The sequence below is a fragment of the Octopus sinensis genome, linkage group LG2, assembly GCF_006345805.1.
Source record: "Octopus sinensis linkage group LG2, ASM634580v1, whole genome shotgun sequence".
NCBI classification, from domain to species: domain Eukaryota; kingdom Metazoa; phylum Mollusca; class Cephalopoda; order Octopoda; family Octopodidae; genus Octopus; species Octopus sinensis.
Window position 1 is genome coordinate 61570671 of NC_042998.1, and position 144179 is coordinate 61714849.

The 144179-nt window shown below is 38.5% G+C and overlaps 2 protein-coding genes across 3 annotated transcripts in view; one reads left to right on the forward strand and one right to left on the reverse strand.

The window, feature by feature from the left end:
* Window positions 1-47037: 47037 nt before the first annotated feature.
* Window positions 47038-100574, reverse strand: LOC115224786 (acidic mammalian chitinase-like). 2 transcript variants are annotated; one of them, XR_005003963.1, is made up of 13 exons: window positions 100172-100574; window positions 97177-97241; window positions 92011-92197; window positions 86727-86979; window positions 79638-79762; window positions 73648-73771; window positions 70486-70671; window positions 69855-69974; window positions 67627-67754; window positions 65651-65670; window positions 59152-59278; window positions 54346-54384; window positions 47054-47155 (listed from the first exon to the last, which is right to left on the reverse strand). XR_005003963.1 is itself a non-coding variant. In XM_036513770.1 (12 exons), exons 1-12 carry the CDS (start codon window positions 100207-100209, stop codon window positions 47121-47123), a joined length of 1320 nt encoding a protein of 439 aa, XP_036369663.1. In that variant the 5' UTR covers window positions 100210-100574; the 3' UTR covers window positions 47038-47120. The 2 variants fall into 2 exon arrangements, 1 of the variants encoding a protein (XP_036369663.1); XM_036513770.1 differs by lacking the exon at window positions 59152-59278 and having other exon boundaries at window positions 47038-47155.
* A 31398-nt stretch (window positions 100575-131972) lies between these two features.
* The window catches only part of LOC115232644 (tetratricopeptide repeat protein 19, mitochondrial), a 17533-nt gene continuing 5326 nt past the window's right edge, over window positions 131973-144179 (forward strand). Inside the window, exon 1 of the mRNA XM_029802642.2 lies at window positions 131973-132212. Within this exon, the coding sequence (XP_029658502.1) occupies window positions 132061-132212 (152 nt within the window). The 5' untranslated portion in view covers window positions 131973-132060. The remainder of the gene's footprint in view (window positions 132213-144179) is intronic.

Consider the following 144179-nt stretch of genomic DNA (forward strand, 5'->3'; position numbering starts at 1 on the left):
ATGATAAAGGAGGACCTCTCCGAATTATCAGGTCGGCAGGTGGTCGGTCTGCGCAGATGGAACCTTGTAGCAGTTGACTATGGTGCTGCTTCGCCAGTCATTGAGTATGACTCCATTATGAACTACCCGGTTTACAATGTGGGTGGCGCGGCCATAGCCTACACTACCAGAGGCTTTAAGCATCTCAACAGTGATTCCGGATGGGCCAGGGGCTTTTCCTGGCTTCATACCCTTAATTGCTTTATCTACTAGGGAGCTGTCTATTGGGATAGCTGGTCCCTCAACTGGGTCGACATATATATACATGTGAAGTATACTTGCCATCTCACTATGGCTAACCACTAAGGGTGGGTGTTACTGTAGCCCCAGGAGAACATCGTCTCCAGCTGGCTTTAGGCACACTTTATGTGCCCTTATGGTATTTGCAAAGGGAGGTCACCCTTCCCTCATCAACCTAAGGGATATGCACGGACTGTAGTTTCTAGGTTTTCACCTGTCATCAGCGTACGACAATCACCGGTTTTCGATTAATTCTTTATTACGATTATAAAATCAGTACATAGAAGAACAATACAGGACATACATACAAAAAAACAGTTAAGTGGTTCGTTTAAAATTTCCACAATATATGGATTATTCATTATACAAAAACTGTATTTAAATTGTCCTTTGCATTGACTAATATAACATTACATTGATTGAAATCTTACCGATATATTTTAAACCCCGGCAACCTATAAGGCCCCGCAGCTTTCCTTTCCTCTTCTACATCCATAGTTAAACTGGGTTTCTGACACCCACCTTTTTCGCAACTTCCTTCCATCTTTTTTCATACACACCTCGTGGTAAGGTCTTCTTTTCCAGCCCCATTTTGCTCTTCAGATGATATCTGAAGTAAGTGAGCAAGTCGGGGCCTGAGACAAAGGATCCTATTGCAACTCCTTCCATTCTTGTACGCCACATGCATTCTTTTACTACTGCAACCGTGCAGTGAAAACATGCCTCACCTTCCTTCGAGAGTCCAGTTGGCGGTATCATCTTAATCATAGACTCAGCCGACAGCTGTACTCGTCCCAGATGCGATAACACGTGTTCTGCGTAACTTATCAAGTCTGACAACTGCCAACAGTGTACAAAAGCGTGCTGGACGGTTCATCGTCCAACCCGCATCTTGGACATGTCGGTGGCACTGAAATTCCGTGCCGCGATAACTTCTCCGAACAGGTAAAGCATTCCTATAACACTGCCAGGCCAGGGATCTTTGGAAATTATCCAATACCCCCGTCCTGAAAGTCTTTTTAAACAGGACGTCGTCGTTCTTTGCCTCTACCAGCCTGCTATAAAATACCGAGGTGGTATTTCCGCAGCCGCCTGGCCCGCCTTGTCGATCAGCGTGAGTGCCTGTCGGCACTCCTTTTGCCATAAAGTCAGATTCCGTCTTTTGATGCAACCGGTTTTAAATTCACTAAGGAAGCCGGTCCTCGGGAAAAATTCCCCTGCCAGCGGACTCCACATCTTATCACCTTCCAGGTGGTGCCAGAGATGCTTCAGCCTCAACGCATGTCTGCGCATCATCAACCAAGGCATTCCTAACCCACCCTTTAAACGGTTCCTGGCAGCAAACGGAGCGCCTCACAATGGCTTTCCTTCCTCCCTTCCACAAAAGCGGAAAAGGATTCGCTCCAACTTGCTAAGCCATGAATCGGGGCAAGGGACAACGGTCAGCGGTGAGTGATTACAGATGCAATAAACATCTGTACCACCTCCGCCCTTCCTTTCAAGGACAGAAACCTTCCGGACCAGGTCCGTACTATGTCCTCCACCTTTCCCGTCACCTCACTCCAATTCCTCTCCGTTTGGGAGTCTGGCCCAAACCAAACTCCTAGCAACTTAAAGGACCATCTGTCCAGTGTCCCACGGCACTGGACGATATCGACTTGCTCCTCCAGGTGCCGAGGCGTAAGCCAATCGACTTGTCCTTGTTAACTTTTGCTCCTGCCACCGCCTCGTATCCTCTGATAGCATCTTCTACACAAGGTAGCTGAGCCTCATTGGACACGATGAGGGTGACGTCATCCGCATAAGCAGAAAGTCCTCCCGCCTCCGATCTCATCCGGGTTACTTCCCAGCCTCTCCAACTTTCGCAGCAATGGCTCGAGAGCCAACATGTACAAAAGTGGTGACAAGGGGCACCCTTGACGAACTGAACATTCGATCGAAAACGGTTCCGTTAGGTAACCATTTATCTGGACGGTGGACTTGATGCCGCTATACATAGCGGAGATCCACCCGCGAATTCAGGGCCCAGTCCAGCCGCTTCGAGACCGTCGCCAGGTACTTATATGGTCTACCCTATCGAACGCTTTACTTTGTCTAAATGGACCATTACCCCGCCCTTGCCGGTTAATTTACCCACCCTATCTAAGGTGTAGCGTATAAGGTGAAGTTGTCCTGGATCGACCTGCCTGGAATTGCACATGTCTGTGCTTTCCCTACAAGTTTCTCCACGACAGTCGTCAACCTTTTTGCCAACACCTTGGCCAAAATCTTTAACTCTACATTAAGTAGAGTTATGGGCCTGTAATTACTAATGTTATCCCCCTTGCTCGGGTCTTTCTGGATTAGCGTCACCACTCCCCGGCTTACAGAACTGGGAATTCTCCCGTTCTGCTGCCAGTTCGCGTAGACGCCTGCCAGTATTCCCTCGAACAAGTCCGGCATACTTTGATAGACCATCCAACCCCGGCGACTTCTCCCCGGCGCATCCGCCAGTACCCCCCTCTATCTCCGCGGGAGTGATCGCTCCTTCACAGCACTCCACCTCACGCCCCGAGAGCCGCGGTCCGCCGGCTAGGAAGTCCTTAAAGGCCCTCCCCCTCCAGCGAACCACCACCCGAACGCGCGGGCGAAATGCTGATGAAGAACTTTTGCATCTCCTCCTGTCCATAGATCTTGTGTCCCTGTTCGTCAGTTAAAGACTTGATTGAAGCTTTATTGCCTCTCTGACTCTCCACTCGACAGGCCCATCTGGCAACGTTAATACCTTCTCGTTTCCCTGCGCGTAGCTTAGCTCTAACTCTGCAACCTTCGTGTTTAGAGTTAAGGTGACGGTACAATACCGTCCTTGCTGCCATCACTCCGGATGCAGAGCCAGATTCCATTGCCTCGTTTAGATTCTTAACTAAATCGTCCTCTATCCTAGACCTATCTAACCTTAGCTGATTGCTAAATCTAATGGACTCTGAACGAATGGCTCTTTTGAGGGAGTGCCACCATCTATTGTTAATGATGGTGCCACATAATGCCCTCTGTACTAACACCTTAATCCGGGTACGGAAGTCTTCACAATTCAAAATAGACTTGTTCAGCTTCCAGTACCCGGGTCCCTGTCTATGACACTTATCTAATTGCACCCTACAAGTCACAAATTTGTGATCCGTGTAAGGCACAATGTGAAACTGTGCACAACTAAACGTATCCTTATCTCTTTTCCTAACGAATATCCTATCTATATACGATCTGCGTGAGCCGTCGTTGTTACTCCACATCCACTGTGGAACGCTCGGCTCATCCAGTCGATAACGGTCTACTAGATTAAAGCTCTCTAGTAGACCCTTGAGGCTAGGGTTCCCCTTCCTATTGGTTGAGCCAACACTGTCGACCCGCGCTTCGAGGACAGCGTTAAAGTCTCCTACTAAGACTACCGTTTCCGACGTCACTAAAAAGTGCTCCAGATTCCGAAAAAAACCCGACTGCCTACACTCATTCGGAGCGTAGACAGCTACCAACCTGAAGGACTGTTTACTTACGTGGGTCACATCCAGAACGACCAGCCTGCCTTCTGGGTCCAGAAAGACAGTACTTACCTACAAGTCCAAGCTCTTCCTGATAAGGACTGCCACGCCTCTTCCTCTTCCTCGGCTAGGAGAAATAAATTTCTCGAAAACATTTAGAAGAGGCGAGAACGCTTGGGCCCCGTTCATCTTGGACTCGGTTACAATAGCTACGTCCACTCCGTGTGTCGTGAGGTCGTTCAGGAGACAAATTTGTTTCCATTTCGACCCCATTCCACGCACATTCACACAACCCAGCTTTGCCATTGTCGGAGAGAAAGAGAAAAAAAATAAACTTACGGTTGGGACAGGAGCATGACAGTTTAAATCTGCATGCTTCCCCTCTTCCTCCCTTGTGGTCGTAGCTGCAGGGCTCTTAACCGGCGTTGCCATCGGGCTCTGGGTAGGTGTGGTTGCCGGGGTTATAGTAAGTTTGCCCTCCAGTATTTCGTTAGTTACGTCTCTGATAAGGTTATTTTTTTAAATGTTCTTGGAGTGTTTTTTCCTTCCACTCGTCTTCCTTTATTTTTGCAAAACGAGTGGTCGACTTAGTGTCTTCAGACTTACTGTATAATTTCAATTTTGAAAATTTTAAATATTTAAACACTCTATCGTTCCTCTCGTCGAATGCTACAATCTTTTCATTTTTTTTAATCAATTTTTTCCAATCTTGTTTTATGGGGAGGGGCTTGGCGAACTGTGTTCTAATGAATACAGTGCCGTGGGGGTAGGGCTGGGGAATTTGTTTTGTATGTATCTCTGCGGTGTTTGCTGATTTTTTCTTTTTGTTTGGGAGGGGAGTCCAGGGTATTTTCTTTTTTTCTTTTGTGTGTCACCTGTGTAAATTTCATTTGTTCATTTTTTCTTCCGTTTCGATTCCCTTCCTTGTCGCAGTCTTGGGGTCTTTTTCCGCCTTTTCTTTTTCTGTGTTTGAAGCACTTTGAGGAGGGGCTTCGCTGTTTTTCTTTTTTTTATGCAGTTCGAGCGGACGTGACCCTTTTCACCACATTTGAAACACCTAGGTCTGCGCCCCTCCACTGACACTCTCATTGTAATTCCCTCCTCATAAATACCCTATCGGGTAAGTTTTCTAGCACATTATTTTCTGCTTGAACGAGGAGTTCGAGCGCTTGTCCCTTCCAGTTTACCTCCTCTTTCCTTTTCATCATCAGAATTGAGACTTTCTGCTCTACGTACGTGCAGAACCGCCGCTGCTGCTACCCACATTATATCATATCCTCTTGGAATGTCTTCCACATATAGTTTTGCAGTTCTTTTGCCCATATAGGTAGGTAGTAACATGATGTCCTCACTTTTTAAGGTCATCGATGAAATCTCTCTTGCCACATCAGCCGAGTCGAAATGTGCTTCAACGGTAGCGCTGCGGGGCACCTCGACCGACGTAGCGAATTTTGTTCCACACCGGGGACAAGCACTTCTCTACTATTTCGTTCTTCCGTCCATTATTTTTTCTCTTTGTTACTGTAAACCTTGTACACGACTGTCTTGGCCTTTATTTCCTGTAATATCGCTCGCGGCGGTACCAGTTTTATTTCGTTGCCTTCCTTTTTGACCAAGTTCCGGTATTCGAACAACTGTTCTATTTTGAATTCCACTTCCGTTACGGTTCCCCGCCCACTGCGCCGAAAAAGACTGTTTTCTAACTTCGATATCCTTCTGTTCGCCTTTTCCCATCACGGGAAAGTCGCTCCTCGACGCCAAGTCGAACTCCATTTCTCAATTATGAGAACCAATTTTTTCAATAAAAAAAAAAAAAAAAATTACCCCGAAGGTAATAACAATGTTTATACACAGAATTTTCAGCCCCGTTGGGCGAAAATTACTGTCACACAACAGACAACTGTTCAATTCACGAGCAAACACAAACAACGACGAACAAAAAACGAACTCACTCAACAAAATAGGCAGCTAACTTCTCAATACGCAGATGAAAGAGGGGTCCCTAGACGAGTCAAAACACCGGTTTACGATGAATTTATCTTTATTATGATCAAGTGATCTAACATAGAATTGGGACATTACAGGACAAAACAATTACAAAAATGCTATGCGAGTTCGAATGAAATTATAAAAATTACAAAAATAAAATTTTATGTCACTTGAACGAAAACTTGCTTACTTGCCTTGAAACGAAACCTTGGCTTACTTTTGCCTTTATCACGAGAACTTTTAGTGCGTATGTTTCTTTTTTTATTATTAATTCTTTATTTTAAACAGTTATGTACAGTGAAGGGAATGGGAGGTACCAGTTTCAATTTTGAACCCGGCAGCCTATAAATCCCAGCAGCTGATTTCCCTTTTCCTCGTGATTAAGCCGGTTACTCCTCACCCACCTTTCTCATCACATCCTTCCAACGTTCCATATACTCTTTCTGTGGCAGGCTCCTCTTCTCCAACCCCTTCTCGCTCTCAGATGATATCCGAAGTATTTTAACAAACCGGGGCTAGAGATAAAGGACCCTTTCACTAGACGTTCCAATCTAGTCTCCATACACACTCTTTCAATACTGCCACCGTACAGTAAAAACAAGCCTTACCTTCCTTTGAGAGTCCAGTTGGCGGTATCATCTTAATCATAGATCCAGCCGACAGCTGTACTCGTCCCAGATGCGACAACACGTGTTCCACGTAACTTATCAAGCCTGGCAGCTCCCGACATTGTACAAAAGCGTGTTGACGGTTTCATCGTCCAACCCACATCTTGGACACGTCGGTGGCACTGACATTCCGTGCCTGGATAACTCCTCGCGAACAGGTATGCATTCCTATAGCACTGCCAGGTCAGGGATTTTTGGTAATTATCCAAATACCCCGACCTGAAAGTCTTCTTAAACAGGTTGGAGAGTTGATCCTCATCGAACCCCAGAGTCCTTCCTAGGACGTCGTCATTTTTTCCCTCTACCAGCCCTTTATAGAACACCGAGGTGGTATTCCCGCTGCCGGCCTTGCCCATCTTGTGGATCAGACAGAATGCCTGTCGGCACTCCTTCTGCCATGAAGTCAGGTTACGTCCTTTAATGAGACCGGGTGTAAATCCCTCCATAGAGGCCGGTCGCGGGAAGAATTCCTCTGCCAGCGAACTCCACACCTTATCATCCTCCAGGTAACACCAGAGGTGTCTCAGCATCAACGCATGCTTGCGCATCATTAGCCAAGGCATCCCCAGTCCACCCTTTAGCGGTTCCTGGCAACACACGGAGCGTCTCACAAGTGGCTTTCCTCCTTTCCACAAAAAGCGGAAAAGGAGTCGTTCCAACTTGTTTAACCACGAATCGGGGCAAGGCACGACGGTCAGGCGGTAGGTGACGACAGAGGCTATAAACATCTGTGCCACCTCCACCCTCCCTTTCAAGGAAAGATTCCTTCCGGACCACTTCCGTACTATGGCATCCACCTTGCTCGTTACCTCGCTCCAATTCTTCTCCGTCTGGGAGTCTGGACCAAACCAGACTCCGAGCAATTTAACGGGACCATCCGTCCAGTGTCCAACAACACTGGACGGTACCGGCTTGTTCCTCCAGGTGCCGAGGCGCAAACCGATGGACTTGTCCCTGTTAACTTTTGCCCCTGCCACCGCTTCGTATCTATAGAGAGCACCTGCTACCCGAGGTAGCTGTGTTCCGTTGGACACGATGAGGGTGACGTCATCCGCATAGGCAGAAACAGACTTACCGCATCCGATTTCATTAGGGTTGCCTCCCAACTTCTCCAGCTTCCGCAGCAACGGCTCAAGAGCCAAAACATACAGGAGCGGGAACAAGGGCACCCTTGACGAACTGAACGCTTGATCGAAAACGGCTCCGTTAGGTAACCGTTTATCTGGACTGGATTGATGCCGCTGTACATAGCTGAGATCCACCCGCAGAAGCCAGGGCCCAGCCCAGCCGCTTCGAGACCGCCGCCAAGTACCGATGGTCTACCCTATCAAACGCTTACTTTGGTCTAAATGGACCAATGCCCCTCCTTTGCCGTCTAATTTCCAGACCCTATCTATAGTGTAGCGGAGAAGGTGAAGATTATCCTGGATTGACCTGCCTGGGATTGCACATGTCTGTGCCTTCCCGACAAGTTTCTCCACGACAGCCGTCACCTTTTTGCTAACACCTTGGCCAAAATCTTAAACTCTACATTAAGTAGAGTTATGGGCCTATAATTACTAATACTGTCCCCCTTGCTCGGGTCTTTCTTCTGGACAAGCGTCACAACTCCTCCCGACTCACAGAGCTGGAATCCTCCCATTCTGTTGCCAGTTTGCATAGACGCTTGCCAGTATGTCCCCGAACAAGTCCGGCATACAACAATAAATTCATAGGGCAGACCATCCAACCCTGGCGACTTTTCCCCGGCGCACTCGGCCATAACCCCTCTTACCTCTGCGGGAGAGATCGATCCTTCACAGCACTCCGCCTCACCTGCCGAGAGCCGAGGCCCACCAGCTAGGAAGTCCTTTAAGGTCTCCCCACGCTCGAGCGGACCACCGCCCCCAAACAGCCGTGCGAAATGCTGGTGAAGGACCTTCTGCATCTCCTCCTGTCCATAGATCTTGCGGTCCTGCTCGTCATTTAAGGACATAATACAGGACTTTTTGCCCTTTTGACTCTCCGCACGACGGGCCCATCCGGCAACGTTAATACCTTCTCGTTTTCCTGCACGTAACTTAGCTCTGACTCTACACCCCTCGTGCTTGGCGTTGAGGTGACGGTACAATACCGCTCTCGCTGCCAACACTCCGGATGCACAGCCAGATTCCATAGCCTCGTCTAAGTTCTTAACTAATTCGCCCTCTATTCTAGTCCTATCTAAACTTAGCTGCTTGCTAAATCAAATGGACTCCAAACGGATGGCTCTTTTGAGGGCGAGCCACCATCTATTATTAATGATGGTGCCACATAATGCTTTCTGTACTAATTCCTTAATCCGGGTACGGAAAGCTTCATAAGTCAAAATAGACTTGTTCATCTTCCAGTACCCGGGACTTTGTCTATGGCATTTATCTACCTGTACCTCACACGTCACAAGTTTGTGATCCGTATAAGGCACAACAGAGAATTGTGGACAGCTAACACTATTCCTATCTCGTTCCTTAACAAATACTCTATGTACGATCTGCGTGAGCCGTCGTTATTACTCCACGTCCACTGTGGAACGTTCGGCTCATCCAGTCGAAAACGGTCTACTAGATAAAGCTCGCTAGTAGAGCCTTGAGGCCAGGATTCCCCTTCCTATCGCTCGAGTCTACACCATCCACCCGCGCATCGAGAATGGTGTTGAAATCCCTACCAAGACTACCGTTTTGGACGTCACTAGAAAGTGCTCCAGTTCCCGAAAAAAACCGGTCTGCCCACGTCCATTAGGGGCGTAGACAGCCACCACCTGAAGGACTGCTTACTCACGTGCGTCACATCTAGGACAACCAGCCTACCTTCTGGGTCCAGAAAGACAGTACTTACCTGTAAGTCCAAGTTCTTCCTGAAAAGAACTGCCACGCCTGCACCTCCCTCCCGGCTAGGAGAAATAAATTTCCCGTAACCATTGAGAAGTGGTGAGAACGCTTGGGGTCCTTTCATCTTGGACTCGGTAACAATAGCTACATCGATTCTATGTGAAATGAGGTCGTCCCGAAAACAAGCCTGTTTCCATTTCGACCCCATTCCACACACATTTATACAACCTAACTTAATCATCGAAAAAGAGAAAATTATTTACTCACGGTTGCGAGAGGGAGCCTGACAGATTCCTTCTGCCTGTCTCCCCCCCCCCACTCGCCGTTGCTGCTGGGCGTTTCACCGGTGTTGCCACCGGGCTCTGGGTTGGTGTGGCTGCCGGGCTGATGTATAATTTCCCAGTTGTCACCTCCTGGGTGACACCCTTAATGAAGCCGGCTTTTACGTGGTTTTGTAAGTTTTTTTCTTTCCATCCTTCTTCGCCGACCCTTGCATATCGCCACTCCGCTTCCTTCTCGGTCGCTTTGTAGCACCTGATCTGCGTACTTGCTTGCACAAATTTTGCTACTCTCTTGTTCCTTGTGGTGTATGCAATAATTTTTTCATTGGGTTTAAACCCTTTTACAGTTGGGGGGGGGGTTGTTAAAGTGCTGGCCTATAAATGTAGTACCGCCGGGGTGGGATTGGAGAATATTTTTAATTTGTTCGTCTGCGTTGATTTTTTTTTGTTACGGGTGGGGAGTCAGGGGTGATGGATTTTTTCCTTTTGTTCGACACGTTCGTGAATTCCATCTCCTTGTATATTTGTTTTTGTTGTATTAATTTCCTCCTCCTTTCCTTTCTCATTTTGCATTTCGTTCTTGTCTTCCTCCTTTTTGGAGTTCGACCTGTTTTTTTTTTCCTCCTTGCTTTCGCCAGTCGTTACTTTGTTCTCCACTTTGCTGCTTTCTGCGTTCTTCACAGCGTTTTGTCGGGGGTGGGGGCGTTGCTCGTATTATTTTTCATTGTGCAAACGGAGCGAACGTGGCCCTTTTGCCCGCACTTAAAACATCTGGGCCTGCGTCCTTCCACCGAAACTCGTATGGAGTGCCCCTCCCCCACGAAGACTCTGTCTGGTAGGCTTTCCAACGTCGCATTTTCCGCCTGGATAATCATCTCAAGCTGCTGGCCTCTCCAGTGTTTTGCAATTTTCCTCTAATATACACTTCAGATAATGTTAACATCCAGAGAAGCAAACATGGAATTACCCAATAGTGGAATTTACTGCATGAATGACTACTCATAGAAGTTAGAGACATTAAATACTAATTGAAGCAGATAGCCATAACCTGGAGCATAACTGAGAGCTATTACAGTATCTGCCCAGATAAATATATCCCTCTAAAGCACATTACTATATATATATATATATTCTGTTGTGTCTGGGAAGAGTCATTTTCTTTTTGTGCCTTATAATGTAACACACTCACAGGTAAAATTTCCACTTTTTTTCTTATTTTTATTTTGCTCTTGAACAGGTTGCAAGATGCAACGAAAATTTTAGGAAAATAAAAATAAGAAATAAGTGGAAATTTTACCGGTGAGTGTATTAAATTATAAGGCACAAAAAGAAAATGACTCTCCCCAGATACAACAGAATATGCTTCAACACATGAACTCATATAAAGAATCTTGCAAACCAAATCCAAAACAGAAATATATATATATTGAGAGAGAGAGTAGTAATAATAACAATAGTCCTTGGATGAAATTTATAAACGTTTAATGGATCGAATGCTTATAAATTCTATCCTAGGATTATTGTTATTGGTATTGTATTTATCCTACATTATATCGGTACAATTTCAGGCAACCCCCTAAAACTGGTTCACCAGTCAGTATCATTAGACTGAGGCAGGCATAATGGGATGAGAGCTTTATTTGCATATTCAAAATGTTTCCCATTAACAAATTTAAAAGATATATATAGAGATAGAGATTTATAATAGTATAAAATACAATTATAATTAAGGGCAGAGAAGAGACCATGCCTATGCTGAATATAGATGCTAAATCGTGAAACCACTTAAAATTATCACTTTTATATTATACATGTGTTGAAATCATGAGAGTAAGTTCACAGAATTTCATAAAATGATTAGCCTTGGCTTGATCAATTTCTGGATTAGTCTAATAATTTTTCCTCATCAGCCAGGTATACTAAGGGAAATAAATGAGATACTTATACATACCCACAGGAAAGCAAACGCAAAGCTACGATTACATACAAATACTACAAATTTGTCCGCATCGAATTTCGTAGTCTATTTGGTCAGAGAAATACAGATACAGTAGCACAGAGAAGTACAGACACACTAGACTATGAAATTCGATGTCAAACCACTAAGCTACAGGGAAGTAAACATACCAACATCAGTTGCCAAGCAATGGTGGTGGGGTGGACAAACAAATACATACACACACACATACACACATATATACATACATAAATATATATATATCATTATTATCATCATCATTTCGCGTCTGCTTTCCCTGCTAGCATGGGTTGGACAGCTTGACTGAGGACTGGTGAGCCAGATGGCTGCACCAGGCTCCAATCTGTTCTGGCAGATTTTCTACAGCTGGATGCCCTTCCTAATGCCAACCACTCTGAGAGTGTAGTGGGTGCTTTTATGTGCCACCAGCACAAAATCCAGTCAGGCAGTACTGGCAACACTCAAATGGTGTTTTTTATGTGCCACCTGCACACGAGTCAGTACAGCAGCACTGGCAACGACCTCGCTCGGATGTTTTGTTCATGCGCTACCAGCACAAGTGTCAGTAAGGCGACGCTGGTAACAATCACGCGCAAATGGTGCATTTTACGTGCCACCAGCACAGAAGCCAGACAGCTACTCTGGCAGTGATCCCAATCAGATGGAGCAGTTAGAGCTCCACTGGCACAGGTGTCAGTCATCGAATTTGGTTCAATTTCGATTTCCCTTGCCCCAACAGGTCTTCGCAAGCAGAGTTTAGTTTCCAATGAAAGAAGTTTGGCATGGGTGCCAGTCGTCAAATTTGCTTCGATTTCAATTCCGATTTCACTTGCCTCAACAGGTCTTCGCAAATAGAGTTTTGTGTCCAAAGGAAAGGTATGCATAAGTGGGCTGGCTACATCCCTGGTAAAGGCCATGGGTTATGGTCTCACTTGTCTTGCCGGGTCTTCTCACGCACAGCATATTTCCAAAGGTCTCGGTCACTAGTCATTGCCTCGGTGAGACCTAATGTTCGATGGTCGTGCTTCACCACCTCATCCCAGGTTTTCCTGGGTCTACCTCTTCCACAGGTTCCCTCAACCACTAGGGTGTGGCACTTTTTCACACAGCTATTCACATCCATTCTCACCACATGACCATACCAGCGCAATCGTCTCTCTTGCACACTACAACTGATGCTTTTTAGGTCCAACTTTTCTCTCAAGGCACTTACACTCTGTTGAGTATGTACACTGACATTACACATCCATTGGAGCATACTTGCTTCATTCCTTGCGAGCTTACACATATTCTCAGCAGTCACGGCCCATGTTTCACTGCAATATAGCATTGCTTTTCGTACACATGTGTCATACAGTCTATATTTTACTCTGAGTGAGAGGCCCTATGTCACTAGCAGAGGTAAGAGCTCTCTGAACTTTGCCTAGGCTATTCTTATTCTAGCAGTTACACTTTCAGCGCACCCTACTGACTTGGTCGCCTAGGTAATGGAAGCTATCAACTATTTCTAGTTTTTCTCCCTGGAATGTGGCAGAAGTTGTTCTCTGCACATTTTCAGTGTTTATTGCTCCTGAGCATCTGCCACATACAAAGACTATCTTCCTAGTTAGCCTTCCTTTGATATTGCTGCACCTCTTATGTGTCCATAGCTTATTCTGGATATATCTTATAGAGAAAATATATACACACACACACACACACACAATGGGGTTCTTTCAGTTTCTGTCTACCAAATCCGCTCACAAGGCTTTGGCCAGCCCAAGGCTATAGTAGAAGACACTTTCCCAAGATGCTACACAGTGGGACTGAACCCGGAACCATGTGGTTAGGAAGCAAGCTTCTTACCATACAGCCACTCCTATATATATATGTATGTATATATATACATGTGTGTGTGTATGTATACATATGTGTGTGTGTGTGTGTATATTTATATATGTATGTATGTATGTATGTATGTATGTAAATGTGTATTTTGTGTGCGTGTGTATATATATGAAAGAGAAAGAGAGAGAGACAGAAGAGGAAGGAGAGGAGAGAGTTTATTTGTAATATTTGAAACAATCAAATGCTGAAAAAATTAAAAGTAACGGCAGAAGCCATTACTTTTATCATCCAAATATTAGCTCTCCATTATGTCTTGGTTAATAAATCACACAGTGAAAGTTTATTAAATCTCACCTAATTACTACCTTTGCAAAATGTTCAGGTTATTTCCTTAGTTTTACAATATGCATGTGCGTGAGAGAGAGAGGAAATGTGTGTATGTGAGTGAGTGAGTGACTGAGTGTGTGTGAGTGTGTGTGTGTGTGAGTGTATGTGTGTGTGAGTGTGTGCGTGTGTGAGTGAGTGTGTGTGTGAGAGTGTGTGTATGTGAATGACTGTGTGTGAGTGTATATGTGTGTGAGTGTGTGTTGTTGTTGTTGTTAAGCAACAAGACGGCTAAGGGTGACTATGTGATGGTCTAAGGTTTAGGGGTGGGAGACCCCAGACCTTGGCAGCAAAAAAAACTTTGGTTGTCTTGTTGTAGTCGAGGACTCTTCATTGATGCCTGACGCAACTGGGAGGTGGCCCTCGATGTCGCTGGGAATGGAGGTCCAAATTCTTGAATGGCTGAGTGTGTGTGTGTGTGAGTGTGTGAGTGAGTCTGTGCATAGGTAAGGAACAGGAGTCAAGTGAAAATGTTGCCAGTCCTCAGTATGCTTTCCATTGTGTAGTTTTGTCCCTTCCAGTATCCACCTAGTGATTTCCAAATAGACGAATTTATTCTGTTAGCTATGTCACACATCTAAAATATTCCTTTCAAATTTTGATACAAGGCTGGCAATAGTGGGTGGGGGAGGGTGCAAGTCAATTACATCAAACCCAGTGCTCAACTGGTACTTATTTTATCAACCCCCAAAGCATGAAAGACAAAGTCAGCCTTGGTGGAATTTGAACTCAGAACATAAAGTTGGACAAAATGTTACTAAGCACAAACGATTCTGCCAGCTTGCAGTCATTTTGTCATCCAAAATATTGACTCCTTGCTCATTTAAATGAAGTGCATGGAAGGGCCAAATCATCATTTTTGTCTAGCCCCAGTCAGCCCAGATTAAGCAATCTTATGATTAAAGGCTCCTCAAAACAGCTTTCACTGCTGGAAAAAATCTTTGTCGTAAAGTAGAGATTATGGCAAACTTGGAAAATTCACAGCAGACTTCAAAAATGGGAATCATTCCTCATAAAAAATGTTTTCACACATTTGACAACTTAGAATAGAATACTTAATTTCAAATAGTGACTTCGACTCTGACACACCCTAGTGTATCAATAATATGTCAGGAATATTGATAAGTTTATTATAAGGAAAAAACATCATATTTGGTTGGTGCATAATTATTGCGGCTTTTTTTCAATGAATTTTATTCAACAAAGACAATTACAACATTTAACAAAATCATCTTTAAATCATTATTCTGAAGCATATTCACCATCTACTTCAATTTCTGCTTGGTGTTTTGTTTAAATTGGCGTTTTGTTTAAATTTTTTGTTGAATAAAATTTATCGAGAAAAAGCCGTAATAATTATGTACCAACCTAATATAATTAAGTATTGTGACTCTCTGCATGTGTGGTTGTGATTTCTTTTTCTAGTCAAAAACTGCAGAGTTGAGTATAAAAACATTAATAGAAATAATACTTTGAAATGGAAGAGACATTATCCCCATATATATTGGCGCTACAATTATCATGATGTAGGCTTGAACATTCTGAAACAGTGGCTCTCGACTGGGGTCTATATCACTCTAGTGGGTCTATATAAGATTTTGTTGTTAAAGTTTATCAACCATAAATTTTGTTGTGTCAGGGGAGAGTCATTTTCTTTTTGTGCCTTATAATTTAATACACTCACCTGTAAAATGTCCACTTATTTCTTATTTTTATTTTTCTAAAATTTTCGTTGTGTCGAACTCACATAAAGAATCTTGCAAACCAAATCCAAAAACGAAATACCACAAATTTGTTATACTTCTACAATTCACAAAATATTTTGACAATTTTTATACAATTCCTAATAATATTTAATGGCAAAAATACAATAAGTTTTTTTTTTTTAAAGATCGAATGGCTACGAGTAAAACAAGAATAAAATGGGTTCATAGATGAAAAATGGTTGAGAACTACTTCTTTGTAACATCAACTGGAGAAGACTAAGTGGAGATAACTCCCAAGACATATGAGAAATTGGAAAACGTCGTTAAAGGGAGACAACAAGTAAAATGGAGTGACAAGACACGGAAAATTTATAGGGAACATGGAACGTTTGAAATCCTTGAAATGAAATTTATATTTTTACAAACTAAAGATTTTGAGCTCAATACACTATCAAGTTTCCACTATTACACCCCCGAGTATCTGTGGTACATTCAGAGGCCATATTAGTTTGAAGTGACCAGAGGTACTTTCACAAACGATGTGTTTGCGTGAGATGGTGGTAGGGAGAATGATGCACTGGAAGGGGTTAGTTTTGAAGAAGATTTCTTTAGTGTGTACAGTGTGGCGTTGGATATTGACCTTTAGATTGGCCAATCATTGTCCATACATTTTCCCAGACATTTAGTCAGCCCTTGTTTCATATGTTCTTAGTAATTTAAAGCTTTCTTTTCATAAGTGTTGAGTTACCCTGGTGGTTGAAAAATATTAGGAATGTGTATGATACAGGATGCTTGGACACCAAGGAAATATGTCCTGTGAAAAGAAAGGATAGACAAAGGATTAAGGGGACAAGTGAAGATGCAGTCAATATGAGAATAATACAGGTTATGGAACCTTCATGTTTGAAAATGGAAGAGAGGAGGATTTTGCAAAGTTAATCAAGATCTTTTTGGTAAGGGACCAAAAGAATTAGCTGCCATTTGGGATAATGTTGCAGGGGTTATGGTGCTGGTACATTGTTACGTTCTGAGTTCAAATTCTGCTGAGGTTGACTCTCATCCTTTTCGGATCAATAAAATAAGTTCTTGTTGAACACTGGGGTCGATGTAATCAGATCATCCCCACCTTCCCCAAGCTGCCCTTGTGGAAAAAATTTGAAATAATTGTTATTATCATTATTATTATAAAAGTGGTGAACTGGCAGAATCATTAGCATGCCAGGAAAAATGCATAGCAGTTTTTAACCCGTCTTTATGTTCTGAGTTCAAATTCCACTGCGGTTGACTTAGCCTTTCATCTTTTTGAGGTTGATGAAATAAGTACCAGTTACACACTTGGGTCAATGTAATCGATTAGTCTGCTTCCCCAAAACTTCAGGCTCTGTACATATAGTAGAAAGGATTACTATTATCATTATGTGAGAGAGCAGCACTTGCCATTAAAGTGACACTAGATACAAATATATGAAACCCAATATACCCATCCTGACTACCCATCTGATAAGGGTACACAAGGTACATGAGTCACAACCATATGTGCATGACATGGTGATCTTATATCAAGAAAAACAGTGCATGAGTAGCCCATCCCACTCAAAAGGCCTCTGAATAAAGTTTGTTTAAGAATGATGAACAAAACATCCGTGTTTCCAGAGGTGAATTATCCAAACCCCAAAGAATCCCTCTCAACACATGGCTATGATGCTCCCCCACTACTTCTGCTCGGGAACAGAGATGCACATATCATCTGCCACTAAGGGACATGCTCAACTGATTAAGCTCAAACAACCGACAAATAAATCTGTGGTATTGAGCAGAATATTTACTGCAGCCCATCTTTTATACCAGGACAAAACAACGTACATGATGACACTTCCAATCAGTTAAGATGAGAATCCATGAGAGCCACTGCATGGTACTGCATCAGGGCATATATTATTCTTTTTCACAGGTTTTGTTGGAGCTCCTGGAGTCTTGCAAGCATAGCGGCCTTATTACCTGAAGCCTACGGTACCATGCTATTTGTTCTTATCAGCTATCTAATACTTTCCTGATATTTCTGGCTATGCCAGGGAGGCAAACCTCTTGTAACAGTTCTACTGGGCACTCTATTCCAATTTCTTTTATATTATCCTTGATGCCTTCAGATACAGTTCACAAGGTTCCAACAATAATTGGCAGTATTTTTACCTTCTCCATTCTCCATAGCCGGGCTATTTTGAACTTAAGGGGGTTGTATTTATCTTTCTTGACTATTCGTGGGTCGAAGGGGCATGCAACATCATCTATATGGTATATGTGGTGCACTTTGTCCACCACAACTAGGTCCAGTCTCTTATGCGCTAGCACCTGATCTGTTTGGATTGGGAAGTCTCAGAGGATTTTGCTAGTCTCAGTGTTCATACCACATCTTGCCTCTCTCTAACCCCTACTTTTTGCACTGCTTTGCTACATAGTCACCACAACTTGTAGCAGTTTTAGATATGGGCAATGGTTTCATCCACTCTATTGCAGATGCACCACAGCAGAGACACTTGCTCATTCATTAGGTTGACCCTCCAGTTCATGGCTAGAGCTTATGATTATTATTATTATAATTATTATTGTGAAGTATATTTTCCACTTAAATGTGGCTAATCCTTAAGGGTGGATGCTACTGTTGCTTGTAGCCCCAGGAAGACACCTCCAGCTGGCTATTGACACACTTTCTGTGCCCTATCAGTATTTACAAAGGGAAGCCATCCTTCCCATCTCCAACCTGACGTGATACATATGGACCCAAGTTTCTGGAGGAGGTGTCTTCTGGGGGCTACAAGCAACAGTAGCATCTACCCTTAAGGGTTAGCCACATTCAAGTGGCAAATATACTTCATGATATTGTGCAGCTACTGTTTATATCTCGCTCAGAGATTTATTGTTGATTACTACCACTACTACTACTACTACTACTACTACTACTACTACTACTACCATTATTATTATTTGTGCATACATGACAGTGTAAGCATCCTGAGAGAAAAGTTGGACATAAAAAGCATCAGATGTGGTGTGCCAGAGAGATGATTGTGCTGGTCACGTATTGCATATAGATGAGGACAGCTGGGTGAAAAAGTTTCACACCCAAGCAGTAGAGGGAACTGGTGGAACAGGTAAACCCAGGAAGTCCTGGGATAAGATGCTTCCCATTGCATCACACCTTTGAACGCTGGGCCTCACCAAGGTGATGGTAAGTGACTGAGACCTTTGGAGATATACTGTATATAAGAAAACCCAGCAAGTCAAGTGAGACCGTAACTGTGGCCTATGCCAGTGCAGCATAACCAGCCCATTTAAGAGTACCCTTCAATCATTGGGCAATAAACTGCACTTGTGAAGACCTGTTGTGGCCAGTGAAGTCATTATTATGGCTGATGACAGTACCACCTGATTGGCACTTGGCACCTGTGCCAGTGGTATGTAAAAAGCACTATTCAAGCATGGTCGATGCTAGTACCACCTGACTGGCCCTCATGCTAGTGGCATGTAAAAATCACCCACTACAGTCTCGGAGTGGTTGGCATTAGGAAGGGCATCCAGCTGTAGAAACATTGCCAGATCAGATTGGTGCCTGGTGCAGCCTTCTGGCTCACCAGCCCTCTATCAAACAGTCCAACCCATGCCAGTATGGAAAGAGGATGTTAAACAATGACGATGATGACGATGACCATGATTATTTACTTTTAATCTGCATGTTTGTTACGATCACTTGCCGAGGCACACCCAGCATCTTAAGGTGAGTGAAGGATAAGAGATGTTACAGTATGACTGAAATCTTCGGGAGGGGAAGTAGCAGGGGCAGTAGTGAAATATCTCCTTGTAATACAACACAGACATTTAAACTGATAGTGCTTTACTAAGGCTGTGAGCAGTACTTAGCAGCATTATCTTTTGGATTTCTCTGAGACATGGTTCTCCTGGGATATTATCTAGATGTTTCAGACATCCATTGCTTATCATACCCAGGACACCCACAATAACAAGAAAAGTTCTCACTTTAAGATGCCACATCTTTTCTATTTCAATTTTCAGGTCCTTATATTTACTTAATTTGTCAAATTCCTTTACAGAAATAATTCTTACCTTCAATAACGGGCTCAGGATGATGTTCATAGAAGTTAGCAGGAGTGCTGATATTGTAATGTTTACATATTTTCCAATGTAAATACTGCCCTACCCTATCATGTCAACTTTTGTAGTATCGTTATTATTATTATTATTATTATTATTATTATTATTATTATTATTATTATTATTATTATTATTGAGTGAGAGAGCAGTGCATGCCATCAAAGCGACACTGGGGTTAAATATACGAAGCCCAGCAAACCCATCATGACTACCTGGGTACACTAGGCACATGCATCACAACCATATGTGCGCAACATGGTGATCTCATATCAAGATAATCAGCAGATGGGGCCCAGTTACAATTTTCTACTGGCTGAGTAGCTCATCCCACTCAAAAGGTCCTTGAATAAGGGTTGTTTAAGGATGTTGAACGAAACACCCATGTTTCCAGAGATGAATTATTCAAACCCCAAAGAATCCTTCGCAACACATGGCTATGATGCTCCCCCACTACTTCTGCTCATGATCAGAGATGCACATATCGTCAGCCACTAAGGGACATGTTCAACTGGTTAAGGTCAAACAACTGACAAGCAAATATGTGGTAATGAGCAGAATATTTGCTTTAGCCTATCTTTTATACCAAGACAAAACAATGTACATGATAACACTTCCAATCAGTTAAAATCAGAAGCCATGAAAGCCAATGTCTGGTACTGCATCAGGACATTAGCAAATCTGTGGTATTGAGCAGTATACACATATACAAACACAGATATACATATATATGTATCCATCTACCAAATCCACTCAGAATGCTTTGGTTATTATTATTATTGTTATTATCATCATCATCATCATCATCATCATCATAATCATCATCATCATCATCATCAACATTATTACTATTTGTGAGAGGGAGTGTTGGGGGATTATGGTTTCCAAATATACACTAATACCAATTTTCAAGGTAAAGTCTAACACAGAATGTGGCCTGGCCAGCAGTGACTGACTATTGAATAAAGGACATGATATATGTGACTTGTAGAGAAATGCAAATTTCAAACGGTTTTTTTTTTTTTTGCCAATTATGAAATGAATGCCAGATATTGGCAGGCAGACATAAATAACTTAAAATTCTAATTAAACATGAGTAAATTAAAATAAATTGTAATTGCTTCTACAGCTGTTGTATAATTCCATGTTTGCATATTAATTCCATTTAATTATGGAGTTGTTTATCTCCCAATTCTTTGAATCTTTTTATCCTTTTCATTTTACTTGTTTCAGTCATTAGACTGTGGCCAAGCTGGGGCATTGCTTTGAAGAGTTTTTAGTCAAATGAATCAACCTCAGTAATTTTTTTTTTCTAAGCTCAATATCTATTAGTCTCTTTTGCTGAACCACTAAGCTACAGGGATATAAAAAGACCAACATTGGTTGTCAAGTGATGGTGGGAGATGAACACAGACACAAAGACACACGCACACATAGATATATATATGTATAGTAAATAATATATAATATATAAATGTAGGCGCAGGAGTGGGTATGTGGTATGTAGCTTGCTTACCAACCACATGGTTCTGGGTTCAGTCCCACTGTGTAGCATGTTGGGCAAGGGTATTCTACTATAGCCTCAGGCCGACCAAAGCCTTATGAGTGGATTTGGTAGATGGAAACTGAAAGAAACCCATCATATATATATATATGTACATATCTGTGTTTGTATGTGTGTATGTATGTCTGTGTTTGCCCCCCCCCACCACCACCACCACCACCATCACTTGACAACTGATGCTGGTGTGTTTATGTGCCACCAGCTCAGAAACAGTCAGGTAGTACTAGCATTGACTGCGCTCGAATGGTGCTTTTTACGTGCCACCAGCACAGGTGCCAATCAAGTTGTACTATATGTATATATATATATATATATATATATAATTATTAAAATTTGAGGGAATAAAATCTAAAAGGAAAAAAAATTCAATTTAGAAATACTAAATCAAATTTCACACTATATAATATATACATAAAAAATTAGAAAAAGAAAAACCTTTTATCAATTCAAAATGAACAATTAAATTACACTAAATAGAAATATTAACATTAAAATAACAATAAAATGTCAAATATTAAGTAAATTGCAAAAAAAATAATAATAATATTAACGTATATAAATTGTAGAATAACGACACGTGTTTCGTGGCTATATTTAAGAAATGATTATAGTGGTAGAGAAATCACTTCGATATAAATAGTCACTCATCAGGTTAAAAATAATATATATATATATATATATATATATGTTATAAAGTACATGCCCACACTCACACTCACTCTCCCACATGCAAAACAAAAGTAAAATGTATTTCTGCTTCGTTGTTGAATAACAGGAATATATTCATTCCTCAGGCACAGGAGTGACTGTTTGGAAAGAAGCTTACCTCCAAGTAAAAGGCGGCGAGCTGGCAGAAACGTTAGCATGCTGGGCAAAATGCTTAGCGGTATTTCGTCTGCCATTACATTCTGTGTTCAAATTCCTCCGAGGTCAACTTTGCCTTTCATCCTTTCGAGGTCAATAAATAAAGTACCACTTATGCACTAGGGTCGATGTAATCGACTTAATCTCTTTGTGTGTCCCTGTTTATCCCCTCTAAGTTTAGCCCCTTGTGGGCAATAAAGAAATAAGAAGCTTACCTCCAAACGACATGGTTCCAGGTTAAGTCATATTGCATTGCACCTTGGGCAAATGTCTTCTATAGTCTCAGGCTGAGCAAAGCCTTGTGAGTGGATTTGGTACACAGAAACTGAAAGAAGCCTGTTGTATATATATATATATATATATGTTATAAAGTACATGCCCACACTCACACTCACTCTCCCACATGCAAAACAAAAGTAAAATGTATTTCTGTTTCGTTGTTGAATAACAGGAATATATTCATTCCTCAGGCACAGGAGTGACTGTTTGGTAAGAAGCTTACCTCCAAGTAAAAGGCGGCGAGCTGGCAGAAACGTTAGCATGCTGGGCAAAATGCTTAGCGGTATTTCGTCTGCCATTACATTCTGTGTTCAAATTCCTCCGAGGTCAACTTTGCCTTTCATCCTTTCGAGGTCAATAAATAAAGTACCACTTATGCACTAGGGTCGATGTAATCGACTTAATCTCTTTGTGTGTCCCTGTTTATCCCCTCTAAGTTTAGCCCCTTGTGGGCAATAAAGAAATAAGAAGCTTACCTCCAAACGACATGGTTCCAGGTTAAGTCATATTGCATTGCACCTTGGGCAAATGTCTTCTATAGTCTCAGGCTGAGCAAAGCCTTGTGAGTGGATTTGGTACACAGAAACTGAAAGAAGCCTGTTGTATATATATATATATATATATATATATATATATACACATGACACATCCATTTCCAAGTAAGTTTTCTTCTCCTTTTTGATGCGACAATCTACTCTGTGATGTTTTCTTCCTCCATCCTTCTCTAATTCTCTTTTTCTCCCTCTCCCTCCTTCAGTTTTTTTGTATCTGTCTCTCTCTCTCTCTCTCTCTCTCTCTCTCTCTCTCTCTCTCTCTCTCTCTCTCGTTGCTCACACATAACCATTGTCCATCTTTCTTTTCCCCATGTGACCATCTTTCTTTTCCTGCACAGACGTTCAAAAGAGCAGATGTGTTTTTTCTCCCTCTTCTATCTTTTCCCCCAGTGTTCACTATTTTCCTCTCATTCCAGTCTAACGACTCTCCATGTTTGTTTTCGTTTGGTTTCCTTGTATGCCTCCTCTGGCATTGGGAAGAGCATCCAGCAGCGGAAACCATGCCAAATCAGACTGGAGCCTGGCGCAGCTCCCCAGCTTGCTAGCGCTGGTCAAACTGTCCTACCCATGCTAGCATAGACAAGTGATAGTGATGATGATATACATATACATTTTTGTATGGAATACAGCCATTAAAGGACGATGACGACGGCGACGACAATGATGATAATGATGATGATGATGATGATGGTGATGGTGGTGGTGGTGGTGGTGGTGGTGGTGATGGTGATGATGATGATGGTGTTGGTGGTAGTGGTGGCAGTGGTGGTGGCAGTTCGTTTTTGTCTTTGAGACTGTTGACTCAGACATTAAGTAAAACATAGAAAGGAAAGAAACAATGAAGAAAGCACAGAGAAATAAATAAATTTCTTTTGTTAATAGAGTTTGTCATGTGACATAAAGGTGTGACAACTTCCCTCACCTTCTCACTAACAGCATACACACATACACACACACACACACAGAGGCACACAAAAGCTTGCATTCTTGTATGTATGTGTGTGTGTGCATGTGTGTGTGTGCGTGTGTGTGTGTGTGTATTCATAATATATATATTCATAATTAGTTTTTGATTTCCTATAATTTCCTCTTCAGATGTACCTTTTATATGTGTGTGCATCTGTATGCATGTGTGCGCACACGTGTGTGTGTATGTGTATACATATACACTCATACATATATATACATACATACATGCATATACACACACGCGCACACACACATATATATATATACACGCACACACACATAGATACATACATACATGCATCTAACCCTAACCCTAATACATACATATATATATAACTCTTTCTGATTTACTTGAAAGCCAACCAAATATTCACAACAATGATGGTTTGCTTCAATGCCAACACATTCCTGTTTATAGTCATCATCTTTACCCTACAAAAGAAATGTTTTTGTTATTTTGAAGCATTAGGTAAGTCCAAGATCCTTTCAGCTTTTTTTCAACCAATTTTCTACAGATTTTCTTGAAAGAATAAATGGAAGAACACATCTAGTTCTAATATGGTTTCAAATTTTTGCATGAGGACAACAATTTTAATGGGGGGTAAACTGATTGCATTGGCCATAGCATTCATCTGGTGCTTATTTTATCAACCCTGAAAGAATGAAAGGCAAAGCCAACTTAGGTGTATAAAAATTAAGAAGGAACGCAGCCAGGTATTTTGTCCTGCTAAAGATTTCTCCTGCTCATTGCATTCAGCTTCAAATTTTGGTGTGAGGATAGCAATATTAGGTGATGAGCCAAGTGATTACATCAATTCCTTCAATAGCCACGGACCAACCAATGCCTTGTGAGTGAATTTGGCAGGTGGAAACTGTGAGGAGCTTGTTTTGTATGTAAATGTATGTATGTATGTATGTATGTATTTATGTATGTATGTATGTATGTATGTATGTATGTATGTATTTATGTATGTATGTATGTGTATGTATGTATGTGTATGTATGTATGTATGTATGTATGTATGTATGTATGTATGTATGTATGTGGAGGTGCACTAGTCCAGTGGTTAGGGCAGCAGACTTGCAGTCATAGGATCATGGTTTCAATTCCCAGACCAGGAGGGTGTTGTGAGTGTTTATTGAGCGAAAACACCTAAAGCTCCATGTGGCTCCAGCAGGGGATGGTGGTGAACCCTGCTGTATTCTTTCCCCAAAACTTTCTCTCACTCTTTCTTCCTGTTTTCTGTTGTACCTGTATTTCGAAGGGCCAGCTTTGTCACACTCTGTGTCACGCTGAATTTCCCCAAGAACTACATTAAGGGTACATGTGTCTGTGCAGTGCTCAGCCACTTGCATGTTAATTTCCTGAGCAGGCTGTTCCATTGATTGGATCAACTAGAACCCTCGTCTTTGTAACCAACAGAGTGCCATGTATGTATAAATAACAACAGATGGAAATTGGGTCGTTCACTACAGCTATTTCAATGATCTTTTTGTTGATGAATAGAGTTATTACATCATGATAAAAAAAACCCTTTCTTCAATGTATATTTGAGAATATACATAGATTAAACATCTTAAAAAACGTTCCAAGAATCAACATTATGTATGAGACTTGTGGCATATTCAGCCAGGCTCTTGTGATTGTATATACAACTGGAATACTAATCCATCTGTACTTCAGTATGTACATATATGTTGCTCTAATTTTCTTTTGTACATGACTGTTATTTCTTTGACCTGAACATGGTGCTTTACTGTTTAGGTACCTGATTTACTTGAATCTTGAACTCATATATATATATATATATATATAATGCTCTAATATCTATACAGCCTTGATTTTTTTTTATCTCATTACGCCAAAAATTCATATATATATATATATATATATATATGAAGGCGCATGGCTCAGTGGCTAGAGCGTCGAGCTTACGATCGTGAGGTTGTGAGCTCGAATCCCGGACCAGGCTGCGTGTTGTGTTCTTGAGCAAGGCACTTTATTTCACGTTGCTCCAGTTCACTCAGCTGTAGAAATGAGTTGCGACGTCACAGGTGCCAAGCTGTATCGACCTTTGTCTTTCCCTTGGATAACACTGGTGATGTGGAGAGGGGAGGCTGGTATGCATGGGCGACTGCTGGTCTTCCATAAACAACCTTGCCCGGACTTGTGTCTAGGAGGGTAACTTTCTAGGTGCAATCCCATGGTCATTCATGACCGAAGGGGGTCTTTATATATATATATATATATATATATATATATACGAAACTGGTATGCTTTTGAATCTCTTTAACAATTCACAATAATGACTTTTATTACTTTTATTCCTACTTCAGTTCATCTAATTGTATATATCTATTGTTACTTTTCATAAAAAGCCTTTACTTTTTTTGATTTCCAATGTGCATTTTTGCTTATTTTTCTTCTTACTTATATATATGCATATATATATATGTACATACATATATACAGGGTGCAATGGGTAAATTGTCGCCAGTTTTTTTATTTATTTTGCACATGCACATTGTTTGGTTTTGATTTTGTCAATAGGCTTGGAGTTGACCTTCCTCTATTTTCTCAAATAGATGTCTTCTATTTGAGTGGAACAGTCTATTCTGTTCAAAACCTTTGCATCTTGCATCATATCTTTTTAATTTGGCCTTTAATGCTGTCACCTTTTATGTCAATTCTTCATCAACTGTTTCTTTTCTTCTTTCTTCTAACCTGTACTGTCCATTCAATTTTTTGATTGCTACCTTATTCTTCAGCTCTCCTCTCATTATCCTATTCAATCGCCGCAGTTCTTACCATGTTGTTTCTGGCTTCATTCATATTCCCTTCCTCCAGTTTGGTTCTTTCTTTTCATTCGCTCTTATATCTTCAGGTTTCGCTTTTAGCTTACTGTTAGCTACGACATTAGCAGCAGTTATGATTAACTGGTTGTTTCACTGGTTGTTTCACTGATGTTTCCTGCTTTAATGAAGCTTAAAACATCATTAACTTTGCCTGTGGTTCTCCTCACTTGTTTTCTGTTCATAAATCTTACATTTGGTGGTACTTCATTGTTCCCATCAGACATTTTACCTCGCAACATTCCTAAAACTTCCTTTTCTTCATCATTCAAACCTTGTGCAATACTTACTGCCACTTGTCCATCTAGATCGTCTTCATTAGTTACTTTATCAGTATTCTCTGGTACTCTGCGGTTTCCCTCTCTCTCATGTTCCTCATCTCTTACTCATTACCACTTTTTGCTTCTGCTGTTTCACTCTCCTTCTGCTCTGTTTTATGTTTCTCTGAATTTCTTCAATCTCTACTCTCATAATCCAACCATTCCTATGGATTGCTCTTGCTTGGTCTATCAGTTTGGCAAAAGGTACCAGTTATATAACACCAGCATCAGCCACGACTATAATTTCACTTGACTTGACAGGCCTTCTCAAGCACAGCATATTACCAAAGGTCTTGTTCACCAATCATTGCCTCCATCAGGGTCCAAAGTTTGAACCACCTTGTTCCATGTTTTCTTGGATCTACCTCTACCATGGGTTCCCTCCACAGTTAGAAAGCAGTACTTCTTTACACATCTGTCCTCGGTCATGCACATCACATGACCATACCAGTGCAGTTGTCTCTCTTGCACACCACATCAGATACCTCTTATGCCCAACTGTTCTTTCAAGATGCTTACACTCTGTCATACATGCACACTGACATTGCACATCCGGCAAAGCGTACTGGCCTCATTTCTTTCAAGCCTACGCATGTTGTCGGCTGTCACTGTCCATGTTTCACTGCTGTGTAGCATGGCTGTTTGTACACAGGCATCATACAATCTGCCTTTCACTCTGGGGAGAGGCCCTTTGTTGCTAGCAGAGGTAGGAGCTCTCTGAACTTTGCCCACCCTATTCTTATTCTCACAGCTACACTCTCAGAGCATCCACCTCCATTACTAACTCAGTCACCTAAATAACGGAAGCTATCTATTACCTTTAGCTTGCTCCACTGGCGGTTGATGGGGTCTATTTTCTGTACATTTTCAGTGTTTATTGTACCTGTGCACCTTCTTCACACAAAAGCCATTTTCCCAGTTAACCTTCCTCTGATATTGCTGCACCTCTTATGTGTCCATAGCTTGTACCAGGTACATCTTATGGAGTGTCTAACAACACCTTTCCTACAGATAGAGCAGGACTATCTGTCTGAAGTGATTTGTGATTTATTTGCATTCCTACTTACTAAGACTTTGGTCTTTGCTAGATTAACACTAAGGCCCTTTAATTCTAAACCTTGCCTCCATGTCTCAAATTTATAGTTCTGTTAGTGATTCAGCTATAAGAACAAGGTCATCAACATAGAGGTGCTCCCAGGGGCATCCTGTCTTAAATTCCTCTTTTATTGCCTGGAGGATTATGATGAACAACGGGGGCCTGAGAACTGATCCTTGGTGAACCCCTACATCTACCCTGAATTCCTCGCTATACTCGTTGCCAACCTTCACTTTACTGACAGCATCCCTGTACATTACTTGAACAGCTCTCACCAGCCACTTGTCTACCCCTAGTTTTTGCATTGACCACCAGATAAGGGAGTGGGAGACTCTGTCAAAAGCTTTATCCATGTCGACAAAAGCCAGGTACTGGGGTTCATTTTTGGCTAGAAATTTCACCTACATTTGCATAACTAGGAATATAGGATCAGTCATGCTCCTGCCTGACACAAATCTGAACTGCATCTCATCTCCCTAATTAACTGAGCTGTGAATCTTTCTGTAACTTTCATCACCTGGTCCAGCAGTTTGATGCCTCTGTAATTATTCCTGTCTAAGGAGTCACCTTTGACTTTATAGCGGTTGACTGTGATGCTGCTACACCAATCTTTAGGTATGTCTCCCTCGTGGACAACCTGATTAACTATATGAGTGATTCAGTTATATCTACTCTGCCAGATATTTTAAGCATCTCAGCAGAGATTCCTAATGGGTCAGGGGCTTTCACTGTCTTCATGTCCTTAATTGCTTTATCTACTAAGCTACTGTCTATTTGGATATCTGGTCCCTCTGTTGGGTCTACATTTGGTAGACTCTCCTTCTCCCATTCATTCTCCACTTTCAGTAGTCTTTCATAATGGTATTTCCAAGCTGCTTTCTTTGCAGAATCATTAAATGCAAGTACCCCCATCATCCATTTGGACACATTTCTCTCCTATGACATCACAATTTTGTCTCACACATTATCTTACAATCCAAAACACTTCAAGTCTTTGGTCTTCACATCACTGAACATAGGCAAACTTCTTTTCTGCATCTCCCTTGGCTAGATATACCTATCTCATAGTTTTCCTTTAGGCTATCTGATACAGTTCCCTGCTACCCCCGCTTTTCCAATCCTTTCAGGCCTGTTTCTCCTTAGGTCTGGATGGTACTTTGCACTCAGCAAGCTGTCACACAGGAATTCCCAGTTGCCCTCTATGTTACAAGCCTGTAGTTGCTCAAAGGGTCCTTAAACTTCCAAATCCTTGTTTTCCAGATTGGTCTGCTTCTTGGCATCCTTGTAGCCTGAAGTCTAAAGTCAGTAATGACTAGTCATAAATACATACATGAATATATATATATATATATATATATATATATATATATATATATATATATACGTTTATATATTTGTTTTGCAAGATTTTTGATGTGAAATCGTGTGTTGAAACAGATATTGTTGTATTTAGGAATGGTCATTTTGCCAGTTTAGTCAATAAAAACACATGCACTTTATATTTGGTGCTACTTTGCTTCAGCATTATTCATTTTTTACATTAATCTTAATCTTATTTCAGCCAGAGTTCTTTCGTCACACTCCTGTGACCTCATCATTGGTCCTTTGCTTTCTTCTTTCTTATTTGTGTGTCTCTCCTTACTAACAGTCAATAATCTATATATTATGGTGCAAAATCCCCTCTCGACCCAAAATAACATGGTGGGGGAACAATGTTGTTGACAGGGCTATTAGAGAAAAGGAAAAGAAACAGGCTTGGAAGTACTGGAAGAATGATGGTAGCAGGGAATTGTATCAGACTGCCAGAAGAGAAGCTAGAAGGCAGGTTTATTTAGCCAGAGGGGAAGCACATAAGAAAAAATTTGCCAATGTTCTGCAGTATGAGGACCAAAGACTTGAGGTATTTCGTGTTGCAAGACAGTGTGTGAGAGAGAATTGTGATGTGGTAGGAGAAAAATGTGTTCGCATGGATGATGGTTCACTTGCACTAAACGAAGCTGCAAAGAGAGGGGTTTGGAGATGCCACTATGAAATGTTGCTCAATAAAGAAAATGAATGGGAGAAAGAGAGTCTACCAAATGTCGACCCAACAGAGGGACCAGCTATCTGAGTTGACAGTACCTTGGTAGATAAAGCAATAAAGAATATGAAGACAGGGAAAGCCCCTGGCCCATCAGGAATCACTGCAGAGATGCTCAAAATATCTATAGCCTAGTCATTCGTATAGTTAACTAGGTGATACACGAAGGAGTCATACCCAATGACTGGGGTAGTAACACCATAGTCAACTGCTACAAAGGTAAATGTGACGCTTTAGATACAAATAATTACAGAGGTATCAAGTTGTTAGATCAAGTAATGAATGTTATGGAGAGGGTCATACCCCAACTAATTAGGGAGAAAGTCAGTTTAGATGAGATGCAGTTTGGGTTTATGCCAGGGAAAAGCACCACTGATGTTATATTTCTGGTAAGACAGCTGCAGGAGAAATACCTAGCCAAATATAAACCTCTGTACCTGGATTTTGTTGACATGGAGAAAGCCTTTAACAAGGTCCCCAGATCCATTATCTGATGGTCAATGAGGAAACTAGGGATAGAAGAATGGTTAGTGAGAGCTGTGCAAGCCATGTACAGGGACGCTGTCAGTAAGATGAGGGTTGGCAATGAGTACAGTGAAGAGTTCCGAGTGGAGGTAGGGGTCCACCAAGGTTCAGTCCTTACCCACCTCCTATTTATCATAGTCCTCCAGGCATTAACAGAGGAATTCAAGACAGGATGCCCCTGGGAGCTCCTCTATGCTGACGACCTTGCTCTAATTGCTGAGTCCCTATCAGAACTCGAGAAGTTTCAGGTGTGGAAACAAGGATTAGAATCGAAGGGCCTTAGAGTCAACCTAGCTAAAACCAAAGTCCTAATAAGTAGAAAAGCAGGCAAACCACAAATCCCTTCAGGTAGATGGCCCTGCCCGATCTATAGAAAAGGCATAGGTAGAAACTCTATAAGATGTACCTAGTGTAAGCTATGGACACATAAGAGGTGCAGCAATATCAAAAGAAGGCTACCTGGGAGGATAGTTTTTGTATGTGGCAGATGCTCGGGTGCAATAAATAACACTGAAAATGTGCAGAGAACAACTTCCGTCACATTCCAGGGAGAAAAACTAGAAGTAGTTGATAGCTTCCATTACCTATGTGACCAAGTCAGTAGCAGGGGAGGGTGCGCTGAAAGTGTAGCTGCTAGAATAAGAATAGCCTGGGCTCTGACCTCTACTGTTCAGAGTTCAGAGAGCTCTTACCTCTGCTAGTAACAAAGGGCCTCTCGCTCAGAGTAAAAGGTAGACTGTATGACGCATGTGTATGAACAGCCATGATACATAGGCCGTGACTGCTGAGGACATGTGTAAGCTCACAAGGAATGAAGCCAGTATGATCCGATGGATGTGTAATGTCAGTGTGCATACTCAACAGAGTATAAGTTGGACCTAAGAAGCATCAGATGTGGTGTGCAAGAGAGACAACTATGCTGGTATCGTCATGTAGTGAGAATGGATGAGGATATCTGTGTGAAAAAGTGCCACACCCTTATGGTTGAGGGAACCTGTGGAAGAGGTAGACCCAGGAAGACCTGGGATGAAATGTTAAAGCACAACCTTCAAATATTAGGCCTCACCGAGGCAATGATTAGTGACCGAGACTTTTGGAAATATGCTGTGCTTGAGAAGACCCAGCAAGCCAAGTGAGACCATTACCTCGTGGCCTATGCCAGTGGTGTAACCAGCCCACTTACGCGTACCTTTCCTTCATTGGACACTAAGCTCTGCTTGCAAAAACCTGTTGAGGCAAGTGAAATAAAATCGAATTTAATGACTGGCATCCATGCTAGTGGTGCACTAAGAGCACCATCCGAACATGATCGTTGCCAGAGCAGCTAACTGGCTTCTGTGCCGGTGGCACATAAGAGGCACCATTTGAGTGTGATCATTACCAGCGTTGCCTTACTGGCACTTGTGCGAGTAGCATGTGAAAAAAATATTCGAGTGAGGTCGTTGCCAGTGCTGCTGGACTGGCTTCTATGCAGGTGGCATGTAACAAACACCATTTGAGTGTGGCTGCTGCTGGTACCGCTTGACTGGTCCTTGTACTGGTGGCATGTTAAAGCACCCACTACATTCTCGGAGTGGTTGGTGTTAGGAAGGGCATCAAGCTGTAGAAACTCTGCCAGATCAAGATTGGAGCCTGGTGCAGCCATGTAGTTCGCCAGTTCTCACTCAAATCGTCCAACCCATGCTAGCATGGAAAGCAGACATTAAACGACGATGATGATGATGATATATATATATATATATATACAGGGTGCAGTGAATAAACTGTCATCTAAATAACTGAAAAGTGAAAATGACATTGATGTCTCATTTTATCAGATATATTTACCAAAATTACATAAAAATATCTTGAACTACGAAAGAATAAATTCATTCAATAAAATCGCCATTGGCTTCAGCCATGGCCACCAGATGATTTCAGAATCTCCTGCAACATCTGGATGGTCTCTTTTTTTAAGTTGGTCAATGCTGCTATAATCCCTGCCTTCAGTTCATCTTTGGTGTTACCAACTGTTTTGTAGGTCTCTTGCTCAACTGCACCCCACATAAAATTTTTCAAGGGAGTTCCAGTCTGGGGAGTTAAATGGCCAGGTATTAAGAGTGATGTGGTCACAGAAATTGACTGGGTTCTCCTGCTTGTGTGGCAAGTCCTATTGTCAGACATAAGGTCTTCTAATAACCACCCTCTTGACCCAGGGCAGTACTACCTCCTCCAGGCACTTGATGTAGGCCTCCGTATTGAGTCTGAAGCCATGTTGAGTGTGAAGCCTTGTGTGAAGATGAATGGAGGCATAACATTGTCATCACTAGTGATCACTCCAAACACGATGATGTTGACTGGATGTTTGATTTTTATCACTCTTGGTACACATCCTCAGATTGCACTGTCCTCAAACTGACACCCAAACACTCGGAAATGTTCACATTGGAGCTTCCAGCACCAATTCCAAGCAGAACGGCATGTTGTTTCCAAATTTCTGGCAGAGTGAATTGCATCATGGTGCTGTTTTTCTCACAGACGATGCCCAACTGACCCTACTATACTGTGTAGGGGGCAAAATGAAAAACAGTGTATATGCATAAAATAATAATTATAAAATGGCAACAATTTACCAAGTGCACCCTTTATATATGTGTGCGTGTGTGTGTCCGTATGTAAGTATAAATATGTATATGTATATACATTCACAATCGAAGTCGATAAATTAAGTACCAGTTGAATACCGGGGTTGATATAATCGACTTAACCCCTCCCCAAAATTTTCAGACCTTGAATCTATAGTAGAAAGGATATATATATTCACAACACATTGGTTGATCCAGGGCTATTGTAAAAGGCACTTACCCAAGGTACCATGCAATGGGATTGAACCTGGAACCACATGATTACAATGGTGCCATACCTGCACCAACCACAAGGTATTTTGCTACCCTTATACTATGAGGTTAGTGCATAATTAAAAACATTTTTAAATGATGGTCTGACCGTCTGCCAAGCAAATGGGAAGCAGTGATTGAAGTAGATGGTGAATATGCTCCAGAATAATCATTTAAAGATGTCACTAAGCACAGGCATGGATGTGAGGTAAGAAGCTTGCTTTCCAACTGCATGGTTCTGGGTTCAGTCCCACGGCATGGCACCTTGGGCAAGTGTCTTCTACTATAGCCTCGAGCCAACCAAAGCTTTGTGAGTGGATTTGGTAGATGAAAACTGAAAGAAGCCAGTTATCTGTATATATATATATATATATATATATATATATATATATATATATATATACATACATATACATATATATATGTATGTATGTATGTAAGGGGAAAGTAAGAAGAAAATTAAGCAAAAATGCACATTGGAAATCAAAAAAGTAAAGGCATTTTATGAAAAGTAACGATAGATATATACAATTAGATGAACTGAGGTAGGAATAAAAGTAATAAAAGTCATTATTGTGAATTGCTAAAGAGATTTAAAAGCATACCGATTTCGTAAATTACTAATCATTGCTTTTTTCTTTTTGTAACATATTTCTATTATGTGTGTGTGTGTGTGTGTGTGTGTGTGTGTGTGTGTGTGTGTGTGTGTGTGTGTGTGTGTGTGTGCGCGCGTGCATGCGTGTATGTGTATATGTGTGTATATGTGTGTATATGTTTCTGTGTCTGTGTTTGTCCCCCCACCATCACTTGATGACAGATGTTGATGTGCTTACATCCCTGCAACTTAGTGGTTTGACAAAAGAGACCGATAGAATAAGTACTAGGTTTACAAAGAATATGTCCTTGGATTGATTTGTTCAACTAAAGGCAGTGCTCCAGCATGGCTGCAGCCAAATGACTGAAACAATTAAAAGAATAAAAGCATCAAAGCATATCACCTGTCACGCTAACAATTCTTCTAGCTCACTGCCTCTTTTGCAAAATCCAATATTAACTTTAATTTCTCATTGTGCCAGGTTGTCCTCCAACTGTGTCTAAGGATCAATTTTGGCAAGACGCAAACTGTCATTACTGCTTATGTATCTTCAACAAAAATGTGAATAAAACCACACGTTTTTGCTCAGAGTAAGAATACTTTTTGTTTAATGTCCACTCTTTAACCTTTTCATTACTGTATTTATTTTAAGATGGTTTGTGCTTCTTCCAGTTACTTTAAATATAACAAAGAATTTAGTAAAATAACTCAGTTATCATTCAACTAGTGATAGGAACATAAATTGTGACTAAGGTTTGGTGGAAGATTTTAATTCTAAACTTATGAAAACAAGACATTTGAACTACAGAGCCAGAGCCGGTTTCACCTGGGTTGGTAACAAAAGGGTTAATTATAATCTGTTCATTTACCTATTTACCTGCTGGTAAATGTATCCATGTCTCTCTGTTTATCTACCTATCCCTGTGACATTTTACTCGTCCATTGCTTTGTTTACCTCTGTACCAGTTTACATTTAGTCTCACCACTACGACCTTTTATTTATGTGGTCTTTTCTTTCTGTTTCTTCTACTTTCTTCATTTTGTTGTTTGACAGCTGTGGTGACCTGAAAGTAAAGAAGATACGCAATTGTTATCCGGCCAGAGTAGAGCCAAATGCTGCTTATCCACGTTGCTGTAAATACAAATATATTTGCAGGGGAGATCCGGAGTTTGACGCAAGGAAACTTATCTCGAATAAAATTGTTTTCTAAAACTTTTTAATCAGTCACCATTTATTTTAGGAGAGAGGGGGATGAGAGTGACGGGGGAGGGAGGGGGTGGAGGGAAAGGGGAGAGTGAGGGGGAGCGATAGACAGACAAAGATAGAGAGAAGAAGGAGAGAAGGAGAGAGTGAGGGAGACAGACGGGAGAGAGGAGATAGACAAAGACAGAGAGGCATGAGAGAGGGCAAGGAAGAAGAGAAGTGAGGAAGAGAGAGGTGAGGAAGAGAGAGAGGTGAGGAAGGAAGAGAGTGAGGAAGAGAGGGGGAATGGGGAAGAGAGGGGGAGAGAGAGGTGATGAAGGGAGAGAAAGATGAAGAAGAGAGAGAGGGTGAAGAAGAGAGAGAGGTGAGGAAGAGTGAGAGGTGAGGAAGAGTGAGAGGTGAGAAAGGAAGACAGTGAGGAAGAGAGGGGTGGGGAAGAGGGGGAGAGAGAGAGTGAGGAAGAGAGAGTGTGAGGAAGAGAGAGAGAGGTGAGGAAGTGAGAGAAAGGTGAGGAAGAGAGGGAGAAAGGGAATGTGAGAGAGTTTGTTTGGAAGTATATCTCTTTCCTGATTTTACTTCCTATAATGAATTCTGTCACAATGTTTCAGGGAATAACAATCTTCAAGGAGGAATTCTTTCTTCTCTCCAAACAAACAATAAAGTTGATTACATCATTATTATTTTCACTCCTGTCAAGCACCCTTATGAAAACAAAATAAATAATTATTAATATTATTTAGTTGTCTTGTGATTATTGTCATTATATTATTATTATTATTATTATTATTATTATTATTATTATTATTATTCAGTATTTAAATTTTTATATCATGCTTTCACTTCACTTCCAATCACAGCTCTATGTGCCTTGGGTATGTGGTTTGTTGTGATGCTCTCATGGTTACTGTATTGAAAGTGTTTTATGTAGGATGTGTGGAGTGCCCAGTAGTGCAATTTTCTGTATGTTATATATATTTGTACGTCCTGGTGTTTTTGTTATGTATTTGTCTGAATATTTTTTTATCATACCTAATGCACCTACTATGATAGGAATTGTTTCTGTTTTTAGATTCCACATTCGAGTTACCTCTATTTCCAGGTCTGTGTATTTTGAAAGTTTCTCCATTTCTTTTAGAGAAATGTTGTCATCTGCTGGTATTGATACATCAATTAGAAATCATTTTCTTTCTTCATGATCTTTGACAACTATATCTGGCCTATTGGCCATAATTTCTCTATCTGTGTGTATTGGCATATCCCAAAGTATGGTTGCTTTCTCGTTTTCTGTGACCTTTTCAGGCGTGTGCCTATACCATCTTTTTTCTGTTATTCCATAGTATTCGCATAGCTTCCAATGTATGTAAGTCCCAACTCTGTCGTATCTGTGAGTATATTCCTTCTTAGCCAGGACTGGGCAGCCAGAGATAATATGATTTATTGTTTCTTGCCCATCTCCACATATTCTGCAGTTACTTGTTATGTTTATTTTCATTATATGTCTTTGGTAATTTCTGGTGGGGAGGCTTTGGTTTTGTGCTGCAATTAAAAATCCCTCCGTCTCTGGTTTGATTCTTGAGCTTCTCAAACATTGCTGGAATTTTTCTCTGTTTATTTCTTTTGCATTTAGTTTAGTCCAGTATTTACCATGAAGGGGCTTTTCTTGCCATCATTTTATCATGGTCCGTTGCTGTTCTAGTTTTAGTTTGGTTTTCAATTGTTTTATAGCTTTTGTTTCTTCTTCTTCGTCTTCTTCTTCTTCTTCTTCTTCTTCTTCTTCTTCTTCTTCTTCTTCTTCTTCTTCTTCTTCTTCTTCTTCTTCTTCTTCTTCTTCTTCTTCTTCTTCTTCTTCTTCTTCTTCTTCTTCTACATATTTGTTTGGTAGTGTGACTTCTTGTTTGTATTTGTCAGCTTCCTTAAATACTGAGAATAGTTTTTTGTTTTGCTTGTGTTTTGTGGCTATTTGTATCAGTTTTCCTTGCTTCTGAAGTAGGTATATTTGCAGTCCTATGGTGGTGATATTATAATAGTTTTCCAGATGGATAAGGCCTCTACCACCTTCTATACGTTGTATATATAGCCTTTCTATGTCAGATTTTGGATGGTGCATCCTAGATCCTGTCATTATTTATCTTGTTTTCCTATCTATTTTGGTTAGTTCATTTAGTGTCCAGTTAAGGATATTGTAGCTGTAACTTTTAACTGGTATGGCTAAAGTGTTAATACCTATTATCTTGTTTTTAGCATTGAGCTCTCTTTTTAGTATTGATCTAACTCATCTATAGTATTCTTTCTTTATTTTCTCTTTCATTTGTGTGTGTTGTGTCATGTCTAGTTCATGGATTCCTAAATATTTGTATGCTTGGCTTTGGTCTAATTCTCTTATTTCATTGGCTTTATCTTGTGCGATGTTGCTACTCTTAACTAGTTTTCCTCTTTTCAGGGTTGCTTTGGCACATTTTTCTAATCCAAGTTTCATATCTGTTTCTTTGGTAAAACCATATACTGTCTGTAGTAGTGTTTCCAGCTGTTTATCATTTGTAGCATATAGTTTTAGGTCATCCATATATAAAAGGTGGCTGATCGTTTTGCCATAACATTTGTATTCACATCCAGTTCTATTTAGCATATCTGATTGAGGTGTCAATGCCAAGCAGAAAAGGAGTGGAGAGAGCGTGCCTCCCTGGAATATTCCCCTTCTAATGGGGGTGGCTTTAGTTTTCACGAGTCCCTCTTTTGTTTGGAGCTGTAGCACTGTCTGCCATTTATTCATAGAGTGTCTTATGTATTTTATAATTGTTGGTGCTACGTTGTTAATGGCTAGTGTTTCGATGATCCACGTGTGGGGAATGCTATCAAAAGCCTTTCGGTAGTCGATCCAGGCCATATTTAAGCCTTTCTTCTTTCTGCGGCTGTCTTCAGTTATGGCTTTATTGATCATTCGTTGATCTTTACAGCCATATGAGCCCTTGCAGCATCCCTTTTACTCTTCTGGAAACAGGTTGTTTTCTTCCAGAAGCTTGCTCAATCTTTGTGATATTATTGCAGTAAAGGCTTTGTATATTGTAGGGAGACAGGTTATAGGTGGCACGTAAAAAACACTGTTTCAAGCATGGCCATTGCCAGTACCGCCAGACTGGCCCTCGTGCTAGTGGCACATAAAAGCCCCCACTACACTCTCGAAGTAGTTGGCATTAGGAAGGGCATCCATCTGTAGAAACTCTGCCAGATCAGATTGGAACCTGGTGCAGCCATCTGGTTCGCCATTCCTCAGTCAAATCGTCCAACCCATGCTAGCATGGAAAGCGGATGTTAAAGGATGATGATGATGATGATGATGATGATATGTGTGTGTGTGTGTGTGTGTGTCTGTACGTGTGTGTGTTTGTGTTTGTTCTCCCAACATCACTTGACAACCGATGCTGGTGTTTTTACGTCCCCGTAACTCAGAGGTTTGACAAATGAGACTGATAGAATAAGTACTAGGCTTACAAAGAATAAGTCTTGGGGTCGATTTACTCGACTAAAAGTGGTGCTCCAGCATGGCTGCAGTCAAATGACTGAAACAAGCAAAACAAATTAAAGGAAAGAAAATACCAATTGAAATTTTTTAATTTTTTCAATTCTAGTTTCCAACTTTTGAAGGCTCAACATTTTATTAAATCTCTTTCTGTAAAAGATAAATTTTTTTAATAAAAGATATTTAAAGATTGAACATTTTGTTGAACGCTTTTTCTGTTGAACAGGAAATTTTTACCATTTAAATTTCTTATTTTTTAAGATTATATTATATCATGTATTATTTAGGTATTTGAAATAAATGGTGGATAAAAATTAATCAGTTTTTTCAAATCACTCATAATAATTAGACAGGAGAAGTGGTCAGGAAAACAAAATGAAGTAGTGAAGAAAACGGAAATGGACAAAAGTTGAGGCAGCAGTTGAAATGCTGTGAGAGAAAATAATAGAGACAACAGAGCCGTGATGTATATAATAATCCTTTCTACTATATGCACAAACCCTGAAATTTTTGGGGAGGAGACCAATTGATGATATCAACTCCAGTGTTTCACTGGTACTTAATTTATCAATCCCGAAGGGATGAAAGGTAAAGTTGTCCCCGGCGGCACTTGAATCAGGATGTAAGGGCATGTGAAATACCACTCCAGCATTCTACCCGGCATGCTAATGATTCTGCCAGCTCATTGCTATATATAATAATAACAGAGAAGAGAGCCGAGTGAAATTTGAATATGAAGAGGTTCTTGAGTAAATAATGCTACAAACATTTTATTAATTATTATAATTATATAATAATTATTATTTTTAAAAAAACAATTTTTTTATAATAGACAGGAGGATTGATAGAGAATTCACAGAGAAAGAAGGAAAATAAGTTAAAAAGAGAGAGGGAGGGAGAGAGAGAGAGAGAGAGAGACAGACAGACAGACAGTTACAACGATGGATATATAAAGAGGGGATGACTGATAGAAAGAGGGGAGAAGAAAAAGAAGAGAGAATAAGTAAACATAGAAAGAAGAAGAGTGGGAGAGGATAAGGAAGAGTAAAATTGAGAGCCAAGCGAAACATGAATATGATTCAGAAGATAAAGGAGGAAGTCTAAGAGAGAAAAAGAGGAAGTTGCAGCAGTGGGAGGAGGAAGAGTGTAAGAGGGAAATGCAAATGAAAAGACAAGGAAAGAGAGAGAAAGACAGAAATAGAGATAGAGAGAGAAGCAGATAGACAGATAGAAAGGTAGATATAGAGAGAGAGGAAGACTCAAAGATAGACAGGAGGGTTAATGCAAAATTGAGAGAAAGGGAAGGAGAATAAGTTGAAAAGAGACTATACGAATGTAGAAAGAGGAAGTGTGGGAGAGAGAAAAGCAAACAGTAGAGACAGAGGGAATGACAGAGAGAGAGAGAGAAAGAGAGACAGAGACAGACAGATAGAGAGAGACAAACAGATAGCAAGGTAGATATATATAACATGGGGATGACTGATAGAAAGTGGGGGAGAATAAGTAGGAGAGAGAGAGAGCAAAGAAACATAGAAAGAAGAAGAATGGGAGACGATAAGTAAAAGTAAAATAGAGAGGTAAGGGAAATGTGAAAATGAAAAGTTTTCTTGAGTAAATAATATTAAAAAGATTTCATTATTACAATCACTTGCGGGACCTGTGAATATTTCATGGAACTAATGGTAAATGTATTGGCTTATTTCTGAAAACTTGAAAAAACCTGAAACCATAGCCTGTGTTGTGTGTGCAGGGAAAGATAGTCGCTCATCTGCTACTCACTGAAAAGTGAAAGAAACTGGAATTCAGTGATTACTTAATGCTTTTTTATATAATTTATGCACAATTTTATAGACTTAATACACAGCACTCATAAAATATATATTCCCACTTATTTTTCCATTTTCCCCATAAACAAAAAAATATCCCATACATATGATATAAATTTTAGTTAAATTGCATGTATCTGTCACATAAATAAGTGTGAATATTTCACAGAATTGCATTTATGCACAAACGTTAAGTGATAGGTGATATAAAAAACTTAGTTATTTTTTTAAATTACATTTTTCACTATCCAATCACCACCACCACCTCCGCCATCATCCTCATTATATCTCTCCCTCTCCCTCTCTCTCTTCCTCTCTCTCCTCTCTCCCTCTCTTTCTCCCTTCTCTCTTTCTTTCTCTCCCCTCTCTCTCTGCCTTTCATTAACCTCACAATCAGAACATCACCCCTCTGCTAAAATTATATCTTTAACTCTCCCCCTCTACCTTCAACTAACTTTTCTAATCATATAATAAATATTATGTACTTCCTACCGCACATCATGGACTCTTCTCTCAAGGCTATAGTAGAAGATACTTGCCCAAGGTACCATGCAGTGGGACTGAAACCAGAGCCATGTGGTTGGTAAGCAAGCTACGTACCACACAGCCACTCCTGTGCCTATGTTTATATTGTAATTCTTATTCTCAGTTATTTATATTAGAATGGTTTGTCCATTTCTACCCTGGACTAATGAGACTAACTAGAGTTTTTGGCTCTTATTTATTGTATGGTATGGAGAAAACAATTTAAGTCCCCTACCTCATGGGATATATCTGTAGGAGCCCTTACCTGCCTAAACTCTGACCAGAACCTAGCATCAAATTCCCTGATATCAACACCTGCCATGTCAGTCTCGAGCAAAACAAAAGATGACGACACTAGTCATCCTTCTACTCACAAGACCTCCCTTGCTCCTCTCCTTTATGCAAGGCCGCTCAGCTGTTTGTATGACCTCACTGGCCCTATACTTTTGGCCCACCTCAGTCTCACATTTACAAATTCAGCAAATGAATTATTTGCTGATGCATGCTGATATCTGCCAAAGAATAATACGTCATTTTGTGCATGGTGGACAACTAGAACTAGATTGATGGCAGGCATATTCATTCCCAATATACTTCTGCAGATTTCAGGTGGTGAGCTGGCAGAATCGTTAACACACCAGGCAAAATGCTTAGCAGTATTTCGTTTGGCTTTACATTCTGAGTTCAAATTCTACCAAGGTCAACTTTCCCTTTAATCCATTTGGGATCGATAAAATAATTACCATTTGAACATAGGGGCGATATAATCAACTTACCCTCCCCCTGCTCCTCATCATCGTTTAATATCCACTTTCCATGCTGGCATGGGTTGAACGGTTTGACTGAGGTCTGGAGAGCCAGTGGCTGCACCAGGTTCCACTCTGATCTGGCAATGTTTCTACAGCTGGATGCCCTTCCTAACGCCAACCACTCTGAGAGTGTAGTGGATGCTTTTTACATGCCACCGGCACAGGAGTCAGTCAGGCAGGCCTGACAGCTATCACGTTCGGATAGTACTTTTTATGTGCCACCTGCATGGGACCCAGTTAGGCGACAGTGGCATCGGACTTATGCCACAATTAGAAGCGAGTATTATCATGTTGATTCCCTTTGATCTCTCTGAATATATTATCCTTTTATTCTTTTATTTGTTTCAGTCATCTGACTGTGGCCATGCTGGAACACCGCCTTTAGTCGAACAAATTGACTCCAGGACTTATTCTTTGTAAGCCTAGTACTTATTCTATTGATCACTTTTGCTGACTCGATAAGTTACAGGGATGTGAACACACCAACACCAGTTGTCAAGCGATGGTGGGGGGGGGACAAACACAAACACATGCACACACAAATACACACACACACACAACATATATACACATACACACACACATACACACACACACACGCACACACACACACACACACTCACACACATATATACGACATCTTTCTTTCAGTTTCCATCTACCAAATCCACTCACAAGACTTTGGTCGGCCCGAGTCTATAGTAGAAGACACTTGCCCACGGTGCCATGCAGTGGGACTGAACCGAGAACCATGTGGTTGGGAAGCGTGCTTCTTACCACACAGCCACTCCTGTGCCTATGAATCATTTAATTTCAGAGAGCGCTCATTTTCATCCTACCCCAAAACCTTTACTGGTGTATATTTATAACCCCTCTTTCTGTCGCTATTCCATAATCCTGCAATAATTTCCAGTGTATGAAAGTTCTAACTCTGTCATGGCTGTATATATATTTACATTTGGTTAAGGTTCAACAGCCAAGAAACAATATCAGTAACTGTTTCTTTGCAACTTCTGAACACTCTGTTAAGCTCAGTAAAAGCAATTGAAACAACTTTAAATCAAAATTGCCATCTGTATATCATACCAAATGTATACACATCATGAGAAAGCATGAAACTGGAATTGTCTTAGATAGATTCTTCATAGATTTGTGCTAAAAATGTACCTGTCATTCCCATAAGCCACTGCAGTAATGATGCTTGTCTCTCTCTCCAATATATATTGTTTTTGCCTCCGAACAATGTGTATATATTTACAATGATAAACAGATGGTGATACTGTATCTTTTTTTTTTTTGTATTATGTACTCTTGTTCATTATATACTTTTGATGGTTTCTTGTGAGAAATCTTAGGTCTTATGCCTCAACTACATGACCTCCCTCATATTATAGTCTTGTGCCACTCAGACATTTGTGGCAGAGATTTTTCTTTATCAATTTCTCCTTTGTTCAATCTTGCCAAGCATTGCTATTGTCTTAACATATCTCTAGTCCTATTTTCAGCTTAATTTTCTTTTTCTTTGTAAAAAGTGAAGGCATAAGAGTGACAACAGGCATAGGTGTGGTCGTGTGGTTAAAACCATTGCTTCCCAGTCACAAAGTTTTCTGTTCAGTCCCACATCACGACAACTTGGGCAAGTGTCTTCTAGTATAGTCCTAGACTAAACAAAACCTTATGAGTATATTTGGTAAATGAAAACTAAAAGGTCTGCAAATACATACATACATTTCAATGACTATAGATACAATCCATCACTCAAACTATAAATCTGTAAAACTTCCCAGAAGTTTATCATTTAAATCTATATGAGCATATCTAGATATGCAACTATATGATTCAGAATACACACATAAAACATACAAATCTGCACATATATACATACAAGCAAACAAACAAAAATACCCTGTTGAAATTCCAATGAAGGAACCTTGGATCTTGGTTAGAAACCAACTCTTTCTCTATTGGCAAGAAATCTTGTTTTATTGCTGGTTTGGTTACTGTTTGCATAACACTATATTTTTATGTTTCCTATTTGGAAATAGGTAAATATATTTTACTTTTGAAGTAGGAATATATATTGATAAACATGTCACTTATAACTTACTTATAAGTGTTATCATTATACATAAATCCTGACTCCAGTTACATAAACATCATAGCGAGAAATATATACTTTGAAACGCTAATGGACATTTTATGCATGCATGTATGTTGAAGATAAATAAATTTGTGTTTTTTTAACCACAGTTTCATAATTGCAGAAATAAATTTCATTAACAATTTGAAGAACGTGAAGTAAGAGAAAATAATTACTACATTATTTTATTTATGTACATTTAGCATTTATAGTACAATTGGAAAGTAAAGTCATTTTGTCATAGTGCTTTACGACTTAAAATTCACATTAGCTAATCCTTCATACTAACTACTAGAGTTCACAACAATTCAAATAAGTCTTGTTGGATTTTTATCATAGACATGGCATAAAAAATAGCTAATATCTCAATGAGTGAGTGTCGTGGAGTTTAGTAACATCCTACAAACACTGAGTAATTTCCCAAAACTCAGGATTTTTTATAACTGCTCATATCCAAATTCTAAGAACCATATTTTGTGAAAGGTTTCTTTGACGTAAGTTTAGAATTTGTATATGGGCAGTAATTTTAACCAATGAGATTACCAACAATTATACTTGTTTGGGTAAACAACCATTACATCATATTGCTGCCTTTTATGACTTGCTACACTTGAAATAAAACTGAACAATGGCATACATGCATGCATGCATGCATGCATACATACATACATACATACATACATACATACATACATACATACATACGTACGTACATATAAATCTGTAAAACTTATATATATATACACATAAAAACCATACGTCCGTACGTATGCATGTATGTATGTATGTATGTATGTACCATCATAAAGGTCAGCTATCCTGCAGATATAAATATCTCTTTGGAAATCAAAGAAAAAGAGGATATCTATAGACAACTACTTCGAAAACTCCAGAATTCATATTCATACCAATAACAATTGGAGCACTAGGTTTTGTTAGTAAATGCTTAAAGGATAATCTGGGTAAACTAGGATTTTCAGAAAGAGAAATCGGTCGGCTGATTCATACATTACAAGTTCAGTCTGTAAGTGGAACAGTAGAAATATGCAAAATTAAAAAATGATTATATATATATAGATATATAGATATATAGATATATATATCATCACCATCATCATTTAACGTCCGTTTTCCATGCTAGCATGGGTTGGACGATTCGACCGGGGTCTGGTAAGCCATGGAGGCTGCACCAGGCTCTAGTCTGATTTGGCAGTGTTTCTACAGCTGGATGCCCTTCCTAACGCCAACCACTCCATTAGTGTAGTGGGTGTTTTTTACGTGTATATATATATATATATATATATATATCATTATCATCAACATCATTTAGTGTCTGCCTTCCATGCTGGAATGGGTCAGGCGGTTTGACTGAAAGTGGTAAGATGAAGAGCTGCACCAGCTTCCAATCTGAATCGGCATGGTTTCTACAGCTGGATGTCCTTTTTAATGCCAACCACTCCACAATGTTAAAGAGATTAGTCAGTGCTGACTAATATCATACTTCAATGTTGATGGGAAGGTTTATATAGTGTGTTTGAAAGGTTAAACAATAAAAGCACAATTCACAAATTATGTAAACTTCTTTCTAAAAGGTTTGCGGAATTCTGCAATGGGAAATTGACCCCTAGATATTAGCTAACTCTAACCAGATGACATCAACATATCCCTTGTTCTTTTTACACCATTGAATGGACTGCTAAACCCTCAGTACAAGCTCAATGCTTCCTAAAATTTCAAGAACCCCAGTTTTTTATATAGATGTATCAACAAACCTGTTCTTCACAATAATATCTTTCATCCTTCATTCTAATTCAAAACCTTCCCACCAATGTTGAAGTGTTGCATTAGTTGGTACTGACTAATCTCTTTAACATCCTTCTCAGGAATCCTTGTCATCATCGTCATCATCATCATCATCACCACCATCGTTTAAAATTCATGTTCCATGCTGGTTGAATGGTTTGATAGGCTCTGATGGTTCCAAGGACTACATCATGCTCCACTGTCTACTTTAGCCTAGTTTCAATGGCCAGATACCCTTCTTAACACAAACCACAAGACAACTTGTATTGGGTACTTTGTTTTTTCATGCCACCAGCACTAGTGAGGTTGCCAGGCAGTTTGCACCACTAAGAAACCTATGAGTGGTAGAGCTTTATGCATGGATCTGAGGGGTTAAAGTATGAGAGAAGAGCCCAGGGTAGAAAAGCTTCCTTGCTGCAGAAGAACTGCATGGTATGATCTGGGAAGAGATAAAAATAGTGGTGAGGTGCAGGAGTGGGTGTGTGGTAAGTAGCTTGCTTACCAACCACATGGTTCCGAGTTCAGTCCCACTGTGTGGCACCTTGGGAAAGTGTCTTCTACTATAGCCTCAGGGCAACCAATGCCTTGTGAGTGGATTTAGTAGAAGGAAACTGAAAGAAGCCCATTGTATATATGTATATATGTGTATATGTATGTGTGTGTATATGTTTGTGTGTCTTTGTTTGTCACCCCCCCACCCACCATTGCTTGACAACCGATGCTGGTATGTTTACGTCCACGTAACTTAGTGGTTCGGCAAATGAGACCGATAGAAGAAGTACTAGGCTTACAAAGAATAAGTTCTGGGTCGATTTGTTCGACTAAAGGCAGTGCTCCAGCATGGCTGCAGCCAAATGAATGAAACAAGTAAAAGAGGAGATGTCTGGGTAAACCATTTAAAAAGAAATTTTTAAAAAACAATGAAGAAATATAAAAAAAAATTACTTTATCGAAATAATATTTTCTGTTACAAATATTTAATTTCAACTGTATTTTTTTTTACAGTAAGAGAGTTGGTTTTTCTTTTTTGTTTAAATTTTTCAAATTGATTTTGTAGATGTAATAAAATGAAAATGCTTTGCTCTCATTTGTGATTCCTCCACCATTTTCTTACATTTCCTGCAAATGGATAAACAAAATTTCATAAATTTTAATATAACGAATATGTGTCTATGTATGTAACTATCAAAATAAACAAACTTAAAAGGTAAGGTGCATTTAAAACAGCAAAAACAGGTATCAAAATCACACAGTCATTAGTGAAAGGCCAAGGAATTATTATTATTATTATCAATATTCTTTTATTCTTTTACCAGTCCTCTGTATCTATCTTGGTATTCACATCCTTTGCAAACTGATCGTACATTTTCTTTTCTTTCCATGCTTTTTCTTCCTTTTTTTTGTTCACTTATTGTTTAAATTTTTCTTTTATTATTAATATCATTATTATTATTATTATTATTATTTTATTATTATTATTATTATTATTGTTGTTGTTGTTGTTATTTTCTTTCTTCTTTCTTCAAATTTTCTTCCATTTCTCGCCGAGTGTTTTCCGTACAAATAGGGCAGAGAAGCTCATTGTATGCATTCCCAGATTATACATGCAAATTCACAGGTAAAATATGTAATTAAAAAAATTCATAAATAAATAAATTCATGAATGCTCTTCTCAGTACATGAGTTGTTCCAGTTAACACAATTTTTTGCACTTCCTGTAGGGATAGTAAGCCTGGTATCATTTTCAAATAGGTTTCAGTACCTTTTTTTATCATTCCTAGAGATCCTACAATCACTGCTTCTGTAGTTGCCTTGAGATGCCACATTTTTTCAATTTCTATTAGCAAGTCTTTATATTTACTGATCTTGTCAAATTTTTTTTGCTGCTATATTGTGATTGCAAGGAATACTCATGTCAATTAATAAACACACCTTTTTTGTCTGATCTTTTATAATATATGGTTTATTGGCTTTTATAGCTTTGTCGGTATGTATAGGCAAACCCCAGAGAATTGACACATTTTCTCCCTCAGTTACAGCTTCAGGATGGTGTTTATACCATTTGTCAGCAATTTTGATTTTATAATGCCAACATATTGTATAGTGTAAATACTGGCCAACTCTATCATGTATTGCTTTATATTCTACAGGTGCTAAGACTCTACAATCTGAGATTAGGTGATCCATAATTTCAATCTTATTATTATCATCATCATCATCATCATCATCATCATCATTATCATTATTCAGTAGTCTTATTTTTATAACGTGCTTTCACTTCATTACTGAACACAGCTCTGTGTGCCTTGGGTATGTGCTGTAGTTTGCTGTGATGCTCTTATTGTTACTGTATTGAAAGTGTTTTATGTAGGATGTGTGCAGTGCCTAGTAGTGCTATTTTCTGTATGTTATATTTGTTAGTCCTGGTGTTTTTATTATGTATTTGTCTGAATATTTTTAATGCACCTACTACAATAGAAATTGTTTGTTTTTAGACTCCACATATATTATTATTATTGTTATTATTATTATTATTATTATTATTATTATTATTATTATCATTATTATTATTATTATTATTATTATTATTATTATCATCATCATCATTGCACACTTATCAAGTCTAAATTACATCCTGATGTCATCACTTAACTGTTTAACAATTGCTATTAAGCCCTGTAGTTGTTGGCCATTTTTTGTAAAGAGCTTTAATCATCCATGTAAAAGAGATGATTTATATTTTTATGAAACATTTTATAGCTATATTGTACATCATTGAGCAATTTCAAAAGTGTTAGTAAGGCTAGACAAAATAGGATTGGTGATAGAGAGCCACCCTGGAAAAGGCCACATGAAATTCTTACATCACCAGCATTAAGAGATTCATTGTCAGTGTTCAAAGTCAGTGTGGTTCTCCATGATCCCATACCTACGAATAACAGGTTTCACAGAGTAGGTGCTATTTTATAAATTCCCAAAAACATTTTATAATTGTCAATGTGATAGACAATCAAAAGCTTTTTTATAGTCTGATGAGGCTATCGACAAGTTCTTGTGTTCTTTGTAACAATCTTCCAAGATCATCTTATTGATGAGTAACTGATCATTACAATTATAGGACCCATGTTTACATCCTTTTTGCTCATTGGGAAAGATGCCACTTTCTATTAAAAAACTATAGGTGTATTCAATCAAGATGAATGTTAGTATTTTATACATTGTTGTTAAGCAGGTTATGGGTCTATAATTTCATGGTTCATTTGTTTCTTCATTTTTGGAAGTAGAAATGCAACACCATTAACTAGCCAAGAGGGAATCATACTAGGTTGTTGCAAAACATTGTTGTAAAGTTTTGTTAGCAGTTCATGACTCTCTGGGAAGGCATTCAACCAGAAGTTAGGAATTTTATCCTTTCTTGGAGACCCTCATTTGCTTGGCTTCCTGAGAGCAGATCTTATATCTTCTACCTTGACACCCTCCCACTTTTGCTCTTCTAAGGAGTCGATAGATATTCTATCAATCCAAGGGGCCTTTTTGTTGTGCGTTTTTTCTTCTGCCCAAATTTTATTCCAAAATCCCTGCACTTCTTCTTTTGATGGGACAGACTTTACAGTAACTGGTGATTTCCCTATCTTCCTGTAAAACTTTTTGCGGTTATTTTTTAACATGTTGTTGTCCTTGAAGAACCGAGTAAGCTTTTCATACCGTACTATGCAGGCAGCTTTAGCAGATACCTTTTGCTTGATAATTTGTTATTATCGTCATCATTATTATTATTATTATCATTTTCATTTGCCTCTTCTTTCAATTGTTTCCATTTATTATTATTATTATTATTTTATTATTATTATTATTATTATTATTATTATGTTATGTTTGACTTTTGCTTTGCATTTGTACAAGTTGGCTCCAAGTCTCACCCAGAGACCTCAAGAGACAACAAGTTAGAAGTTCATGCTGGTGTTATGCCTAGGGTGCCATATATTTGGTTTTGTACATAGTGTTGTTCTAGAGAATATTCAAGAAACCATAAGAAAATTATGTGTTTGTTTTAAAATTTGAGATTACATAGACAGTTTTTATGTAGGATTTGAGCAGTTCCCATGAGCACTATCTTTTGAATTTCTGCCATTTTGGGGTCTTTTGGTATCTGAGCTATGTAGCAATCCTCCACTTTTGCTATCATGGAAATAATAACAATCAAGGATTAATATTGTTTTACAATTATTTCTTCTTTAGATTTTTACAAATACTCTCTGCCTAAAAGTGTTTTGCTTTCTTGCTTGTTTGAGTTCTCAACTATTTGTAGAGTTGTGGGGTGCAGCTATAATATACGAGGGAGGTACTAAAAAGTTCCTCATTTTGGGCAAAAGAAAACACAGGAAGATCAGTTAATTATGATTTTATTCAACATATCCCTCACTTGGGTTCACACACTTATTTTAGCTGTCCTTCAGTTTTTCTAAGCCCTGTGAAAGAAATCGGAAGGCTGGGCCTCAAATCAGGCTTTTAGCAATACCCTGAAAGCCAGGAACTTTTCAGCATCCCCTCGTAGTGTCCAGCAGTGTCCCCCACCTGCCATACCTGTATGCTTGAACTCAAAGTTCCACTATATATTTGGTTCTTTCTGTTTTCTTCACTACATTTCAATTCCTGGTCTGAATGTCTTCAAGACACATTTTCTTTTTTATCTTTTACTTGTTATAGTCATTGGACAACAGCTATGAGGGGTTTAGTCAAACAAATCGGTCCCAGTGCTTTTTAAGTCAGATATTCATTCTATCAGTCTCTTTTGCTAAACTGCTAAGTTACAGGATGTAAACATGCCAACACCAGTTATCAAGTAGTAGTGTGAAACAAAAACAAACATAAAACACACACACATATTTATATGCATGTGCATGTGTGTATGTATGAAAATATGTATGTTTATATGTGTCTGTGTATATATATATATATATATATATATATATATATAATATATATATTTAATGTAGGATAAATTTTTTTTTTCTAAAAAAATACCTTTAAAGGTTAAAATTATAAACAACTTATAAATAAGGGCAAATGAAAAAATTTCTAATGCCAAATATGCTGAAATTAGACACCCTGTCCATAACCATATAATTTTTCACAATATGCACGCTACTCAAAAAAGGGTTGACAGAAATCTCTAAAAAATTCCATTATTACCATATCGGACCGATTTCAGGGTTAGTTTGTAAGGACCCTCCCTTCATCAGTGATAAAGGGAGGGTTCTTATGAACTAACCCTGAATATGGTAATAATGGGATTTTTTAGAGATTTCCGTCGACCTTTTTTTGAGTAGCGTGCGTATTGTGAAAAATTATATGCTTATGGACAGGGTGTCTAATTTCAGCATATTTGGCAATAGAAATTTTTTCATTTGCCCTTATTTATAAGTTGTTTATATATATATGTATAAAGGCGGTGAACTGGTAGAAACGTTAGCACGCCGGGCGAAATTTGTAGCCGTATTTCGTCTGTCGTTGCGTTCCGAGTTCAAATTCCGCCGAGGTCGACTTTGCCTTTCATCCTTTCGGGGTCGATAAATTAAGTACCAGTTACGCACTGGGGTCGATGTAATCGACTTAATCCCTTTGTCTGTCCTTGTTTGTCCCCTCTGTGTTTAGCCCCTTGTGGGTAGTAGAGAAATATATATATGTATATATGGAAAAAATGTCAAGGTAGAAAATGCTAAAAAAATTTTATAAAAAACATTTCAGTACTGGTTTCTCTTGTTTACTCTTGTGGGTTTGAGGTCGAACCCACAAGAGTAAACAAGAGAGACAGAGACAGGCAGAAACAAGGAAAATGCCCCTTGTATTTGAATACTAGGCAAATATTCTTTTAAAAATATTTTCTTTTAACTTTTCCAAAATTTAATTGTTTTCCATGCTTACAGTTGAAAAAGTCTCAATGACTGAAACTGGTAATGAAATGTTTTTATAGAATTATTTTAGCATTTTCTACCTTGACTTTTTTATCCATATATAGCAACTCATGTGTTCCTTTTCATCCTTCTACATATATATATACTCTTTACTCTTTTATTTGTTTCAGTCATTTGACTACGACCATGCTGGAGCACTACCTTTAGTCAAGCAAATCAACCCCAGGATTTATTCTTTGTAAGCCTAGTACTTATACTATCAGTCTCTTTGCCGAACCACTAAGTTACAGGGACACAAACACACCAGCACCAGTTGTCAAGCAATGTTGGGAGGACAAACACAGACACACAAACACACACACACACATATATATATACATATATATATATACAACGGGCTTCTTTCAGTTTCTGTCTACCAAATCCACTCACAAGGCTTTGGTCAACCCGAGGCTATAGTAGAAGACACTTGCCCAAGGTGCCATGAAGTGGGACTGAACCTGGAATCATGTGGCTGGTAAGCAAGCTACTTACCACAAAGCCACTCCTTTAAATTATTTAAATTATTTCAGCTTTAAAGCTGTGGTCTTGCTGGGGTACCACCGTTGACTGTGCTACAACATTATCTGAAACCTTCTCCGATATGTGGTATTTGATGAATGAGGGAGTTTGGTGCTGCTGCCCTCATCTGTATTTCCTGCCGTGAGGTAGGGCCATCTGAAACCCTTGACAGGAGGAGATCCAGTCTTGTTTTGAAGACACCTACATCCACACCATGCAGGTCTCTCCAGCATTTTGGAAGTATATTGAAGAGCTGTGGGCCCCTGGAATCCATGCTGTTGAAGTATCTGGTCCTGTATTTTGATGGCCATGCGGGGATATTTGGTACTATGCAGTGGTGCCCTGTTCTGCTGTTTGTGTAACTTTCAATGCCAAAGTTTGGTGCAAGGCCTTCCAGGATTTTCCAGATGTATATCACAGCATATCTTTCTTGCCCTCATTCTAGGGAAAAGAATCTAAACTCTTTCAGTCTTTCCTATAGATATAGATATATACATACACACACACACAAACATACACACACACACACATATATATATATTTATACATACATACATACATACATACATACAAATGATGGGATTCCACACAGTTTCTGCCTATAGAATTTACTCACAAGTCTTTGGTCAGGCTGAGGCTATAGTAGTAGGCACTTGCCCAAGGTGGAGCACAGTGGGGACTGAACCTGAAAACACAGCTTATAAAGTGAACTTTTTAACCCCAGAACCATACCTAACAAAGAGAGTATTACGAACCTTCCTGCATTCTGACAACCACAGAGTAACGATGAAGAATTTGTGCATCCGTGACAAGAACATTCCTCTCTTAGCCTCTTCAACATAGCCAAGGTCAACTTTGCCTTCCTTTTGAGATGGATAAAGTATCAGCATTTGACAGATACTTTATCAGTTCCAAGGAGATTACAGCCAAAATTGGCCTGGGAGAGGGAATTTGAAGTAAGAAAGAATAGATTCAGTACAACTACAACAAGGCATTTTATGCTATGCTCTAATATTTTCACTTGTTTCTTTTTATGTCCAGTTTTCAACTCTAGTATGGATTAAATAAGTGGTTTTCAACCGGGGTCCACATGACCCTTGTTAGTTCATATAAAATTTTGTTCTTAAAATTTATGTGCAGAAAATTGACCATACTTCTATTATACACAAAATGATTTAACAATGTTTTTTATGCAGTTCCTCATAATATTTGATTATGGAAATACAAGAGGATCTTTTTTAAAACACCAAATGGTTATGGGGTCCAATAGAATAAAACAAAAAACAAAGGGTTTCATAAATAAAAAAATAATTTAGATGAATATACTGCTGAAGCATTGTTTTACAGCCAGATGCTTTTCTTGTCACTGACCCTTACTACTTTCCAAATAAGGGGTCATCGATTCCACAAATCTTTGAATGTGAAAAGCCAGTGAATGATTTGTTGACAGGGGAAATGAAAACAACCTATAGCTCAGGGACTTTCAAAGACACCCAAATGTTAACAAATGCACAGACATGCACACACACATACACACACACACACACGCACACAAACACACACACACACAAGTGTGTACACATGTATACATGTGCATACAGATGCACATGCACGTGTCACACACCAGGCTTCTTTCAATTCCCATCTACCAAAGCCACTCACAAGGCTTTGGTCAGCCTAAGACCATAACAGAAACCCTACCAGACAAGATACTTGACCACTGTGGGACTGAACCCAAAGCTATGTGGTTAGCAAGTTAATTGCTTAACCACCAAGCCATACTTGTGCTCCTTGTGACTCAGCCTTAGTATTACAAATGATAAGTGCACTTACTGTCAAATACTCCAGTGTTTCTGAAATTTGGTCTTCTTTCTGTAACATAAAACAAAGAATCATGTGTTTTATCTTTCATTAGATGCATATAAATCCCTGCACAAATAAACAGCACTCCTACACTTGAATTTCACCCTTACACTTAAATAGCACTGCTACACTTAAATGGCACCCCTACACATAAATAGCACCCCTACACTTAAATAGCACCCCAACACTTAAATAACACCCTACACGTAAATAGTATCCTTACACTTAAATAGCACCCCTACACTTAAATAGCACCCCTACACTTAAATAACACCCTACACTTAAATAGTACCCTTACACTTAAATAGTACTGCTACATATAAATGGCACACCTACACTTAAATAGCACTGATACACTTAAATAGAACTACTACACTTAAATAGCATTGTTACACTTAAATGGCACTCCAACACTTAAATAGCACCCCTACACTTAAATAAAACTCCTACACTTAAGTGACATGCTTGCATTTAAATAGCACCCTTACACTTAAGTAGCACTACTACACTTAAACAACACTTCTAAGCTTAAACAACACTGATACATTTAAGCAAGAGTCCTAGAGGCAATTCTCCTAAACCCTAAAGACAACAGTGATATCAACAGACCAGGAAAACTTTCCATATCAAGCTGCATCTTCTCTGTATTGAGAGGTCACAACCCTGGTACTATGGACTCGAAAGTCACAAGAAAGAATTACAAGATGGATTCTTCAAATTGAGTCAACTGGCAGGAGACCTAGGGGTATATGGATATAGATATGTATATACATATATGTATACATGTATCAAGATATATATATGGATGTATGCATCTCCCCCCACACAGAGTTAGGGGTCTTGTCATTCAAGTAACTTAGTGACCTCACTAGTGCTGGGACCATGAAAAGCACTCAGTATAGACTCTGAAAAGTGGTTGGCATGAGGAAAGGCATCTGGCCATGGGAACTATGCCCAAGCAAACATAGACCATGGTGTTGTCCTTCAGATTCTGTCAACCCATCTAGGCATTAAATGATGATGGTTATACAGTTCTCTATTTGAGAGATGAGGAATTATGTACATTATTTATATTATTTACATTTGATGGATATTTGTCCTTATCTTGTTTGCTTTTAACAAACTGTTTCAGATGATGTACTCTCTAGCTTTCATCAGGTATCCTGAGGGAATTTTGAACCTGGGTTCTCATTCCAAAGGTATTTTCCGATGTTATTATTATTATTATTATTATTATTATTATTATTATTATTAATCAGGTCACTGCCTGGAATCAAACTCAGAAGGGTCCTCCAAAATGAACATTTCAGAGTGTTTGGTAGTCAATCTGAGGACACGTACTGAGGGCAATAAAAATCAAACATCCAGTCAACATCATGGTGTTTGCAGTGGTCACCAGTGATGGTGACATTGTGCTTCCATTCATCTTCCCACATGGCTTCAGCCTCAACATGAAGGCCTACATCAAGTGCCTGTAGGAGGTAGTGCTGCCCTGAATCAAGAGGGTGGTTGCTGGAAGATCCTGTGTCTGGCAACAAGATTCTGCACCATGCCACACAAGCAGGAGAATCCAGTCATGACTGTCAGACAATTTCTGCAACCACATCACTCCTAACATCTGGCCACCTAACTCCCCAGACTTCAACCACCTTGATTAATTTGTGTGGGCAGGAGTTGAGTGAGAGACCAACAAAACTCCTTGTAACACCAAAGATGAATACAAAGCAAGGATTATGGCAGCATTCATCAACTTAAACAAGGACACCGTTCAGAAGAGTTGCAGGAGATTCCAAAATCGTCTGGAGGCCATGGTTGAAGACAATGGCGATTTTATTGAATAAATTTACTTTCCAGATATTTTTATGTAATTTTGGTAAATATATCTGTTAAAATGAGATGTCAGTGTTATTTTCATTTTAGTGTAATTTAAATGACAATTTATTCACCATACCCTGTATATATATATATGTGTGTGTGTGTGTGTGTGTGTGTGTGTGTGTGTGTATGTATATACATATATATATATATATATTATATATATATATATATATATATATATATATATGTATACATATATACACACACACACAGAGACACACGCATACATAAGTGTGTGTGTGTATGTGTGTGTTTAAGAGCAGAATAAAATAGAAAATTGAGTTAGTCTTTTTATTATAGCTTCATAAATTACATAATCTTTACACATATTTCACTAACAAATAATAGTATGTTGTGTGGTAATCATTGAGTAAATGATTGTAGAATCCCATGGAAACATCAGATCTTCAGAAGAAAATTGTAACTTAATCTGTTGTCTTTACCAATTTCAGTTGGGTGACAGTGTGACATATGAACTGCATTTAAACTTAGGGGAACATTCTATGTATAGCAATGAAGACAAGAAGGTTATTATTTATATTTTTTTCACTGAAATAAAGATAGAAAGAAAGAAGAGGAATAACTGTAGACAGGATATCCATGAATAGATATGCCCATCTAGGATTACATACATTCCATATATGCTTCAGTTGGATGAAATGAATTGAGTCAGATTTTTTACAAATGAATAGTCTTTCTGTTGCTAACCCCCACCTGTTTTGAAGAAAGTTAAAATTTTCCCTACTCCCCTGAACACATCAAACTGTCTTGTTCTGCTTTGATGCAGCAGCCTGCCTGGGACCCCAAAGGGAAATTAAAATCCATACAAGATCCATATGTTCAAGACACTTAACCACTTTATTCTCCTGTATAATAGTAAAATGTTATTTCTATAGACTGAAGATCTGTTACTTAATAACTGGCAAACAGGGTTACAGGAATATTGCATATATATAGTGTGGGTGTGCGTGATCTCCAAGTATTGGGTCATCCCAAAAATAATATGGTTTTTCTCAATTGCATGAACTAAAAGTCAAAGGGGGATAGGATAAAGTACCTGCATCAACTTGCAATAAAAACAGGTAGTAATTTTATCTTGTACTTATTCTTAGTTTTCAAGTTTTGAAGAGTGCAGTTCGATTTTAAGTTATTTTTTCAAAGCTATAATGAAAGTGACATTCGGCATATTTTGCTTTATGAGCTCAATAAAAGCAACAACGCAACGGAAAGTGTGAGGAATATTAATGCAGTGTATAGGGATTGGGCATTAAACATAAGTGAGTGTCAACAGTGGCTCCAGAAATTCCTAGCTGGAAATTTCAGCCTAGAAGATGAACCTCGTCCTGGAAGACCTGTAGAGATTGATGAGGATATCCTGCAAACCCTGATGGAACAAAATCTCATCATAACTTCTGAGGAACTAGCAGAGAAGCTTGGATTTGGTCGTTCAACAATTCGTTGATACCTGTGTACCATCAGAAAAGTCAGTAAATTGGGTCAATGGGTTCCTCACAAACTTTTCGAGTCTAATCACATGCAGAGATTGAATGTGTGCTCTTCATTGCTGTTCCATCTCATGAATAACCCTTTTTTGGATTGAATAGTGACTGTTGACAAGAAATGAGTTCTCTATAAAAATGTCAAGTGCCGAATACAGTGGGTAGGACAAGAAGAAACACTGCACTCCGGGCTAAAGGTCTTCACACACGAAAGGTGTTGTTATCTGTTTGGCGGGATATGAAAGGTTTACTCCACTTTGAACTTTTAAACCCAAACCAAGCAATAACAAAATAGATCTACTGCAAACAGTTTGAGTGGCTTAAGTCAGTGCTAGAAGAAAAACAACCATCTTTGGTTTCAAGAATTCTGTAGACAAGGAATATTTTTTGTCACAGAGAAGTGAATTTTGGAAGAAGGGCCTAGCAAGTCTACCAGATAGATGGAAGAGCATTGTAGAAAATGAAGGATAGTATATTTTAGATTTGAAAAAAAAAAGAACTTTGTTTATCGTAATTTTGAAAAATAAAAGAAGTATAAGAAAGCTGCATTATTTATGGGATGACTGTATATATTGTGGTGGCAGAACACTTCAGACTCTATTCACGTCCATTAATTTCATCAGTTTGGTTCTGCGTGTCACCTTTGTGTTATAATTCCATTCACATCTCGGATGCTTCATATGAATATTACATCAATGTAAATGCTTAACTAGTACTTAAATTTTGTAGACTCTGGAATGAGGAAATGTGAAGCTGAGCTTGGCATGATTTGAACTCAGAATGAAAAGTAGAAGGTTGGCTTGCATGACTATATAGCAATTCCAAATAATGCCAATCTCCAATAAGTGATCTGTGCATGTGTGTGCATGCAAGTGTACATATGTGTGCGTATCTGCTGAAAATCCAACTGAATATATGTCTTGCATTCAAAGACCAGCTAAAGAGTGAAGAATTTGGGATGGGAGTGGGTTACTACAAATAATGGGGACATCAAAGAAATGCTAACTGTTCAATTGTTTGAGAAATAAAATCAACTTCATTTTATGTCCATAACGCCAAGTTTGTATATGTTCGATGGGTCGTCTCCATGTTTTTGTTTTCATGGAATATTGCATATGAACATCAATGCATACATAGCTGTAACATTTTGTTTATGACCATCACACAGTGTCAAGACAAACAGACATTAACAAACATGCACACGCATGCACATACACACATGCATGCACACACACACACACACACACACACACATCCACACTCACACATATACATAAAAACATGGTACCAAAAATGCCATTTGAACACCTTCTTCTACAATTATGCTAACTTCTCCAGCTTAAATCAGAAACTGGTTTATTTCTTTCAGTTACAAATAAGAGAAACACCTTCTACTTACCAACTTAGCTTTATTCAGACTGGATTACAAAATATATCTTACGCCATGTAGAATTTCACTTTTATGACCACAGCTGATATTAATATGAACACCAACACCGAAACCACTGCAATCAGTACTATAACACCTGTAAGTTATTTAAGACGACGTAAGTACTCTTCTCACCTCACTTGGTCTTTACATTTAAATCAAGATCTACTTTGGTGCTATGTAAAAAAAGCCTTCAATGGCCCTTCTACCAGCTATATGAATTAGCTAAAATGATACTAGGACAAAGCTCAATGAAACTTAAGCTATCTGACAGCAAAACAGCTTTGGTGACAAGCAATTTGCTTGTATATATTTATACACACACATACACATATGTATATATATATATATGTGTACATTATACATCATTGTTTAATGTCTGCCTTCCATGCTCACATGGGTGGGATGGTTTCACAAGAGTTGGCCAGGCAGCAGCCTGCATCAGACTTCTGTGACTGTTTTGGCAGGATTTTTACAGCTGGATGCCCTTCCTAACACCAACCACTCAGTTGACTGAGTGCTTTTTATGTGGCACAAGCGGAAGCAAGGGCAGTAGTGCTCTTTACATGGCATGCACACACACACACGCACATTAATTGCTGCTCCAGTTCTTGTGGTGCTAATCAATCTTTGCAAAGCACTGAGAACTGACCAAAATGTGCCACAGAAAAGACTGAAAATAATGTAAACAAACCATGGCCGCAATCACTAAATTCTTATATATTTCCACATGTAACTGACTCAATAGAAATTACTATGGAATATATTCGGCCTAAGAACAGTTTGAAGATACAAATTGTAAAAACAAACTTTCTAGTTTTTCTAAGTTGTCATTTAACAACAAGCCATTCTTAATGAGATTAAAGAAAAAGCCAACTGACCTCATGATAAAAGTTAACGATGATGTAGTTGAGGAGTTCAAGAAATTATGTGCTATTAATTACTGGACAATGGATACTTTCCTATACACAGCTCCTGGGTATGACTTTAAGCAGCATCTAATTGTGAGGCTTTAGTCCATGAATTCCAGGGTTTTGAGGATTGTGGGACCACCTCTTGGCCCCTATTATTCTCAAGTATACTTTGATCCAGAGTAGTAATACCTATCAGGATCCCAGATATGGATTAATTAGCATAGTATAGAATAAACTCCAAGCTCGGACCCTCACAGCCTTGTGAATGCCTTGGAAAAGGAAAAGACTAGAGGGATCAGTCTTGACAGTAACTCAAGGAGTGTGGTCCTTCGGGTGCCCTGTTTGACATACTTATAGCAACAGCAGGACAGGTGGAGCTCTCTAGCCCCGTAAGGTAATCTGTCTTTGTAAAAACCTGCAGCTTGTCTCAAGAAGATCCTGAATCATCGGTTTTAGCTCATTGTGGTCAGATTTCCAAATCTTTAGGATCAGACTGTACAGATTGACTCTCACTTTAAAACTACAAAGCACAGGCAAGAAGAAAAGCTAAATGTAGTATCAAGGATCTTACTCATAATCTTCAAACATGAAGAAACTGCCATTATACACAGCTTCTACCATTCTTAAAGAATACAAAGAAGAAACTTGCAGTACATGTTCAAATGAAATTACTAAACACAAGCAAACCAGGTGGTAAACAAAATTTGAGAGAAACATCAGCCATATTGGATGGCTAATGGCAATAACAAAATAGAAGAGCAATAACAAATTCCCGCCTCATCAATTACATCTTATGCAAAAAATAGCAAAACTTTATGGCAACTTTCCACACCAAGACTTGAGAAAAAGCTAATTACATTCAAGTGTAAACTCAAGAAGCTGAATGAAAAACTTTGTTATCATAGAAAAATACATGAATAAGCTACTATATTTCATTTCAGTTAAGAAACCCCTGTCTCAAGAAGATCCTAAATCATTCTGGTCTAAAATCTGGCAGGAAATGAGAGATTTCAATCAGAAAGCACTGTGGCTTGATACAGTTAGGAAAGAATATTATATTTCCTGTTTACTTCCAATCCACAGGTGTTATACTAGGAGAGGAAGAAGAAGAATATTACTTTAGCACTATTGCCCTGTGTTTTCAGCATACCAGGAAGAGCCTAAATGTAATCTCAACCAGATTCTCATTAAAGCAATTATGAACAACACGTAGAAAAAGAAGATAAATAAGTAAAAATAAACAACCAATCATGTTGCAGCTTTATAGTGGAGTGTGTTTATAATTCATTGTTAATGGCACCCACCGTAGTTGTTGTTTATTTGTGTTTTTAATAAAAAAAAAAAAGGAGATTTCTTTTGTAATGAAATGAGCATGTAGTGAACCCAGCACTTTGTTTGGTAAATGAGTAAAGCCTACACTCTTTATAGTTGAGGAAATCATTGATGGTATTTATTATTGAGACAAAGTATTTATTCTTACACAAACAACAAGAGGGATTCTGACACACAAACTTGTGAAAATGGTGAGGAAAATAGCAATTCAGGGGAACAAACATAGTTGTTGAGAGAGATAGTGTTATTCTCCTGAATTTGGGGGCGGGATTCTGTCTATTAATTTGCCTGCAATCATTACTCTTGAGCTGTGTATGCAATTTTTTTTCTTCTTTTTTTTTTGCTCAGGATCCCGGGTGGATGGTAAAGTAAGACACAGGGACCCAAGCCTGAGAGAGAGAGGGAGTTAAGAACACTCTGTCTCAAGAAGATCTTGAATCATTCTGGTCTAAGATCTGGTATGAAATGAGAGATTTCAATCAGAATGTGCTGTGTCTTGATACAGTTAGGAAAGAATACTGTGCCAACATTGACAGTAAAACATACACAACTGACTCTGAAACTTTCAACATTGTTGTAGGCAAGCTACGAAATGGGAAGGCTCCTGGAAGAGACTTGGTAGTTGGATGCTGGTAAAAGAGGCTAACGTTTTACTGAAAACCATTAATGTGTGTATATTCAAAAGGACTATGTAAGGTCAGATTGACATCCCAGATCAGCTTGCTACAGTATAGACAAATCTTGTAATCATGAACGAAACCACCAAGCTGGTAGAAAACTATAGGCCTCTTGTTTTCCTAAACATTATGTACAAACTGTACACAAACTGCGTCAATCAATTCTTTCAGGATCATTGTGAATTCAATGACATAGTGAATAATGGAAAGAAGGAGTGTGAGGATGTATCGAATAACTTTTGATAAACAATACTGTGCTATCTGAAGTATGAAAATACCATCAGAGCTTTGCGACAGTATGGTTTGATTATAGGAAAGCATTCAACTCCATTCCTCATAAATGGTTGCTGAAGTGTTTACATTCGGCATAAATACTTGCTACCTTAGTTGCTACCATTGAGAGGCTGACAAAGACCTGGGCAAAAATTCTCACACTTACAAAGGAGAGCTCAATAAATTGTCTCACATTGTATACATATTTCAAATTGAATATTCCAAGGAGATAGTCTTTCTGTAATTCCATTTATTTTGGCGTTAAATCCATTATCACTTCTGTTACAAAAATTGCAACATGCTAGGGTTTTCAATTGTGAAAGACACCAATGTATTTCATAATTTTTTTGTGGATGACCCGAAGATCAATGCGAAAAAAATTATTACAATACCAAAAAGCAGACAGAATTAATAACATTTTCAGCTGACCTAGGAATAGAATTTGGTTAAAATAAATGTTTGCATTTGATGGTTGAATGTAAAAAATAAATTCCCCAAACCCCAAATTTGTACATCTATGCCCTCTCTATCTCTTCTGTTCCACATGAAAAATGCTACAAATACCTAAGCATTGATGAAAATATATTATATAAAGATACTGTAAATAAAGATAGAGTAACCTAAGAATGTGACATCAGGCTTAGAAAAATATGGAAGTTGGAACTCTGCTCTTACAAGACAATACTCCACAATGTATTTGCAATACCAGTGCTGACACTAACTTTTAGGATACTTGACTGGTCTGTAGAAGAAATCCATTTCAAGGACATTAAAACCTACAAGATCCTGACATCAATTGAAAACTTCCACAGAAATAGTGATATCAAAAGCCTCTACAAAAGAAGAGATGAAGGAGATAGAGGCTTGAGATCAGTGCAGACAGCCTTTGAATGTCATATTGTCTCTCTAAGGCAGCACTTGCTAAACAACAGCAGTAAAAATGAATACAGAAACTTAGTGCTTAAAAGAGAAGAGAACAACATCTTACATGTTGGCAGTTAGCTCCTCAGGAAACACTCTTTTCTTGATGACCTCCCATACAACTCCCAAACGGCTAGACTAACATACTTCAACAAAGACATGAAATGATCAGCATACCAAAAAAGGCTGTGCATGGGGATGATTCCTGAAAACTTATAGATGATAATATGGGCTTGCAACTGCTATATTATGTCATGCCTTGAAGTCTATGAGTTTGCAATCCAAGAGCAGGAGATGTCTACAGAATATCTGATAAACAAAAGAACTCCAAGATACAACTGAAAATGTAGATTGTGTCATATTTCTGTAGAAGACATCACATATATAATAAGCAACTGACCAAAAATGTCATCGAAGGATTCCTCCTGTTGTTGAGTTCATGCATAAACATCAACTCAAAGTGTACTGGTGGAACATTCTCATGAAAAGTTCTACCAAGTGCAAACATAACAGGCCAAATATTATTGTTTGGTAGTGACAAGAAAATGTATGTAACATCATAGAGATCATTTGCCCAGCTGTTGTGGATATCTCTTTGAAAATCACAAAGAGAAAGAACTATGGATAACTGCTTCAGAACTTTCAGTCTCTACACTAAATTACAAATTCACATTTATACTAATATCCCTTTCTACTATCAGCACAAGACTTGAAATTTTGAGGAAGTGGGTAAGTCGATTACATCAAACTCAGTGTTTCACTGGTACTTAATTTATCGACCCCAAAAAGATGAAAGGCAAAGTCGACCCCGACAGCAATTGAACTCAGAACGTGAAGACAGACAAAATACCTCTAAGCATTTCACCCAGCATACTAACGATTCTGCCAGCCTTACACATTTAAATTAATATTAATAATAATTAATCCAATTGGTTTTGTGAGTAAATGTTTAAATGAGAATCTGAGAAAGCTAGGGTTTTCAGAGAAAGAAATCATCCATCTTGCTCACACATTACAAATGCAGTCTAATAAGGAAGAGTAGAAATATTCAAGACTTTTCTTCAGTTCAAAATGTAACATCATTTTTATTCTCTACCTTTCAATGATGGAGCTTTGTATCTTTGTTAAAAACCAACTTCATCCTTACAGGAATAATTCAAATAATTAAAAATAGAAAAGAATATACACAACATGCATTCAAGTGCATATGTGTGTGTGTGTATGTAAAAACACATATACATACATGTGTATATGTATACACACACATGCACATGCACATGCAAATATGTACACCTATGTCAAGTTGTGTGTGTGTGTGCACATGCATATGTATGTGTGTGTGCACATGTGTCTTTGTTCCTAGCTGAGCAAGCAAAGAAATAAATAACACATGGCCTGAAATTTTGTGGGGAGGGAACCAGTAAAATTTTTTGGGAGAGGACCAGTCGATTAGATCGACCCCAGTATGCAACTGGTACTTAATTTATTGACCCTGAAAGGATGAAAAGCAAAATCAACCTTGGTGGAGTTTGAACTCAGAACATAAAGGCAGACGAGATACCGCTAAGCATTTCGCCCAGTGTGCTAATGTTTCTGCCAGCTCCCCGCCTTTTATATATAACAAATATATAAAATTGGCTTCAAATTTTTGCACAAGGCCAGCAAGTTCAAAGGATTTGGGTAAGTCAATTACATGGACCCCAGTGTTCAACTGGTACTATTCATTTCCGAAAGGATGAAAGGTAAAGTCGACCTCAGCAGCATTTGAACTCAGTACATAAAGACAGACAAAATGTTACTATGCACTTTGTCCACTGTGCTAATGATTCTGCCAACTTGCTGAGTTATAAATATATAAGACATGTACATACTGCTGTGTGGTAAGAAGCTTGCTTCCCAACCTCAGGATTCTGGGTTCAGTCCCACTGCATGGTACCTTGGGAAAGTGTCTTTTACTATAGCCTCTGGTCAACCAAAGCCTTGTGAGTGAATTTGGTAGACAGAAACTGAAAAAAGCCCATTGTATATATGTATATGTATATGTATATGTAAATGTATATATATATATATATATATATACACACATATATATATACATATATATATGTATATATGTATTTGTGTGTCTGTGTTTGTCACCCCGCCATCATTTGACATCGATGTTGGTGTGTTTGCATCCCTGTAACTTAGCGCATCGGCAAAAGAGACCGATAGAATAAGTACTAGGCTTACATAGAATAAGTCCTGGGTCAATTTGTTTGACCAAAGGCAGTGCTTTAGCATGGCTGCAATCAAATGACTGGAATAATTAAAAGAATAAAAGAATATAAATAGTATTAAGCAGAAACTTACTTGAGGTTAATCTTGATCTCCTGAAATGAAAAACAAAAAGAAAAAAATTCATTATTGAAACAAGAATATTCTTAATTATTACCTAATGATTCAAAATATCTAAATATGTGAATTTAAAAAAAGAAATTATTTTCATCATCATCATCATCACCATTTTATGTCTACTTTCCTTGACCACATGGACTGGACAGTTGAATAGGAGCTGGTGAGCCTGAGGGCTGTGCCAAACTCCACTGTCTACTTTGGCATCATTTCTTCAGCCAGATGCTCTCCCAATACCAACCACTTTACAGAGTGTCCGGTTACTTTGTATGTGGCACCAGCACTAGTGAGGTCACCAAATAATTTGCAAAGCAAAACCCCTCAACTGAGTTGGATGTATAGTATTGAAGGAGGAGGTTTTGTGCCAGATGATAAGAGGTTAAAGTATGATAGATGGATTGAAACATATGTTGCTGAAGGGGATATACATGGCTACTGTTTTAACTGTAACTGTCATAGTAATTTGGGCCTTGAGTAGTTGACTAATAGAATATAATCCACGAAAGGCAGTGAGCTGGCAGAAACGCTAGCACGCCAGGCGAAATTCTTAGCAGTATTTCATCTGCATTTACGTTCTGAGTTCAAATTCCACCAAGGTTGACTTTGCCTTTCATCCTTTCGGAGTTGATAAATTAAGTACCAGTTACACACTGAGGTCGATATAATCGACTTAATCCCTTTGTCTGTTCTTGTTTGTCTCCTCTGTGTTTAGCCCCTTGTGGGTAGTAAAGAAATATATAAAGGCGGCGAGGTGGCAGAAACGTTAGCACACCGGGTGAAATGCTTAGTGGTATTTCATCTGCATTTACGTTCTGAGTTCAAATTTCACCAAGGTTGACTTTGCCTTTCATCCTTTCGGGGTTGATAAATTAAGTACCAGTTACACACTGGGGTCGATATAATCGACTTAATCCCTTTGTCTGTCCTCGTTTGTCCCCTCTATGTCTAGCCCCTTGTGGGCAATAAAGAAATAAAAAACGTTAGCACACCGGGTGAAATGCTTAGCGGTATTTCATTTGCCTTTACGTTCTGAGTTCAAATTCTGCCGAGGTCAACTTTACCTTTCATCCTTTTGAAGTTGATAAATTAAGTACCAGTTGTGAGTTGGGGTCGATCTAATCAACTGGCCAACTCCCCCCAAATTTCAGAATGCCTAGAATAGAAAAGAATATGACCCACGAGGTTACAGCAAAGGAGAAAAGAACTTGTGATTTGTTTTTACTTGGGTAAGAGTTATGTTGTGACCATCTGCAAAAACAAGACTCCGTTAGACAAAAAAGCTTGAGCGAGAACACATACATAGAGGAGAAACTGACTTCCTTGCATGCGACAAGATGAATGCCATGTTTATGACTATCGGTCATTATGTCCCTTACATCTGCTCCATTTGGAAAGGGAGAAGGATAGTAGAGATGAGATGTTAGGGTGGATGAAAAGAGAATTAGGACAGACAAATGAGGACAGTTAAGAGGGTAGGTTCACAAGAGTGTGAAAGGAAAGTGACTGACAGGAATAGAGGTGGAAACATTGACTGATGAACTTGGATGGAAGTGTGGTCAATGGTGAATCCCAATTTGGTGGGGAAAATAAAGGAAAGCAGGTGTAAATCAAGGAGGAGGAGGAGGAGGTGATATATAAAAGATGGGGGTAGGCAGTGGAGATATATAGAATCATGGGATGGTCATGGTTGCAGATGAGCTGCTAGATACAGGAGGAAAGAGTGAGAGAAAGTCATAATGAAAGAGTCAGCAGATGTTCGCTCTTACCTTCTGCCAAAGCTGCATAGAGCTTAGATGTTTCGCTCATAAACACACAAATCACCCACTCTAACCACTAAGTAATGTGCCTCCACAATGAAAACAGATGTGCCAAAAATCATGCAATAAAACAACAACAATATCAACATCAAGAACAAGAATGAATTAATAACTTACCCTGTTATTGCTCTTACAATACTCTTCATTAAAGGGTACTTTCCTTTACCACACATGTTTTTGAAGTCATCCAATGGTAAAGCCCAAACAGAAACACCTCCAAAATGGTTTTCTTTCATCCATTTTACCTAAGTTAGGAAGATAAAGGGGATAAATGGCTTAACATGAATAAGCTTAACTTCTTTCCATCTGACACATCACTTCAGCCACCTTTATATATATATCTAATATAATAAATGTGAAAACTAATTGCTGTGTGTCAGTGTGTCACATTTCAACCACCTCTCTCACTATTCATTGACACTTCTACTATTGCTCATGTTGGGGTGAGAGTAATAGTAGGCATAGAGATTGTAGTAGATTGACAGTTGTGATGGTAATAGGGTGATAGTAATAGCATGAGCTGTAACTGTGATAGAGGTGGAGGCAACGGCGATGGTGGTGGTAGCTGAAGCAGTCACGAACAATGGTGATAGTAAGCAATGTGAAAGGCAGTGGAGGGGAAGGCAGTGAAGTCAAAGGTATTGATGATGGTGGCATGAGAAGTCTGAATAGTGTGTGTATAGCAGTTGTGGTGGTGATGGTGGGGACAGTAAAAAAAAAATTGTACTGACCCCTGAATGGGAAGATAAAAAAAAATGTTGCTTATCATGCAGCTTTGCAATAAGTTCCAAGCTGACAAATTATATTATTATGTTGATGAAAATTGTTCATTGCTTCAAAAATATTGGTTGAGTTAAATAAAATTTAATATGTAATCAAACTATGAAGTGTCATTGTTGGGCTCAAGGCCCATTGAAGAGCCCTCCACAGGAGATAGCTTAAAAGCTACCCAGTCAGGCAGCTTTTAAGCTAGTACATATATATATATATATAATATATATATATATATATATATATATATATATATATATATATATTATATATATATATATATATATATATATATATATATATATATATATATATATATATATATATATATATACATATAGTTTATTGAAATGGATAAATGAATTATCTTGTTAAGGATTATTCAAAATTATATATATATATACATATATATATAATCAAAATAAGCAACAAGAATGACTCCGATAATTTGGTACGATCGTTTCGTAATACATCATTTTATTAAATGTTGTAAGTATTACAACAGTTTTAAAATGCTGAGCACTCATCAGCCAATTATAGAGGTTTTCCATTAATACAAAAATTTTCATATCAAGTGGCAACATTATAGAGAAGGCAGATACATAGACAAAGATGTGGATTTAAATTTTAAGAACATTTGAGGTAGTGGAGCCCATCAATATATATATACATATATATATACCAATGCTGCTTTGACTGGCTTCCGTGCCGGTGCCATGTAAAAAGCACCATCCTATTGTGGTCGATGCCAGCTCCATTGGCCCCTGTGCCGGTGGTATATAAAAAGCATCCACTACACTCTCGGAGTGGTTGGCGTTAGGAAGGGCATCTAGCTGTAGAAACACTGCCAGATCAGATTGGGGACTGGTGCAGCTTCCTGGCTTCCCAGACCCCAGTCAAACTGTCCAGCATGGTAAACGGACGTTAAACAATGATGATGATGATGATCTCATACACACACACATACACACACACACACACACATCTATATATATATGTATATATCATCATCATCATCATCATTTAGCGTCCGTTTTCCATGCTAGCATGGGTTGGACAGTTCAACTGGGGTCTGTGAAGCCGGAAGGCTGCATCAGGCCCAGTCAGATCTGGCAGTGTTTCTATGGCTGGATGCCCTTCCTAATGCCATATGTGTGTGTGTGTGTGTGTGTGTGTGTGTGTGTATATGTATATGCACACACTTCTCTTAGTCCTTCAAACATAGAAATCCCAATTTCACTGAATTTTACAAATGAAAGATATTGTTTGTCTGTTGCTGATGCAAGCTTACAATTAACATATGATAACAAGACAAGGAGGCCCACACACGCTCACATGTATGTGTGTTACTGTGTTTGTGAGTGAGTGTATATATGTATATGTGCATGCATGCATGCGTGCGAGAGAGAGAGAGAGAGAGTGTGTGTTTTATAATGTGACATACTAGTGAAAGTGTATAAATTCCTGTCTGCCTATTTATTTGACTGAGGCCCGATCAACTTGCTCGTTCACAACCCCTGTTATTTTATGTATACTGTATCTAAAGAAATGGATGATAAAAAAAAACACCCAACCTTCAACGTCAGACTCTTCTCATTATCATAGCCAATCCATTCGTCTTTGACTACCATATATGGAACTTCACTACCAGCAATCCATCTTTCCACTGCTCCGGCCTTTTGCTCAAGACAAACCTGTAAAGGTTGTTAAAAAGAAAATCAATGAAACAAAATCTATCTCAGATATCACACAGGAAATGATAATAACAACATTTTCACAATAAGTTCATTGAGGGGAACTAAAATATTATATACGGTAATCCCTTGACTTTCCTGGTGTTATGTTCCAAAACATCCCACAGAAATAATTAAAGTCTAAAAAACAATATAAATACCTATTGGCTGTAGAAACTCACAATATACTGAGGAGTCTGGGATATAAATTTACATATATTAGCCAGAAAAATCCGAGGTGTGATGATTGTACATAAGGTGAACTGTGATGTGCTGAGTGGTGACAATGATGATGATGATGATGTTGTTGTTGATGGCAATGATGATGATGATGATGATGGTGATGATGATGATGAGGAGGAGGAGGAGGATATTGATGGTGATGGTGGTGACGATGATGATGGTGATGTTGATGGAGATGATGAAGATGATGGTGATGATGATGATGATGTTGATGAAGATGAGTGTTTACTTCATAGTAAGATATAAAGCCGTTTTCAGTGCTAAACCTCCTCGCAGTACTTGGACCGTCTGCCATTGCGCCAGCTCTTGAATCCAGTGGATTCTTTAATCGGTAACCTCTTCCATACAGTGCAAGTCCAATATTAAGTTTGTGACTTGGACATCCAAGCTTCACCCAATATTTAGATGCCCAAGCCTGATAACAAAACAAAACAAAAAAGAAGGAATAATTTACATTATTTACATTTGACAGATATTTGTCCTCATCTTGTTTGGGTCTTGGGGAAATTTCCAGCCTGGGTTCTCATTCTTAAGGTATTTTTCAATGTTGTTATTATCATTCAGATCACTGCACGGAATCAAACCCAGAATCTTGGGGTTAGTAGCCTGCATTCTTAACCCCAAGATTCCGAGTTTGATTCCAAGTGGTGACCTGAATAATAATAATAATAATAATAATAATAATAATAATAATAATAATAATAATATAATAATAATAATAACAATAATAACATTGAAAAATATCTTAGGAATGAGATCCCAGGTTCAAAATTTCCCCAAGACCCCTGATGAAGGCTGGAGGGTATATCAGCCAAAATGTTGTGTTAACAAAAAACAAGATGAGGACAAATATCTGTTGAATGTAAATAATGTACATAATTCCTCATCTCTTAAATATAGAACTGGAAAGAAAGAATATTTTCAACAATTTCTATATATTTAAAAAGAAACAAGTGACATTAAATTCTTAACAAACAAGGCTAAGTTTGATGTAAACCCAACTAAATTTAGTAGTTCACATTAATTGACCCCAAAACATATTTCAGTACATATTCTATTGATATCTATAAGTTAAACAAGTTAAATTCAAGATGTAAAATGAAGCAACACAAACATAGTTTTAAATCTATAAATATGAGAATAGACATGAATAGATGTATGTATAGAGGTTATGAGAGGTAATGGTGTCAATAAGACCCTAAAGTGTCAGGTAATGCTGAGTAAATGCTATGGACTGACTATAGTTAAGCTCCAGGTTCAGCAATTATGCAAATGAGGTGTGCAACGTAGGTAATATATCAGCATGTGTATATATAAAAAAATTTTCAGAATGAGATAAAAATCCAAAGTTGTGAAAGATTTTAGAAAATTTATAAATAGAAGGTCTTACAGCTGTTTCCAGGATATTTTATATATCCCTTCATCGGAGACGGTGTGAGAAGATGGTTAAGCAATAGTTATTTTAAATAAGATATGAAATAAAGAGTGAAGTGGAGGAATGAAAATAGACATGAGATATGCAGGGATATTGCATCTGTATATCAATTATTTAGGCAGAATGGTATACCTATAAGATTCCAATAATGCAGTATCCAATTTAAGCTGATGATGAAGATTGCCTTTCCGTATTAATACTGTTTCTGTCACTATTACTCTTTTAACTCTTTTACTTGTTTCAGTCATTTGACTGCAGCCATGCTGGAGCACCGCCTTTAGTCGAGCAAATCAACCCCAGGACTTATTCTTTGTAAGCCTAATACTTATTCTATTGATCTCTTTTGCCGAACCGCTAAATTATGGGGACGCAAACATACCAGCAAGCAATGTTGGAGGGACAAACACAGACATACACATATTTATATAAATATATACGATGGGCTTCTTTCAGTTTCCGTCTACCAAATCCACTCACAAGGCTTTGGTCGGCCCGAGGCTATAGATGAAGACACTTGCCCCAGGTGCCACACAGTGGGACTGAACCCTGAACTATGTGGTTCATAAGCAAGCTACTTACCACACAGCCACTCCTGTGTCTATTTACCACACAGCCACTCCTGCACCTATTAATCATTTTTTAATAAGCATAATGGTGATTTGCAACATGAGTGCCTGAATAGACACTGATATTTTATATATCATTGACAGTAAATTATTTCCCATAAGTTCACATGAGAGACCCTCTCAGGGTAAGTAACACAGTATTATGTGTTCTAATAAAACTTCCATGTTAAGTTGGAGATCAAGATTGCCAAATGCAAAATGTATTATCTTTGAATATCCTTCATTTTTATTGTTTCAGTTTTTTCTTTCTAGAACCTAATATCTCTCTACAACATAACTGATTTTATATCAGAATAGTTTCCTAAAAACAATCGACCCCAAAATTTTATAATTCAAAGCAAAATTTATTTTGTTCTATCATCATTAATTGAAAACATCTGAACATCCTCTTTTAAGTAATTTCTGAGACATTATAACTGAACCCCCAAACTGTATGAACGTAAAGCAAATTTCTTAATCACAGAGTTATACCCACTCCTTGTTCACAGCTGGGATATTTACTGGCCCTGAAAAGCAAGGTTAGTCTTCTAGGATGCATTATGCAGAGCTAATAGAAACATTAGTGAGTCAGACAATGTAACTGACCTGTCCCCTCTTCTAATATTACTGGCCTTGTGCTCAAATTTGAAGCTGATTGCAGGGAGCAGATAGAATCATTAGTAAGTCAGACAAAGTGTTGCTGAGCATTTGTGCCAGCTCTTTGTATTCTAGATTCAAATTCCAATGAGATTGTCTTTTCCTTTCATATTTTTAGGGTTGATAAAATATTAGTTGAACACTAGGATCGATGTAAAAGACTTAACCAGTTCCTTAAAATTGCAGGCCTTGTTCCAAAATTTGAAACTTGAATTTTTCAAATATTAGGCACAGGAGTGGCTGTGTAGTAAGACGCTTGCTTCCCAAACCACATGGTTCCGGGTTCAGTCCCACTGCATGGAACCTTGGGCAAATGTCTTCTACTTTAGCCACAGGCCAACCAAAAACCTTGTGAGTGGATTTGGTAGATGGAAACTGAAAGAAGCCCATCATATATATATGTATGTATTTGTGTGTCTATGTTTGTCTCCCCACCATCGCTTGACAACCTATGGCGGTGTATAAGTACTAGGCTTACAAAAAATAAGTCCTGTGGTTGATTTGTTTGACTAACAGTGGTGCTCCAGCATGGCTACAGTCAAATGAATTAAAGAATAAAAGAATCTCTGCTAAAGACTATCACAGAACTGTTATTGCAGGAGATCATTTGAAAGTAAAATGGCTGCAGCAGAGTCATAATTCACCTTATTTTTTTGTATGAAGATGTTTGTAGCTGAGAATTAAGATGTCTTACCAAATTTGATTTCCGTTCATCACCTATTTCATCTGGGCGTGCATATAAGGGTGAGTGGTGGCTAGTTTTGTTTTGCCAGGCTCCATGGAAGTCATATGTCATGATGTTGATGAAATCCACAATACTGGAAAGATATTTTGTTGGAAAGACTCATACTGGATTAATATGAAAACATGTTGACCATAGTAACAGATTTTGGTGTTTATAACATAATATATATACATGTACAAGTATCGATCTATCTATCAACCTACCTATCTATCTATCTATCTATCTATATATCTATCTATCTATATATATATATATATATATATATATATATAATATATATATATATATAATATATATATATATATACACACATACAGATCATCATCATCATCATCATCATCGTTTAACGTCCGTTCTCCATGCTAGCATGGGTTGGACAGTTCGACCGGGGATCTGGGAAGCTGGAAGGCTGCACCAGGCTCCGGTCTTATCTGGCAACGTTTCTACAGCTGGATGCCCTTCCTAACGCCAACCACTCCGTGAGTGTAGTGGGTGCTTTTTACGTGCCACCTGCACTGGTGCCAGGCGAGGCTGGCATCGGCCACGGTCGGATTGGTGCATTACACATGCCACCTGCACGGAAGCCAGTCGAGGCGGCACTGGCTTCGGCCAAGATTCGGATGGTGCTTTTTACGTGCCACCGACACGATATATATATATATATATATATATATTACCTCCCTTATTACCTCCACCTGCCTGGAACTCTTCTTTACACTTCATAACGAAGACATGATACGATGTAGGTAAAGACATTTGAGAAATTTTAAAAGTTTACACGAAACCGGTTATTTCTCCAAAAACAATGTTACTATATACAAAATTTTATAACATTTTTCTAACATAACGACTTAAATATATTCTTTAACCTTTTAAAACAAGCCTTCTGTAGTTTTTTCACTCTTTTCTATTTTTTATTCATCCAACCACGTGCTTTCACACACCAACTTTCTCACCTATGTATATACACATATACATATATATATATTATATATATATATATATATATATATATATATATATACATACATACATATATATATGTGTGTGTGTGTGTGTGTATTATCTAAAATGTATAGTATTAAATATCCATCACGGCTGGTCTTACCAACCAGTTTCACATAGAGAATACAACGGAGTGTTAGGTAACAAACCAATTATATATCTTTACGCTTATCAGAGTTAACTGATACCGAAGGGAATATGGCTACTGTTCTCTATTGTTGGAAGTAAAGTTATATAATTGGTTTGTAACCTAACACTCCATTGTATTCTTTATACAAAACTGATTAGTAAGACCAGCTATGATGGCTATTTAAATCTATACATTTTGGATAATATACCCACTCTACTGACAGATATATGAGTGGATCTTTTCCTTGACTTAAGGTCTCTTAGACAATTCACATTCACATATATATGTGTGCGTGTTTATATATATATATATATTATATATATATATATATATATAATATATACATATACACATCCATTTGCAACGAATATAGTGAAGAATTCCGGGTAGAAGTAGGTGTACACCAAGGCTCAGCCCTCAGCCCCCTTTTATTCATCATAGTCCTCCAGGCAATAACAGAGGAATTCAAAACAGGTTGCCCCTGGGAGCTCCTCTATGCTGATGACCTGGCTCTCATAGCAGAATCACTACCGGAACTAGAAAAGAAATTTCGGGTGTGGAAACAAGGATTAGAATCAAAGGGCCTTAGAGTAAATGTAGCAAAGACCAAAGTTATAGTAAGCAGAAAGGCGAACTCAGCACACACCCCATCAGGCAAGTGACCCTGCTCGATCTGTAGGAAAGGTGTAGGTAGAAACTCCATAAGATGCACCCAGTGTAAGCTATGGACGCATAAGAGGTGCAGCAACATCAAAGGGAAATTAACTGATAAGATAGCCTTCATGTGTGGCAGATGCACAGGGATAATAGACACCACAAATACTCAGAAAACAGATTCCATCACACTCCAGGGGGAGAAACTAGAAGTAGTCGATAGTTTCCGCTACCTGGGTGACCAAGTTAGTAGTGGAGATGGATGCTCAGAGAGTGTCACCACTAGAATATGAATAGCCTGGGCAAAGTTTAGAAAGCTCCTACCCCTACTGGCGACAAAGGGTCTCTCACTCAGATTGAAAGGTAGATTGTATAATGCATGTGTACGAACTGCCATGCTTCATGGTAATGAAACATAGGCCGTGACTGTAGAGGACATGCGTAGACTTGAAGGAAATGAAGCTAGCATGATCCGCTGGATGTGTAATGTCAGTGTGCACGCACGACAGAGTGTAAGCACCCTGAGAGAAATGCTGGACATAAGAAGCATCAGATGTGGTGTGCATGAGCGACGCTTGCGATGGTATGGTCATGTACTGCAGATGGATGATGAGAGATGTGTGAAGAAGTGCCACTCCCAAACAGTTGAAGGAATCAGGGGGAGAGGTAGACCCAGGAAGACATGGGATGAGGTAGTCAAGCATGACCTCAGAGCGTTGGGCCTCACTGAGGCAATGGCGAAGGACCGAGATCTCTGGAGATGTGCTGTGACCGCAAAGACCCGGGCTGCTTCCTGCACCAGTTCCGCATAGCCCCTGCCCATTCAAAGTACCTTGGATCCCAGAACATCCCACTGTGCTTGAGGAGACCTGTTGAGTCAAGTACATGTACATGAACATCGAAACAAATATCAATGGAAATAGTAGTTGTGATACCTGTGCCGGTGGCATATATAAAGCACTATCCGAACGTGGCTGTTGCCAGCGCTGCCTTGACTGGCTTCTGTGCCGGTGGCACATAAAAAGCACCATCCGAACGTGGCCGTTGCCAGCTCCGCCTCGACTGGCTTCTGTGCCGGTGGCACATAAAAAGCACCATCCGAACGTGGCCGATGCCAGTGCCACCTTGGCTGGCTTCCGTGCTGGTGGCATGTTAAAAGCACCAACCGATCGTGGCTGATGCCAGACAACCCTGGCACCTGTGCTGGTGGCACGTAAAAAGCACCCACTACACTCGCGGAGTGGTTGGCGTTAGGAAGGGCATCCAGCAGTAGAACCACTGCCAGATCAGACTGGAGCCTGGTGTAGCCCCTAGCTTCCCAGACCCCGGTCAAGCCGTCCAACCCGTGCTAGCGCGGAAAACGGATGTTAAACGATGATGATGATGATGATGATCCAGCTGTAAAAGCCTTGCCAAAACTGACCACGTCTGTGCTTGTGCACTACATCCACTCTGCTGGGTGGTTGGTGTTAGGAAGGGCATCACCTGTAAAAGCCTGCCAAAATACTCACAGAAGTCTGGTGTAGACTTTTAACTGGCTGGCCATTGTCAAACTGTCTAACCCATGCCAGCATTAAACAAAGATGATGATGATGATGATATATATATGTATATATATCATCATCATCATCATCATCATCATCATAATTTAATGACATTTGTCCATACAGGCATGGGTTGGACGGTTTGACTGGTCTAGCACACTAGAAGGCTGAGCCAGGCTCCAGTCTGATTTGGCATAGTTTCCTACAACTGGATGCCTTTCCTAAAGCCAACCACTCCAAGAGTGTAATGGGTGGTTTTAAATGCCACTGGCATGGATGGCATTTGTGTGACACTGGCATCTGCCATGACTGCATATATATATAGATATATATAAATATCATCATCATCATCATCCTCATTATCGTTTAACGTCCGTTTTCCATGCTGGCATGGGTGGGACGGTTTGACTGGGGTCTGGCAAGACAGGAGGCCGCACTAGGCTCCAATCTGATCTGGCAATGTTTCTACAGCTGGATGCCCTTCCTCACGCCAACCACTCTAAGAGTGTAGTGGGTGCTTTTTACATGCCACCAGTAAGGGAGCGAGTCAGGCGGCAATGTATATATATACATATATATGGTGTATGTGCTTGTCGGGTTACTCTTAGGTGCTTTTGGTATCATGTAATTCAGTCTGACCTGTCTCATGGTTGGACCATCACCAACTAAACTGGCAACCTTGCTAAACCTGCTGCATAAGGAGGCAAGTTTTTATGCTGCACATTCAGCAGGATAGAAAACAAACCCTGTCAAGATATGGGCGGACTCAACCAAGTCAACAGCCATCCAATAGCTTGATGGAAGAGACCCCTAGTTTTTGTTTAGATATCTCTCTAGAAGAAGTAAAACTGATGTAATACCTGCAACTTCATTAACATCCATTGATTAAGACAAGTTCTTCTGCTTTCATAAATGTATGCATCATCCAGATAATGGGATTGGCCCTGTGCAAGGCTTTTCCTCACTTAAAAATGCTTCAGACAGACGTTGCTTGATTTTTTTAACACACACACACACACACATATATGTGTGTGTGTGTGTGTATAGATAGATAGATAGATCAATAGATAGATAGATAGATAGATAGATAGATAGATAGATAGATAGATAGATAGATAGATAGATAGATAGATAGATAGATAGATAGATAGATAGATTCAGATGAACTAGGTACTTAAGTTGAGGCACCAGAATTTAGTATGGTATTATCCATACAGTTTCAAAATAAGGTGATTTAAATCAAAATAAGCAACAGGATATCCAGGGATAATGCAGTACGATTGTTTCAAGCGACTCCATTTAATTGAACAATGCAACCATTACATCAATTTAAATGCAGAGCAATCCTTAGCTGCATAAATAGAATTAAATTAAAACAGATGGACACATTAGTATAATTATACCTAAAACTTCCAAGAAGGTAAGGAGATTGACAAAGAACATACTGTCTTCACATCAGCTTAGAAGCTACTAAGGTATCAGGAAGAAAGACTTGTTAGAGATCTAGCTTGTCACTGTTTTTGGGTTCAGTTTTAATTTATAGTCTTGTTTATCAAATCTTTGTATATCAAAATCTAAGGCCAAAAAACAAGGAGCAGTGTCTCTTAGGAAAGGGGCTAAGGGAGTCCACAGAAATCATAGTGAGTATAGTCATAAATCTATCAAGATTAATTTGAAGCAATATAATGAGATTTGGTAAAGAAAATCTTAAATCAAGATGGTAGCTGAAAATTAAAGGGGCAAGACTCTAGTGAACCAATGATAATAATACAGGGGAAATTTTATCATGGGGTACTATAGTTAAATATTTTAAATAATATTGTCATATTGTATAATGTTAAAATTTAGGGTTATTCAGACGATTTATTAAGAAGAATATTATAACAAAAAGATAATTTTTTTTTAATACTTTAGTCTTTCTTCCTGATACCTTAGTAGTGTCTATGCTGAAGTGAAAACATGTTCTTTGTCTATCTCCTTACCTTCTTGGAGGTTTTAGGTAAAACTATACTAATGTGTCCATCTGTTTTAATTTAATTCTATATATTTATGCAGCTGAGGATTGCTCTGCATTTAAATTGATGTAATGGTTACATTGTTCAATTAAATGAAGTCTCTTGAAACGATCATACTGCATTACCTCTGGATATATTTTTGCTTTTATAACCTTTATTAATGTGGAAACATCTGGAATGTTCAGTAATATGGAGTGACATTGCTGCAAGATGATTTGTTAATATTCAGAGCAGTTGTCTGATCTCATGTGGCCCAATCCTTGTTACTAAACTTACATGATTTGGAATCTCAACCTTGTTACAGACACACAAACATATACACACACAAATGCACACACACACACGTGTGTATGTGCGTATGTATGTATGTATGTATGTATGTAGTATGTATGTATGTATGTATATATATATATATATTATATATATATATATATATATATATTATATATATATATATATATATATATATATATATAATATATATATATATATATATACATACATATAAATTTACACACATATATGTGTGTGTATTTCCTTGCATGCCTCAAAAGTAGTCAACATTTTCCCAAACAATTGTGCAATATTTACTTAGCTATCTTGGCCACTTCGTATCCGTTGGTTATATGTTTCTGTCCAGCTGCCACTGTTATGGTCAAAAGTAATTGATCATGCCCAGTTCTCTTTGAATCGTCAACAAAAGCTTCATTTAATTCCTAACAAATTAATAAATAACAAATGTTAGTAATACATTACAAACACATCTGGGTGTAAATTTATAAAATAATGAATAGAATATATATGAATTGCAAAATACAAAGTTGCATAAAATACAATGTTAATCATCATCCTCATCATATTATCTTTCTCTTTTCTATGCTTAAATGAGTCAGACAGAGTTTATTGAGGCAGATTTTTTTATGGCTGGATACTCTTCCTGTCACCAACCCTTACCTATTTCCAAGCAAAGGTAACATTTCCCCATGACCAGACATATTTTCGCAGAATCTTGAAAAGGAACAACACCGCTTGTATGATGGTGACACTAGCTTACAACAAGCATATGCTGTTGAGACATGGAGACAAATATGTACACACTTAGACATACATACAAATACACACACACACACAAACTAATAATAACAATAATCCTTGGATGGAATTTATAAACATTTAACGCATTGCTACATGCATTTCCACAAATCAAATGTCTCTTAAGATCATAGTCCATATTCCTGGGTTGATTACAGTGTAGTCTATAGTACTGATGGGCCTCAGGGTGATCATCTTCATGGATTCATTTCTTCAGGTGATATAACATTAATGGATGTTTAACTGAGGGTTGTTTATCCTTTTTGACCTTCACACTAGTCAAAAGGAATAGACATCTGTTAAACATCCCTTAATGTTATATTTATTTCTTTTTGCCCACAGGGGATTAAACAAAGAGGGGACAAACAAGGACAGACAAAGAGATTAAGTCGATTACATCGATCCCAGTACGTAATTGGTACTTATTTAATCGACTCCAAAAGGATGAAAGGCAAAGTCACGCTTGGCAGAATTTGAACTCAGAACATAATAGCAGACGAAATACTGCTAAGCATTCTGCCTGGCATGCTAACATTTCTGCCAGATTGCCACCTTAACGTTATATCATCTGAAGAAATGAATCTTTGAAGACGATCAACCTGATGCCAATCAATAATATGGACTACACTGTAATCAACCCAGGAATACGGACTATGCTCTTAAGAGACACATGATTTGTAAAAACGGGTGTAGCAATGCATTAAATGTTAATAAATTCCATCCAAGGATTATTGTTATTCTTACTTTATTTATCCTACATTATATCGGTACAGCCCGATGCAGTCCCAAAAAACTGGCTCACCAGTCAGTATCATTAGACTGTGGCTGGTGTAATGGAATAGGACATTATTTGCATCTTCAAAACATTTCCCATAAACATACTGGCATGGGTTGGACAGCTTGACTGGGGTCTGGGAAGCCTGGAGGCTGCACCAGGATCCAATCTGATCTGGCAATGTTTCTACAGCTGGATGCCCTTCCTAACGCCAACCACTCTGAAAGTGTATTGGGTGCTTTTTACATGTCACTGGCACAGGGGCCAGAGGAGCTGGCATCATCCACGATCAGATGGTGCTTTTTACGTGCCATCGGCATGGAAGCCAGTCAAAGCAGCACTGGCATCGGCCACGTTCGGATGGTGTTTTTTATGTGCCACCAGCACGGAGCTCACAACTACAATTTCCATTTGATTTGATTTTGATATTGCTGATGTTGATGTACTTGACTCAGTAGGTCTCTTCAAGCATGGCATGTTGTCCTACAATCTAAGGTACTTTTAAGTGGGCTGGTTATGCAACACTGGTGTAGGTTACAGCTGTGGACTCACTTTATTTGCTGGTCTTCTCAGTCACAACATATCTCCAGAGGTCTAGTCTTATCACTCCATTTCAGCCAATATTACCAATTAGTTTCATATTAGGTATTTGATAACTGGATATTAGATAACAGCATCATTAACATCTCATGGAGGCAAAGGAGGCAAAGTGGCTGAGTTCCACTCAAGCATTGGGCCTGATGGAGGTAAAGTGACTGAGTTCCTTTTGAGCATTGGGCCTTACAATGCAATGAATAAGACCTTTGGCATTATGTTGTGCTTGAGAAGAAGACCCATCAAGCCAAGCGAAATCGCAGTCGTGACAGATACTGGTGTTTCACAAACTGGCACCCATGTCACTGGCACATAAACACACCCCAGTGTCACACAAACGGCACCCATGCCGGTGCCATGTAAAAGCACCCATTACACTCTGGGAGTGGTTGGTATCAGGAAGGGCATCCAGCCATAGAAAACCATGTCAAATCAGACTGGAGTCTAGTGCCACCGTCCAGTGTGCCAGCCCAGTCAAACCATCCAGCCCATGCCAGCTTGGATAATAGACGTTAAATGATGATGATGATGATGATGATGATGGTAGTGGTGATGATGATTATGGTGATGATGGTGATGATAATGTTCTTCAGAAATGGCAGGTATGGACATATATGGAGACTTCTACCTGGTTGCTTTACTAGAAACAGTAGTTAAATATCCCTCAAGTTGCACCAAACTGTCCTGAGAAGAGAACGGCACATTAGATTATGAAAGTCCAACATGTACAAATGCTTGAGAGAAAGATGGGTTGGTCATGGATGGAATGTCTTCGATCATAAATCTTGATTAGACTTAACTTGCACTAATCAACAATAACGACAACAAGTGATAATTGAAGATGATGTGGTGGTGGTGGTGGTGGTGGTGGGGATGCCTCACTGGGAATGAAGGGATCAGATCTCAGCTCATTTGAACTGGTACATTGTAGAAGCCCTTTGTAGAGGGGGAGAAAAAGGAGGAGAGAGGGAAATGGGCAGGAAAGGTAGGAAGGAAGAGGAGGGAGGAGGTGGCGAGAGGGCGGTTGTGAGAGATGGAAGAAGCAGAGGATGGAGCTGGTGAGTGGGGAGAGAGAGAGGAGGAAGAAATATCAAGGGAGAAGGAGGAAGCAGAGGAGTGGAGAGGCAGGAAGAAGAAGAGGAGGAGTAACCGCTCATTAAACTATAAACAGGAAAACACTTGGAGCATTTGTTTTATGATTATAAAAACACAAAAAACAAACCCTTAGTGCTGTAGATGAGCTTTTGTCATTGTTGATGTTGTTATTGTTAATCTTTAACCCCAGGTCAACCATGGTTGAGTAGAACCATGATCATGGCCATGGGTATTCCACTTGTGAGCATCCCACCTTTTTCTTGAACAGAGCCCAGAAAACTCAGGACCACAATATTTAATATATATTTAACCTTCTCTACAACCATAATATGGGATTTGAAGGTGATTTAACTGTTCTTTCAAGCATGTAAGAGTTGTATCACTGACTGTTAATGGCAGGGATATAGGATACTGCAAGGTCTATATCATTTCCATTGTTATTAGCAAAATTAAATGAAACAATTATGATCTGGCTGTCACAGCAATGTGAGTAGCTGTCCTGTCATGGTCAGTGATTCCTGTTGTCTGTTAAGATTCTGTGAAGTGGATAAACACAACACAAACACACAAGCAAATATACAGTAAATGAATTCAATGACCTCACATCCTTGAACAGCCAGGTCATCTTAAAGTTCTAATTTCCTTATATAAGAATAACTAGGCCTATGTGGTAAGTCCATAACTAGTGAGTATCAAAAAGCGGTTTCTAAATTAGGCACAAGGCCAGAAATTTTAAAAGCCAAACAGCTGATTATATCAACTTCAGTATATGACTGGTATTTTGCTTTATCTGGTCGATACCAGATCCGCTTGACTGGCTCCCGTGTTGGTGGGACGTAAAAAGTACCAACCGAACGTGGCTGATGACAGTACCCCCAGACTGGTTCCCTGCCGATGGCACGTAAAAAGCACCATCTGAACATGGCTGATGCCAAGTTTGCCTGACTGGATCCTGTGCTGGAGGCACATAAAAAGCACCATCCGAATGCAGCTGATGTCAGTGCCACCTGACTGGTTCCTGTGCCAATGGCACGTAAAACGCACCAACTACACTCTCAGAGTGGTTGGCATTAGGAAGGGCATCCAGCTGTAGAAACATTGCCAGATCAGATTGGAGCCTGGTGCAGCCACTGGCTCTCCAGACCTCAGTCAAACTGTCCAACCCATGCCAGCATGGAAAACAGACATTAAATGATAATGATGATGATGGAAACATTCAACCACTAAGGTTTGAAATAAGATGTTACTACTGTTAATATCATCTGTGGTATCAACAGTAGTAACATAGGTGGTTTGCAGGCAAAAAGCATTATTTAGCTATAATATACAATTAGCACGAAGCTTAAGGATGAAGAAAAGCATCGGCCTGCTAGAAATAAGAGCTAAAGTCTTAATTAAAGCACCGTAAAGCACCAAGCTAACAAAGAAATAACAGAAAATAAAGAAAGGGAGAATGAAAAATCTTGTAGATTTCAGTGGTCGAGCATAGTGAAAGTTGGGTATGCATGTCTATAAATAGATAAAAAATGTATATGTATATTGAGGGTACAACCGAATGGGAAACAGACATAAAGGAAGAATTAGGGACCTTCTGTGTCTGTCTCCCATCTAGTTGTACCCTTAATATATGTATACATTTTTTATCTGTCATTGTTTATTTACAATGCATTTCTTTATTTATTACATTTAAATGTATATATATATATATATATATATATATATATTAGTTAATCCAAACATGAAAACACAACGTGAGGATGTGGAACATGTATAGTGTTATTGGACGCTTAGGAAAGGAAAGGAAGAAGAAGGATTTAACACTTCGAGTGGAGCTCTTCGTCAGAAACAAAAAAGGAAAGATCCAAGGAAGGGAAGACAGAGGGGAAAAAATCGCCAATGATACACACGCGGTCACATACACACACACACGCGCACACGCATACACACACACACACACACACACACACACACATATATATATACGCATATATATAAAGTTAATCCAAACAAGAAAGCACAAAAAAAGCACAACGCGAGGACGTGGAACAAATATATTCTTATTGGACGCTCAGGAAAGAAGGAAAGAAGGAGGGTTTAACGTTTCGTATATATATATAGACACATACATACACACACAATGGGTTTCTTTCAGTTTCTGTCAACCCCAAATCCACTCACAAGGCTTTGGTCAGCCCAAGGCTATAATAGAAGACATTTGTTCAAGGTGCCACACAGTGTCACAATACCTGGAACCATGTGGTTAGGAAGCAAACTTGTTACCATACAGCCACACTAGGTAAGAAGCCAACATTTTTGAGGAGGGGTGGTTTGCTGGGGGGTTTGCTTCATTGGATCACAGAGAATGATCATTGCTGAATCTTTCTTTACTGGGGAGAAAACTGCATTTAGAATAACTGATGCAACCACACAAACATTCAACTGAAATATTTATTGCCAGACATAAAGATATTTGGGTGTTGGCCATTTACACTGAACAATATCAATAACTGGCAACTGTGAGAGAGAAAACCTGCCCTGCTTTCACAGAAAGCTATCTATGTGACAACATGCATTTGGTCCAAAAATGCACAAAGTCATCTGCACAAAACTCTGAGGTGATCTGTGGTGTCAGCAGTCCATTGGTTGGCCATTCTGCTCTCTAAGCAATGCACCAAACAGCTTTCATAGGGGACCAGAAGCCAAATTTTAGAACATTCAAGAAAACCACATCACACCACAACCTCGTGTTCATTGGTCAATTTAGAGCCCAATCACATAGCCCAATGTTCATAATGTCTAACTAAGAATTCAGCAGTTAGGCTTCAAATCCCTGCTACAACATTAATTCCTCTACTTGACTGATAGTATTTTTTATCCACATTGAAAGGATGAAAGTTAAACCTCTGTGAGATTTTGAATTCAGAACATACCAAACAAGGATAACACTACTAGGTATTTTGTTCAAGAGTCTAATGATTCTACTAATTCATTGTCCACTAATTAATTAATTTTCATTCGGGCATAAAACCAGAAATTTTGAGGGGAGGGGTACTTTCATCCCAGTACTTGACTGATATTTCATTTCATCTTCATCATTAGGATGAAAAACTGGCTGCAGCAGGATTTGAACTCAGATCTTACAGAACTAAGACAGCTACCAGAAGGTATTTTGTCTGACACATCACCAATTATGCCAATCTACTGTTTTTGTGAGCATTGAATCATTGTTCCTAATTTTGGGATAAATGTAGCAAATTTGAGGGAGAGAGGACAGTGTAGTCTTGGTGACAGAGTAAACAGAGTAAGGATGAGAGATGAGTTGTGAATGGATAGGTTGCAGGAGTGATTGAGAGAGAGAGAGACAGAGAGAGAGGGGGAGAGAGAGAGGGGAGAGTTAGGTACAGTACATGAGAAGAGTGAGAGACATGGTGGAAGTGGGGGAGAGACAATTTGGTGGCTCAGTGGCTGCGGCGGCGCAGGGGTGGTGGTGGTGGCAGCAGCAGCAGTGGTGGAAGTGGAGGGGTGATTTATATAAAGTGCGGATGAAGAGAAAAATATTAATGGATAACAAGTGAAATGATTCCCAGTTGTAAGAAGTACCAAGGGATAATATTTTGAGGGAAAGTTTTAATTAGAAAATTACTATTTGTAAATTTCACAATGAGAGGTATTCAGCAACAGTACTTTAGAGTAAAGATTGTTTGCCAACATAACGTGGCAGTCCTAGTTTAGGATGAATGTTGCTGTAATTTAGCCCCAGGAGACATCATCTCCAGCTGGCTATACGACACAATCTGTGTCCTTATACTTTTGAACAAGGGAATCTAACACACCCACTCAGCTCAGCTTGTTTTGAGCTGAGTGGGGGTGTTAGATTCCCTTGTTCAAAAATACAAGGACGCAAATCGTGTTGTATAGCCAGCTGGAGACAATGTCTCCTGGGGCTAAATTATAGCAACATCTGTCCTAAACCAGGACTGCCCTGTTATGTTGGCAAACAATCTTTATTGCAAGTTTTAATTAATTTTGAAATATTATTAAAGTAAGTATTTTTTAAATCATAGAATTGGACAGACTCAGACAGGCAGAATCAAAAGTGTTTTTGAAAATAATAAATTACTTACCTTTAGAAGTAGGGTAAACTTAAATTTATCCTCACTTCTGCCTCCTCTAAATCCTGGATATTCCCAATCCAGGTCTAATCCATCAAATCCATGCTGCTTTAAGAAACTGATTGTGCTCTGTATGAACTCTTTCCGATTGATTCTTGTGGAGACCATATCAGAAAATGGAAGACTTTCCAGGCTCCATCCACCAACAGAAAGTAAAATTTTCAGTTGGCTGTTTTGATGTTTTAACTGCACAGTTTCCTTGTAGCTAGACAGAATATATAATACATAATATATAGTGTATGTGTGTGTATATATATATATCATCATCATCGTCATCATCATCGATTAACATCCGTTTTCCATGTCGGCATGGGTTGAACAGTTTGACTGAGGTCTGGAGAACCAGCGGCAGCACCAGGCCCCAATCTGGTCTGGCAGAGTTTCTACAGCTGGATGCCCTTCCTAATGTCAACCACTCCGTGAGTGTAGTGGATGCTTTTTGCCACACCAAAAGGTTACTGGGATGTAAACACACCAACATCAGTTCTCAAGTGATGGGGGGGGGGACAAGCACACACACACACATATACATATATATATAGGTGCAGGAATGGTTGTGTGGTATGAAGCACGCTTCCCAACCACATGGTTCTGGTTTCAGTCCCACTGCATGGCACCTTGGGCCAGTGTCTTCTACTATGACCTCAGGATGACCAAAGCCTTGTGACTGGATTTGATAGATGGAAACTGAAAGAAGCCCATTGTGCATATGTATGTGTGTGTGTTTGTGTGTGTGTGTCTCTGCTTGTCCCCCTACCATCACTTGAGACCTGATGTTGGTGTGTTTACATCTCCATAACTTCGTGGTTCAGCAAAAGAGATTGATAGAATAAATACTAGGCTTACAAAGAATAAGTCTTGGGGTCGGTTTGTTCGACTAAAGGCAGTGCTCCAGTATGGCAATAGTCAAATGACTGAAATAAGTAAAAGAATAAAGAATATGTAAAATACATACATCCCTATATATACACATATATACATACATATATATATACATATATATGTATATACATGCATACATACATACATACATACATACATACATACATGTGTATGTGTGTGTGTATATATATATATATATATATATATCATTATCATCATCATCATCGTTTAACGTCCATTTTCCATGCTAGCATGGGTTGGATGGTTTGACCGGGGTCTGGGAAGCCAGGAGGCTTCACCAGGCTGCAGTCTGATCTGGCAATGTTTCTACAGCCTGATGCCCTTCATAACGCCAACCACTCCGTGAGTGTAGTTGGTGCTTTTTACGTGCAACCAGCACAGGTGCCAGGGGAGGCTGGCAATGACCACGATCAGTTGATGCTTTTTACGTGCCACCAGCACGGAAGCCAGTCAAGGCGGTGCTGACATCAACCACGTTCGGATGGTGCTTTTTATGTGCCACCAGCACAGGTATCACAACTACAATTTCCATTTGATTTTTATTTTGATGTTGATGTACTTGACTTAATAGGTCTCCTCAAGCACAGCAGGTCACCCTACGATTCAGGGTAAGCACAACAGGCCGTCCTGCGAGCCAAGGAACTTTGGATGGGCTGGGGCTGCTATGTAAAGCTGGTGCAGGAAACAGCCATGAACTCACGTTATTTGTCAGGTCTTTGCGGTTACAGCATATCTCCAGAGGTCTCGGTCTTTTGTCATTGCCTCTGTGAGGCCCAACATTCGAAGGTCATGCTTGACTACCTCATCCCATGTCTTCCTGTGTCTAACTCTACCCCAGATTCCTTCAACTGTTTGGGAGTGGCACTTCTTCACACACACACATATATATATATATATATATAAACACAACGCAAGGATGTTGAACAAGTATAGACGATGGAAAAATTCAGAGCGCAAAAAAAGTCATGTTGACTTGTAGAAAGCTGCCAGTGAAAGGAAGTTGGTAGTCAACTCGGCAGTGAGAGAGATGAGGAGGAGTGAGAGAGATGAGGAGGAGTGAGAGAGAGAGATATAGAGCGGAAAGGAAACCAGAAAGGGTCAAAAATAAGAAGGAGAGGGACAGGCAAAGAGGAAGACAGACAGGAAGGAAGGTAAGGTCAAGCAAAGGATTGAGCGCCATCACGTCGTTTTGTTTCTTTTCTTTTCTCCAAGTAAGTTTTATATATATATATATATATATATATATATATATATGTACATATATATATATGTGTTTTTTCTTTCTCTGTGTATCTTTCTGTTGAAGAGCGTAGGCTCAAAACGTTAAAGACTTGTTTCATTTATATTTCCTGAGCGCCATACTAATACAATTGTTTGTTTGTATTCCACCTGCCTTCGTCTTTTGTTTATTTCCGTAAACCTGCCTTCGTCTTTTGTTTATTTCCGTAAACCTGCCTTCGTCTTTTGTCTATTTTCATAAAGCTTCCCGTTAAATATATATATATATATTATATATATATATATATATATATATACAGCAGGCATCTTTCAGTTTTCATCTACCAAATCCACTCACAAGGCTTTAGTAGGCCCAAGACTATAGTAGAAGATACTTGTCAAAGGTGCCACCCAATGGGACTGAACCTAGAACCATATGGTTGGAAAATATATGAATGTACATATGTATGTATGAATATATGTATATATTGTATATATATAAATGTATGTATGTATATATATATATAATATATATATATATATATATATATATATATATATATATAACACGCTGAGAGTTGCTGAAGCATGGAACAAACTACCGGCATCAGTTGTTAGTTGTCGGAGCACTGCATCCTTCAAAACTTCCATGCTTTCTGAGATTTGCCAACACTACACCTGATTTTCTCCCCTCCATACACACACACGCATGTATCAGACTCATACATTGTTCGCTTTCCAGACATTTGTACATTACTGCGTATACTTTATACGCACATTCTGACAAGTTGTGGTGCACCTGAGCACTGTATACAATAATTTCATTATTATTATTATTTTATTATTATCATATATATAAATGGAGTTAAACACAGGTGTTATTCAAATTCTTTTATTTCCGACATACGTTTTGAAGACAACATTGTATGATTTTTTGCTGCCCTGGTAACTGTTTATTTATTTTTTCCGTGTTAATTGTAAACAAGGGAAAAAATACACACATCCATTTATATATATATATATTATATATATATATATGTATTTATTTATATATAAAAAATAATCTTTTTAATTTTGCTTTTTTAATACAAACTGAAAAAATAAATATAGGTCTGGAAATAGAAGTGCTCAAGTAAAACCGAGACAAGGAAAATGAATTCAAAAGGATATAATGAACAAACGTCTCAGTTGGTCAAACAACATTATAAAATCTTCATATTATCATTGAACATAAAATACATATTAAAACACCTGGACGTTCAACATATGAAACCCAGAAGATATATATATATATATATATATATATATATATATATATATATATATATATATATATATCTGTAAAAGTAATATGTGACAATTATTCGGTAGCCATAATAAAACTCCGAGTTTCAGATGCTGAGTTTTATCATGGCTACCGAATAATTGTCACATATTACTTTTACAGATAAATTCCTCTATTTACATAATATCGAGGTCTCTTTCATTCTTTTGTTGTCTTACCATTTTTATCAATATGTATGTATATATATAATATATATATATATATACACACACACTTACAAAAGGTGATAAAACCTCCAAGAGAACTACAGATAGAATTGTAGGAGGGGAAAAAAAAATGGAATAAATCCGTGTGTGTAAACAACGACTAAAAGGTTGAAAATGATAAAAATAAAATGATATTAAAATATAACGCAAACCAGAAAAAAGTTCATTCAGAGTCCATTTATATGGCTGTTTCAAGGGACATCACATAATTTCAATAATGCACCAGACATTAAGGAACCAAACAGGTAATGGCCCTTTCATCAGAGAAATTAACTTCAAAGATGTTTCACATGTTGGTTGTCTGTCAGTTTTTGGTTCATTATATCCTTTTGAATTTATATATATATATATGTGTGAGTGTGTGTGTGTGTGCACGCACACACACATATACATTCTTTTATTCTTTTATTTGTTTCAGTAATTTGACTGTGGCCATGCTGAAGCACTACCTTTAGTTGACCCCCAGGACTTATGCTTTGTATGACTAGTACTTATCTTACTAATCTCTTTTGCCGAACCACTAAGTTACGGGCATGTAAACATGCCAACATCAGTTGTCAAGTGATGGTGTGGGGACATAAACAGACACACAAACACACACACACACACACATATATACGACGGTCTTCTTTCAGTTTCCAGCTACTAAATCCACTCGCAAGGCTTTGGTCGACCCAAGGCTTTGGTCGACCCAAGGCTATAGTAAAAGTGGGACTGAACCCAGTACTATGTGGTTGGTAAGCAAGCTACTTACCACACAGCCCTGCCTGCACCTATACATTTTATATATATTTTTATATATATCATCATCATCATCGTCATCATCATCATCATCATCATTGTCGTTTAACGTCTGCTTTCCATGCTGGTATGGGTTGGACAGTTTGACTGAGAACTGGCAAGCCAGAAGGCTGCGCCAGGCTCCCATATGATCTGGCAAAGTTTCTACAGCTGAATGCCCTTCCTAATGCCAACCACTCCAAGTGTGTAGTGGGTGCTTTTACATGCCACCCATACAAGAGCCAGTCTGGCAGTACTGGCATCGACCATGCTCAAATGGTGCTTTTTACGTGCCACCTGCACAGGAGCCAGTCCAGCGACACTGGCAATGACCATGCTCAAATGGTGATTTTTACATGCCACCGACACAGGAGCCAGTCAGGCAATGCTGGCAACAATCATGCTCGATAGGTGCTTTTTAAGTGCCACCAGCTCAGGAACACATTCATATATAAACATAAAAATATGTATATACACATGCACATGTGTACATAGACACACATACATACATGCACATACACACACACACATGCACACACACACACACCACACACACACACACACACTCTCACACATATGCAAGCAAAATATGTAGGTGGTTCTGTGTGTTAAACACCCCACCGAGCAAGATAGTAGCTGCCCTCAAAGAGAGATATTAATACATCTTTAATTCTCACCCAAAACACTGATAACACCACAAGGAAAGGTACAAGCATCCATCAAAACTCCCTCTTACCCTTCTCTGGAAAGCTTTTAAAAAAATGGGTGAAAAAATGATACATACCGTCCTATGCTATGCTCTCTAGGTACATCATTCCAGTCAGCAAAATGAATTTGGTTTCCTGAGATTTTAGCAAATGCATAATTGATGTGTGTACAAAGCGTGGCATCCACATTTTCTGGCATAAACTTCCCTGCCCCAGTTACATACTGAGACCAGCTTGTTATAAAGCACACTCGACGGTAGTTACCTGAAGGGTAGACAAGAGTGATACAAAAAGCAAAATGGCAAGTAAGCATGAGATAAATCTTTTATCTTTTATATTTTGTGTTTTGCATTAGACCGTGGCTATGCTGGGGCATCTCCTTGAAGGGTTTTTAGTTGAATGAATCAATCCCCAGTAATAGTTTATTTCTAAGTCTGGTCCTTATTCAACTAGTATCCTTTGCTGAATGGGGACATAAACACACCGACACATAAACACACCGACACAGATATCTATCTCTCTGGAGATTGCTTTTCTACTCTTCAACTGGTCAAAAGAACAATTGGTTTATTTGTCCAAAGTAAATGCAGACTAGACAATCATCATTGGTTTGCTTTTGTCACACTCCATGATACTGCCACCTGGGTATTTCATTTTGCTTATTAATGTGTGTGTTTGTGTGCATGTTCTACTACATAACAATGCTGTCTGGGTAGGCCATACAGGTAAGCTGCAAGATGCAGGAGGAAAGAGTGACAGAAAGTTGTGGCAAAAGAGTCAGCAGAAGTTCACCATTACCTTCTGCCGGAACCGTGTGGAGCTTAGGTGTTTCGCTCATAAACACACATATTGCCTTCTCTGAGATTCAAACCCATGATCCCTCGACTGTGAGTCCACTGCTCTAACCACTAGGCCATGTACCACCACTCCATTGAAGATGTTGCACCCAAAATATAACCTGATGAAAAATCATTTGAAACTGTACACACACACACACGCACACACAAAACACTATACCTTACTTCTGGCATGCAGTGGTTAAATACGTTATCCTGTAAACATAGTTTCAATAGTTTCATCATCCTCGTTGTTGTCTTAAGTTCATGCATATCCGTTAATTGTCACATATTTATTTATTCAAGTTTATCACATCATAACTCATCTCTCTAAATTTGTCACAGATTGGCTGACCGAAAATTCTAAGATTTTTCAATTCTATTTCACTATTATCAGCATTTGCTGTTTAATTAAATTATGTTACCCAAAATCCCAAAGAATATAAAATATACTCCCTCATGTTCTATGCCTGACCACCCTAACTCTGGCCTTCTCTCTCTCTCTCTCTGTCTCTCTCTTTCGATTTACCACTTGATTCGCCAACACTTCCCCCACTCTTCCACCACCACCACCACCATCCTATATAAACTAGCACACGCACTCGGATTCCCCTACTTGATTTTTAATAACTCCCCTGAAAGAATACAAATCCAGAAGACGCTCTCATCTAAATTTGCTAGCTTGCTGTACACCTGCCCATCCACCCCCTTCACTTGTACCAGGAGTTCCTATCCTCTGTCATCCTTTGGTTGTCTCCCATGAACACTTCTAAAGGCTTAATGCCATTTGCACTCCTCCCGAGGGTTTATTAATCATATAATGCATAAAAATGATGGTGTAGTGTATGCAATTTGAAGGCTATTGTTTCTTTATGAATTCTGCCAAATGTGAGCTTTCTTTTCAGATACATGACGCTACTGACTCCCATCCCAGGGTCTCACAGACCTATACCTCCCACACCCTCAGAGTTGGCACACTCAACGTCGGCACACTGAAAGGTAGGTCTGGTGAGATTGTTGAGATGCTTGAACGGAGACATGTAGATTTGTGCTGTATCCAAGAAGTAAGGTGGAGAGGAGGTTCCACTAGGTTCCTTACAAGCAAAGAACACAGGTACAAGATTTTCTGGGCAGGGAACATTGACAGCGTCAGGGGTGTAGGTATATTTCTTGTGGAGAAATGGGTTGATAAGGTAATCAAGGTAGTCAGAGTATGTGACAGAATACTTAAGATTAAATTAGTGTTTCATGGGATAGCAACCATTATCTCGGCCTATGCCCCCAACCAGAAAGAGGGAAAGATGACTGCTTATAAATGCCAAAATGTTCCCAGGCGAAGAACGTACCCCACAGCATAGACTGGTAGTTAGCGATTCAAGATCAGGGCTAAATGGATGCCCAGAAGACAACCAGCATAGAGGAGAAGGGTCTGGAAGCTTAAAGATCCTGCAAATGGACAGAGATTTAGAGACGTATTACTTGAAGCCTTTGACGAAATACAAGGGGATATAGCTTCACACGATGTGGAAGACAACTGGAGGTTTCTACGGGACAACCTGCTGAGGGTCAGTGACCAAATCTGTGGATGGTGCAAAGTCCCCTCTCAACCCAAAGCAATGTGGTGGTGGAACAAAGTTGTTGACAGGGCTATTAGAGAAGAGAAACAGGCTTGGAAGGACTGGAAGAACGATAGTAGCAGGGAATTATATCAGACTGTCAGAAGGGAAGTTAGGAGACAGGTTTATTTAGCCAGAGGGGAAGCAGATAAGAAAAAATTTGCCAATATTCTGTGTCGTGAGGACCAAAGACTTGAAGTATTTCAAGTTGCAAGAAAGTGTGTGAAAGAGAATCGTGATGTTGTAGGAGAGAAATGTGTCCTCATAGATGATGGTTCACTTTCACTAAATGAGGCTGCAAAGAGAGAGGTTTGGAGATGGCACTATGAAAGGTTGCTCAATAAAGAGAATGAATGGGAGAAAGAGAGTCTGCCAAATATCGACCCAAAAGAGGGACAAGTTATCCAAATTGACAGTACCTTGATAGATAAAGCAATTAAGAGCAGGAAGATAGGGAAAGCCTCCGGCCCATCAGGAATGACTGCAGAGATGCTCAAAATATCTGGTGGTGTTAACTATAGCTTAGTCACCCATATAGTTAACTAGATGATACATGAAGGAGTCATACCCAATGACTGGTGTAGCAGCACCATAGTCAACTACCATAAAGGGGTGACACTTTAGATACAAATAATTACAGAGGTATTAAGTTGTTGGATCAGGTAATAAAGGTCACAGAGAGGGTCATAGCCCAACTAATTAGGGAGAGAGTCAGTTTAGATGAGATGCAGTTTTGGTTCATGCCAGGGAAAAGCACAACTGATGCTATATTTCTGGTAAGACAGTTGCAGGAGAAATACCTAGCCAAAGATAAACCTCTGTACCTGGCTTTCTTTGACATGGAGAAAGCCTTTGACAGAGTCCCCCGATCCCTTATCTGGTGGTCAATGAAGAAACTAGGGATAGATGAATGGTTAGTGAGAGCTGTGCGAGCCATGTACAGGGACGCTGTCAGTAAGGTGAGGGTTGGTAGCGAGTACAGTGAAGAATTCCGAGTAGACGTAGGGGCCCACAAAGGTTCAGTCATCAGCCCTCTCCTATTTATCATAGTCCTCCAGGCAATAATAGAGGAGTTCAAGACAGGATGCCCCTGGGAGCTCTTCTGTGCTGATGACCTTACTCTAATTGCTGAGTCACTATCAGAACTAGAAGAGAAGTTTCAGGTGTAGAAGAAATGGAGGGGCTTAGAGTCAACCTAGCTAAACCCAAAGTCCTAGAAAGTAGGAAGGCAGACAAACCACAAATCCCTTCAGGTAGATGGCCCTGCTCAATCTGTTGAAAAAGCATAGGTAGAAACTTCATAAGATGTACCAAGTGTAAGCTATGGACACATAAGAGGTGCAGCAATATCAAAGGAAGGCTAACTGGAAAGATAGTCTTTGCATGTGACAGATGCTCAGGAGCAATGAGCACTGAAAATGTGCAGAGAACATCTTCTGCCACATTCCAGGGAGAAAAACTACAAGTAGTTGATAGCTTCCATTACCTAGTCAGTAGTTGAGGTGGGTAACCTGAAAGTGTAACTGATAGAATAAGAATAGCCTGGGCAAAGTTTTGAGAGCTCCTACCTCTGTTGGTGGCAAAGGGCCTCTTGATCAGAGTAAAAAGTAGACTGTATGACGCATGTGTATGAACATCCATGCTACATGGAAGGGAAAGATGGGCCATGACTGTTGAGGATATGTGTAAGCTTGCAAGGAAAAAAGCCAGTATGCTCAGATGGATGTGTAATGTCAGTGTGCATACTCGACAGTGTAAGTGCCTTGAAAGAAAGGTTGGACTTAAGAAACATCAGATATGGTGTGCAAGAGAGATGACTGCGCTGGTATGGTCATGTGGTGAGAATGGATGAGGATAGCTGCGTGAAAAAGTGTCACACCCTAGCGGTTGAGGGAACCTATGGAAGAGGTAGACCTAGGAAGACCTGGGATGAGGTGGTAAAGCACGACCTTCGAACATTGGGCCTTACCGAGGCAATGACTAATGACTGAGACCTTTGGAAATATGCTATGCTTGAGAAGACCCAGCAAGTGCAAGTGAGACCATAACCCATTGCCTATGCCAGGGGTGTAACCAGCCCACTTATGCATAACTTTCCTACATTGGACACTAAACTCTGCTTGCGAAGACCTGTTGAGGCAAGTGAAATCGAAATCAAATTCCATGACAGCACCACATAACTGGCATCCATGCTAGTGGAGCATGAAGTGCACCATCCGAGTGTGATCGTTGCCAGGTCCGCTGACTGGCTCCCATGGCAGTGGCATGTAAAAAGTACCATTTCAGCGTGATCATTACCAAGGTCGCCTAACTGGCATGTGAAAAACAACATTGGAGGAAGGTCATTGCCAGTGCCACTGGACTGCACTATTCGAGCGTGATCGTTACCAGCATCGCCTTACTGGCACTTGTGCCAGTGGAACATGGAAAACAACATTCGAAGAGGTCATTGTCAGTGCCACTGGACTGGCTCCTGCGTAGGTGGCACATAAAAACCACCATTTGAGCGTGACCATTGCCAGTACCATCTGGAGTCTTTGAGTGAGATGTGATCTCCTGCCCGTCTAGGAGGAGATTAACTCCAAATATGAACATTGATGATCATTCTAACCCTACCAGTATTGAAAAGCTGACACAAAATGCTGCTGCTGTTGCTGATGATGATGAAGATTATGATCACGATGACAATGATGAAAGCAACAACAAAGACAATGATGACCATGATGATGATGATGATGATGATGGTGATGGTGGTGGTGGTGGTGTGGTGGAGATGAAATTTATAACTTACTCATTTTAGCATTGGTCTTAAAACAAGCTGCAGCCAAAAGGAAAATAAATAAGAACATCTGCATTCTAGAAAATAAAATATAACTTTATTTAGAATATTTAGAACATTGAAAATCTTATATTATTTACATTATTTTACATTTGACAGATATTTGTCCTCATCTTGTTTGTTGTTAACACATTTCAGCTGATATACCCTCCCGCCTTCATCAAGGTGTCTTGGGGAAATTTCAAACCTGGGTCCCCATTCCTAACGTATTTACGTAAAAAGCACCATCCGTTCATGGCCATTGCCAGCCTCGCCTGGCCCCCGTGCTGGTGGCACATAAAAAGCACCATCCGATCATGGCCGTTTGCCAGACTCATCTGGCACCTGTGCTGGTGGCACGTAAAAAGCACCCACTACACTCATGGAGTGGTTGGCGTTAGGAAGGGCATCCAGCCGTAGAAACATTGCCAGATCAAACTGGGCCTGGTGCAGCCTTCTGGCTTCCCAGACCCCAGTTGAACCGTACAACCTATGCTAGCATGGAAAGCGGACGCTAAATGATGATGATGATTATCATTATCATTATTATTATTGTTGTTGTTGTTATTCAGGTCACTGCCTGGAATCAAACTCGGAATCTTGGGGTTAGTAGCCCGCACTCTTAACCACAATGCCATATGGAATGAGAACCCAAGTTCGAAATTTGCCCAAGATACCTGATGAATGCTGGAGAGTAAATCAGCTGAAACGTTATGTTAACAACAAATAAGATGAGGATAAATATCCGTCAAATGTAAATGATGTAAATAATGTACATAATCCCTCATCTCTCAAATATAGAACTGCATTGAAAACCTTTATTTTTTTTTTTTTTGATAAGTTCATTAATGGAAAATTGTACTTGAATGCAAGAAAAAATGCCAAGTTAATAATAATAATCTTTTCTTATTATTTCACTCCTTGGAGTGTATATACATGTGTGTATATGTATGTGCATGTGTGTAAATGTATATATATATATATACACACACACACGTGTGTGTGTGTGTGCGTACATATATATATATATGTTGTCATGAAAAGAAAAAGACACATTGGATAATGTAATCATAGATAAACATGTTGGAATGGTTAAGGTTGGAACGGTTTTGATCATAAATTTGCTACTGTCAGTGTTGACCTGGGGTTTAAAATCTTCCTTCTTCTCCTCCTCCTCATCATCCTCATCATCATCCTCATCGTCGTCACAGCAGCAACAGCAATGACAGATCCTACATTAATCAGAAGGCCACCAGTTCTGAAGAAAGGAGGGTAGTTGATTCCATGAAGGATGACACTGGACTGGTGCATTACTTTATCAACCGAAAAAATGTATAAAAACACAAAGTTGATTTCAGTAGGATTTGAACTCTGACAGTAAAGAAGCAGAACAATTGCTGACTAATGTCACTCTGGAAGCTTGGGTCCATTGCTCTTATTCTTGCCTTGGATGGCCTCCCGTACTTTAATTTCTTACTTCTTTGTTTAATCTTTCTAGTTCTACAGACAAGAAACTCTGAGCTGGTTCAAACCTTGACAAATGTAGCAGCTTGGTGTTTTGCCCAGTACCGTCAAGCTTATGTCCTTTTTTTTTTGTGCTTTCAACTGGCAATAGTTCTGGTATGGTTTTGTGACCTTCAGACGTCATTAAGACTTGCAGATTCATTTTGGTACCCTCTGATCACATTAGCCTCTCGCCAGTCTTGCTTTATCTACCTGCCTATACAGCAATACAAAAATGTTATTAGCCATCGCTCCACATCATCTCCAGTGCCTTTTTTTGTCACCCTTGTGTTTCTTTGCCCAATATGTTAGATCACAGGTGCTTGTGTGCAAGTATATCTAACAACTGAACCAATATTTTGGTTGAGTTCTTCAATTTAAAAGTGCAGCAGATTGTGCCATAGCTTTTCCCTTTTTCAATCGAAAGCTTTTCTCCTGAGATGTCCTGTTCATGTACTTACTGCTTTAGAGGTAAGTTCAACCAAGTTCCATCTTTACCATAGCACAGTTATTCAATTGTTTTTCTTTGATTTTTCTGCAGCAGGTTCTGATTTTATAAAATTTTCTAAATAACACTTTTTTTTACATGGAACTGTATTAAGTCTAAAGTTCTGTTCTATATTAGAATTGAGGGAAGGTTAGCTTTAACACAACCCTGGTATAAACGATTTAAAATGCCAGATACTGTATGAGTATCTCTATTGTGGTTTATGTTGCTAGCTTCAAAATTATTTGTTGGACAGCTTGGATTTTTTTTTTTCTTTTAATAGTTTATCAAAATAGTCATTGTGTATTTTGTGTATTTTGTAGTTGCATTGTTTCTTTTATTCTTATTTCATAATACAATGTTTATCATGTACCATATTTATGTTTGATAGTCAGTTTGAAAGAAATAATATCATATATGTAAATAAGATAAAGTCTATTTTTTCTACTCCCAGATGTTGAGGACAAGCTTTCAACAGCTAATAATAATCCTTTTTTTAGCCAATACTCCAAAGAAAATTTCATTTAATAATGCTATAAATATGATCAAGTTTCAGAGCAAAATAATACATGTGCATACATTTTAAGTACCAATAATAATAATAATGGCACAACAAGATGGTTGATGCTTCTACTAAAACAATGAAAGGTAAATTTGATTCTCAAAAGCATTTGAAATCACAATATATAGAAATGGGACAAACATTTCACGGCACTTTTTGGCTTTTCTGATACTCAAATGATTCTGCTACCCCAGGAAGATGAAAATCAAAGTTGACTTTGGTAGAATTTGAAGTCAGAACATAGAGAAATACATCTAAATATTGCAAGACATTTTGTCTGATGCTTTAACAATTCTGCCAATCCACCACCCTTAAAACAACAACAACAACAACAAAAGCGTTAACTTTTATATATCAGTGGAAATCCCACATTCATATACAATACAGATAATAGTGTAAGAAATGTATTAACTTACTTGTCTCGTACTTTTATAGAAGGGAGAGCAACTGCCATGATTCAAAGTAAATGGTGGGATCACTATACAACCAATGAGTGTTCTGTTATTTTGCAGTTCTGTTTCAGGTGAAATGCTGCTGTAGCATTTGAATAAATCAATGAGGAAAATGATTTTATTTACAATATAGATGAAAAACTGACAGAAATTTTGGTCTTGTTTTTCCAACTGATTCTATAATTAAAATTGTTTGAAGGAGAAGAAAAATAACTTGGCCTCTCAACCGAAATTTATTCACCAAAAAAAGAAATATATATTTAGCAAATAAAATGGCCTGCAGTGAAACACATCATTGAGAATTATTAAAGAAAACATACGTGAGAAGCCGTCAATAAGTCATGAAAATATAACTGTGTGTTGCTTCTTAATGTTTAAAACACAATGAGATGAAATTATTGTCTGACTGGACAACAAAAGAAAATGATAAAATAGAATTAAAAAAAAAAAATTGAGCCCCACCACAACCACCACCACCCACGAAAAAACAAACAAACAAAAAGGATAAAATAAAATAAAATAGAATAAATAATAAGATGATATGATTCTTTCGGAAGTAATTTTTATGAATCAATCACTCTTTTATTTCAGAGACTGACTCAAACATTCTTCACCACACACACACACACACACATTGTAAACATAATGACACATACAATGCACACCAACATACCAATAGCATCACTCATTCACACACACAAACAATAAAACTCTTACTCATACACACGCACACACATACACACACGCACATACACACACACACACACACTCCCTCATTATCAATCTGTTTATGTAACATATTTGATGGCATATAACATCCACTTATTCCCAAAATATATTATTATTATTATTATTATTATTATTATTATGTCATTTATTGGCCACTAAGGCATGGAAGTGTTGTCAGACCAGCAATTTTGGGGAAGCACATGAGTGTTCAACTGGTACTTCATTTTATCTACCCCAAAAAACATGGAAGGCAAAGTTGACCTTAACAAGATTTGAACTCAGGACATAAAGCTGGAAGGAATGTTACTAAAAATTTTGTTTGGCATGCTAGCAACATGGCTAAAATATAGCCTTAATATTTATGTGCAAATTAGCATAGTTCTACTGAACCCAATTCTGTAATATTATAATATTATTTATTCTCTTATCATCATTACCATCATCATTATTATTAATTAAGTGTATTTTCATTTTTAAAAAGTGGGAGAGGATTACCATAAAAATTAAATCTGGCTGCTCTCAGACATTCAGCAGCCATTTCTTTGAAGTCAAAGATGTTTCTGAGCTTGTTTATGTGTTGCTATTTATTTATGCCTGTAATTGTATTATATTTATGTGGAAATATTTTTAGTTATTATAGAAAGAAACTTGAAATTATAATGGTGATTGTGTATGATGGCTACAGTGCTTACTGTTGTTTCATGGTTCAACATCACATCATTAATCTATTGTGTAACTAAAACATTTAGTTATACTGATGGTAATTTGTGACTTTGTGTATTTGGTGTTTATTATAGAATGTCCATGAGAGTACAATTCATATTATCAATACAGCAAGCACAGATACACAAACACAGGGTCCCACCCTTGTTGTGATGTTGTGGATTATGTGCCTCAGTGATTCTGAGAGCTATATCAGTGAAACGCAAGCTCCTGCTAAGGCTTCCCATTCTGGATAGGTCAAAGGATAAAGGCCTATGGCCCGCTGCTTCCCAGCATAAGCTTGAGAAAAAGGGGTGCAGGGAGTGCATTTGCAGCCACTTGGTAGGGCATTAAAAACGCTTTGAACATCTTGGGTTGGACCTGGGTTTGCACCCACTAAGCAAATTTCTTTCTTGCACTTATGATGTAAAAATGAATTTGTGTGGGACAAACATCTCTTTCAAGAAAAAAGGCAAAGTTACAGAGGCATTGATGACAGTTCAAGGGGATTGAGGCCTTCTCTCAGAGAAGCCTATGACATGGCATAGCAAAATCCAAAAGAAAGAGCTGAAAAAGCAGTGATCCAAGGAAAGATAAACCAGTGTTGTGAATAGTGGAGGAAAGTTGTCAGTGACTTATGCTCTTTAGGGTCTTAGAAATCCAAATCCAGGGAGGAAGCTGTAGAGAACCTTATCCTCAAGATTATGGGTATATGATGAAAGTAACTAAGGTTTGCTATTGCCTACAATCTAAAAGCAGAAAACTATATTAAGGAAGAAAGTTCTTTTCCTTTTTCTTCTTCTCAAGCCAACTCATAAGGCTGCTTACCTGGTTTCCACAGCGTATAAGGAATTAAGATCACAACATTGCCCCTGAATGGGACACTGGTTCCTTGAAGAGTCCAAGACCTTTGAAGAGTCCAATAAATGAAGAGTCCAAAACATTTGAAGAGTCCAAGACATTTGAAGAGTCCAATAAATGCATAAAAACAAAGTTGTTTTGAAGTTGGCCAAAAAGAGAATATAGATGTAGTCTCAGTGACATTTTACGTATCTTTTTGCAAAGTGGCAAAATCAGTCATTGTGAAAATCTTTAGTGATGAAAAGACGTCATACAATAGTTCGGGTTTGTTGTGCTAATGGCGCAACATAGTCACTGCATCCACTGTTTGTAATATGTAAGAGATAAAGCTGGACAAATTTCTCAACAGCATTTCGCCTGTCTTTATATTCTGAGCACAAATTCTACTGAGGTCGACTTTGCTTTTCATCTTTTAAGGGTTGATGAAATAAATACCAGTGAAGCAATTTAATAGACTAGCCCCTTCCCCCATTATTATTATTATGATTATTATTATGATTATTATTATTGTTGTTGTTGTTGTTGTTGTTGTTGTTGTTATCATCATCATCATTATCATTATCATTGCCTTTGCACAGCTTCTAACGCTGGGAATGTACTATAGTGTCAGCTGTTCACTTCCAGTGAACTAAGGTAACATCTCTTATTTTTCGAGCACTTTCCTGAGTATTCGAGCAATTCCAGGCAGTGCTGTTTTCTGCAAGTGCTCCACCAACATTTATTGGTACTACAGCTACCTTTTTCATCGACCACAACTGCTTAACTTCCCAAGCTAACATGTCATATCTCTCGACTTTTCTTTATTATTCATTGTGGTGAGCTGGCATTCTGGGCAAAATGTTTTGCAGAATTTTGTCCATCTTTATGTTCTGAACATTATTTACATTATTTACATTTGACGGATATTTGTTCCCCTCTTTTTTGTTGTTAACACAATGTTTCGGCTGATACACCCTCTAGCATTCATCAGGTGTCTTGGGGAAATTTCGAACCTGGGTTCTCATTCCTAAGCTATTTTTCGATATTGTTGTTATTATTATTATTATTATTATTATTATTAATGCCTTTGCGCAGCTTCTAATACTGGAGATGTACTACTGTGTCAGCTGTTCACTACCAGTGAACTAAGGTTACACTTCTTATTTTTTGAGCACCTTCCCGAGTATTCGAGTGGTTCCAAGCATTGCTGTTTTCTGCAAGTGTTCCGCCCTTATTGCAGCCCCTATTTGTTCCATGTACTTCTCAAGATTTTTACTCACTGTCCCCAGAACTCCCTACAATTATCAGTACTACTACTACCTTTTTCAGTGACCATGGCTGCTTAACCTCCCAAGCTAACCTGTCATATCTCTCGACATTTCTTTCTTCCTTATCACATACCGTGTCAGTTGGGCGTACTATATCTATGATCCAGGATAGTTTGCTTTCTTTCTCAGTTAACACTATGTCTGGTTTCCTATTCTCTATCTCATGGTCGCACTGAATCATAAAATCCCATAGGATCTTTGCATTATCATTTTCAATGATGCCTTGAGGTTTATGCTCGTACCACTTTTTTGCTCTGTCAAGTTCGTACTTGTTGCAAAGTGTAATGGACAATCTTTGCTATGTTGTCATTATGTCTCTTGTATTCTTTCTGTGCTAGTGGTATACATTGACTGGTAATATGCCATATGGTTTCACCATTTTGTCCACAAATTCTGCACTTATCACTTTCTGATGTATTGTCTATTCTGTATTTGATGAAATTGATTCTTAATACTTGCTCTTGGGCAGAGCCTCCGTTTTAGTCATCCATTGCCATCTTTTTTCTGTGTCTGTCTTATCTTCAACATCGCTATAAAATTGTCCATGCATTATTTTCTTTATCCACCTATTTTCAGTTTCATTCATTCTCAAGTGCTTATACAGTGCTTTATCTTTGCAATCTTCCATCCTACACAAACCTGACCTTTTTACTTCCAATAATAGCAGTCCTGTGGCATTTTTTGCATACCATGCTACGTTGTTTTCTTCTGCTCTAATGCTTTGTTCACATTCAATCAGTCCTCTTCCCCACATTTTCTTGGTAAATACAGTCTCTCTGTGTTACTTTTAAGGTGGAGTATCCCATATCTAGTGAGCAACTTCCTTGTCTTTCTGTCTAAGCTGTTTAGTTTGTCTACTGTCCATGCAATTACCCCTGCTCCATATCTAAGGGGTAAAACCGCCCAGGTATTGATAGCTTCAATCTTATTCCGTCTGCTTAATTTTGACTTAAGGATCAGTCTCAGTCTGTGCAAGTACTCCACCTTAAATTTTTCTGTCATTTCTTTCTCCACCAATTAATCCATTTCTAATATCGCCAAGTACTTACAGCCTATCTCTTCTATTTGTTTCATAACCTCACCCAATGGTATCACTATCCCATCCATACATTTAATTTTGCTTCTCTTCAAGACTAACACACCACTTCTTTTCAATCCAAACTCCATTCTGATATCAGCACTGAAAGTATACACCATACCAACGAGGGAACTGACTTGGGATTCATCTTTACCATAAAGTTTGAAGTCATCCATGAATAACAAATGGTTGACTTTTTTCTGGCAGCTTTTGAATACATACCCAGCCTTTGCTTTCCTCAGAATCAGTGTTAGTGGAATCATGCACAGTACAAAGATTAGTGGGGACATGCAATCCCCTTGGAAAATGCCTCTCTTGATTTCTATTGTTCCTAAACTTCTTCCATATGCTGACAGTTCCATCCTCTACTTCACCATACTTTTTCCAAGCAATTGTTCAATGTTTGATGCAATGTGCCTTACAATAATTGATCTATGACATGGCTAAATTAGTTTTCCTCCTCTTGCAGTCTTTAAGTACAGTTTTCTCTACCAGGAGTTGGTCCTTTACACCTCTGCACTTACGCTTGCAACCCTTCTGCTCATATGGCAGTACTCCATTTTTTCTAGATGTCTGTATATTGACTCTGCGACTATTCCAGTCAATAATTTCCTTATAAGTGGTAATCAGGATATCAGTCTGTAATTGTCTACCATATTGCCTTTTTTTATGTTTTTCAAGCACAGCACTCTTCTACCCATTGTCAACCACTCTGTTGTTACTTGGTCGGCATTTAAAAAGGTGTTGAGTTGTGAAGCTATTCATGCATGACATTCACCAAATCTTTGATCCAGTAGCCATGAACTTCATCTGGTCCCAGAGCCTTCCAGTTGCCCATTTTTTTGCTGATTTCTTTCACTTTCCTGACTGAAATGACTAGTTCTGCTTGTTGTGGACAGGCTACTGTTTGCTTTAGTTCAGCATCCTTTTTGTGCTCTTTCACTTTGCTCCAGATGTCACTCCAAAACCTTTGTCTTTCAATGTTATCTGGTATCAACTTTTCATCTGTACACTCTCCATTTATTTCTTTGTAGAATCTCTTCTGATCTACTCTGAATAGCCTATTCTGCTGGTATCCCTTCATTCTTTAGTCATATCTTACCATCTTTACAATGAGGCAATGTTTCAGTTCCTCCATTACCACTTGCAGGCCCTTTCTTTCAATATTATACTTCCTTTTTAGTGTCCTGGATTTTGTTCACTTTTAAGCTCCCCCTTCTCTTTTTGGTCTAACACAGAAATGTCCTTCAAGAGCATATCTAACCTCGCCTTTCCTTTTGTCACTCCCATTATATTTCTTTTCCTTGACATCAACACAGCACCCATATTTCCTGCTACAACCATACTTGCTGCCTTGATCAAAATATGTTTCTGTGATGTTTTTTGTTCTGATGTATTTCAGAATTTCATTCACATTTTTCGTTTCTTGGTTCAATTTCTCCTGATCAACCTTTTTAAGGCTGCAAATAATGTTGTTATTGTTCTCCTGTAGTCTTCTCGTTATTCTGTCATTGATTGCCTTTTGCCCATTGTCATGTCACCATTAGTTCTATTGTCTTCTTGCAAACCATCTATATGTCTCTCATCAAGCAAGTTATCACTGTTCCTTTCCTGCAGTTTATTAGAGGTCTCACCTTTGTTTTCTGCTATGAGATTACTTTTATCAGTAGGAACTGTGTTTTCATTGTTTCCACTGCTGCTGTTTTCTAATACTCATCTTTTGATAGCTTCGAGCTCTACTTCTGTGAACTAGCGATTTTTTCTTATTGCTCTAGCTTGATCACATAATCTCTGTTCTGTGAGCTGAAACAATCCTCTTTTTCTCTATTGATCATATATATGTTGTTGGTATCCCCTGATATGAGCACTATTTTCATCTATAGGGTTGCTCAAGTAGTAACACTCCGGGACCACAGCATTGACTTGTTTGTTCCATTATTATCATCATCATTATTATTGTTGTTGTTGTTGTTGTTGTTGTTGTTGTTATTATTATTATTATTATTGTTATTTAAGGCAGCGAGCTGGCAGTTTCATTAGCATGCTGGACAAAATGCTTAGCAGTATTTCATCTGGTGCTACACTCTGAGTTCAAATTCTTCCGAAGTTGACTTTACCTTTCATCCTTTCAGGGTTGATAAATTGAGTACCAGTGAGACAGTGGGGTTGATGTAATCAACCAGTTGCCTCCCTACAAATTTTAGGCCTTGTGCCCAAATATTGCTGACCTGTGGGTTTATGTCGAACACCTGCTGTCGTTGTGGGACAGATCTGACTATCAGCTGAATCCATTGTGAGGATTGCTCTGCCATCCTCTTTTGGCCAGAAGGGGAAGACAATTTGTATTTTTCTAGTGGCTGTAGTGAAAGAGGTAGTATGGTGGACCTGTTTGAAAGGGCTTAAGACAAGCACTTTCCTCTTTGGTCAAGCCCTCATCAACTTTTTCAAGTTTAACTTGAAGAGGAAGTTGAGGGTGGAGAGGTAAGTGTTACCTTGTAGCAAGTTTGTCGAAAGGTGGGTGAATTTGGAAGAATGGCCAATGTGAAAGGACCAATTCTGAGCGTGCACCTGTAAACAAAAGAAGGGCTCTTGCCCTGTTGCTCAGGCACCTGTGGCTTTTGTGGGATTTTCCACGAGGTCCTTAAAGCACCTCTCCTATTGGGAGTTATAAATTGTTTAATTGTTGATCATTATTTATATTGTTTACACATTGTAAAACCCATTGTATCATCCTGTTTTTGTCTTTTAAGTTGTTGTATGTGTTTTAATGTAATTTTATGTAAGCCCTTGTGGTCAATAAATGAATTAATAATTGTTATTATTATTATTATTATTATAATTATTATTATTATTATTATCATCATCATCATCATCATTATTATTCAGGTGGTAAGCTGACAAAATTATTTGCATGCCAAACAGAATGCCTAGTGGTATTTTGTCCATATTTACATTCTGAATCCACCATCACTAATACCACCACCAATTTCATCATCATCATCATCGTTTAAAAAATATATATGTAAGTCACATACAACAATGACATTGTTAACAAACACATCATGACTTCAATTGAAGTGATGAATTTGTCTCATAAACAGTTACAGATGGATGCTCTGAGGAACTTTCCCAAAAGTCTTCAGATGTTGCTCACCAATGTGTAATCTTCTATCTCTGATGTTCATGAGGTTTTGGCGTTCCTGAGTTACTTGATCAGATTCTAACAATGTATTAATCACAGACTCACTCTCCTTCTCTCTCTCTCTCTCTCTCTCTCACACACACACACACTCCCTCTCTTTTTCTCTTGATATATATATGTATGTATCTATGTATGCATGTATATGTATGTATATGTATATATGTTTGTATAGGTGCATGGCTCAGTGGTCAGAACATCGAACTGACGACTGTCAGGTTGTGAGTTCGAATCCTAGATCAGGCTGCATGTTGTGTTCTTGAACAAGACACTGTATTTCATGTTGCTCCAGTTCACTCAGCTGTAGAAATGAGTTGCGACATCACAGGTACCAAGCTGTATCCACTTTTGCCTTTCCTTTGGATAACACTATTGGTGTGGAGAGGGGAGGCTGGTATGCATGGGTGACTGCTGGTCTTCTATAAACAACCTTGCCTGGACGTGTGCCTGGGAGGGTAACTTTCTAGGTGCAATCCCATGGTCATTTGTGACCAAAGGGGGTCTCCGATGTATATATGTATAGATATGTGTATGTATGTATGTATTATGTATGTATGTATGTGTGTATGTGTGTGTGTGTATGTATGTATGTATGTATGTATATATGCATGTATTTATGCATGAATGTATGTGCGTATAATATGTGTGTATATAGGAATGAGTGTCATTGTGTAGTAAGATGTTTGCTTTCCAACCACATGGTTCTGGTGTTGGTGTGTTTACATCCCTGTAACTTAGCAGTTCAGCAAAAGAGATCTTTCTATCTGTCTCTCTGTCTGTCCGTCTGTCTAACTATCTATCTATCTATCTATCTATCTATCCATCTATCTATTGATAGATGGATAGATAAATAACTGCTAGAATAAGAATAGCCTGGGCTAAGTTCAGAGAGCTGTTACCTCTGCTGGTGACAAAGGGCCTCTCGCTCAGAGTAAAAAGTAGACTGTATGACGCATGTGTATGAACATACATGCTACATGGCAGGGAAAGATGGGCCATGACTGTTGAGGATATGTGTAAGCTTGCAAGGAAAAAACCTAGTATGCTCAGATGGATGTGTAATGTCAGTGTGCATATTTGACACTATAATTACCTTGAGAGAAAGGTTGGACCTAAGAAGCATCAGATGTGATGTGCAAGAGGGACGACTATGCTGGTATGGTCATGTGGTGAGAATGGATGAGGATAGCTGTGTGAAAAAGTGCCACACCCTAGCGGTTGAGGGAACCTGTGGAAGAGATAGACCCAGGAAGACCTGGGATGAGGTGGTGAAGCATGACATTCAAAACTTGGGCCTCACCGAGACAATGACTAGTGACAGGGACCTCTGGAAATATGCTGTGCTTGAGAAGACTCAGCAAGCACAAATGAGACCATAACCTGTGGGCTATGCCAGGGGTGTAACCAGTCCACTTATGCATGCTTTTCCTTCATTGGACACTAAACTCTGCTTGTGAAAACCTGTTGAGGCAAGTGAAATCAAAATCGAAATCAAATTCAATGACTGACATCCATGCTAGTTGAAAGCTAAGAGCACCATACAAGTGAGATCATTGCCAGAGCAACAAGCTGGCCTCTGTGCCGATGGCACATTAAAAACACCATTCAAGCATGATCATTACCTGCGTTGCCTTACTAGCACTTGTGCTGGTGTCAAATGAAAAACATTCGAGCGCAGTCATTGCCAGTGCCACTAGACTGGCTCCTGTGCAGGTGGCACATAAAAAGCACCATTTGAGCATGGCCATTGCCAGTACCGCTTGACTGGCTCTCGTGCCGGTGGCATGTAAAAGCATCCACTACACTCTCAGAGTGGTTGGCATTAGGAAGGGCATCCAGCTGTAGAAACTCTGCCAGATCAGATTGGAGCCTGGTGCAGCCATCTGGTTCGCCAGACCTCAGTCAAATCGTCCAACCCATGCTAGCATGGAAAACGGACGTTAAACGATGATGATGATGATGATAGATAGATAGACAGACAGACAGATAGATAGATAGACAGATAGATAGATAGACAGACAGCGAGACAGACAGATAGATAGACAGAGAGATAATGATAATGGTTGTCTCTTGTTGTCCAAGAAAGACAGTTGTGCAGCCTATACAAATGCTTTATTTATAATGATCAAACGGATGTGTTTTATATTTGCTCATTCCCTGCATCAAATTGTATTACCTGAACAGGTGCACAGTGTACCGTATGGCAGTTGTCGAAGTGATCACAAAGTAACATGAGATGAAGAGTTTTGCTCCAACAGCACCAGGAGTTGAAACCACAACCTCACAATTGTGAGTCCAGCATTCTAACCACTTAACTATGCTGCTTCACACATGCATGCGCATACACATCATCATCATTATCATTTAACGTTGGACAGTTTGACAGGAGATAACCAGCTAAAGAGCTGCCCAGGGTCCATGTCTGTTTAGGCAGGGTTTCTATGGTTAGGTGCCCTTCCTAACACCAACCCCTTTATAGAGTATACAATAAAGCGACAAGATTAGGATCACTGAGCTGAAACGGGATGTAGGCGACATACCCATATGCATGGGCAATCACAATTTTACTTCGCTTAACATGTCTTCTCAAGCACTGCAAACCACTAGAAGGCTCCATCCTCTGTCATCTTCTCTGTGAGGCTCAATCTCTGAAGATTCATTCTCACCAATTTGTCCTACGTCTTCTCGGGTCTATGCCATCTACATATTCTCTCTACAGTTAGAGATCAACTTTTCTAGATGCAGCTGTCTTCATTCATATGCTTTATATGGCCAGACCAGTGCAGACTTCCCTCCTGCATGCTACATCTGATGTCTGCCTCGTACACCCAGTTTTTCTCTCAAGTCACTTACACTCTGTCATAAATACACACTGACATTATCTCTCCAATACAGCATACTGGCTTCATTTCTTTCAAGCTTTCACATGTCATCTGCAGTTACAGTCTATATCTCACTGCTATGTAGCATAGCTGTTTGTATGCAGGCATCTTACCATCTGCCTTTCACTCTGAGGGAGAGACTTATCATTGCTAACAAAAGTAATGGCTATCTGAACTTTGCCCAGCCCATTCTTATTATAGCAGCTATACTTTTTGAACAACCTCCACCACTGCTAACTTGGTCATCTAAGTTGTGGAAACTGTCTACTGTTTCTAAGGATCCCCCACTGACATTTGAGGGTGTCTATTTTTTATACATACCTGCACATCTGCCCTTTCTCTGTTATTGTTGCAGCTCCCCAGCTTGCTAGCTCTGGTCAAACTGTCCAACCCATTCCAGCATGGACAATGGACATTAAATGATGACGATGATACCACTGCACCTCTTATGGTCCATAGCTTGCACCTGGTAAGCTATATGTAGTTTTAACCAACACCCTTTCTACATATTGAGCAGGGCCATCTCTCTGAAGGGATCTGTGATTTGCGTTTTTCTACTTATTAGGACTTTGGTCATCACTAAATTAACTCTAAAGTCCTTTGATTCCAGACCTTGCTTTCATACTTGAAATTTCTTCTCTAGTTCTGGAAGTGATTCAGCTATAAGAACAAGGTCATTGGCATAGAGAAGTTCTTAAGGACAGCCAATCTTAAATCCCTGTTGTAGCCTGCAGGATTACAATAAACAAGGGGGTAACTAAGAACTGATATATATATATATATATATATATATATATATATACACTTACACACACACATAGAGTGACCTTTTTTTTAGTTTCCATCTACCAAGTTCACTCACAAGTCTTTGTTTGGAGCAAGACTGTAACAGAAAACATTTGCCTTTGGTATCATGGAATTGGACTCAACATAAAACTACATGCTTGAGAAGCTTGTTCTACTTACTTTTACCTATATTGGTAAAGACTATTTTCTCCTGGAAAGGTTTAATAAAGCTGAAACATGTCCAGTGTTATCACCCTAAAACCAAGACCAGACTCACTTCTTATTACTTAGTTCACATTCAAATTTTTTAAATAATCTTACTTCTGGAATTGTCTCCCCTGCTTTACTTGTTTAGATTTGTCCAATAAGCTAATGGCTCTCTTTACAAAGGTATCATTTAATTAGTTAATTTTCCATTTTAGGAATTAAATATTGTATTCATTCTACCCTGCCCGTGATTAAATTAATTGAGAGATACATTCTTTTTAAGAATAATATAACTGAAAACTGATGCTTTTAATTTTTTTTTTTATGGTGCATTTCTTGTTATATGTAAATATTAGAAGATGATGTACTGAATGCTATATATAGTACACAGATAATTTGTTGAAATTTCACTCTAAGTTGGGGAAAAGAAACAAAGATCAAGTGGCAATTTTTAGCAATTTAAAAACTTAAGGGGAAATTGGTTTCAAATTTTAGTACAAGACTTGTAATTTCAGGCAAGTTGATTACATCGACTCTTCACTTCCAGTGTTGGACTGGTACTTATTTTATAAACCCCAAAAGGATTAAGGGTAAAGTTAACCTCAGTAGAATCTGAACTCAAAACATGAAGATGGATGAAATGTTGACAAGCATTTTGCCCAGCGTAGTAACGATTCTGCAAGCTTGAAGAAATTAAGAATGAATGTTTAGAGAAAGAAAAAAAAGCACACTTTGATCTTTGCAGGAAAGGGAGAACTAAGGGTATTTGTTTCAGTCTAATTTACATCATCAGTAGATAGCATTTTACAATTAGAGAAAGAATTATATATATTGTAAGGACATTAACAATTTACATAACTAAAAATGAAAGATGCTGAGAGAAATAACAGAAAGAGTTTTATTCTACTGATACTGAAAGGATGAAAGGCAAAAGTTGCCTAGACAGGCTTTAAACTCAAAATATGGAGAAATAAATACAATTGGAGACTATTACAGTGTTGTTTAATTTAAATGTGTGCTTCTGTTTTCATGAAGGTAAACTGTGGTTTAAGAGAGATTTCATTGTTAGTTCTAGCATCTCAAGTAACTTCAGGATTGTATGCCTTGGATAAGGAATAATTCAATTGACTATACGCTTTCCTTTTTTTTTTTTTTAAATGTGTGTCCAAGGTCTATTGAAAAAAGCATTCATTCAGAGTTGTTACTTATTCTTAAATAACCTCTGATCTGACAATTTTGTAATTTCAGACTTTGCAATCATGACCGTCCCGTCATAAAAAAAAAAAATTTTTAAGTATGATGGTATTTTTGTTAGATTAAGTGTCAGAAATTTAACTGCTATTGTTAGCAATCAACAACTATGTAGAACAGTGATTCCTACCCTTTTCTGGGCCCTATATCCACCCCATCGAAACTAATATCACATTTGAAATAGAGGAAAGCTGTTTTCTAGTAATTAATGTTTTAACCAACATACGTCCCCGTAACTTGACGGTTCGGCGAAAGGTACAGATAAAATAAGCACCAGAGTTTAAAAAAAGGGTAAAATTTTGTAATTTTACCAAAAAAAGTACTGGTGTTGATTCGCAGCCTAATGATTGAAAGAAGGAACAAACGAAAGACACACACTACTATAGAATAATAACGCTCACGGACTATTTAATGGAAGAAATTGTGTGTTATAAGATTAAATTTAATAATTTTATTTGGAAAAAACGATTTTAATAACATACAGTAGTAATTCGGTTTTCGAACAACTCTGATCACGAATAAATCGTGTTTTATTCATACATATATATTAATTTTAATAATATAGGGTAAAATCAGTAATAATTTTACCAGGTAGCCAATACGTAAATAAAATTCTTTTAGGTAAATTTTACAAATTATTCTATAATTATATACATAATTATAATTATGTATATAATTTCAGAATATTTTGTAAAATTTATATATAGATAGATACATAGAAAGCACGATTTGTTTATGATCAGAAGCATTCATAAACCGAGATACTACTGTATATACTGAGAAAAGATGGAAGGAAGTGGAAAAAAAGGTGGGTGTCAGAAACCCAGCTTAACTATGGAGGGAGGAGAGGAAACAAAAGCTGCGGGGCCTTATAAATTGCCGGGGTTTGAAACTTCGGTAAGATCAAAAGGTTATGAACTGTGATAAGATTCTATTGGTCACGTAAAGGATAATTTATAGACGAATTTTTAATCCAAATGTTATGGAAAAATTTTTAAATCGAACCTCTTAATTATTTGTTTTGCATGTATGTTATGTATTTGTAATTCTATGTAAACGATTGTATAATCGTAATAAAGAAATCACTACTGTATATACTTTCTCTTTCGATTGCACACGAACTAGTTGCAGGTACCCCAGTGTGAAAAGCCGGTTGTCTCGTATTCGCTGTTGGGTCTAAAAGTATTCAGAGTTACTTCCCTTGAAAAAGTTACACCGTCACAAGTTGTTTGTCCTGCCTTGGACAAATTTTTATAAATTACTCTGGCTTGGATGAAAAGTTTTCATTCTTTTGTGTATTTATGTCTAAACGAGGTTATCAGATATGGCCACATCTAGCAGAGAAACAGCATTAATCAAGAATTCGTTAATAATTTTACTGCAGGCCATTGTCGGTAAACAAACAACAGTGGATTTGAGGAATGAAAATAGTGTGGAAGGTTTACTTATTCATGTCGATGCCTTTATGAATTTAACTCTGGAAGACGTCCGTTACACGAGTGCTAACGATAAAGTTGGAGATAAATATTTCGATAAACTGTTTATACAGGGTCGTGAGGTGAGGTTTGTACATATCCCTGACGACGTTAATATCATTTCATCCATCAGTCAACAGTTAAACCTTAAAAAAGATTACCAAATGAAACGAGCCAAAGAGATGAACAGAATTGTGAAAAGTAAGATGAAGCGAAAAGAGAGAGAATTTCGCCGTCAAGAGAAGAAAGGCTTGACTTAATTTTTTTCCCATTTTTCCTCATAAACACCAGTAAATCCATTATATTAAGCGAGATGCTTCACATACAGGTAACTGAAGTTTTGTCTACAAACCCTAACACCAGTTTGGTATCACACTTAAGACTACGGTTGTTAACTGGACCATTTACATATTTATGGCAATTCATTATCTTCTACAATCTTTAATTTAATTCTGAATAATGTTTTCAATTATTAGAGTTTGAAAAAAGAAAAGCAAAAAGTATCCTAAATTTACATCTTTCTAAGCCTCAGGGGTATATGAATAAATGTCCTGGATGTTTACACAATATATGAATATAAATAATCGATCCCAGAGCAATGCATATCCACAACCATCTGTCATACAACACAAAAGGGACCACAAAAAAAAAAGACACGCTACATTTACCTTAATGTATAAAACATTATTTTACATAACTGACTACTAAGATTAATTAAATTGAGTCAGTCACTGTTTTATTTTAAAGGCGTGGGGTCGGGCTGTGAGTACTAAGACTAATTAAACTGACTTAATTACCGTTTTATAGTTTATATTATAAACAATTAAACGTCAGCCTAATTTAGAATTTTTAAAGACATTCGGTGAGTCCAGCATGTCGTTTCTTTGTGGTCCCATCCGTTTTGTATCAATGGTCGTTGTTCACTTATATTTTCGGTAACTTTAACCTTTATTTTAGAAATATTATTGGTACTACTTAAGATGAGTGGTCCCGGTGCGCGCACTCGCGCATCCACGCTAGCTAGTCGTGACTAGTCGATCCTACAACGACTACCTAGCAAAGTGGCGATCCTTCGATATAGGTACACAAGTGACTTTGATTACATTTCTGAAGATATGAGAAACTCTTTTCTACCACCACCCCCCATATATAAAAAAAACACTTTCTTGAAATGTATCCGGTACTTATACCGAAGTTACGCCGAAACACAAAAACGCGCGCACCGGGACCACTCTTCCTAAATAATACCATATTGTTTATCAAAAGGACAGAATACTCCGATTAAGTTTGTGTTTAGAAGGGTCAACGGATAGACAATTCAGCTTAAATTATCTTTCTTCGGGGACTCTATTTTTGGCGCCTTTTTTCTGTTCACTATTCTATTTCTAAATTTTTTTCCTTCACGCGCCCACATCTGATTTTAAACATGTTCCTCTAATGTTTGTATAGTCACATATTAATCCTGATTAAACTGATCTAGGGCTGTTCAGCGGTGCTCCCTTCCCCCACTTTTTTTTTCATACCAGTTTATAAGATCACATAATGTTATGTTGTCTTTCCTTAAGACTGAAGTTATTTGAGGGACATTTTGACAGCTCTTTCTTAAGGGAAACATGTAACATCTATTATGCTTTTTTAAGTTAATGACTGTTGAAAGCAGAAAACAGTCATGGACTGTGAGAGAAATATCGAAAATTTAAGCGATAATAACAGCGTTTAATTGTTTTGTTTAAACTATACTGGTGTTTTTAAAACTATTTGCCATATCTATGAAATGGTCCCTGCCATTTTATCTAAATATACTTGTATATATTTATTCCATTCACCACCATAAATCACCAAATTGGTAGAAGCATCTGAGCAACTGATAGAATACTTGGCGGTATTCGTGCTGACTCTTCTTCGGGTTGAAATCTTGCTGAGGTCGACTTTGTCTTTCATTTCTTCTAATTCTTCTTTCTCTCTGGATCGTGTCTGAGAATCAAACTTCCGGACTTGTCCCACTGTGCCACGCTGATTTCGTCTGAGAAATGCCTGTAAGGTAAATCTGCATGTAGAATACTCAGTCCCGCGTTGATTTAGCGAGGAGGAAGAAATTCGTAACTGGCGAAAATTCCACCGTAAATAAACCGTGAGATATCAAACATCTTACAACTTAGCAGTTGTTCTTCCACACAAACATCATTGGTTTACACGTTTGTGTATATGGAATTGTATATTAACAGCTATCAACGAACTTGAACTCACAACTACGAAACCCATCAAAGATTTCAATTAATATTTCTGTTTCATTAAAATATCTATTTCTTTTTTAGTGTTTGTAATTATTCTGTACTTATCTTTCGTTCAACTTCATGCCAGTCCATATCCAGCATATCTATGATAAAGGGCAGTCCTATTTTTTTCCTTTCAAGCAACCACAGTGTCTTCTTATCCTTCCATCTCTAAGACGGCACCGCCGGGCAAAAGGCTTCGAGGTATTTCTTCCGGCTCTTTTACATTCTGAGTTTAAATACACCAAGGTCGACTTTACCTGTCATCCTTTTGAGATCGATGAAACGAGTCCTAGTTCCATGTTGGGGTTGATGTAATCGGCTTCTCCCCTTAAAATTGCTGACCTTGCACCAAAATTGGAAAGATGGCATTTGGTAACTTTTGGAAAAATTTGGATGTTATTTCCAGTATGTCGACTGACTATCAAAATATTGACACCATGTGCTGGGTGTTGTGACGGCGAAATTTTAATGGATCCTCCTTTTAAGCTAATAAACTTTATTTACAACACATGTCCTTGAAACGTCTCAACCTCACATTGGCCTCTAGGGGTCTCTCTGTCTATCCAAGGGGGGTCGATATTCCAACTATATCAGTTTGATTCAACTTCTATTGTTCATAATCAATTTCGTTATGCATTTTCATTAGATTTCTTTAAATATTTATTCATTTCAAAGTCGAAATGACACAAAAGAACAATGGGATAATTGTTTTTAAATCAAGAAGTTTTGTATTAGCTATACTTTTTATTTTAGAAATTTACATGATTGGAGTCGATAACTTACAAATGATTCCATGGAAGGGTCAATGATATAAAAAGTTTACCAACCCAAGGAATAAACACTATCAAGAATGACGATTAAATCTCAAAATAACAAGAATTAAATATCTAAAACAAAGACTCATAGGTATAATGGCTGTGACCATGTACATTTTTATCCTATATTGATTTAATCAAAATCAAGTTAACTTTTACTAGAAGTCAAGGTTTGTGGTGATGGTGTTAAACCTGACAACAGATGAAGTCAGTAGCACTCTCTAGAGGGCACTAGGGGTTTAGAGGAGGGAAGATTTTTTTCCCAATAAGACATTTAACCCTTAAGCATTCAGGTTACTCGGTCAAATGTAATGTCTATTTATTCTCATTCTTTTTAATTAAACTTGCATATTAGCTCGTAGCTTCAAGAGTTCACTAATGAGATCGTTTATTTTTAGAATGACGATTTGGGATATGTGTGAGTTTGATCATAAAACAGGTAGAATATTTGGGTCAGACACGACCTGTTTAAATGCTAAAGAGTTAAACCAGATACACCACTTACAGTTTGAATAGCTTTTCAAAAAGTGCCTTTGTTAGCAGAAATTTAACTGATATACCATGGTCCAATAAAATTAATTTAATATGCCCTTGCCTTATGAAGTAATTTCCATAAAAATTTGTTATCACAACAGCACAAATGTCTTGACAGAGACACAATCAGGATGGGATAGTATAAGAAAATTTGTACAATAAACTTCTGTACAACAAAATTATTTGTTGTGTAATTTAAACAACATTTATTCTTCTTCTTATTATTATTATTATTATGGTGGCGAGCTAGCAGCATCGTTAGCACACCAGGCAAACTGCTTAGCAACATTTTGCTCATCACTATATTCTGAGTTCAAATTCCACTGAGGTTGACTTTGCCTTTCATCCTTTTGGGGTTAATAAATTAAGTACCAGTGAAACATTGGGGTTGATGTAATCTTCTAATCCCTCATCATCATCATCATCATCATCCTTTAACGTCCGCTTTCCATGCTAGCATGGGTTGGATGATTTGACTGAGGACTGGCAAACCAAATGGTGGCTGCGCCAGTCTCCAGTCTGATCTGGCAGAGTTTCTACAGCTGGATGCCCTTCCTAACGCCAACCACCCCAAGAGTGTAGTGGGTGCTTTTATGTGCCACCGGCATGAGGGCCAGTCTGGTGGTACTGGCAACAGCCACACTCGAATGTTTTGTTAACATGGCACAAGTGCCAGTAAGGTGGTGCTGGTAACGATCACACTCTAATGGTGCTTTTTACGTGCCCACCGGCACGGAAACCAAACAGCTGCTCTGGCAGTGATCCTGCTTGGATGGAGCTATTAGCGCTCCACTAACACAGGTGCCAGTCATCGAATTTGGTTCAATTTCGATTTCACTTGCCCCAACAGGTCTTCACAAGCAGAGTTTAGTGTCCAATGAAGGGAGGTTGGCATGGGTGCCAGTCATCAAATTTGGTTAGATTTCAAATCCAATTTTGATTTCACTTGCCTCAATAGGTCTTCCCCACAAATTTCGGGCTTTGTCTCTTTAGTGAGAGAGGATTACTATTATTATTATTATCATCATCATCATCAGTGAGCCGGTAGAATTGTTAGCAAGCCAGACAAAGTGCTTTGAAACATTTCATCTGTCTTTATGTTCTGAGTTCAATTTCTGCTGAGATTAACTTTGCTTTTCATGCTTTCAAGGTCATGGTGATGTTAATGACTTGGTCCTTGTCCCTAAAATTGCTGGCCATATACCAAAATTTGGAATTATTGTTATTATCAAGCTAGCAAAATCATTATCATGTTGGGAAAAATGCTTAGCAGTATTTCTTCTGACTTTACATTCTGAGTTCAAATGTCACTGGGGTTAACTATGCTTTTCATCCTTTCAGGTTTGATAAATTAAGTAACAGTTGTGTACTGGGGTCGGTGTAATGATCCAGTACCAAACCACCACCAAATTTCATCATCATCATCGTTTAATATCTGCTTTCCATGCTGGCATAGGTTAGACGGTTTGACTGAGGGCTGGCATGCCGGAAGGCTGCACCAGACTCCAATCTGGCAAAGTTTTTACAGCTGGATGCCCTATCTAATGCCAACCACTCTGAGTGTGTAGTGGGTGCTTTTTACGTACCACCAACACGGGAGCCAGTTAGGCACCACTGGCAAGGATCATGCTTGAATGGTGCTTTTTACTTACCACCGGCACAGGTGCCAATCAGGCAGTACTGTCATCAGCCACGACAATGACTTGTATTTATAGTGGAAACAATTATTATCAATAGTAGTTTTATTTACATTTTGAGTTCAAATCCTGCTGGGATCAACTTTGCTTGTCATCCATTTGTGAGCAATAAAGTACCAATCATGAACTCCCCTCAAAATTGCTGGCCTTGTGCCAAAACTAGAAATTATTATAAATATTGTTTTGTGTTCAAAACATTGGAATAAATATCTGTAAAACATCATTCCATGATTTGGGTTACAGATCTACCAAAGATTGAGAAGAACAGGATTGAGTCTACTATTCCTGAGGAAGTACAGTCTATGGAAAGGATTTGTACTTTCCTGATTACTACTCAGTTTTACTCATAGCTTGGGTTTATAGGGTATGATGGCAGAGGATACTTATGCTGTGGGATTGGAGGACTGCAATCTTTAAGTGATCTGGTGTGACTATGTAATGTAACATAATATTTGAATGTATTTCATCAAAGAGATATCTTGGTTGACCCACGGCTTGTGTGTGCAGATTTGGTAATTTGGAAGACAGAAACTGAAAGAAGCCTGCTTTATTGTGTGAGTGCATTCGTCTGTGTATTTGTTTACATTTGCATCTTGAATATTGTGAGAGCTACAAATTGTGATGTTTTCATTCCTTCAGTTGACAAATTGTCCATTAGCTTTGCACCTTCAAAAATATGTAGAAGAGATCCCTTACTTGAAAAATTGGTAAGGATTAATAGCACAAAGGGCATCTGGCAGCCAAGCAATGTCTCATCTAACCCGTGCTTGGATGGAAAAAATAAACATAAAAGCAAACGAACAAAATACACCATTACCCCTTCTTTATTGCTATCCATCACTGCCTCTCCATTGAATCATCTGTCAGTCATTCTTACAATGACCACCTTCACTCTTATTGACTATATCTGTTCTTATTATTGTCCCTTATTCTTAGGCGGCAAGCTGGCAGAATTGTTAGCATGCTAGGCAAAATGCTTAATGGTATTTTGTCCATCTTTATGTTCTGAGTTCAAATTCCACAGAAGTCAACTTCGCCTTTCATCCTTTCAGGGTCGTTTAAATAAGTACCATTCTTTACATTTGACAGATATTTGTCCTCATCTTGTTTGTTGTTAACACAACGTTTTGGCTGATATACCCTCCAGCCTTCATCAGGTGTCTTGGGAAAATTTTGAACCTGGGTTCTCATTCCTAAGGTATTTTTCGATGTTGTTGTTGTTATTATTATTCATCAGTTAACGTCCACTTTCCATGCTAGCATAAGTTGGACGATTTGACTGAGGTCTGGCGAACCACATGGCTGGAGTTTCTACAGCTGGATGCCTTTCCTAAGGCCAACTACTCCGAGAGTGTAGTGGGTGCTTTTACGTGCCACCGGCACGAGGGCCAGTTAGGCAGTACTGGCAACGGCCATGCTTGAGTGGTGTTTTTATGTGCCACCTGCACAGGAGCCAGTCCAGAGGCACTGGCAACAACCTCACTCGAATGGTTTTTCACATGCCACTAGCTTTTATTATTATTGTTATTCAGGTCACTGCCTGGAATTGAATTTGGAATCTGAGGGTTAGTATCCCACACACTTAACCCTACAATATATACCGGTGTATTATTATTATTCCGGTCACTGCCTGGAATTGAACTCGGAATCTTGAGGTTATTAGCCTGCGCTCTTAACCCCAAGATTCCAAGTTCGATTCCAGGCAGTGACCTGAATAATAATAATAACATTGAAAAATACCTTCGGAATGAGAACCCAGGTTCAAAATTTCCCCAAGACACCTGATGGAGGCTGGAGAGTATATCAGCCGAAACATTGTGTTAACAACAAACAAGATGAGGACAAATATCCATCTAATGTAAATAATGTACATAATTCCTCATCTCTTAAATATAGAACTGTAAATAAGTTCCAGTTATGCACTGGGGCCAATATAATCGACTTAATCTCTTCCTCCAAATATGAGGCGTTGTGCTTCCAGTAGAAAATATTTTTATCCTTTTTTCTCTCTCATCCCACACTCTTGCTAATCTCCTTCAAAATAGGATCCTCTGATTTCATTGCACTTGCAGCATGCCATCTACATCATGAAGATCCATGGAAGTCCTCCAAAGTAACTGTGTTCAGGACCCTTTGTCACAGCTTCCATCTTCTCAATGTCTTCAAAGTGACTTCCCCACAAGTTCTTCAGCTTGAGAAACAACCAAAAGTAGAGAGCGTGAGAGATGACAATTTTGACACCTGTCTCTGTCAAGTACTTTGTTACCAGGATGGAATTGTAACAAACATTGTTTAGTGTGGTGTGTTCAAAGTGCTGTTACAGCTGCCTTTTTCAATCTGAAAATAAGAAAAACAAAATAGGGTGGTAGGTCAGCTTATTACATGCATTATAATCTTTTTTTTCATTTTTACTTGTTTCAATTATTTGACAGTGGCCAAAGAATTTTTAGTCTAGTGAATTGACACTGGTACTTATTCTGTTGGTCACTTTTGTCAATCTGCTAAGTTACAGGGACATATGCGCACCAACACTGGTCAAGCTGTAGTGGGGGACAAACACAGTCACAAAGACAAATACATATACTCATATACACACACACACATGATGAGCTTCTTTCAGTTTCTATCGACTAAATCCACTCACAAGGCTTTGGTTGACCCAAAGCTATAATGGAAGACACTTGACCTAGATGCTACTTCTTACCACACAGCCATGCAAAATTAAAATAATCTAAGACAGCTATAACTGCTTCTAAAAAAGTTTCAAATTGTCTGGAATGCATCTTTTGTTTTTTTTTTTTGCACTATCCCTGTGTCTGAGTTAATTTTGCTAATAACCCTTCAGCTCTTCACTAATACAGTTGATTAAATCTGTTTCATCTGCATACTAATTCATCTTGGGGCAGGGAAAGTGCATGGAATAATAGCTACATGTTTACCTTTGCTGATGCTAACAAGAAAGCATAGAAATGTTACTATGAACGGTTGCTGAATGAGTAGAAAGCATGGTACGGAGAGACAGGGAGGCCCTACTCCAAGTAGACCTAACGGAAAGACTGGTTGTAGAAGTTGACCCCCTATATGGTTGAAAGTGCAATTATGCATAATGAAGGTTTGGAAAACAGCTGAACGAAGATAGATGCTAAGATACTGAAAATGTCTGGCAATGTAAGATATGTACCTTTCACTCACCAAGTCAGTCAAGTATTATGGAGAAGTGTCATCCTCAGTTCCTGGGGCAACAGAATTACCATTGCCACAAAGGTGAAGCAGATGCTCTAGAATGAAGCAACTACAGAATTATGAAATTGATGGATCAAGTTATGAAAGTAAGAGAGTTATAGCATAACTAATTAGAAAGAAAATTAGCTAAGATAATAGGTACTGATATGGTTGTGTAGTTTAAAAAGCTTTCAGCTTTCATTCTAATCATGTGGTCTTGGGTTCAGTTCCTCTGCATAGCACCTTGGGTGAGTGGATTTGATAGACAAAAACTGAGAGATGCCTGTCTTATATGTATGTGTGGCTTTGTGGTTAGGGTGTTGGATTCATGATTATAAGATTGTGGTTTCGATTCCTGGACTGGGCAACACTGTTCTTGAGCAACACACTTTATTTCACATTGCTCCAGTTCACTCGACTGGCAAAAATGAGTAATACTACGACAGATCAGCTTCTCATCCAGGTGGGGAATATGCCACTGAAACCGGGAAACTGGCCCTTATGAGCCTGGCATGGCTCAAGAAGGAAACAGCTATTTTATCTTTGCACGTATCCTTCTGTTGACACAACATGGTGGTTGTAAATGAGCAGCAGCAACATAAAAGTGAGGTTTCAAATCTTCCATAAAAAACGTATCTAGTTATGACAAAGCATCTGGCTATAGAAAAATCTACCTCAACAAATTCTGTCTGACACATGCAAACATGGAAAAGTGGGCATTAAATGATGAGATATAGTTTGGGTTTGTACCAGGACAGAGAGTATCAATGCCCTTTGTTTAGTGAAACAACTACAGTTCTTGACTAAGAAAAAGTCACTATGCCTAACATTTGTTGACTTTTGTTACTCTGTAATCTGGTGGTTATTAAGAAAATAAAGTGTAGATGAATGGCTTGTGACAGCTGTGCATGTCAGGTACAAAGATGACATTGTCAAAGTGAGGGTTAATAAAATGAGTTAGGTGAGAAATTTAGTGTATAATTAGTTGTTTATCAGGGGCTCAGGTCTCGATCTCTTAGTTTATTACAGCTCTCCAGTCCATAACTGAGGAAGTTAAGTCTGGCTGTCCATGAGAACTTCTCAAGTTGTTGACCTATTTCTTTGACAGATTCTACCATCTCAGTGGAATCTGTCAAAAAAATGGAGAAAAAATTTCAAACATAGAAGCAAAACCTAGAATTGAGCAGCCTCAAAATGAATCTAGAGAAGACAAAAGTTTTCATTAACAGATATGGGATTCTATTGCCACCAGAAGGAGTAGCCATATTCAGTATGAAGTAAAGGAATAAGTAGGAATTTTATATGGAATGGCAAATGGGATTTCTTTGTTCCTCCATAGACAGGCTAACAGAGTAAATAGTGAGAGCTCTATCATCATCATTTAACACCTGTTTTCCTTGCAGGCATGGGTTAGGGTTTGACAGGAGCTGGAGAGCTGCCCCAGGCTCCAGTTGTCTGTTTTGGCATGATAACCAGTAAAGTATCTGACTGTAAAAATACTGCCTCAAATAAGTACCCATCCAACCTATGTCAGCATAGAAAAACTGACGTAAAACAAATGATTATACATACGTATGTATAAACACACATATATATATATATATATATATATGGTAACCCTGTAGGTGCCAGTATCACAAAAGATACCCAGTACACTGTAAAGTGGTTGGCATTAGGAAGAGCATCCAGCCATAGAGACCCTGCCAGAACAGACAATTGGGGCCTTATGCAACTCCTGTCAAATTGTCCAATCCTTAGCACGAAAAATGAATGTTGTTGATGACGATGATGATAAATATTTTTGCATGTAAATGTATATATGTATCATCATCATCATTTAACCCTTTCAATACCAACCCACCTCTGGCTCTGTAGTACAAATGTTTTGTTTTCAGAGGTTCTGAATTAATCTTCCACCAAACCTTAGTCACAATTTGTTCCTGACACTAGCTTTTTTTTCACTAAATTCTTTATTATAATGAAAATAATTTGAAAGAAACACAGAGCATATGTGAAATATGGTAAGAAAAGGGTTAATCTCCACTTTCCATGCTGGCATAGGTTAGACGATTTGACTGGACTAGTGGGCCAGAGAGTTGCACCAGGTTCCAGACCGATTTGGCATGGTTTCTGCATCTGGATGCCCTTCCCAACACTAACCACTCAGACTGTAATGGATGCTTATTACATACCACCAGCATATGATGTATGTAATAAATACATGCTCATGGGAGGGTTTAAATTCAGCACTGCCTGGTCACTTGTTGCTTGTTAATAATTTAAGATTCTTCTTGATGTCCAGTTGGACCGGGTTGTTTCAGAGTTAAGAACCTCAGCCAGTGCCAACTGACAGTAACAGGATACACATCATCAACTGCTTTGCTCTTAGTTCAGCACTGAACTCGCTTATCTGAAACTCTTCATTTATGTCAATAAATTTTCCATAAAACCTATTTCGGTCTTATTGACTTCTTGGCATTGTCAGTTTTATTATACATCATCATCTTCTAACATAATTGATCCTATGACAAACTGACACATTTTATTGACTACTTTATGACCAATTAGTGTTCTGGGTATCTCATTTCAATAATTTTTAACTTCTTTACGACACATTGTTGGTTCTGTGATCCATCTCAGTCTTACTGATTTCTATATAACAGATCTCCATGTTATTGGCTTATTGATACTGTCTTGATATTATAACCCCTCCCTCCAGGCCTACACTACTGCTATATCCATAAACATCTTGACCACATCCAAATAAAACCCACCTGATTGATTGGTATAAAGTTATGTGCCAGCTCCTAGTTGTGCTGTCTTCCCTCCCTCTCTCTCTCTCTCTCTCTCCCCATTCCTATAGCAGTCTCTTTTCCTCAGCACTGGCTGGTCTTGTGCAACCTCTATATGGACTCTCAAAATTTACTCATCTCTTCTAATTATTCTTATTGTGCATCTCCCACTCCTCAACTTCTAGACTCCACACTAAGAGGGAGAGTTTATAGACTTTCTTCCTTACCAAGATTACTTCTACCAAATTTGTGGAATTACTCTCTTCATTGATGATGACGTTTGCTGTACTCTCCTAAAAAAAAAAAACCTAAATTTGCAGTTTACATTACATCCAACTCCACATTATCAATAATAGGTAATTCTTCCTAAAAAACTTTCCACTCCACCAGGTTCACCGTCACATAGACATACATGCCAAGTGCTGAAGTACATTTTGCTGCTTCAAACTAACAAAACTACCAAATTTGATAATGTCCCTTTTGTTACTCTCAAGTAATATGCCCCTATCCTTTCCAACCTCTTTAGTCCCTCCACACAGATATTTTCTGGTTGTTAGAAACATTCTACAGTGTATTCCATTTCCAGAAAGGGTGACCACTCTGAGCATGCCAACTTCTACATCATTTCACTCACTTTCAACATCTCAGAGGTAGGGGACAACTATTAACCCTCTACAACAACATGTATCCATCTCCCTCCTTAATGACCACCAGTAATTTTTGTAATGCCTGACCTAGTGTTTTGTCTCCAACACAAATCTCTTAGAAAATTTATCATTATGGATCCATCAGTAAAACAGCAGGTGGTATATATCCTGTTATTATTTATCAGCTGTTCCTGGTTGAGGCACTTAACTCTGATGACCATGTGCAACTGAACGTAAAGAATAAAAAATATCGGATTATTAACCAGTTACCAGCTAACATTGATTTTAAATTCTCCTATGAGCATGTATTCATACATGTATGTGTGTGTATATATATATATATATATATATATATATATATATATATACACATACATATAGATGTGTGACTCCCTATTAGGTCATTCCATCTCAGCACGTGATGGAGTAGTGGATCTTAAGATTCAGTTTTTGTCTCTCATAATCTTCCTGCTCTACACAACGAACTTGCTTACCATCCCTACTAAGAGCAAGTGTTTGTGCTCATCTCTAATTTTCTACACTCCAAATTCCTTCACATGCAATTTTGATACTTTATGCCAAACACATTGACTCCATAAACAGGGACCTTTCATAACATCCTCTAAAGAAGTCCTGCTGATCTTGTCACTTCCAACAATAACCATTCCTATGCAGATGATATGATCTTTCAATCCTCTCTAACCTTCCTCACATAAACACCACCCACAGTCAACAGAGGCAGTTCGGGTTCAAAACTACATTGCATTCATGAACAGACCTTTCAAAACATTTTCCAATGAAGTTCAGCCAATCTAGTTACCTTCCGCACCACAAAGACACAATCACTACATTTGAAGAAAATACTTTTGTATTATCAACTCTTTTTCTTATGAACATGTAATTGAAACCCACAATATAGCAAGGACTGCTTTCCTCTTCAAGGCAACAAAATGCTTCAGACATTTACTACTGGTTATCGAAAAAACTCTGGTTAGACTCACAAAGAAGTAGTTCTTCCATAGCTTGAATCGTACTACTGCTGCTGCTACACGCATCTTCAACACATCCAAAGAAAAGTCACTTGAGTGACTGAAGTTACAAGTTCACAAATGTGCTGTCTCCTCTCTCTCTCCCTTATCTGTCATTTTGGGGAGTATTTAAGGTATTGGTGTTTGATTTGAGGAAGGTTTAATTGCTATTCCTAGCAGGTTGAACAACCACATATCAGCTTCCTGATACATTTGTGGTTTCTGTTAAAGGTAAATTAGATGAACTTAGTTACCACATGACAGTTGCTGTCTCTGTGCCTTTGATCTGGCTGGTCTCATGCAACCCTATACAAGTACTCCTCACTGCCCTCATCTCTGCTCTTTTAATTTCTCATATTGTGTCAACTTCTGGGCTCTTTACTAAGCGCTCGATCCAATCCTTCCTCAGAGCATTCTCCTCTGGAATTCTCTCTCTGCTCTGGCCTTGATTCTCATGCAACCATCAATTTGTAACTGCTAAAGAAAGTTTGTGAGGGTCAAGGTCACAACTTCTCCCTCAAGATGAAATCAATAAAACACATTTTAAAATTCAGTGCTTATTCATTGAGATATGCATTAGCAGCAGTGATGTTACAGCTAAGTCCACCTTGTTTGCCTTCTCTGTCACCACCAACAAAACTTAGATGTATCAGGAAGTTGATATGTGGTTGCTCAACCTACTAGAAACATTTAAACTTTCCTCAAGTCATATGCCAATGTCTTAAATCAAAGAAAAGAGAGACAAGTTTTAACTGTTTGCCAAAAGGACAGGAAAGTTATAGCTGGAATACATTTAACCATATATCTACCATATGAGAATTGATCATAGGCTACTCATCAACAGGTTGGACCATAGAGACAAGTAACATGGAAAGACTTCTACACTACACCATACAGTAAACAGTGTGTGGTTCTCACCTAGATTCATATAAAATTTTGTCATGAGAATTTATCTATATCTATAAAAGGCAGGATGTGTGTGTACATGAATATACTTTATGCACATCCACAAATTAGCACGCATGTCGCTCCAATTTTAGGAGGACATTGGTCACAACCATGGCTGTGCTTTTGTCAACTTATTTTTCCTCGAGGCACCCCCTGATATTGGTAAAAATAGCCTTCAAGCCATAACCTTTACCGATTTTCATGTTGATAAAATCTGTAAGTTTGCTAACATGAGTTAAGTTCCCTGTCTTATAGATTAATTCACCCTACTATAATGCCTCCGAAAAAAATTAGATTTGGACTACCTAAGCAATCTCAGCGTAAGAAAAGAGAAAGAGCTGAAGAGACTGACTATCAGCAGATCCATTAGTAAAATATAACTTTTTGGGCCGAAACTGGCAATAAGAGCTTGCAAATATTCTGCTACAAAACATTTAACAATATCGAAGCAGTAACTTTCATAAATCAGGGTATAATTTTTGAAGACTCTTTCTGAACCCTGTCAACAATGGGTATTTCTGCTAGTCTGCAATAAATTGGTTACACATCTACAATACACAAAATATTTTAACAATAACAATTTTTTTTTATACAGTTCCTAATAATATGTAATTATAAAAATATAAGATTTTTTTAAACATCGAATGACTGGAAGGATCCATTCGAGTAAAATTGGAATCAAAGGAGTCTATAGGTTAAAAAAAAAAATGGTTGAGAAACACTGATGTAGAGGCTTGGTATATCTGGAGTGCAGGATTTGTTATTCTCTTATACCTTTAATAGACCATCTTTGTGATATAGGTCTATACCAGGGCTAACCAACCTGAGGCCTACGGCCTGCAAACTTCTATCTTGCAGCACACTTCATACTTTCTTGAAGTATAGTGTTTACTCTCAAAATAAAACTTTGTGTAAAACATTTGTTTCAAAATAAATTTTATATTTATAAGTGGCAATAAAGCAATGGCCTACAATTTTATTTTAAACAAATGAAAAATTCTTGATTCTGTAATTTGATTATTTGACTATTAGTACATAAAATATACACGTGGCCTTCAAAAAACTTTCTGTGATTAAAGTGGCCCACAATGTAATATTAATTTTACAAGTGATAGATTTAATCTGTTACTAACACCAACTCTTGGTCCTTGATAGATATCTTTTGTAGAGCCTATCCTATAAGGTGGCGAGCTGGCAGAAACGTTAGCACGCCAGGCGAACTGCTTAGCGGTATTTCGTCTGCCATTACGTTCTGAGTTCAAATTCCGCCAAGGTCGACTTTGCCTTTCATCCTTTCAGGGTCAATAAATTAAGTACCAGTTACGCACAGGGGATCGATCTAATCAACTTAATCCCTTTGTGGGCAATAAAGAAAGAAGATATCTTTTGTAGAGTCTATCCTATTAAAAACATTTATGATAGTTCTTCAGTTTCAAGCTAACTTTTTCCTTTCCACTCACCAATTTTAGCAGTCACAAAAGATCATGTCATGCTGCTATTATTTCTCTAAAATAGTAGAAAAACATCTACAAATAGAAAAGAACTTGTAAGCATCTAGCAGTAAAATAGAATTGGTTATTGAATGAATGAATATATCAATATATTCTTTCTTGTGCTGCCAACACTTGATGGAATCATAGCATGTCTTGGTCAGCTTAAACCTGGTGAAGTCCATTCCCTCTAGAGATCTGAATGCAATCAATTTCTCTCTTGAGACAGCTTGGTATATCTGGAGTACAGGAATCATTGTTCTCTTACATCTTCAAGAGACATCTATGTGACATAGGCCTATGCCCTCAAGGATGACCGAGGGCTATACTAATTTTAGAAGTGATACACTGAATCTGTTATTAACACCAACACACAGAGATAGAGGATCAATCCTAATATTCATCAGGCACCTTTTTTATTTTTTACCAAAAAAGAAAAAAAGTCAACTTTAGCAAGAATTGAACTCAGAATGCAAAGAACAAGAACATATACCACTTCATTTACTTGATACTGTAACAATTCTGCCAATTTGCCTCTTTCCAGCATGGAAAATGGACGTTAAATGATGTATGTGTGTGTAGGCTTACCAATTCCAGTCAAACCATCCAACCCATGCCAGCATGGAAAGTGGATATTAAATGATGATATATATATTTGCGGGGAGGGTGTGATTTTTAAAATGGTTGAAATAAAGCACTGAACTATTAGTTATGTTATTGGTAAAGAATTTATTCTTTTGGTCTTAATTCTTTGCTAAATTGACCTTGAGCTTTCTACAAACAGATCTGACATATTCTCAATGCTAGAACCAGGGCATAAAGATTAATGGCATTTCATCTGTTTTAAAGTTCTGAGTTGAAATTTCTTGGAGGTTACCTGCTTTTCACCCTTTCAAGAGTTATATAATCAACTAGCCCTTTCCAAAAATTTCAGACCTTGTCCCTTTGGTAGAAAGGAGTGTTGCTCTTCATGGAGTGTCTGCAGTGGTGTAACTAGAGTGTGTGTGGCTCTTCAGTTTGCCCCCACTTAAGCGATATGTTGCACAGTTATTATATTGATTGCTGCATTTGACGGTGAATAGTGTCGACATTAAAACTGCTATTATTTGATTACAATACAGGCTTATAGCCTACAGCAGACCACACCTCCATAAAAGCACCCCTCATGTTGGTAATAAATTCATTTCTTTTCATTTTTATAGTACATTTTCTTCGAGATTATCTCATTGCTGCTTCAGTAAGTATTTGGAAGTTTATGCATAGCTTTACTGAAGATTTATAATAAGATCAAAATATGTCCAAAGTTGTCTCCCGTATTTGCCAGAATGAGTAAAATATTGAAGATTGATGTAACGTTTTCCATACCGCATTGATATTTCTAAATAGATTCTATAATCGTTTACTGCATTAAACATACCAACACTAAGTTTGGTTTTATGAGCTGATATTCAACTGCAAGCATTGATTTTTATCTATCCCACTTCGATCAAGGGGGGTGGGCATTACACCATATCGACACTATAGAACAAGAAGCATTGCTAAGAGACTTGATTTAATGATTTTTTCCCTCCCGTCCTGAACGTAGTAAGCTCGCCTCCCACTTAAACTGCCACCAGCTATTGTTAAAAAGACATTTGGTATCTCCCAATGGTAGGTGTGAAGAGTTTGAACAGTAGAAATATATTTTATCCCTCCGATATAAAATCACAATAAACATACAGGTAAGAAAATTTTATGGAAAATAAAATAAAATAAATACAAATAGTGTATCGATAGTTTGTTGGAAGTTTTATTTTTAGGAATTATATTAAACATTGGATTTCCAGATAAATTTGGTGCCGCAGTGGTTGCCCACGTGACATGGTGAAGGGAGACAACTCCACAAGGCTAACTGACAAACCTCAACCTGAAGTGACCGGCAGAAAACATGATGAGGTATGTCAGTGCGTTGGGTCGGCTGTGGAAAAGTTATTCAATTCCTGTGCGCAGTCCTGTTACCTTTTCTTTTGTCACAGGCAGAAGTGGGTTTTCATCAAGGTCACAGACGGTCCTGGTGCATAACATCACTAAACATTTCAGGTTCGTTCTTGCTACACGCAACGTACATATATTTCCTTTTCTTCTGCGTACCCTTTATAAAGCGATCTCTGTGAATGAATGATCATTTGTTTCTATATAAATATAAACACATAATAATATCAGTCAGGCTATACTTTTAATTAGAGTAGAGATCTTGTTTTCTATTGCCGGTTTGTTTACTATGCTAATATTGTTTTCATTGCTTAGTGTGTGTATATATGTATCTCTATATTTATTTGCACTTGATCGATTTTTGACCTTAGCGGCTTATATGACATTCTACAAAACTAACAAAATAAACACTGCGCGTGTATGTGCCTTATATATATATATATATGCATGCGTGTGAAAACCAATATTACGTACTGCGAAACAAATTTATTTAATTTTCCCATTAAACAAGCCTTTTCGCACGTTGTCATAGATTTCAGTTACACACATCTATAATATTTATCTATCTATATACAGCTAAATTATTAGGTAGATAGATAGATACGGAGCTGTATGTGTGTGTGTAATTATGTATATATATCACGGAAAATTTATCAAAATTGTGAGACATATGCGTTAGAAAGAATAACGAAATAAATTAAATGAATACATACATTTAGTTACATAAATATACACACATATAGATTATAAATACATATATTTATATACATACGCACATTTGCATAACCCCATACACACCTACACACTTACAGGTGTATGTAGGTGTGTATACATTCGAAGTTGATTCTATTTCATCACTATTCAGAGTTTCTCCCTTTCGCTTGATAAAAAAATATAATCTATATACATCTCTTCCCCCAAAAATATTCCTTCTCACACTCTTTAAAAACATTTATTTATTGAATGAAAATTCTCTTGAAAAGATTGATCATTTACGCCAGTTTTAAAAATTCAATTGCTTTTACAATCTTCATTTTCTGTACACCTCTTTGGTCAAAGCATGAATGACTCTACTTCGCATTATCTCTTTCTCTCTTTTCCTCTCTTTCTCTCTCATACTAAAGCTGTGGCTTTTGTGTTTAATTGATTAATCGCAAATCACAGCGTTAATCGACTGATGCGTTGAAGTTGATCTTGAAATAAATCACACACACGCATATGTGTGTGTGTGTGTGTGTGTGTGTGTAAGTAGGTACCTATTTCGATTAAGCCCTTCGAGATGTTGCCCCGACATGGCCGCAGTCCAATGACTTGAACGAGTAAAGGATAAAGGAAATCTATATATGCACTAACACACCTAATTCCTATTGACAATCTCTTTTTATCCTTTCTCTCTCTCTCTGTCTCTCTCTCTCTCTCTCTCTCTCTCTCTCTTCGAATGACTGATAATTTAAGCAACGAAATAGTGAGTTTGCTAAGTTGCGATATACCTGCATCTCTCCCGCTCGTTGTTGCTATATTTATGCATATTACCCCCCCCCCCCAGAAACACCGGCCTTGACTTCCCCTCCCGGGTACCTTATCGTATTTAACCATAACTTATTCAATAATCACCATGCACTCACACACATACACAGTCTATCTCTATCTCTACCTCGCGTATCGATAATGATTTACGCAATATATTGTAAATTATGCAATATCATAACAGTTCGCTGTGTGTATGCGTGCAGGTGTTGTTGATGGTTATGGTGGTGGTGATAGTGATCTGTTTGACGGTGCCAAATCGTCTATGCTTGCATTCAAAGTTGGAGGTCACCCCGTTTTACCTCAATCGGTTTAAGCTTTTAATAACAGACAGTCTCTCGTTCGCCTGTTGTCCTTTCTATGAGTTGTAAAGATCATTTTAATTTTTACTTTCAGTGTGTATACCTTCAAAATAAAATAAAATAAAATGATGTATATAGCGGAAACCACTTGTGTTTTCATAATAAATTGCCCGATTTATATTTGTGTATGTGTGTGCATTTGTGTATATGTACAAGTGTTGCTTGCGTGTATCTATGTACATGTGAGTGCTTGCTTGTAAATATGCACCCATGTGCTTGCATGTATATTTCTACGTATGAGCTTGCTTGTGTGTGTGTGTGTATATATATATATATATATATATATATATATATATATATATGTATGTATGTATGTATTACGTCAGGAGGAAATTCCTGTCGTTTTTCAAGATGTGAAAGAAACGAAATGTTTCATTGATTTTAATTGAAATATTTAATGAAGATGATATTTCTCATTATTTATTAATTTATTACATAGTCCCACATACTTGGAAGATTTTACTTGCATGTAAAATTCTTCATTTTTAACCTTGCAATTAATAAACCGTATCCATTCCTAAATAATGTTACTATTGAAAAAGATGATAGATGGAGCAAGGTCAGGTGAGTAAAGAAAATTGAGCAAAGCTTCCATGTTTAGACCCATAATCTTTTCCTAAGTGATTCTGACAATATGCAGTCTTGCATTATTATGTAGGAGCAACACCCCTTTACAATTGACCAATCATGATGCTTTTTCTGCAGATTTTTTGTGCAGTGCTTCCAACTGACAACAATATTTCTCCGCATTATCTATTCCATTTTAGTTTAATCCATCATGATTGATAACACCCCTCCATAACCAACTGAGCACAGAACAATACTTTTCAGGCATAGTCCTGGTTTGGGGATGGATTCTCCTTTCATTAAGTGCTAACTGTTGTTGTTTCCGTTGGCTGTAACTAAAGAGAACCTACTTTTGCAGTGATTCTAGCCAAGAAAGGCTCAGTAGTTCAATGACAAGCTCTTTGATTAAGTGGAGTCAGTCAATGAGGGACCTATTGATGAAGTTTAGACACTTCACTGGATTTGTGAGTGTGTTTTATAATTGAAATGTGACTTGAATTGAATAGTTTTGCTAATTCTTGTGCAGTTTGTTTTGGATTATTCTCAACTCTGGCTTTTGGAAGCTCAGTATTGACAGAATTTGGCATTTAGATTGAAGGGAATCTATAAGAGAAAAATTGAAAGCTGGCCTAACCATCCTTGACATGTTCGCTCAATTAAAGCTTCATTTCCATTGACAGAGCAAATATTTCTTGTCGCTTCCATTGATGAAGAGCCCTTTTTTGAATTCAAATGGCATGCAATGTCTGATATGGGTCTGATCTAAGCTCATTTTAAAAGGGTAAAATCAATATGAACTTAACCACTATGGTAGAAAGTAATCTGCAAAGGGAAAAGGAAACATTAGAATGTGAAAATTAATGGTTATTTTTCTGTAAGTATTCAGAAAGTACCTCCTAATTGATCATGCAAAAATATTACAAGACTTTCTTTCCAGAAATCATCATCATAATAATAATAATAATATATATATATATAAATGCAAAGACCTGTTGAGGCAAGTGAAATCGTTGTCGTGGCTGATGATAGTACTGCCAGACTGGCACCCATGCCGGTGAAATGTTAAAAGCACCATTCGAGCGTGATCGTTGCTGGTGCCACCTGACTGGCTCCTATGCAGGTGGCACGTAAAAAGCACAATTTCAGTGTGGTCATTGTCAGTACCACCTGACTGGTCCTCATGCCAGTGGCACGTTAAAGAACCAGCTACACTCTTGGAGTGGTTGGCGTTAGGAAGGGCATCCAGCTGTAGAAACATTGCCAGATCAGATTGGAGCCTGGTGCAGCTTTCTGGCTCACCAGCCTTCAGTCAAACCGTCCAACCCCTAGCCAGCATGGAAAGCAGATGTTAAACAACAATGATGATGATATATAAAGTTGGAAAAGGTGCAGAAGTATATCTTAGAGAATATTTAATATTTTGTCATAAAATCTCAAGAAGAGATACAGTAGTAACACATACTAAACAGCAGAGCTATTAGCCACATCTAAGCGGCAGATGAATGTTACTATTAGTTTAACCCCAGGCAGATTCTCCGCCAGCTGGCTTTCGGAGCAAGCTCTGCATCCTTATATACATTGCTAGCAGGGGGTAGCAAACCCCTACTACCTTCTAGTAGCTGACAGGATTGCAGGACCAGCCAGTTTCAAGCTAGTTGGCTCACGTCACCTTTGCATTGGATTGATAGCCAAAATCTGCCTCTGCCAGTGATATATTGTAATCAAGGTGACCATTGCTCACTCATCTGCAACAAGTAAAATAGCTAAGAATAAAATCTCAAGAAGAGATAGAGTAACGTATACTAAGCAGTAAAGCAAATAGCCACATCTAAGTGGCTAGCAATGTATTGTATATAAAGGGTGCAAAGCTTGCACCAAAAAACCAGCTGGTGGAGAATCCGCTTGGGGTTAAACTAGTAGTAATATTCATCTGCCACTTAGATGTAACTACTTGCTCTACTGTTTAGTATGTTTGTTACAGTGAGTAAGTTAAAATATAACTGGTTTTGATGTCTCCATCTTATCAAATATTAGAATTTATTTGGAAGTCAAAGAGAAAGAAAATGTTTGGTGGGTTTAACAGTTTGTACCCATATTTGAGTTCTTTCATCCTCTCTGATTTCTCCAAAAATTATTTCTAATATTTGATAAGATAGATACATTGAAATGGGTTATATTTTAAATCACTCACTGTAACAAAAATACTAAACATTTTCTAAAATATACTCCTGTGACTTTTCCAACTTTATTTTTGTAACTATAATTTTTGCTTTGTATCGGCTCATTACCTCTTTTCAACTATATATATATATATTTATATATATATATATATATATATATATATATATATATATATATATATAGTCCTATCCATGACAGCGTGGAAAACGGATGTTAAAGGATGATGACAATGGTGAAGCATAGAAAAGTGTATACATGTATACACACACATATATTAATGTCTGTTTTATGTAAGGTTTTTATAAAAAACAGCAATATATTAAAATTAAAGGACCATTCTATATTTTTTAGTAGAGTACTGTATTTTTACAAAAGGTTGATAGTGACTTCTAAGTTTTGCTCATTTTCTTATATCAGAGTGTGACTTGGTTTAGTTTTTCATACCATGTATAATGTTTTTATACAGTGATACCTTGTAGTATGAGTTTAATTCGTTCCATGACCGAGCTCGTCTTACTCATTTTACAACCATTTTTCCCCATTAAAATTAACTAAAAGATAATTAATCCATTCCAGCCCACAAAAACCACTCAGAAATAGTTTTTTTATGGGTTTTAAAACAGAAAAGGTGTAGTTACAAGTAAAATGAGAATTATACAAAAGAGAATGCAAAAGAAATATGTAAACTGGTTTTATTAACTGAATTACCTTAAAGATGGGGCAATTTGTGTGCTTGTACTGCGGATCTCAGCTCATACTTCAAGACTAAGATTTGCACAAGTCTCGGCTCACAGAGCAAATTACTCGTAGAATGGGGCACTCGTACTGTGACGTTCTACTGTATCGAAATCAAATTCGATGACTGGCATCCATGCTAGTGGGGCGCTAAGAGCACCATCCAAGCATGATTGTTGCCAGAGCAGCTAACTGGCTTCTATGCCGGTGGCACATAAAAAGCACCATTTGAGTGTGATCGTTACCAGCATTGCCTTACTGGCATGTGAAGAAACATTCGAGCAAGGTCGTTGCCAGTGCCACTGGACTGGCTCCTGTGCAGGTAGCACATAAAAAACACCACTTAAGCGTGGCCGTTGCCAGTACCACTTGACTGGCACTTAAAAGTACCCACTACACACTCGGAGTGGTTGGCATTAGGAAGGGCATCCAGCTGTAGAAACTCTGCCAGATCAGATTGGAGCCTGGTGCAGCCATCGGGTTTGCCAGTCCTCAGTCAAATCGTCCAACCCATGCTAGCATGGAAAGCGGATGTTAAACGATGATGATGAGGATATATATATGTATATATTTGAGTTGAGAACCCAAATTTAATCACAGCCTAGATGACAGCTAGTTAGCCAAAACTGTCGAGTCCCTGTCAACTTTACTCTTGTAAGCATGGCAGTTTGGTAATTAGCTTGCCTACCAACCACATGGTTTTGGGTTCAGTCCCAATGTTTGGCACCTTGGGCAAGTGTCTTCTACTATAGTCTCAGGATGACCAAAGCCTTGTGAGTAGATTTGGTAGACAGAAACTAAAAGCCCATCATATATATATATATATATGCATATGTGTGTGTGTGTATATATGTTTGTGTGTCTGTGTTTGTCCTTTCCCTCACCAATTCTTGACAACCAATGTTAGTGTGTTTACATCCCCGTAACTTAGCAGTTTGGCAAAAGAGAACCGATAGAATAAGTACTAGGCTTACAAAGAACAAGTCCTGGGGTCCATTTGTTCAACTAAAGATGGTGTTCCAGCATGGCTACAGTCAAATGACTGAAACAAATAAACGAATATATGTATATATATTTATATATAATCATGCGGATAACGTGGTTGGCATTAGAAAGGACATCATCATCATCATCATTTAATGTCCATTTTCCATGCTGGGATAGGTTGGATGGTTTGACTAAAAACTGGTAAGCCAGAGGGCTGCACCAGGTTCCAATCTGATTTGGGAAAATTTCTACGGCTGGATGCTCTTCCTAATGCCAACCACTCCAAGAGTGTAGTGGGTGCTTTTTAAGTGTCACCAGCAAAGGTGCCAGTTATGAAACACCGGCATTGATCACAACTGTGATCTCACTTGACTTGACAGGTCTTCTCAAGCATGGTATATTGTCAAAGGTTTTGGTCACTTGTCATTTCTTCCATGCGGCCCAAAGTTCAAAGGGTACTGTTTACGTGCCACTGGCATGGCTACCAGTTACATCACCCTGGCATCGGCCACGACTATGATTTCACTTGGCTTGATGGGTCTTCTCAAGCACAGCATGTCCAGCTGTAAAAACCACACCAGAGCAGACAGTGGAGCTCCTCACAGTCTTCTGGCTTGCCAGTTTCTGTTAAACTGTCCAAACCATTCCAGCATGGTTAAGTGATGAGGCTGATATGGCAGGAGAGAAGGATTTACAGAATCACATTCATTAACTTTCAGCTGTTTCAGTTATAAGGATTTGTGCACACTGATTTGGGTATCAGTGCAACATTGTATAGCTTCATCAGTGCCTTAATTCATACTTCCTTGCTACTAGAGCTTAGGAATACCATGCATTATAAGTGTTTTAAATGTTAACATCTGGTTATCGGTACTGCTATGGAAAAGCAAAGTACCGTATTTTAACATGTATAAGGAACCCTTTTTTTGTCAAAAATTAGGTTAAATATATATGTGTGTTTCTTATACATGATTAGTATTATAATCCCTTACCTTTTTTCCAAATTTTAAACCTCAAAAATTAGGGGGTTACTTATACATGTTAAAATATAGTGTATATGTGGGTGTCTTAATTATATATAGTCTTTCAGTTATCATGTACTTTTTTGTTGAATACACCAACATTATACATGAATGTCTGTGTGTGTACCTCTCAGTAGACGTGTGTGTGTGTACTTCACTACATGAATCACCTCATACATTTAAGCCAGTTGTGGCTCAACTCACAGTTGATAACACCAATTAATATATATGCAAGAGATGAAAAGAAGTAAAAAAAAAAAGATACTGAAGGTAATTTTTTTTATTTTATTTCCATAAATTCAGTTATTCATTCCGTCAAATATTGATTTTTTTTCTTTTGGTGGAGGAAAATGTCAGTGTAATCAATGCCAATAGTTACTAGTGAGAATAAAAGACTAAGTCTGTCTTGGTTATGTGTATTTTTAGTGCTTTTCAAGTAAAGCTTATTTTGGGATTATTTCATTCCCCTTCCCCTATAAATTTGAGGCTTTAGATCAAGCTAAAAAGAAATTATTATCATTATTATTATTATTATTATTAGCATTAATTTCACAGGCACAAAGCATTGCTGTGTGGTAAGAAGCTTGCTTCCCATCCACATGGTTCTGGGTTCCGTCCCACTGCATGGAACCTTGGGCATGTCTTCTACTCTAGCCTCAGGCTGACCGAAGCCTTGTTGAGCAGATTTGGTAGATGGAAACTGAAAGAAATCCATTTGTGTGTGTGTGTGTGTGTTTCTCCCTCATCATGCCTGCAGTCAAAGGATACAGTCCTTCCTTTCTTCCCACCAGCCTTGGAAGTACTATAAAGGACCTTAGATACTGCCCTTCTTTCAAGGAGTAAAGAAATCTTCAATGTGATAGGAGAACACCTATATCTGCGATCCCTAAATTTATTTTGTTGTGAATCCTTTTATGTGTTTTGTTGTTTTTGCCTTGAATTGTGGAACCCTTTATTGTTTGTTTCAGTCATTGAACTGGAGCCATACTGGAGCACCACTATGATGGGTTTAGTTAAACAAATCAACCCCTGTACTTATTAAAAAATTTTTTTTAAAGCCTGGTACTTATTCTATCAGTCTCTTTTGCTGAACTGCTAAGTTACACAGGCATAAATACACCAATATCAGTTATCAAGCAGTAGTGGGAGACAAACACAAATGCGGACATACATGCACACACATATATAATGGGCTTCTTCAAGTTTCTCTCCAACAAATCTACTTACACACATACACATATATAAATAATAAAAATAATAATAATGAAATTATTGTATACAGTGCTCAGGTGCACCACAACTTGTCAGAGTATATGCAGTAATGTACAAATGTCTGGAAAGCAAACAATGCATGAGTCAGCTACATGCTTATGTATGTATGGAGGGGAGAAAATCAGGTGTAGTGTTGGCGAATCTCAGGAAGCATGGGAGTTTTGAAGGATGCAGTGCTCCGACAACTAACAACTGATGCCGGCAGTTTGTTCCATGCTTCAGCAACTCTCAGTGTGAAAAAATGTTTCCTGAAGTCTTGGGAGCTGTGCTGTTTTCTGACTTTGTAAATATGTCCACGGGTGTTAGGTGGGTGGAGTTTGAAATGGTGCTCAGAGTTATTGTTTGTTCGATGGTTGATAATTTTATGTGTGTCTGCCAAGTCAGCTGCTAGACGTCGGAGTTTCAATGTGTCCATGCCCAGGGAAGTAAGGCGTTCAGGATATGGCAAATGCCTGATGGAGGGTATTCTTTTGGTTGCATGTCGCTGAACAGCTTCCAGACGATTGATATCCTGGGCAAGATAGGGGTTCCAGACCGGTGAGGCAAATTCCAGGTGAGGTCTTACCATAGCTATATAAAGCCGCAGATAGATAGTCGGAGAGCGGCTCACAAAGGATTTGGTGAGTGATGCCAAGACACCCTCAGCCTTCTTGACAATTTTAGCGATGTGTTTTGTCCAACGCAAATCACTGTCGACAATAACACCCAGGTCACGTTCACATGAAGACTTTTTGAGACTAGTGTTGTGGAGGGAGTAGGTGGACGCTGAGTTTCTCCTCCCAAAATGCATGGTGGTACATTTGTCCACAGCCAGCTTGAGTTGCCAGTCCATGATCCACTGCTGCATTGTGTCCAGGTCTGCTTGCAATAGAGATCTATAGTGTACAGGATCTGACCTCTTTATTTCGAGGTACAGCTTGATGTCATCTGCATATTTCAGTACTGTGGCATTCTTTAAGTTGGTATCTATGTCATTAACATATGCAACAAATAAAAGGGGGCCAAGAACAGATCCCTGTGGTACACCAGATGTCATCTCATAGGGCGAAGAGTGCTGTCCTAGAACTGTGACAACCTCTTTTCGGCCGAAAATAAAGGGCTTCAACCAGTTATAGAGTTCGTCTCTTACACCCAACGCAGAAAGCTTCACCATAAGTTTTTTGTGTGGCACAGAGTTAAAGGCTTTAGCAAATATGATGAGCTTCTTCAAGTTTCTGCCTATCAAATCCATTCACAAGGTTTTGGTTGGCCTGAGGCTGTAGTAGAAGACATTTCTACTACTGGAGCTGAACCCAGAACCCTGTGATTGGGAAGCAAGCTTCTTACCTCACATCCACACCTGCACAATTCCTGCCATGTTCATTGTAAAGAGTAAAAGGTAACGATTCCCTTCGGTCATGAATGACCATGGGATTGCACCTAGAAAGTTCCCCTCTGACGCACAAGTCTGGGTAAGGTTGTTTATGGAAGACCAGCAGTCGCCCATGAATACCAGACTCACCTCTCCATGCTGATGATATCCAAGGGAAAGGTAAAGGCTGATACAGCTTGGCACCAGTGATGTTGCAACACATTACACAGCCCGGTGCTCTAACCACTGCATCATGCACCTTCACATGTTAATTGTAATGATGTATATTAAATGGAAATTGTTTTAGAGAAAGAATTTATATTAAAAAAATATATTGTTTTGAAAAGGGTGAATTTTTTTCATAAAATAGCTTTTTAAAATTTTCTTAAAAAACATCTTTATCCAACCGTACCTCACAGTTTCTTCATAGAAGCCACTTTAAAAGATGCCGATTTATACATTACTAGTAAGCTGGCAGAAACGTTATCGCACCGGGCAAAATGCGTAGCGGTATTTCGTCTGTCGCAACATTGTGAGTTCAAATTCCGCCCAGGTCGACTTTGCCTTTCATCCTTTCGGGGTCGATAAATTAAGTACCAGTTACGCACTGGGGTCGATGTAATCGACTTAATTCCTATGTTTGTCCCCTCTATGTTTAGCCCCTTGTGAGTAATAAAGAAAGATACTAGTAGGAGCTGATGGCTTGCTAGAAGATGCAGCCAAATATTCCTCAAAATACTACAGAAGTTATGATGTTCAGAAACATATTTTATAGTAAGAATTGTCAAGACATGGGATAAATTACCCACATCAATTGCTAGCTAACAGAACATTGCATCCTTCAGAAATTCCCCAACACTATTCCTGATTGTGCTTCTGCATCATTTCCTCTTTTCCACTTTTTTTGCTTGATTTACCTGCTGCATTTTGTCCCCTCATTTTGCCTATTTTCCCGATGAGTTATAGTGTACCTGGCCACTGTATGCAACAGTGGTTCCCTATCTTTTCACTAACAAGGACCACTTTTAATTAAATGAGTTTTCCTATGGACCCCAGGATATTCTTTACTACTCTAGGCACAAGGCCTGAAATCTTGGGAGAGGGGGCCAGTTGATTAGATTGACCCCAGTTCAACTGGTACTTAAATTTATTGATTCCAAAAGGAGGAAAGGCAAAGTCAACCTCGGCGGAATTTGAACTCAGAACATAAAGACAGATGAAATACCACTAAGCATTTTACCCGGCATGCTAACATTTCTGCCAGTCAAGACTTATTATGTTGTGTAGCAGCCTTGGATGTGTTTTATAGCATGTTGTCTGAGGATATATGTGGTGTGTGGTATAGCAGATGTGAAGACTTGGTTTAGTGGTTAGGGGTATGCTGTGTCCTTGAGCAAGACACTTTATTTCATGTTGCTCCAATCAGCCCAGCTGACAAAAATGAGTTGTACCTGTAATTCAAAGGGCTGCTTTCACACATTCTGTGTCATTGACCCCAGTGTTCAACTGGTACTTATCTTATTGACCTTGAAAGGATGAAAGGCAAAGTCAACCTCGGCAGAATTTGAACTCAGAACATAAAGATGAATGAAATGCTACTAAGCATTGCGTTCAGCATGCTAATGATTCTGCCAGATTATCACCTTAATAGGAACAATGATAATTTTGCTGTATCCCAAGAGGTTCATTATAATAACGAGCTTATTGTTTATCTGTGGTTTGCAAAAAGTAGTACTGGGGTTCCAGGAACATGTTTAAGCTGACATCATCATCATCATCCAGTATTTTAAATCCGGGTTTTGTCCCCGTTAACAGGGGTGGCCGGGTCTACCTCAATGCCATAGCAACCAAGGTAAGCAGGTGCAGCTCCCACCAACTTTTGAGCTGGCTGGTACCCATTCTCCTTTGCTATCACAATGCTTTCAATATCCTAGGGTCCCCTTCCCCCAAATTTTCAGTCCTTGTGCCTATAATAGAAAGGATTATTATTATTATTAAGGCTGGCAGAATCATTAGCACGCCACACAAAATGCTCAATAGTATTTCATCTGCCACTACGTTCTGAGTTCAA

What these genes read in the sequence shown, in the direction of transcription:
- LOC115224786 (XM_036513770.1), bottom strand. Translation starts at nt 100,209, where the DNA reads ATGGCAGTTGCTCTCCCTTCTATAAAAGTACGAGACAA. An exon ending in AGAGAGCATAGCATAGGACG is followed by an intron (nt 86,980 to 92,010) that starts GTATGTATCATT and finishes TATTCTGTCTAG; the next exon opens with CTACAAGGAAACTGTGCAGT. An exon ending in ATGAACGGAAATCAAATTTG is followed by an intron (nt 70,672 to 73,647) that starts GTAAGACATCTT and finishes TTTTGTTATCAG; the next exon opens with GCTTGGGCATCTAAATATTG.